The sequence below is a fragment of the Phaseolus vulgaris genome, chromosome 3, assembly GCF_000499845.2.
Source record: "Phaseolus vulgaris cultivar G19833 chromosome 3, P. vulgaris v2.0, whole genome shotgun sequence".
NCBI classification, from domain to species: domain Eukaryota; kingdom Viridiplantae; phylum Streptophyta; class Magnoliopsida; order Fabales; family Fabaceae; genus Phaseolus; species Phaseolus vulgaris.
Genome location: NC_023757.2, coordinates 49748407 through 49870302, shown reverse-complemented (window position 1 = coordinate 49870302; position 121896 = coordinate 49748407). Strand labels below are relative to the sequence as shown.

Genomic DNA, 121896 nt, shown 5'->3' with positions numbered 1-121896 from the left:
TGGATTGCATGTAGTGTAAAGAAATTGGTGGGAAAATAGAGGTGGGGACAAATTGCACTTGAAGGCAAATCAAAGTTGCATGTCTTGTCTTCATTCATCATCACCATGGCCTAACTTTTGCAGCTTTATGGAAGGGTTAGGGGATTTTGTGAATGCGAATACACGAGTGCTCCCAGTGCAATGCGAAGGGTATAAAAGGGTGGTATGAGGTAAGTGCTGTGCATCATAATCTAGGAAAACCAAAACATGGGGTGTGTGAGGAGTGTGTTTGGGGTGTTTCTGGTGACTGTTGCGATTGTAAGCCCTTGTTTAGGTAATGTGAAAAATGATTTTCATGAATTAAAGGGTGGCAATGGCATGGTCAACTCTACCGCTGAAGTTTCTCGTGGTTTGAGGGGAGATGTTGGTGTGAATGGGACAAACTCGTCGGAAATGTTATTAGGTGAAATGAAGTTCAGTGGGGGGAACGGTGGAAAAGGAGGAGGTGGTGGCGGGGGTGGAGGTGGGAGTGGAGGAGGAGGTCAACATAAAGGGCGAAAAAGAAGGGGTGGAGGAAGTGGCGGTGGAGGTGGAGGTGGAGGAGGCTCAGGTGGTGGTGGTGGAGGTGGAGGAGGCTCAGGTGGTGGTGGTGGAGGAGGAGGAGGAAATGGACAGGGTCATGGATGGGGTGGAGGGAGTGGTGGAGGAGGGGGTGGAGGGGGTGGAGGTGGTGGAGGTGGATGGGGAGGAGGAAGTGGAAGTGGTGGAGGTGGTGGTGGTGGTGGTGGTGTAAGTGGGGGAGGAGGAGGAGGAGGTGGTGGTGGCAGTGGTGGAGGTGGAGGAGGTGGTGGTGGTGAGGGTTGGGGTGGAGGTGGAGGTGGAGGTGGTGGGGGAGGAAATGGCAAGGTGAAATGTTGGGTGTGGGGATGTGATAAGAACAAGTTACAAGAAAGGAGTGGAATTGGGTCAACAAATTCTAAGGGATAATTGTGGCTTTGTTGTGCATGTTTTCATAACTTCACTTTATGTTTTCTCTACTTACCACAATAATTTCTCTATACTTTTTATCCATTAGGGAGGGGATTCAGTTAAATTTGTTTTCCCCTAATATCACTTATTTAACATTTTGGTGAAAAAAAAATGAAAATAGGGAAGAGTGAGATATGTCTTGATATACAAAATTTTTGTATGCTATTTCCATCATAATAAAAGGCTAATTTTGATTGGTTTTTGGGTACAATGCTCTTCATTTAATGCTTTCATCGTTAATGAATTAAAAAAAACATTTTTTACTTTGGTTTTTTGGAGGGAAAATAGTATATGCTTTATAAAAGAGATTGGACACAAAAGTAATAAACTTATTATAAATACGAGATAAATGATGTTATATATTAATAATAGATTAGGTATTTAAAATCTTTAATTAATGTATAGTGTTTATTAACAACTTAAAATTGTGTTGATTAATAACACTTATCTGATTAAAAGTCAACTTTTAAAATCTTAAAAAATATTTATGAACAATAGTGTTCCAACAAAATTAAATGAATTAGTTGTATTAATTGAAAAATATTATTAATCTAATCTTTTTCAAGAAGTCAAAAAATAAACTTAAAATAAAATTTATGTTTTGTTAATTAAGTAGTCTCCCTAGTGTGAAAATTTTGCCCTAGGTCATTAACATTCAAGCTTCGACCAGCTAGGGTGGTAAACACTTTCGGAAAGATGTAAAGAAATTTTTTCAATTTCATTAAAAGCCATTCAATGGTAGCTATACTTACATTTTAACATTGAAATTAAATTAAATTTATATTATTGTTTAATAAATTATTTTTTCTTTTTTATTCATTTATGTATGTCTTTGGTATTGTAGGATGACAATATTATTATTATTGTGTTGACAAAAAATAATGTCATAAAATACATGAATACAACAATTTAATTAAACTTATAACAAAACTATTAAAGAAATAACGAAAAAATATAATAGTAGGATTTTGTTCATTGAATAAAAAATTTAAAAAAAAGGGAAAAGGGAAGACACGTTAGTCTATGAGCAAAATGAGTGATAAAATGGGTTGGGAGAGGAAATAACAAACAAGCGAAATGCTTACGTTTTGAAATTTGATTATGAGGGTTAAGAATAAGAGAGATGACAATGATAGAGGATATGGAGGGGAAGTGGTTGACGGTGATGGTAAAGAATATGAACGATTTGACTAAGTCTTCCTACGGGTTCAAGACAAAGAAAAGATAAGCATATTTGTGTTTATAACTTAATGGTGTCACATGTGTTGTAATGATAAAAATAAAAATAAAAATACGAATATACAAGCGTGAAAGCGTTTGTGTTCTCGTTAATATTTAATAATATTTTTATAATAATTTATAATATTATTAATTTAAATAAAAATAAAAATGACATTAAATATATAAATAATATTAATAATATTTATATTAATAATTATATTAATATTGATAATCATACTAATAAATATAATAATAATCATAAGGTAATACTAATAAATATAATAATAATTATAATATAATAATAAAACATGTATGGTGTATTTGTTAAAAAAAAGTTATTAGTTAAGAAACTTGGGTTCCAATCCAACTACTCTAATAAAAATAGATTTAAATAATTATCTATGAATATATGATAAAAAATACATCTTATTTAATTAATGATGGTAAGGTTGATACATATATATCCTACCGTTTATTCTGTTAATCTAAAATTATTCATTTAATCTAAAAAAAGTTTATCCACAAATATTTTTTTATTCGAAAGAATTAATCTGGAAATATTATTTTATTATGTAGCGGAGTAAAATGTTTCTTTACTATTCAATATTTTACTACAATGTACTAATATTTTTTGTGATGATTTTTATTCACCATCTCTTACTAGAATATTATACAAGGTGATAAAATAAAAAAAGGTAATGACATGTGAACAACTACATAAATTTATGTTACCAATGCTATACAGTAGAAGTCAACGGTGTATTTATAGTACTTTAAAAAAAATCAAGAATCTTTAAAAATGAACTTATGTACTAAAGTCTTATTTTCAAACACAATTTACTTATATTAGTAATTTTTTTACAATTTTATCTACTTTTATAAATTCAAAATAAATCCATTTTTTTGTAAAATTTACCACATCGGGCACGTAATTTAAAGAAATTAAAAAGTTAAATGAATAATTTGAGAATAAAAAAATAGTTTTTAAATCTAAATTGAAAAAATAAAATTATTTTAATTTTTAGATGTAATGGTTTAATATATAAATTCTAACATTTTTGGATATAAATATATTTTAATAAAATAATATTATTTTAATATTTATCTTATAATTATTATTTTTAAAAATAGTTCGGCTTATTGACTTATTTAGGTCACGAGCAAAATAAATGAGCCCAAATTTGTCAGTTATTTTTTTTTTATCTGACCCAACACATCTTAGAGAATATTTGTGTCAAGCCATTAGAGTAGGTCTTTTTTTGTCAACTCTATATTATACTTTATAATTTATTTTTAAAAATATCATTTTATTTTCTTAAATTTTTTGTTCACTTGGCATCTTCCTTTTCATTTTAATACAGGGTTTTTTTAAATAGTTTTAAATAAATAAATGTATGCAGACACCTATACATTTAATACAGAGCTATAACACCGACACCTCTCTTGAACTTAAGTGGAAACCTTACATACATAAACTTTAAATTGTGACAACATTTGCAAGCTTTTCATTTTAATGAACTGTTTTCGTTGTTTAATTAATCTCGTCACGTTTTAACTTGGTGCATTCTCTTTACTATATTTTCACCATTCTTTTTTTTTTTTCATTTATTCTTATCATTGTGCTATGTTGTCATTGTTAACTGAGACAATTCCTCTTATAAACAAAGACAAGACACAACTGATAGTGTTTCCAAAAAGAATGAAAAAAGAAATTATGTTTTTTTTTTGTGGTTCACTATTGTTTTAACAAAAAAACTAAATGAATCATTAAGGTTTAGTTCATCTCTCTTTTGTGTGTTGCTTGTTTACCCTAGAAAATCCTTCTTTATAAAGATAACAATTAATTTGTATTTGTTTTTATTGATATTCAATACATTCTTTTCTTTTATTCTTCTTTGGTTTTATAGTATCTATAGGTAAGAGGTTTGCACACGTATAACATTCGTATAACATTCGTACGATACGTATCGGTAAAATATTTAATTTAAAAGTAATTTTAGAATTTTTGATAATTCTAACATGATTCGAATATCATTTTAAAAATAATAAATACATTAATTTTTTAAAAATTCAAATTTATTGTATAAATTTTTATTATGATTATAAAAATAATAAACAAATTATTTAAAATCAATCATAAAAAATATATTTAAAAAAAAATAATACTTCAAACATACTTGTGCACATATTTATTGTCAATTTATATAATTTATAATTATATATGTCTTATATTTTTAAATAATACGTATCAAAGTGTGTGTCCATGTATATGGTACGTATATCATTAGTATCGGTTGAAAAAAATGAAAATTTTTGGTTTAATTTAAGGCTTTGTTTACATCTAGCAATTTATGGAAGTGTTTGGCTTCCTTAAATTTGTAATAGAAGGATTAATGATGTGGTTAAAATAATTGTTGAAGATATAAATGAATAGGTAGTGCAGGGTAGCTATAATCTTGAATAATCATTTTTTTTTTAAAGTTTAGGGAGAGTTTGGGAGAGAAGGGGAGAAGAAGTAGGTAGAGGAAGCATACGTAAGCAAAAATATTCCATAGCATATGCAATATGCAGTGTGCAGATGAATCCTTCAGTAGCAGCCATCACGATGTTGAAATTTCATTTGCTATTTATTCTCTCTTAATTTCGCAGCTGCTATTAGAAACCACGTTACGGAAGTTGTTGGGAACGGGTGGGATATTGTCATCACGTGATTGCCACCAAATAATAAAGCCTTTTTATATTTTTGGTTAGTTTGATTTTGGTGGAATAAAAGCCCACAAGTTTTATATGCACTTGTGGAATTATTCTCATATCACCACATTTCTTTTAAAATAATGTTTTCTTACGTATATAAAAAATATTTTACGTATTATTATTTAGCTATACTTTTTTTTTATGTAAAAATGAATACTTCTCCATATATTTCCATAAATATTATAGTTTAACTGAGAATTATCATTTTCGCATAGAGCATATGGACCACTTGTTTTTGTGTTTCAATTTCATGTTAGTAAAAAAATGTAGGTGTGTGTTAAAAAAAAGGTAATTGCAAAGAAGCTCAATTAGAAAAAAAAGTAGCATTTTTTTTGTTTTTTAAATGAATTTAATTAAACATGTAATGTAAACATTACTAATAAATAATTATTTTATTAAAATATTTTAAAAGAAAAATTAACCAAACATACCTAAAATGTGTATAGCTGTTTTTTTAGCACAAATTTGATTTTAGATATTGCTATTTTGTAAAATTAACCTTAACTAAAAGTAAGTTGAAATTATTTAAAAACAAGTTCCCAATGAATTTTTCAACCTAACCATGACTCTTTTTTTTAACTTTTTTAAGAGGAAAATAAATTCTTAAGAAGAAAAGGTTAAGTGATATTTTAGTTTAGAAATAAAAGTGAAAAATTAATATGAAAAAGAAAAGAATTTAAATTTAATGTCACCATTTGCTTTTCAGGATCATTAATGTTTTATTTATTAATATTGATTTAAAGCAATGAAACTTGACACTCTCCCCAAAACTTTCATTTTCTTTCCTCAACGTCTTCCTTCCACCTCTTTTTTTAATAGAAAAAAGCCAACTTATGAGGCTAGTTGTTGCATTTAATTAATTCCTAATACCCTCCTTTTTACCTTCTTAAACTATAGTTGCATAGTGTTAACAAATTTCTATTAATAATAACATTAATTGCATTTATTTTTTTCATATTTTAAGGTGTATTGACAAAAAAAATCAAGGTGGAAGAATTTGTTGGAATTCTTATTAGTAATCAAGGTTCGAACAAAATATACAGATTCAAATGAATAGATATATAGATAACACATCTTTTGTTTGAATTAAAAAATAAATTTAAAGAAAAAGTGTGAACAACGTGAAATTATCTTAATTAAGAAAAATATAATAAAAATGAAAGAAAAGTTTTTAAAATTTGTGAATGATATGATAGATTAATAAATTTTTAAAATTATAAAATAATATATAATAATTAATTTATTTATATTATTATAAATTAATTTTAACTAAATAAAAAATAATAATGTTATAATTAATTAATAATTTTAATTTTATTATTATTACTATTATTTAGTTTTATTTATTCTTTATAATTCTTTTAATTATTTATTATAGTTGTTATTTCATAAATTTATTATTTATTTTAATTATTATTTTATATATGTTTATTAATATTTTTTATTATTTTAATAATAATAATAATTATTATATAATTAATTATATTTATTTTATTATAATATAAATATTAATAAATTAATAACATAAAAATATAAATATATATATATAATAAAGTATATATTCATAATCGATTATAAATATATATTTTATTATATATAATTTTACTTTTTTCGCAAATCTTTGTATACGAAAAAAAGTCAAAAATGTTTTTATCTCATTTTCTATTTTTAATTAATTTTTTTATTGAATTTTGTGTTTTATTCTACATTCTTCGCTTATAAGACATTTTCATGAAAAGAATTAGTGAAATTACATTAATACTTGATTAAGTGTCATAATTTGATTCCTTAAAGTTGACTAACAATATATGTAGGTCAAAATCCATTATATTTTTACCAACAAACTATTGACAGTTAATGACAATTTTTGTTTATCACTAAAAGTTAATAGATGAGAAACTAACATTTGACATTTCAAAGTTGCTTAAACTATTCTTCTTTAGATGATTTTCGAAGTAATTTTAAACACTCGACTTTAAAAATAAAAGATATTATTTTATTCATTGAAACAATAAATATTTTATGTACAATAATAAAGTATAAATTATATATGTATATGTAAAATTGTGAGTTGTTTGAAGTGTTTTAGAATTTCTTCAATTAAATCCGAATGAAACATATCATGTAAGCAGTTTATATTGAAGATACCCTAATGATTTATCATTTTAAATAATTTCTCTTTACCTCAAATGGCCTCTCAAGAAAAATACATAAATAACATATTATGAATCATAATTCATCTTTCATGAAAAAATTGTAAAATTAGTCCCTAAATGTAGGAGTGATACAGAAGAAAAACTAACAAGTATTCAATATTTTAAAAATTACTTGCACAAATTTATTATTTTGAGGACTACAAAAATTAATAAAAAATGATAGTTGAGAAACGAAGAATATGATACTTCAAAGCTGCTTATATGATTTTCGAAATAATTTCAAAGAACTCAACTTTAGAAAATGAAAATATTATTTTATTCATTGGAACAGTAAATATTATTATGGATAATACTAGAATCTAAATTATATATATAATTTAGAGTTTTTTTGAAGTGTTTTAGAATTTTTTTTTATTGAATCCAATGTATGAAACATGTCATGAGTTGCTTATGTCGGAGATATTCTAAACTAATAATTTATCATTTGGAAAGTAATATAATCTCGTATTAAAAAACACATTTTTAGTTGACTTGAGTTGTGAAAGATGATTGAAAGAAGCATAGACACAGTTATCACAGTGATGGGGCCCTAGAGATACTTGGCCCGAGTAAGAATACTAAAACTTTCGATTCTAGTATACTCCATTTTCTTCTCATTTTGCCAAAACAAAAACTTCACTCCATTGTTACCTTGCTTAATTAGGTGCAAGATAAGATTGTTATGTGGGATCCATCACACCTATAACCTTCTTTCCTTTTCATAACACCAATAATTAAAATTACAGAATAACTTTACAATGTCGCAGATAAAACCTAAGTTCTATTTCTCCTTTGTCCAAACATGGTGGTAAAGGAAACTTCAAAATCAAAATAAGGTTGTTTCTTTTAGATTTTCTTGTCCAACCAAGGCCACACAAAAAAAGGTAAAAAGATAATAGATTTTGGAGGTGAAGAAAGGATAAAGATAGGTGGTGAGAAGAATGCAATATAAAAAAGAAAATAGGAAAATTCACCTGTCAGAGGGTGTGCCCCGTTGATTAGGCAGCACCAAAATCTAGTTAATCGGAAAAGTCCAAATGAAAAGGTTTGGAAGTAGTAGCTCGAAGCACAATTGTTTTGTTGGGAGTGATGGCGAAAGGTTCACTTCATGAGCCCTTCCACCATCTTGCGTGCAACTTCCACATGATTCTATTTCAGTACACCCTTTAACCACTTCTTCGCTCTTTCCATTCATTAAGTACATGTTTTCCAACCAACACTTCTCACTTTCAAACTCACCCACAACCACGCATTACATAACACACATTACAACATGAAAAAAAACAGACTATAAATTAAACTCAATATCCAAATCAATATCAATAATAACATAATTTAATGTCTAACAGCTAACATTAACACCTACCTACCGCACCCAACCAAGGTTAAAATTAAAAGGAGAAAAAAAATATAGACACTAACTCAGGGCCCCACTCAACCGGGTCCATTGGTTCAACCTCTTCCTATCTAGTCTCATAAAAAAATACAAAAAATAAATAATAATCAAAAACCGGGAACCGACGGTGGCGAACCGGTGTCCGGTCCAGGCTCCGCCTCCTTCTTCTGCCGCATCTCCAGAACCTTCCGGTGGTGGTTCGAGTGCAACTCGCTCGAGAAAGTAGGACTACACGCGGGTCTATATTCGGGTAATAACCGACCCGACTTGTACCGAACTCCACACGCATTGCACAAGGTCTTTGCCCCGAGCGGCCCAGTTCGCCACTGAGGAGTTTTCTGAACGCCGCAATGGCTGCACCGTCTCGCCGCGCCACCGTCCGGCGCGGCCCGTTTCTTTGCCCTCTTATCCTCCGGGTGGTGGTCTTTAGACGCAGCGGCGCAAATTAACAAAGGGCTGGAGGGAGACGACGTGTCGGTGAAAGACGAGGGTGACCTGAGTGGCCAAACCCGAACACCGGTTCTGGTTCGCTTGCTTCTAGGCTTTGCCGGAACGAGGGTTTTAAAAGTGAAACCGGCGTTTCCCGGTTCCGGCGGTTTCTCAGCGAGGCTCTGTGAGACGGTTGCGGGGAAAGAAAGAGAATATTTGGAGAAAGAATCTTCGATGAAATGAGATACCCATTCCAAGTCCGCAACTTCCTCCGCCTGTAAAAATGACGACTTTGGTGAAAAAAGGAACGAAAAAGTTAGCAACGCGAAATGGGTAGGGAAGAAGTACCGGAAGAGTGAGTTCGGTATTGAAATTGTCGTTAAAGGAGGGGTTGCAATTGTAACTGTCGTGGTTGCTGTTGTGGGGGGAGACAGAGGTTGAGTGGTGGTTGTGTTTGTGTTGGTCGGGTTCTTCGTTTTCGAGGAGCGAAAAGTCGAGGAGGTCGTCGACGAAGAAGTCGTCGCAAGCGGTGACGTTTTGCATGTTAAGGTCCTCCGGGAACGCTTGGGGGCTGAGTTTGAGGGACATGTCTTTCCTGAAACTGCTCTTCAACACTGCTTCCAAACACTCCATTGCAACCTTAAACTATGGAACAACAATTGCTTTATTAATTTTGACAAAAAGATTCCTGAAAAAAACAAAAACATTGAAGGGGAGGGTTGCAGTGGTTACCTGAGAGAGAAGAGAGGGAAGAGAAGAAGGATGAAATTGAAAGAGAAAGAGAAAGAGAGAGAGGGTGGAGGATGGTGAGTTGGTTAAAGCATCATTGAATGAGGGCTGAAATGTGCCTCTTTCTTTGCCCCAACAATAAATAATAAATAATAAATAAACCTTAGAACTCCCTAATCTTACTTTTCCTTCTGCTTTATCACTCTCAACTCTCTCTACCCTCTCCACCACCACCACCACCACCACCATCACCATTATCCAACCTCCTTTTATACATTAAGAATAATAAATAATAAAATATCAACACTAAATGCTCATTAATAAAATATATATGTAACACTGAAGTATTTATCACTGTATTTAAACGGACACCGTTTAATTGATTTTTAGTAATTATATACAGGATTAAACATATGTAATAACAATTATGAAATTGATATTTTTTAAATAAAATGAAATATTTTATAACTTGGTAAATTTTAAAAAACTATTACTTAATGTGTATTAGAAAAAATATAAATGATAATGAAATATTATATCTAATAGTATGATTGCTAAAAAAAATGAGACGTTATATTTTTCGTATCTTTCTAATATAACTTTTGTAAGAAAATTGATTTTCTTTTAAGATGTTACAAATTAAGAAAAAAAATCCAAATTTATTGTTGTTCTTATGATTTTAAATTTTAAATGTTATTTTTATTATCCATGTTTATCATGTGTTTATTATATTTGTTTTTTTAATAAAAAAACTACCCTTATATATTTTATTAGTATTATTATTTATTTGTTGTTTTATTTTTAAATTGAAATTTTGAAATCTATAATTTTGATTTAAAATTTAAAACTTCACACGTCAAAACACAACATTATATAAAAATTAATACTTAAAGTTTTAACATAATTTACAATCCATTATCTAAAATATACAAAAAATTAAAGTTATATTGAAATTTTAAAATTCAAAGTTAAAAGCAAAAAAAAAAATCTTAATTATTTTAATATTTTATTTTAGAAATAAAAATAATAATTATAGAAATAATACTATTTAAATTTCAGAAGATAAATATAAATTAATAAATCAACTATGGAATTGAAATTTAACTTTCAAAAATTAAAATCATAATAATTATATTATTATTAACTGTAAGAAAATATTAATCATAATTATTACTATCTGAATTTAAACATGTAAATTTTCGCTATTTGTATATTTTTTACTATTTCAACAATTAAATTTTTTTATTTAAGTGAATCAAGTTAATTGTACTATTATTTATTATTATTATTATTATTTCTGAAACTTAACTTTTTAAATTTTTAAATTTTATGAGAAATTTAAATTTAAATTTAAAATAACTATTTTTAAGTACAAATAAGATTTATTTTTTGTGATTCTTTTATATTATTTTTTTACGAATGTATTTTGTTTTGGGTTAAACATTATTAGTATTATTATTAAAATTAAAATTATTACAATTCGTATAAAGTTTTTATTTATTATTATTATTATTATTATTTATACATTATTATTATTATATGATTATAATAAAAAAAATTTAAGAAATATAATATCATAATAAGTCATTCTAATTTTTAATTAAAAATTATGGCATAGTTAATTGTTGAAAACAATCATTTGTCATATTAAATTAAAATAAAATAAATAAATAAAATTAAAAATATTTATTCAAATTTTAAAATAATTAATTGTATCAATAAATAATTATTATACGTGGTAATTTATAATGAATTGTAAAATATGGGTTCATTCAAGTTAAACTCGTATCCTTTGTTATTCCTCTTTACCTTATTATTCTTTAAAGCTTATTCTTCTTAACCTAAATGCGCAGCCTCATAAAGTATTTATGTGAAAATGTGTTAAAATTTCCAATATTACCATTTAATACTATATATTAGAATAATAATATGCATAGCGATCATTTTTATTTCTGAACAATCATAAAATAGGTATTAACAATGACATTATATTATATATATAATTAAATTAATTTTTTTCGTTGTCTTCAATTTTCAATTTACATATCTTTATATTCATTTCACTAAAAAAAAAACTAATTAAATAACAATAAAACATTAATTTTAGATAAAAATAATTAATTAATATATTAATAAAATTATATATTATTTTATAAACTAAAAAATTATTGACATCTAAAATAAATTTATTATCAATAAAAATTTATAAACTATTTTTTAAGTTAATATTTAAAATTAGTTATAAGATTTTAAATACTAATTATTTCATATTTTATATATTCAAATAATTTTTAAAATATTAAAACAAATAAATTTTTTAATTTTAATAGTTAATATTAAATATTAATTTAAAAACTAGTTTATAAATCTTTATTAACAATAAATACTACTTTAGATATTAATAATTTTTTACTTTATAAAATATATGTAATTTAATTCATATAATAACTAATTATTTATTATTTTTAAATTAATTTTATTTAATATTTTTTTAATATTTCAATGTGATTCTTCTTTATTTGATTACAATCTAAATTTTAATGTAATTCTTCTTGATTTGATTACAATATTAAAAAAATAAAACGAGTAATTCCACTTGTATGTGAAATGAATTGAATCATATATATATACTGGTAGGTAACGACAGATTTTGCCAGTAAAAAATGTATGTATTTAAAAAAATTAATTTAAAAATAATTTTAAGAGAATAAACATATATTTTTCCAAAAAAAAAATAGATTTATTTGTTTGAGTTGAACTCGATTTAACTAAATAATTCGAACCAAAATAACTTTCATCGTTTCAGATCAAAATTTGGAGCCAGAGAGTTCTTGAGCCAATGAAAACCCCATATTGACTCTCTTTTTGTTCATACATTTCAGGCAAGATTTTAAAAAATAATTTGATGATAATCTAATACCCATCATATTAAAAAAAAAATTACTTGACATCTCTAAATAATAATGTTTTTTATTTTTAATTTGAATTCTAATATATATTATTATGTTATTAAAGTGGAATGTGAATGAATGTATTTTTTTTTAAAGTGTCAAAGAAACATTATTAAAAAAAATTGGTTGTGAATTTGTTTACAATAATGATTTCAGTGATAGAACATTTATCAACTATGCAGATTCTAAGAGAAAAAGAAAAATAATGGCCCTGTATTTTGCCAACCTTACCGATTCTTGGTATCTTAGTGGAAAAATAATGTATTTTGCCATTTTAAGACTCAAGTAAACATATATTTATCATTCCTTTGAAAAGATCCTAAGTCCATTCTAAATACAAAGTACAATTGAAGGATACAAATATACAACAATTATTATTTTATTATTAAGTTAATAATCATAAATAAGATAATTTCACCCTCTATTTAAAGCATATTTAATTGTCCAAAATTTATTAACATTAGAACAAAGTTCCAATAACGAGAAAGGCTTTCAATAAAGTCTCCGACCACAATAATAAGTTTAGATTTATATTACAATTTACAATCAATTAAATCTGACCAGGGATAATTATAATAATTGAGCTTCAAACTTATTGAATTCGCCAATAGAAATAAATTTAATATATTGCATATGTGAATTAACAATTGTTCAAAAAGATCACATTTTTCTAAGTTTTGTTAATAAAAAATGAACTAGTATATTAAAATCAGTTAAATTTACTTAGTAGAAAAGTAATTAAATTTGATAAATAAAATGAAAATTTAAAAGCTTAAACTATTTAAAATAAGAAAAAATATGGATTCATATTAAAACTAGAAAATGATTTTAAAAAAATATTTTTATGTAGCGTCAAAGTCTATTTTCTCCAATGGTATTTTAATTTAATTGCAGAAATCTACAAAATTTCATAGAATCCAAATAGGCTATGTTTGTTTCTATGGATGTACTGTTCACAAGGAAATAAGTGAGATGATATCAGTAATTTGGATTCAGGGTTTTTGCAGGAAAGAAGAGGAGAGGATATACCTGTGAACAGTAAATATCCTCTTTTCTCAAAATAAAAAGATGTAGAGGGAAAATCACATCAGTATGTGTTATTTTCGAATTTACCCCATTAATCTGCAAAGGTTTTTAATATTAAAAAACAGTATTTTTTTATTTATATAAGATGTGATTTATTTTCTAATTTTATAGTATATATTTAATATTTAAAAAAAAATTGAAATTCTCTTTCTATTTAATTTGTTGTTGCGTTTATATTATTATTTTTTTTATAATTATTTGTTTATGAGTTAGTAATTTATTTTATAATAGTTTTTTATGAAATTATTTTCTATTGTTACGTTATATTTTTTTTAAGTATTTTTATTTTATTTTTCATTACTATAGGATTTTTAATAATAAAAAATATCGCATTTTATTTATATAACTTATTTTCTAATTTTATAATGTATGTTTAATATTTTAAGAAATTATTTGAAGTTTTTTTTATTTAATTTGTTGAATAATTTTTTTTCTAATTATAATTTTTAAATTATATCTATTTATATTTAATATATATTTATTTTCTAATTTTAATTTTTAAATTTACGAAACAGGTAAAAGTTGTTTATTTTTTTTAAAAAATAACTCATTTCATTATTACAATTTTTTAATACGCAAGGATAAATTTGAAAGTAACATTTAACAATTTTTAAAAAAATAAATTACAAAATTAAACTCATTTAATTTCTATTGATGTATTTCATACCATATTGTTAAACTCATTTATTATCATGTCAAAGAAATAAATTACGAAAGAGTGAATTGATTATGTTAAGTAATGCCTATAGATTTTATTACCAGAATACCAAAATAGTGGGAGTTTTCCAGTAACAGACTTCCATAATCCATAACTATAACTTGAAGAGGAGAAGAACATACTAATTGACAGCACCTTGCATACTGCTCTATATTAATGGACTAAGTGTCAAGGAAAAACTGTAGCGGGTAAAACTTATTAAGCTATTAGTAATTCTGAACATAAGAGTGAAAATCTCTAATTCTATGCTTAAAATTTTGTCTGAGACAAAATACTATGTTGATAGTGCGTTTATCTATAACTAAGTTTACAAGGAGGAAGTGGTGGTCCACACAATCCACGATTACCCACAAAAGCTGAAATAGGAAACATGGCCTTATGTGGAGGGATCCTCCCTCTGAGTCTGTTCCTTGACACATCGAACTCTTCAAGCTTCTTCAAATTTAGGACCTTCTCTGGTATATTGCCACTTAATTTGTTCTTTGAAAGATTAATCTTTGTTAACGTTTCAGCATCGCCAAGCTCTTCAGGTATATTCCCCGAGAGTTCACAGTCTTCAAGGTCCAGAATTTCCAATTCTCTCAGTTTCCCAATTGACTTTGGTATAGATCCTCCCAAAGGGTTGTGTGACAATGCAAGATATATGATTGAACTCATTGAGGCCTTTTGCCCAATGTTGTCGTCAATGGGACCACAAAACTTGTTGTTAGATAGGTCGAGGGAGTTGAAATGGCCTAGTGAAAATTGAACCTCTTTCTCAAACACCACTCTTAGAGACCCTGTGAGCTTATTGGAATGGAGGTCAAGGTCCATCAGAGAAGAAAGTCCCTTGAATGCCTCTGGGATTGACGAATGAAAGTCGTTGTTTGAGAGGTTCAGGAAGGACAGGCGAGTCATGTTTCCAATCCACCATGGCAGTTTCCCCGTTAATGCATTGCTTGACAAATCAAGGGTTGACACTGATGAATATGCAAGCCACTTTGGAAGTTGGCCTTTGATCCCCGTCTTGGCCAATTTCAACTGAAAAACTCTCAACTTGGAAACCCAATTGGGTACTTTGGCTAGTTCTAATGGGTTGAATGACAAGTCTAAAGTTTGCAAACTCTGTAGTTTAGCAAGTTGAGGGGGAAGTGGACCACAAAGTTGGTTTCTTGACAAATCCAGTGTTTGCAGGTTGATTAAATGGCCAAAGGAAGGTGGAATTTTGCCACTGAATTCATTGTTTGCGAGAAATAAATCAGTTAAACTAGCTAGATGCCCAATGGTGGAAGGTAACTTCCCAGTGAGTTTATTGTTCTCGAGGATTACCCTTTGCACATTGCGGAGTTTTCCAATGGAATAAGGCAAAACGCCTGTTAGCTTGTTCTCTGCTAAACTGCAAAACTTAAGAGAACTTAAATCCCCAATAGAAAAAGGGAGGTTTCCTGAGAAATTATTATGCATCAGATCAAGAAAAACCAACTGTGAAAGTCTCCCAATTGACTCTGGGATTCTTCCACTAATCTGATTATAAGAGAAATCCAAGTCCTTGAGGTTTACAAGATTTCCAATGCTAGAAGGAATGCTTCCATGAAAATTGTTTTGATGAAGGTGAAGCCTAGTGAGAAATGCCATTCTTCCAATGGAAGAAGGAATCCCCCCAGAAAGCTTGTTCCCAGATAGACCAAGTTCTGAAAGAGACTTCAAGGAGGCAAAGACAGAAAAAGGAACATTACCAAACAACTGGTTGTTATCGAGGTACAAACTCTGAAGCCGTGAAAGCTTTTCAAAAGATGCTGGTACACCACCTGAGAACTCATTTGAATAGAGAAAAAGTTTTCTCAAGTGGGATAACTCGGCAAGTTCTGGCGGTATTGGACCATGCAAGTGCTTCAGATTGCTGAGGTCCAAAACTTGCAAACTAGACAAGTTTCCAAGATAAGGAGATAGTGTTCCTGACATGTAAGTTTCTAGAGGGATGTCATCAACGTCGAACACAACGCCTGTTCTAGTAAGGTTGATGACCCTGCCAGTGGAACCACATGCGATGCCTTCCCAATTGTGGCAGCAGTCAGAGGAAGGTGTCCACGAATCTAGCAGATTTGAAGGGTCAGAGATGATCCTGCTCTTGAATTCTAGTAATGCTTCTTTGTCCACCACGTGACATGGCTCCAAAATTGAGGTAAGAGATGAGAAAATGAGAAGGAACATTATGGCTACCATACTTCAGAATTATGAATAGGTAGTACTTGGCTGAGACAGCTTACGACTTCGTATTTATGAAGTGTTGGTTGGTTTATGGAATGAGCAGCGTGATATTTTCTACTTTTCTACACAGAAGTAAAGTAGTTCACATCACACCCTATTCAATTTATTTATTTTCTTGTTAATGGCATTGGAGATATTTGAAAAGCAAGAATTATTGATGCTTTGCATGCAGCATTTTGAAGACAGCCATGTGCCTCTAACGGCCACTTGGATTTCCCCTGACTTAGTTCCTTAGAAGCATGTGCCTTTGGTTCATCAAAAGAACTGAAAAAGAAGAGAGAATGAGCCATTTGGATTCTCCCTGCTCAGAAACTTCTTTTATTATAATGATTTTACAATTATATATCCCATCATTGTAACCATTTTGATGTTTCAAAGGCTGTGCCTTCTCAGTGGAAAATGACTGGGATTATAACATTTAGCAGCTACTGATATTCACCACTTTTGGTTTAATGATACTATACAGAGACACTTGTATGTTTAATTGCATGTCACACATGCATGTCACTTCCAAATCCAATATTATTTGTATAAATAAATTAAGTTATGATTTGCAATTTTAAGAATTATTTTACAATAAGGACCAAATTAGGTTTTTTACGAAAATAATTGTAATTTTTTTTCTTAAATTATGAATTTGGGTAAAAGAATCAGCGGTAGATGTTTAAATAATGATAACTGATGTGCAACAATATCATATCATTTTATTATTGTTTCTAAATGAAAACAAGACTCCATCGAAGTTTTGGGATTCAATAATTTTTTTTTTGTCTTTTTTTTTTTTGAGTTAGGCATTATAGAAGGTTTTTTTTTTGCATTCTTGTCTTTATTTTTTTATTCTTTTAATTTAAGTCTCAATGTAATTTCTTAGATTATTTTTGGGATTTTTTTTTTTTTATGAGTTTGATCTAATTCCATGTTTTTTTGTGTTTTTTTTTTAGTTTTATGTTATTTACAAATGTTATCTAACATGAGTTTTATTTGAAAAAAAAAAGTAAATACAACTAGATGATTAAAGAAAAAGTAATATACAACTAGATGACTAATGTGGTAACTATTCTTATTTTTAAAAGAGTTTGAATTAGTAAAATAAGTAGGACAAAACGACCGAAAAAAAAATCAAGTATTCAACTAGTGAATGATACTCTTACAACAGCTCACACAATAACACATTTTATAGCATGATATAACAGTTTGGAATGTTATTGCACCACCTCCAGAATTAGCAGTACTATTGGAAGATACTGTGGCAACCTCACATCATATACATATAGCTAATTGCTTTCTTTATCGTCTAGTATCATTTTCACCTCTAACCACTTTATGATACGCTGAGTAAGCACGTTAACTTTGTGTTCATGTCACTTCATGAAAATGACAATACTTTGCACCTACATTTCACACAATCAAACATTTTATATCTATGTTTCTATAAATAAGCATATGATTAATAATCTATTATCTATATTTTATTTGATTAGAATTTTTTTTCTTTTATCATGGGCCCTTAAGTTAGAACATAGGACATATGCACCAAACTTTTACCTATGAAGTTAGTATAAGAATCATTTTAATTAATGGTTATATATATATATATATATATATATATTCTACTTTGTCATAGGAATTGACAAAGCTAGTTGATATTTTATTGGGCATGACTTTCTCTCTAACATTCAACTTTAAAATCATATCACTTCCTTTGAAGTTGAAACATATATAATATAAATGAAGCTTGTTACAAATGTCAACAACACAAGATTTGTGGAGTGACTTAAGCTAATTAGTTGTTGGAGCAGAGAAAGTATATAATGATAAAGCATGAGACATTGATTTGGTGCATGTGTGTGAAGATGATGTGTCGAGGAGTGGATGAAACATGGTGGCAGTTGGTGGTGAGTTGAGAATATAGTGGTTGCCAGCAAAAGATAGAACTAATTATAAGGTTGCATCAGTGGTTAAAGAAGGTCACCGTTGTTTAAGAGAAAAAAGTGCTCAAATGACACGATAATTTATTTTTCTCTTCTATTTTTGAAGAGTTTCTTGACAATAAAAGAGTATGTATACTCCAATTCCTTTCACAACAATAAGAAGAACACGGCTCAAGTAATTTAAAAGTTAAAGTATGGGTGTATGAGCTCATAACTTGCATCCATTTTACCTCTCTTAAAGAGTTAATATCGGATAAATCTTTTATTTTATCTAAAAGGTTTACAAACTCTATATTTACCTTACATTGGTATAATTAAATTACCTCTTAAAACATTTCTAACTTTCATGAGTAAGTTCCACTTTTTATGTGAGTATATCTTCTACAATATCTACAAATAAAAAATATATAAGTATAAATTAATATAATATTATAAATAATATGGACATAACAAAATATGTAGTGTATTACTTTGTATACAAACAATGAACAAGACAAGACAACAAATAGAAATAAATGTGCTACTCTTAGTCCAATGATAAATTAATATTGAGTTTACTATCTTCAAAAAAATGATGAATATTTAATTTTTTTTTTCTTTCATGTTTGTTTGTGTATGACCTTTTTCATATTTTCAATCATTAAATCTCATATTTCGTATTATTTAGTATACTAAATGAAAAATAGTTTTTTTTTTGTATAAATAGGATAAAATATAAAATGTTTACCCATAAATAATGAACCCACACAGAAAGTACATATTAGGATTCCCATCTCTTTAGGAGAACAAAATAAGAAAAGAAACTGACATTGGTTTCATCATAAACTAAAATTGAATGATATGAGTTAATTTATAAAAAAAATTCTTATGTAGTTTCTTCATTTTATTTATTTATATCTTATACATAAGTTTAATTTTAGCTTATGGAAAAAATATTCTTTTTTTCTGTAAAAGAATTCATGAAAAAATTCACTCAACACATACCTATTATAATAGATACTATAAAATTGATAATACGAAAATAAAAATCATATGAGGAACAATGATTTATAATAAATGATTATGTATAACTACATTAAAGAATCTTTCAAGTACCATGAAACTCCAATTTTTGCATGTTAACTCAAACTAACATTGGGTTAGAAGAAGGAATATATATTTCTCTCAACAATTCCTAAGTGGTAATGATTCTATATCATATTTGGTAAGTTAAAAGTATATGGCAATTTTAAGCAGAGAAATTATTTACTCTTTCTCTGTCTCTCTTTAAACCAGGGAGGCCAATGAATCATCTATTGTTGGTATTAGATAAAACTCTGGGAAAATGAAGCCCGAACTACTATTTGGGCTTTGGTCCAAATTAAAATCTGGAAACACCATCAGACAGTTAGCCCAAAATAGAGCCCACCACAATCTGACAGTGGGCCAGACCACTCCATGCATTATTTCGGGCATGTCCCGAACGTGCATCTCTCTGTCTGACACAGTCACATGCTTACAACGTTCGAGTGTCATAAAAGACACAAAATCTTGCACCATACGACTTCCATTCTTTCTATATCTAACCCAAGATTCTTTACCATTAAATCACCTTTTTAATTTTATTAATCAACACTCAAAAGTGGAAAACTTATATCTTTCTTATCATCATATTTAATTACTAAAATTTTATATTTATTCTGAAATCTATTAACAAAATATCTACTTATTGTTCATCAAAATATATGTATTTATGAAGCTATTAATAATATAAAAACATATTCCCTACGCTATAAATAATTGTATCAAATATAAACACTTAATTTTATACATTATTTGTGATAAAATAAATTGTATAGCATTATTAATTATAATTAACTAATTCGATAATTTGTACAAGTTTGGATGGAATAGATATTTAGTAGAACATGGTGTTAAGTAGATAAAACATAATTAAAACGAATAGAGAAAACTTTACAAATAAAAAAAAAAGGAGGAAGAAGGTGGAAAAAGTTGAGTGTGTAAGAAATGAATGAAGATAGAAGAGAAAGTTGAGATATGAAAATGGAGATGAAAGGCATAATCTAGGGAATGAAGCGGCTAAATCTCTTACACTGTTGAAAAGACTTTTGTTGGGTTCCCTGACAAAAGAAGAAAGAAAGAGGACACCTATACAAGCAATTATCGACAAGACTCACCATGGCAGAACCCGGTTGAAGCGCCATTAGAGCACTCGGAATAGCTCCGAACAAGTAATTCCCTCCCAACAGAAGCCTCTGGAACGGAGCCATCCCAGCCTCGGGGAAAACCGTCTTCAACGCGTACTGGGTCGGAATCATTCCCACGAACTTGTTGTTCTCCAACGACAAAGACGAAAGCCTCGGCATCAACGCCGGGAACAACGGCAGAAACCCCCCAAGCTCGTTGTCACTCAGATCAACGGCGATAACCCCGCTTCGCATTTCCAAACTGTAAGAAGGCACTTCCACCTGCGAGAACTTGTTGAACGAGAGCGTCACCTGCTGCAACGAAGGAAGCTCGAAGAGAGCAAACGGAACGGCACCGCTGAACCCGTTGCCACTCAAATCCACCACTTGCAGGGAGTTCAAGCTCCTCAGAGATTCGGGTTCCAACGCGCCGCTTAAGCTGTTGTTCCGCATTGAAATCTGAATCAGAGATTCGGGCAACGCGGAGGGGAACCCTCCGCCGAAAAAATTGAAGCTGAGGTCCAAGTAGTAAAGACTCTTCAGAGAGCTCAAACTGGGAACGACGCCGTTTAGCTTGTTGGACTGCATTTCGAGGCGTTGAAGGTTGGTGAGGGCGTTAAAAGTAACGGGGATTGGTCCTTGGAGGTTGTTGTTGTCGAGGTAAAGCTCTTGGAGGTTTGAGAGGGAGGATAAGGAAGAGGGTATGGTTCCGGTGAGGGAGTTTTTGGATAAACCGAGTCGAGTTAACCGCGTGAGGTTGGAGAATGACTCGGGGATTTGGCCCGAAAAGAAGTTGTTTGAGACGTCGAGAGTTTGGAGGTAGGGGAGGTTCCAGGCGGCGGGGAGAGTGCCGGTGTAACCGGCGGGGTCGAGTGTGAGTTCGGTGAGTCGAGAGGTTCCCGAAACGACGGCGTCGCACCTGAAGCCGCAGGTGAACTTGTCACTGAAGAGGTTGTCGCAGGGATCAAAGGAGAAGTCCCATGAGTAGATGCAGGAGCCTGGGGTGACGGAAGCAGCGTTAAGGTTGTTCTTCAGTTCCTTCAAAAGCTGCGTGTCGTCCCAATGCGTGGCTGAATCAGTAACCAATGAGGTTAGGAAAAGTGAGAGTGTTAGAAAAGTGAGTGTGAGAGACAGCATTTTGAGTTTGAGTTGAAAGAATGGTGATGGAGGAAAGAGGTGAGATTAAAGACTTCTTTTTCAACATTAACTCACTTTTTTTTCCAACACTAAATGGTGTCAGAGATCTTTTGGGTGAATGGCTTCTCCAATGCATATGAAAAAGAAAAAAAAGGTGGAAAGAAAATAGTACTTCTTCTTTAATCGTAGTTTGGAGTTTTCTAGGTTTTGTTTGCTTCTTGGATTTTTTATTGCCAAATTTACAGTTTGGATATTTTTGAAGTAGATATCAATTTTTTTACATAAAAAGTAGTTATTTAAGTAGCAAATTGTTTTTTTCTTGTTTATATTTGTAAATTAAAATTATTGATATAATTAATTAAAATCTTATTATTTATAAATTTTGCTTATAATAATGTTATTTTATTTTAAAATAACATTATCTCTCTCTGTATTCTTGAATATTTATATAGGGTCGGTGGATCATCAAAGAAGTAAAAAATATATATGATAGAGGTGAAAAAAGATTTGATTGGGATGAAGAATATTATATATGTAAGAGACTTGTTGGAATTGAGATTTAGGTTGTGACGATTATTCATAAAATTGAACAAATGATATGGTTGAAAATTGGAGTGTTAATATATTACTCTTGATGATGACATGTATTTGAAGAAAACCAACATGTTGGTAATTATATTGTGGTGTGATTCTATGGTGTATCATATTGCTGCATACGTGTATTTTATATAATTACAATATAAAAATATTAAAAATATTGAAACAAAATATGAGATTGTTAACTTTCTTCATTATTAATTTGTGATATATTGATAGCTGTCGTTTTGCTGTCAAATTAATATGATTCTAGCGTAAACTTGTCTAACACTAGAGAGATGATAGTATAATTACGGACAAATGTCCCCAAGTCGTCTCCCAACGAATCCAATAGTAAAATCAATTGATCAGGGTTTAAAACTATCTGCAGGCAATAAAAGTTAGCAATAACAATAAAGATAAAAAAGGGTTTGAGATAGTTGTGCAAAAAATATAAAAGAGATTAAAATAGCAAATAAAAAGTGGTTGATCCCAAGTTCTTCTACCATTGAATTCTTCACAGGTTCTCTAAGATTAATCTTTTCTCAATCCTCCAACAGAGCTAAACCAGATTGAACATGCGCCGATCTGATTCAACTGAAACTCACCAGTAAAGCATGCGTCTACTAGTTTAATCAATACCCACTTTGTTCCATGCGTATACTCCATGGGAATGCTTACCTCCTCTCCCTTGAATCATGCGCCCAAGAAATTAATTAGAACAATGCGAACTAACTAAGAAACCAAAGTTTAAGATAAGGAAGACTCTCAATCATGCGTTCAAGTACAACCTCTCACAAAAACCAGTTTTCCAGGAGATTAGACAATAAAAACAACTGCTACAGAGAATTAAAAATCGAAACTTTTATTGAACAAAACCTCAGAACTCAATGGGGAATTACAAAAGAATCAACCAAAAAGGTTTAGCCTTCCATGCGGAGGCAAAACAAAAGAATTACTAAGAAGAAAATAAACTAAGAAAACCCTATGAAGCTCTCCCCTTTATCTCCTTGATGCTTGTGTCCTTTTATAGGCTTTTCTGCTCCAAGGATCTTGAGAGAATATTGTAGTTTATATTTTGTTAACCGTTTCCAAGTTTCTATCTTTCCATAATTCTTTTTATTTTGCAAAAGATTTGCTTCCAATTCTGTTTCTAGAATCTTGTAGCTTTTATTTTCTCTTTCTTCTCCTCATAATATTTTTTCTGTTTTGGTTCAAGAAGCAACTTGAACTTTTGCATATTTGGCCCATTCACAAAGGTAGATGCTTCCTCCGGATAATTTACTCTAAAAACACAAAATTAACAATAATAATAGTTAAGGCCCAAATAAACCCAATTATAAGAGTATTAATTAAAACAATGGATTTATTTATTATTATAGTCCAATAATCTATGATTAAGGCTATTGTGTGTGAATAAATATATGCTCATCATATATATATATTTGAATATTGTTCTAGACAAGTTCAGTGGGCGACCTGAACCATAAAACATTTAAAATAGTCAATAACAAGTGTATTCGTAATTTAATATGTAATTTGTCATTCTCTGTAGGATATTGACTAGTATATATGGAGTCAATCGTAACCCCACCGCTTTTTGTTATGATTCTACTTTAATTGGGTAGTTAGTGTTGATTGATTAAGATCTTCCATCATGTGTCGTTTTCCTCATTTCCAGTATGTGGATCGTTGCATGATCATAAATGATCCAAAGTCGGGCCAGATCCATGACCTTACAAATATGTAATGTTCTCGAATTGGATTGGGACCAAGAGAACGATTCGAACACTCCTTAGTCGGTCGGTCAATTCTCCCATCCTTCCTCTCGAAGCAGGCTCCTTACTTTTCTTTCGCTACTCCACCTCTCGTCCTCATGAACTCCAGACTCGGATGATACTTGCAAAAGGAACTCTGACGTTCAAGTGAGAATTCGATATTCGACACTTGACGCTATTAATATCGTATGATGACGTACCTGATTTTTGGAATTTGTGCCTATTCTATTATTATTATGGGTCCTCTGTTATTGGGTCAAATTAGGAAGTTGGATCATGCTTAGGAATGCATTACCTAGTGTTTGATTGTTGATTAGACTCATTAATTATGCTTAGGCGTAATGGTTTTTGTAGTGTCTGCTGACTTGGACTGAGTCTCAAGTCATGATCTCAGTCATACGGACTCTACCAGTACATATACCATTGCATGTATTATGTATTAATTCATTATAAACATTTCACATTGCAATGTACTTTTAATAATAGCATCCATAGCATGTATTATATATTAATTCATTATAAACATTTCACATTGCAATGTACTTTTAATAATAGCATCGTCAAAGTAATATTGGGGTATTTTTTTTGGGTTAAAATCGTTATGTGTAGCACGTTTTCAAGTAAAAATAATTTTACTTTATTTTGTAAATTGTATTTTATTTCATGTATGTTTTGTTTTTTAGTTAATTATTATTTTTTTAAAATTTAAAATAAATATTTCTTTAATTGTCTTTTTAGAGCTTTCTGGTTTTATGATAAAATAATTGCACATTATATAAATATCATTCAAACTCCTCACTTTTTTAGAGTTGAATTTGGAGATAAGGATCTTGAACTTGAAGGACTTTATCAAAATGAGGACTTTATGTATCTGTGAGTACTCTGTCATTCTCACATTCATCATTCTCAACTATTGAACTCTACAACAAAATAGTGTTTTAAATTGTTTGCTCTTTTTTAGCTTATGATACATTCTGCAATACACTCGAGCTATTTTATAAATAGAGAATAACTCTGCAATTTCCATAATAGTGCTCTAACACGTTATACATATAAACAGTGACATTAATACAACTATATACTCTTACTTTTAATAGATACGCATTCAATCTCTAGTCTTGAAGATGCAATGACTTGAGCAATGATATACAACGCAACGACCTGCTACAAACACTGAAGTACTTGCTGGTTGATTATTTAAAACAAGGGCTAGCCTTCAGGGTGCCACCATATGGTTTTTTATGGAGTCATTCCCCAAAAGCTCTTCTTCAACCTTTTCTCCTATCTTGAAAGATGTGATATTCCAACATATCAACCGGGATATTTTTTTAAGCAGTGAAAGGATATAATGCCATAAATCAATGACTAATAAAATGGGAGGTTCAGTCCTCCAATTTCAACACAAAAGTTTATAAAATAATAAAGGAAATACTCTAGAATTGATCATGGAAAACAGCCCCAATAAGGTGGCATCGAAAACCCTATATTAAATAGAGAGAGAGCTTTAAAAATGTTGGAAACAATAACATTGTTTAATAATTATTTATTGATGATTATTCCTACTTGGGGCTGGGATGTCCGTCTCATTAAAAAAATCCTATTACATCAAAATGGGAAATAAGAAACATACAAGATAACAATCAGTTCCCATTGCACAGCAGCCAAACTACATATTATACTATATCTACTGTGAGAGGCCTTTTCATCTTCTATCTGTATGTACACTTTCTAACTTTCGATCTACAACACATTAATATAAAATATTGGCTGGTATAACTTATATTTTTGGCTGGCATACGAATGCTACCCTAAAATCCTTAACATTCGAACTTCGACGCCGTTTCTGTTCTTACAAACAAACCCCCTCTTCCTTGTATCTTCATATCTTTTCATTCACATTTTCTAAAAAACTCTTGACGCACCTATTATTGGTCTCAAAGATGAGTGAAATGCCTCTAATCTGCATGGAATTCATCCACCACAGATTATTATGTTCCAAAGGTAAAGAACAAAATTGCAGCATTTTAATGTAAAAGTTGTTTAAAATAGAAAGGAAAGACAGTTACCTCGATCACACTACTAGCACCAAGACCCCGCGCTTGTCCTGTAGCAATTTCTTTGCCATTCAAAAAGATAGATCTCTTGCCAAGATTTTTAAGTATGAAAGAACCATCTGCGTCGAGCTTTATTAAAGCCTGTAATTTATTATTCATACTAATATAAATTCAGTGGAGGAAATTTAAAATTAATAAGATCTTGAAAATTTCTGGATTTACTCCATGAAGAAAATATTATTCTAGTCCATGCTCTGAATGGGGCACATGTCTAACGAAAATGATACGGATTCAGACATCATCGTAACACATTTAATTCAATTAGCAAAAGATTCATAAGAACACCATCAAATTCTCAATAAATTAATAGCAACTTCATCAGCAAAATCAAGCATGCGCGGAAATTTTGCACCAAGAACTTCTGAGAAATTTACCTGTCTTCTAGATATTTTTGTAGCCGCCTCCTCCCCTTCTTTTCCCAAGTCAATATCAACATGTACATCATTTGTTGCTCTGCCAAGTATAACCTGTGAAATAGAGAGAGGTTCTACAGACTGAGCAAAATAACATATTTTATATTGGGAATAAACATCACAAACTACTGGAAATGAACAGTACCAAATTAGGCAAACCCAAAAATCACAATTTATATTCACTGTTAAGGCATACTGTGGACATGACAATTCAATGTATTAAAGTTCACTCTACTAGGGGTCAATAATTTTTCAGAGATGCAGATGTCACTACAGAATTCAATGATTTTGCACAAAATTAAGTTAAAACATTGGAAGCCACAAAAGGCTCAACTAATAGAAATAAAATATTCAACAACCATGGACAGCTAGAACAAATATGAACATCCACTACTCACAAGACCATTGAGAGCTAGACTGTTTCTATTTTGTTTCCCGTATAACCAGAGCTAAGCATTAATGGCTATGCAATGATAACTACACCATAACTATGCAAGACATTAAATCATAGTTTGGAAATAACAAAAGCATGCACACACTCCTTAAAAAGGTATCAAACATATTTAAAAGGAAAATTCACAAGATTCATTGAGGTGACTTGGGAGGAAGAAAATATTGGAAAAAATTCATTATTCCACATTTTAATGGAAAACAAGAGATGCAAATTCAAAATTGCACCTTGCTTTTTCTAATATATTCCTTCAGAATGCGCCCATACACTATTGCAAGAGCACCCTGAGATCTAATGGCTCTTCCCATAGAGGACTGAGCACATTGCTCCAATCTCATGATGGTCTTCCTACTTTCTTCATGTTGATATCTCAATACTGTAACAAAAGACTACAATATTAGAAGACAGCCATCATTAAGATGCCTAGACATTGATAAAACAAATGAGGAAAACGTTAGCAATAAAACATCAGAGCACAATATTTGAATCTATATTTTAAACACCACTGTTGGTATTTGATTTGAAACTTTAGCGGAGACCAACTGGCACATTATTAATACACAGAAAGCTTATTTCATAATAAACAAAATCATGGGGAAAAAAAATAAAAAACAAACAATCAATTTTCCTTTTCGTTAAAAATTCAACCATTTAACTTCAACTTTTAACAAATTTTGAGCTAATATATAATGCCTTAAGCAGAGGGTGAACTAGGCAACAACAGTGAGGCTTGTTGCCTCATCACCAGGTTAACCATATATTCTAGACTTCTAGTTACTGAAACAACCCATCCACTCACAGTGGTAAAGTTTTGTAGAATTAACCCTCCCTAGATCTCACATGGGGGTAGGGATCCTTTTGCAAAAGGTTTCTCTTTTAAAATTAAAAGCATTAGAGAGAAGTGTGATACTTTTGGTTTATCTTGATTTAGATGATTTACCTTCTCTCCTTGCATTTGGATCTTGATCCATTGGAGACAAATCCATTTCAAGAATCTGAGCAGGCAACATTAAGAATATGAGATATAACTTAACTAAATATGGGGAACAATTACCATTCAATGCAACATATTCTGCATACCATTGTCTCGACATCAGAAAAGTTAGGAAGTTCGTCATCATCATAATCATCATCATTATAGTCTACATCATCATCTTCAATATTACCTCCTGATAATGATTTTGCTTCTGATTTTGATAAAGCTTTATCTTCCTCAGCCTTAACATGTGCAGTAGCTGGTGCGTCAATATCCTGTTTATGTGATAAAACTTCAGTGGAATTTTCTTAAGTAAAATCATAATTAGTTCCCCAATGAATTTTCCAATATAAGGCATCCTTGGACCAACACATTACCTCTTGTTTCAGATGTCGATCGATCACATTCGTACGAACTGATCTGCCATGACTTGGGTTGACATCAACATTGTTATTCTGTCTAGAAACTGCAGAGATAGAGTTTCTTCCAGGATTTTCACTTTTCAGTCCAAAAACAACAGGTTTGTAGCTTGAATTCACATTAGGCACCGTTTCTTGTCGAACAGTTTGTGAACCAGCAAAAGACTGAGAAAGAACGGCTTCTTTCTTCAGGCTTCCATCTGGTTCATTTCTTCTTTGATTACTCATAGCAGATTCTGAAAAACCCACCTCTTTAGCAACTGGTTGGGATTTCAGAGCTGCTAATTCAGGAATTACAACGGATACATCCATATTAGCATTGCATGGGATATCAGGGTGCTCAGTATTCAACACACAGATCATAAATCCCTCACTGTGTTCAGGATGAGGACTTTTTGCTACAGCTGACAATGCAGCATTGTTTCTAGGATCAGAAACTAAATGCTGATCATCACAACTGCCACCTAATGGATTAGCTGCAATTCCCAGCCCATCAGAAGCATACCCACAAGGCACAGAAAGTTTTGCTTCCTCATCCAACTTCTGCAATTCACGAACATCACCAGAAGAACTCGACAGAAGTGAATCAACATTATCATAACATGGCTTATCCTTATTCTTATCCATAGCCATTACCTCCTTCCCCTCTACATTCACAGAGAGAACTGCATCCTCATTTGCCAAGTTCACGAGACTTTCAGCATCAGGAGCATTTAATTTCAACCCACCATTCCCACACTCATCTTTCAAATCCACTCCCCCTTCAGAACCACAACTTTTACCCTCAACACTAACATGAACAGGCACATCAGGCAAACAAACATCCTCAATCGTTTTCCACAGAGGTACATCCCTCACCAAATCACTCAATTGCCCTACCTCTACCTCCTCTGACCCCAAGCAATTCTCATAACCAACTACTCTACTATTCACAACATCACTATTTAAATTACTATCCACCACCACATTCTCTTTTCCCTCACACCCCACCACCCCGTTCTTTACCTTGGAAGACATGACGCTGCTGCGGTGCCGGCGATATTTTTTCTGCATGGCGCAGTACTGCTTGCGAACGCTTTGAAATTTAATCTTCTTCCCAACACCACCACTGCTTTGAAATTTCCTCTTCTCCCCCGCACCACTCCCACTTCCTTCGCCACCGGTAGCAGCTGACTTGGCCAGCTCCAAATTCCTCATGGCAAGGGCCGCCTTGGTGGAAACATCCCCGTCGTAGAGCAGAGACAGCCACCGATCTTGCAATTCCCTAAAGGAGTACCGCCGCGAGAACCGAACGGCTCCTCTCGCCAGCGATTCCAGCGAAGCACCGGCCTATACAAAATTAAACACAATCAAACCAACCACAATAATGCAAGCAAGAAACAAATAGCAATCACTTAATTCTATGTCAACTTGCAATTCAATTTACTCAATTGCGCGAAAATTGACATGACAAAGAATAGCATAATTGAGTAGAAATTGAATGGATGAAGAGATAGTAGGGTTTGGCAGAATTGAGTACCTCAACGGCGTTTTTGAGGAGAAGGTCATCTTCTGGAACCCAGGGAGGGAGAACCTCCACGAGGTCCATGGCAGTAGCAAGGATAGGGTGAAATGAGTTTAGAAATCTGTGAGAGAGAGAGAGAGAAGAAGAAGAATTGAAGTGGTGAGAGAATGTAAGAGTTAAAGTAGAAGATTGTAAGAGTTGGGAAAGAGCGCGGGTAACGTGTGAGAGGTTTCATTCACAAATCACACAACCTCGTGACCCTCTTCTCCTTTTCTTGCAACATATTCGCACAAATGATTCCCTCCTTCACCTTTTCCACCATTTCCAACACACTTCTCAGATAAACGGATACTTAACTATTAATTAATCTCTTCTTATCTGTTTAATTACTCTCTCTACATCTGCTGAACTAAAAATTAACTCATATTTAGTATTTTTTTTATTAAATTGAATTTTAACTTTTTAAACACTTGAAAATAATGTTAAATATTTCTTATTATAATAACAATAATTATGTATATCTCTTGTTATAATATTCTTACCAAAAATCGAAGCACTCTTTTTATGAATATGATTTAATCTTAAATTCCAAGAACGTTGTTAGAAGAAGAACGGATCACATTTATTCAGTGCTATTCAAATATACATTAATTACTATAAAATAACAGAACAACATTATTTAAATGTATTAATACTTTATTTAATTGCTTTCTCAGACAACTGTTTTATTTTTCATTTCAATATTTATGTAAATTCATTTTCTAACTAATTATAAAGCCAGAACATGTTTAATAAGCGTTATTAAAATATACATTATTTGCTGTAAAATAATAGGACAAATTTTAAATGTATTAATACTTTATTTAATTGCTTTCAAAATTCATATAAATTTGTTGATGTGTGTGCGTGTATTCAATTTATTATGATCAATATTCATTCAACTAATTCTGTTAAATCATTATTATCATTTTAGATATATTAATTACTAGTGTGTCAAACAAATATTAAATATTATAAATTAATAGAATAGAGTTCAAGTGGGCTGTTTTCAAATACCTACTTTATTTTTCTATTTAAAAATACTTAAGCGTTTAATTTTTCTTTTTAAAAATTAATTTTAATTGTCATTAATTCTTTTCTCTTTCACGAATTCAGTTTCATTACAGAAAAATTATGAAATATTATTACTTGAATAACTTTTTCTTTCCGGTATTTATAATTTAGCTTTGTTAAATAATAATTTCATTTTTTATTTTAAAAATTAATTTACACTTGTAAATAAAAATAGGTTAGGGTAGTAAATCGTTAGAAAATCTTCTTGTAACTCTTACTCTTGATTAAAGAGTTTATAATATAAAAAAATGAAAAAAATTAAATATAGAAAACAAAGTCAAAATATTTTAATTACCTACAATTATTTTACTATTTTATAAAAAATTATTACATCATAATTTACATATAAAACATAGAATTGCATGAGAAGTACAAATATTCTTTAAAAGCTATTAAGAATACTAAAGACTATGCTACAAGAAGGTCATTTACTTTATCTGTCCTTGTTTTCTTAGGTATATAATCATATTTTTATTGATAAGAATCAATATAATTTTTTTATAAAATTCTTCTTCTTAATGAAATTTCATAGGATCCATAAAAATTATATCTTCATCCATAAGATTCTAAGTACTTTAATCAATTGAGAATTTAATTCTATCCGAATTGTCTGTTTTCAAATATTACCGTATTCACAAATTTTATTTTCATTTTAATTTTTTTAGCAAATTGTATCAATTTATGTCTTTCGGAATATTCTTAGAATCTTCTTCTGTGATGGAATCACCGTTATTCGTTCTAGTTAACTAGAATTCTCACTCTCACTTTCACTACCTAAGTGTAAAAATAAATTTACTGTATTTGTTAATATCACTTAAAATGCAACAACTATAAATAAAGATTTGAGAATGAAAATGTAACTATTAACATTATTGTTCCAGTGGATAATATTATACATGTAATAATCATAATCACTTTTAATAACAATGTTCAGATAGCTAAATAAAACTTACTACATGTATGGGGTAAATATTCCTCTTATTATCCCTAGCTAAAAAAGAACTTTTTAAGGCATAATTTTGTATGTTATGTATACCTACTAAATAAAAAAATAATTATAAATAGAATTATCAGTATCATTCTATCTATGAATTTTTCTCATGTACATCAATTAAAATGTTGTGGTCTTCCCTTAAACTGGTATTCTCAATATGATCAATAGTTTCCATTCATTTACTTGTTCACACATGTATACTAATTTTCTATTAAATATAACAGAATTGAATCACCATTTTTTGTAAAACTTTTTTAGTATTTACATAAAAATATAATAAATGAACGGTGAAAGGATGAAAAATAAAATAATTGAATATTTTATCTCATGTATATAAGTAAGTAAAATAAATAAATAAAGAGCAAACAAGTATTAAAATTAAATTATGATAAAATAATAGGAATAAGAAATATCAAATAGATTTTTTTTTCATAAGTAATCTATTAATAACTCGAATTAATAAAAGTGGTCTGCCATAACTCGCTACTAAAATGCGTGAAATTGGTTCATTAATCTAGTTTGCTGGTTTGTTTAGGTTCTTACTGCATAACCTCTTAAGTCCGTACTGCATAACTTCTTAAGCTCGTATTGCATAACCTGTAACCCATGCGGGCCAACAACAGGACGAGATGAGTTGGTCTGCTGGCCTACGTAAATAAATAAAAACTATTTTATATTTTTTTTTTAAAAAGCATATCCCCTCACTTATTATTGACCTTTATTTTATTTTATTTTAAAAATATTGAACTTAATGTAAAAAAAAAGAGATATTTTATTTTAATAATGTAAAGAAGTTAATATTAAAAGTGACAATGAATTTAGTTTTAAATAAAGTCTTATATTTAAAATTTGTTAATAAAAAAATATAATTTTTTTAATAAGATACTCGTTAAAAATTAGTTATTTTCGTTAAAATATTGTGTAGTATAATCTAATACATTTACATATATAGAGAAAATATAAAATAGATACAAAACAAAATTTAATTATTTTTAATCAAACATTTTAACGACCCTCATACTTAAATTCATATTTTTATCTTAATGGAATGAATTAAAATAATAAAATTTTAATTTTTTAACAATAGAAATTGATTTTATAATCTAGGAAAAATAAATTTTATATGTTAGATGAAGTGTTTACATTAGAATTAAAATTGTTTGGTTGAAGGTTTATATTCTAACCAAGTGTTATAACTAGAAGAAAAAAATATTTATGACATCACTTTTTATGGAGAAGCACACACTCCTAAATGATTGAATGCTGGAATTATCTCTCATAAATTGGATCAAATCTATGTTAAAATATAAAAAAATGTTTTTATTTATTTATGTGGTTCTAGATTTTTCAAAGTTTTCAACTTGCTTACGACATCCACACAATCCAGCTTGTGAATTTTTCTGACTTACCTATTCTTCTAACTTTAATATTTCATGTTCCTTCCAAACCACAAATTCTCCTCTTAAAACATTTATCTACAATAAACTACAGAGAACCACCTGAGAGTGTAATATAAAATAAAAATAATATATATTGATATTTATGAATACTCACATATATTTTTGTTAAAAAATAAGATTACTTACAAATAATTATTTGAAATATAAATTTAAATAAAAAAATTTATCTTAAAGTTTGATCCAAATAAAATGACATAAAAGATTTAGTCTTTCTGTAAAAAAAATTAAATAAATTTCAATTTTTAAAATTAATTATTTAAAAAATATTTTTATAAGTATAAATAAAACATATAAATTTATAAAACCAAATTCTAAACATTTTTTTTTAATTTTCAATGTTTTTCAATAAGTTACTTTTGTTATTTGATTTTTAAAATAATATTTAAATGAAAATAACTAATAACAAATAATAAATATCATATTTGTTAACATAATATATGAGTGGTGCAAATGAGGTTGAATTATGTTTAAAGTTTACTTTCTAATATGATATCAGAGTCATTTAGAGTTTTTACTAACAAGAGTTTGTTTGTCTTATCCAGTCATCCGTTGTCGGATCACCTATAAATATATGATTTCACTACAAAAAAATCGTGTATATAGTGGCGGTCAGTTCTATGACGATCTGGGAAATCGACACAATACAAAAATAACTACCACCGCGTACATCATTTTTTGTAATGTCTCATGCACGAATTGACGGATCTCGTCGTGAGGGAAAAGTGTTGGAGATCCCACATCAGCTAAATATAAAAACATATCATAATATATAAGTGAGCGCAAATCTCACTTTATGAATTGATGCGCAAATCTCACTTTATGAATTGATTTTGTAAGATTGAAGTAAACTTAAATTTAACTTCCTAAGAATATTGTTTGTATTTGTGTAACTATATATATACATTTATATATATATATATGCGGGGACAATTGTTCTTTTAGTTAGTACAAATTGTTTTTGCATGATAAGCTAACTTTTTGCTATATCTTGTACTATTGGTACATAGAATAACAATCCTTTTTGGTTCCATAACTTTTCTCAACATCCATACACTTTGAAGTTGAAAATGAATTTAATACATAGTACTTACAATAATCCATCATTTCCCAAACCAAAACTTTTGTCTAACGTATCCATCAACTTTCAGTTTGAAAGTGAATTTATTATATACAATAAAAACAAGAACATGGTTAGTTATCTCAACAACATAGCATTTAATGAAGTCACCTACATTGTCAACTTGGTTAGATTTTTTTGTTGGGGTTAAGGGTAAGGAGGAAATTATGTGTAAACTAAATATGTCATTTAAACTAAAATAATCTCCTAAATAATTATATAAAAGATATCAGTTCATTATTGTCTCTCAGATGATACAACTAAAATTCTAATGATTCATATGTATTATAAGAAGGTGAAGAATGATTAGCTCATCTACCTATTAGAAGAGACTAAAGCTCCTTCTTCGGAGTTAGTCTGTTCTAATCGCCCTCTGCAATAAAGCCATAACCAGGAACAAGTTTCAGTATACCTTGGGTGCCTTACACAACAAGGAAAATGCAATTACGAAAGGAAATTATGTCTTGGGTTTTGTTTTGTTTGGGTCTTGATCCAGTAAAATGTACTGTTCACAAATTCAGTTTTTTTCTCTCTTTTTCTTTTGACTTAATCTCTTCCTTTTATTGAAGGCATTGCAAAGGTTAGTACAATATTTGGTTATCTTTTTTTCTAAACACATTCTCTCTGCAATTGAACCACTAGATGAATTCAATATTGTTCAAACCCTTTTGCACTTTGTGATAAAAAGAGAAATTTGCAGGCTAATCCTTAGTTTGTAAAAGAGGAAATTTCCTTTATATAAGGAAAATAATATGATGTAAAAAAAATGATAAAATCCTACACGAGAAAATGGAAAGTGTTACAACTAAAGTACTTTCTTTTATGGTCTAATGTACTCATTGTGTTCCAATTTAATAGATAGTACTAACTCTTTCTTTTATTTTTATTTTTGCTTAATAAAGAATGTGAGTGCTCGACTTCCTTTGGATGAGTTACTATAACGACATTGTGTGTTTTGAATGTCACATCAACACAAGCTCATCTGGGTAGTTAGGTATCTACAGACTTTTTGGATTTTAAGTATGACGAACCTAAAGGTAAATCCCACCCAAGTCTTCTTCCTTTCTATAGTTGAGGTTAAAGGTAGATTTTGTTAAGGTGTTGGTTGTGGGTTGTTAACTTTTTAACGATGGTGAAAAGAGGAAGTTCCTTTTTATTGGACAAAATATTTTGTGTGCTATCACGTCTGGCTGAGATCTATGATGAGGAGTGAGGATATCGAACCATTGGTAGTTGGAATGGTCATGCGGATTCTTTAAAATTCAAAATAAATTCAAATTCAAACAAATATATTAGATTTAAAATTCATATTCATTTTAACTAGATGAAATTTATTTATATTTTTTTTAAATTCATTTAAAGTAGATTAAATTTAGATTAAATTCACTTTATCAATTAGAATAAATTTATTTTGATTCGAAAACGGGCTAACCTGAATCGTCTTGGGTCTAAGCCGACTCGACTTGGACCTGGACTGACTCGACTAGATCAATATTCAGACCCACTTGGCTAGACCTGGACTTGAGCCCACTTGGCTAGACTTGGACCTGGATTGAATCGGGTCAACTTGACTCGACATGGGCCTGGATCGACTCGACTCGACATAGGTCCAGACCGACTGGGCTCGACATCGGCCCATGCTGACTTGACTCAACAATCGCTTGACATCAACCCGAAACGGATCAACTCGACATGGGTCCGAGCCAAATCTTCTTGATATGGGCCCGAGCCAACTCGTCTTGACATGGGCCCGAGCTAACTCAACTCGACATAGGCCCATGCCGACTCGACTCGATTTCGATCAGACCCACTCGGCACGACATTTGCCCAGACTAACTCAACTTAACAATCGCTCAACATCAGCTCAGAACGACACGGCTCGACTCGTCTTGACATGGGCCCGAGCCGACTCAACTCGACATGGGCCAAAACAAGTCTCAAGGGGAACAAAACAAGTCTTCACAACGAAATGCATTTGAAAAACAAAGCATTTTAGTTTTCTTATTTTCTTTATTATAACTCTTATTTTTTGTCTTCTTACGGAAGGCTAAACTTTTTTGTGTTGATTTTCTTGTAATTTCATAATGAATTTTGGGGTTCCTATTCAAGAAAGTTTTGTTCTTCAATTTCTTGTAGCAGCTTATGTTTTACTGTTAGTCTTTTTGAAATCTATTTTTTGTTAAAATAATTGTTTTTTTATTGCTTGTTGATAATTCAAATCTTTTCTTTAATTAGAGTTCTTGGTTAGTTTGCTTATTCCAATCACTCTCTTGTTCATTTAGTTCAAGAGGTAGAAGAAAATGTCTCATGAGTAGATGCTTAGAGACGAGGGAGATACAGAATATCGCTTGTTTGATTAAGTTTGATTTTATGTGAGAATTGAAAGGATGTTAATTTAAAGAAAACGATGATAAATTCATTGTTGAAAGAACCTCAGAGTCAACATACTTCCTTTATTATTTTTAAGCATCTATTTTACTTTACTACAAACAAATCTCAAAACTCATTTTTGTCTTGCTATATTTCTTATTTGCTTACAGATACTTTTTGAACACTGATTAGTTGGATTTATTATTGAATTTGGATTTATTATTGAATTTGTTTGACTGACAACTTTGAAAAATCTGCCCATATGTGTACTAATACTAAAGGGAATGGGAATTGAAGGTGGTAGAAAAAAAGAATGAAGTACTCCCACAATTTCGATCTAAGTATACTTTCATCCATTGATTGAATAAATAACTATGAGGAACAAAATAATCCTTTAATTTTTTGAAGTTCCTTTTCTTTTGCTTGCGATCTCTTTAGTATTAAACAGTTTAATATTAGACAATCTATATTGAAATATTTTTAATTTAACTGGTAAAAGACAATGGTCAAAACCTAGTAAAAAAGGTAGTTTAAGAAAATAGTTAAAAGGAAAAAGATGGCAATCGACGTAAACACAACTATATAGGAAAATCCTGTTAATATAATATATATATATATATATATATATATATATATATATATAAAGAGGTAGTCCAAAATGTTACTGGTAGAGGTCTCCACCATTTATCGAAAAGGCTACATCAACAGTAACTTGAATGGTGGAGTTTTGTAGTTATTGAAAATGAATTATATTGGTCCACAACCCCTTCCGAATATCTAACTTCCTTTATGAAACTACCAACTTAAACTATACTTGGTCAACCAAGAAGGAACTATATTTAAAATATATTTAACTTATTTAAATTTGTATTATTGGAATGATTTTCCTTATATACAATTTTAGTAAATAAAAAATAACAATATATTATTAGCCGTGACAAAAAAATAATATATTATTAGAAAAACTTTTGAGGTTTTTGTTATACCTCTTGTTAATTAAAATTGATGTAAAATGAAAAGAACATTAATTAATATATGGTACATGTTAGAATTTTTTTTATTTATAACAAATTTTAATCAATTAATAATAATACATTAGAAATTTATAAGAAAGTATTATATGCAGGAATTAAACTGGTTTGGGTTAGCACGAGCAGTACGACGTAATTAAGTTTCAAAATAACTGCAATCATATTCTTTTCCATATATAGTATGCCTAACTTTTCTAATAATGATAAAAATTAATTTATTCTATTTCTAATTATTAAGAATTGTCAATTTTTTAAGCGTGAAATTGTTGATAAATAAATAAATCAGGGATAAAACATTAAGATAGTTGAAATAATTTAACATGAACAAAAAAAAATTTCATAACGTATACAGATCCTGGCAGTGATGAAACAAGTAGTTGTGTAAAAATAGTTATCACTATCTAACCTTCATTTCTGACTTTATTTCTCTTCCTTTTAAATTACCTCTCATAATAAATTGGGTCAAGTTTACGTTAAAATAGTTATAGAATTTTAGAAGTTTCAAACTTGCCTACAACATCCACACAATCAGCTTGTGAATTTTTTCTGACTTACCTATTCTTCTAACTTTAATATTTCATGTTCCTTCCAAACCACAAATTCTCCTCTTAAAACATTTATCTACAATAAACTACATAAAACCACTTGAGAGTGTGATATAAAATAAAAATAATATATATTCTCTCCATTACTTGCTCGTACTAAAAAAAACATTCAAAGATTTTTTTTATATCTATTGATATTTATGAATACTCACGCATATTTTTATAAAAAGTAGATTACTTACAAATAATTATTTGAAATGTAAATTTGATCTTAAAGTTTGATCCAAATAAATTGACATAAAAGATTTAGTCTTTCTGTAAAAAAATTCAAATAAATTTCAAATTTTTTAAAAATAAATTGATCTGTATAAGTCTAAATAAAACATATAAATTTATAAACCAAATTCTAAACAAATTTTTTTAAAATTTTCAATGTTTATTCAATAAGTTTACTTTTGTGATTTGATATTTAAGAGAATAGTTAAATGAAAATATCCAGTAACAATTTAACAAATAATAAATACTATATTTGTTGAAGTACACTTATGCAAATCTCATTTCACTTTATAAATTGGTTTCGTAAGATTGAATTATGATTAAAGTCGACTTCCTAATATGATATCAGAACTATTTATGATATATAGTAATGAGAGTTTGTTAGGCTTATTAGGTCACTCATTATCGAACCACCCATGAGTATATAATCTCACACACGAGTTGACATGTCTCAACGTGAAGAATATGTGTTGAAGATCTCACATCGACTATTTCATAATATATAAGTGAAAACAAACCTTACTATATGAGTCAGTTTTGTAAAGTTGAGTTAGATTTAAAAGTTTATTTCATAAAAATATATATTATTTACATTTTTCCAAATATATTTAGGGATATATATATATATATATAATATTGATTATGGATTGTTGTTTTAGTTAGCACAAAGTATTTTTCATGATAAGTTAACTTTTTGGTATGTCTTGTACTACGGGTACATAAATCTGGTTCCAGAACTTTTCTCAACATCCATCCACTTTGAATTTGAAAGTGAATTTATTACATAGTACATACAATAATCCGTCATTTCCCAAACCAAAACTTTTGTCTAACATATCCATCAACCTCCGTTTGAATATGAATTTATTTCTACTGCACAATAAAAACAAGAACTTGGTTAGGTGTCTCAACAACATATCATTTAATGAAGTCGCCGATCTATAAAAGTTGGTTTCCACCTTGAGAAAAAAGAAATTAACAAAAAAGAATCAATACAATTTTGGTGGTGTATCAAGGAAAACTCAATTGTTATGGGAATGGATAGGGAAATGGAAGAGATCCTAAGAGAGATGAGGGGATACTTCAATACTGGAAAAACCAAAAGTGTAACATGGAGGAAAAACCAGCTCACAGGTATCTTAGACCTTATTCACGAGAATGAAGATGCCATATTCAAAGCCCTCCATCTAGATCTTGGGAAGCACCCTGTTGAGGCTTACCGCGATGAGGTTTAATTAAACACCACTGTTTTTAATTATCTGAATCATAGTTACAACTTGATTTATTTGTGCACACTTTTTTGTATTTTGATTCTTTAAACTGTGTTCTTGGGTTCTTGACTGGTTCATTGATTTTCTGCAGGTTGGAGGGGTAGAAAAATCAGTCAACAAATCTTTGAGCTGCGTTGAGAAATGGATGGCTCCTAAAAAGGTAGATTATCCCATTCTCCTTTTTTTCTTAATATTTATCACTTCCACTTTCAGCACTTGTCATTTTCTTTTGATTAGCTTGATAATTGTATATAATCTGAACAACACTTTTATCACCAAAAACTCAAAATCAGAATTGTACGACATCAGGGTATTCAAATTTTTATGCAAACTTGATCTAGAAGTAAATATAATCACTGTTTTGTAGCTGCTTCTTCTTCCACAATTTTCTTGTTAAGACCTAAGTCAGCTATTAACATTTTTTCTTGGTGGGGATACTGTTGCAGAGTGATATCCCTTTGCTTTTCTTTCCAGCTAAAGCAGAAGTGTTATCAGAACCCCTTGGTGTGGTTCTCATATTTTCTTCATGGAACTTCCCAATCAGTGAGTCTTCAAAATTCCTGACAAACTCCTTTTCTCTCTCTCTCTCTCTCTATATATATATATATAGATATATATTTTAATCCTTACTTTTAGTTTCAAAACTATTCAAAACCATGCTACATGAACATTTTTGTCTTTAGATATTTTAACAGGGGACAACTTAGTTTCTGAAAATATGAAAATCATTTTTAGCTTTTTGAAAGTGTAAAGAGTGAGACAACTGTATCTGTTGCTAAGTTTTTATGAAATCATCTTATTCTTAAAGTAGTATGTTCAAGAACAAATTTGATAATAAATTTTATTTGTAAATTAATTTTACATTAAATTAAAAGTTTCATAAACCAAATTGTCAATAAATTGTCTAGCTGGACTCAATTGTTCCACATTCTATATTTAGAGATTAAATTTTATTTTTTTGTGAAAGTAAATTCTGATCGAGTTACAGGTCTATAAACCAAATAGTATTCAACTATACATCTCTTTATTTTTACCATAGTAAATAACAAATTTTGATTGAATCATTGTTACTTTAATATTTGAAAGCAATAAAGTTAAAAGAAAAAAACTCCTTGCAATAATGCAATCTGTTCTTGAACTCAGAAACTCCTGTGACATAAGTGATATAATAATAATATTAATATTTTTTAAGAACTCAAGTTATAAGAAGATAAATTCAAAGATTAAAATAACAATATAAACACTTACTTTTTACTTTTAGAACTAATGTGTGAATATTTAAACTTTCAAGGTCTAAAAATGATGGTTTTCTTTGGATTACAAAGCCACAAATAATATTTTAGTCTATTAGGAAAGTTTGTAAGTCAAGAATTTTGTGTAACACTATAAGTTCAACAGTGCTTCAATTATGGTCATACTTTTTGGTATATTAAACTTAATGCAAGACTGTTAAAATATGTATTAACCATATGCAGTGCTGTCATTGGATCCATTGATTGGGGCAATATCTGCTGGAAATGTTGTAGTCATAAAACCTTCAGAGCAAGCACCAGCTTGCTCTTCTTTCCTTGCCAATACCATTCCTCACTACTTGGACTCTAATGCCATCAAGGTGATTGAGGGTGGACCAAATGTTTGTGAACAACTACTGCAGCAAAAATGGGACAAAATCTTCTTCACTGGTATTATTTTCCATACCAACTCTGTACTTAGAAATTTTCTCTCCAAAGTTTGCTGTAGAACTAGTCCTGAAATTCTCCACAATTCAACACCAAAGTAACAGTGTTTTGTAATATGTAGTGTTAGGAGTGTTTGTGTCATTCAAACCAAATAAAAAAAATAGTATTCATTGGCTGAACACCATTTCCTTTTGCTTGGTGCTTTGCTTACAATTTCATTTTAAGATATTATCCTACAAAGACAACCACAAACTGATTTCTGGTTCTAGAATTGTTTCTTCATGGTGTGTGAAATTTTCAGGAAGTTCACGTGTGGGGAGCTTAGTCATGTCTGCTGCTGCAAAGAACTTAACTCCTGTTACTCTGGAGTTGGGTGGAAAATGTCCTGCCATACTTGATTCCTTTCCCAATCCTTCGGAATTTAAGGTAGTTCACATGAGTTATCTTGCTTGCAACATTCATTCAATTTCAAGGTCTAATTCAGTTTGCTTTTTCTCTGCACATTTATGGGCATCAAGTTGGCAGTCAAAAGAATTGTAGGAGGAAAATGGGGACCTTGCAGTGGACAAGTTTGCATAGGAATAGACTATTTGCTTGTTGAGGAGAAGTTCTCATCATCTGTGGTATTTATCACAATCACCAGCATCTATTTTTTCTTAACTTTTGTTTTCTAATAGAAAGTTGTTGGTTTTCTTGCAGATAGAGCAATTAAAGAAGATAATCAGAAGATTTTATGGTGAAAACCCTGCGGAATCAAAAGTAGTTTCGAGAATAGTAAACAAGCATCACTTTGAGAGAATACGCAATCTTCTCAAAGAACCTCTTGTTGCCGCTTCCATCGTTCATGGTGGTTTGATCGATGAAGAAAACCTGTAAGTTCTACCTGCTTTTGGCAAACAGAAGTGGAAGTGGTTAACTAGTTTTCTTTTAATTGATCGATTTGTTCGTTCCAACCTTTTTAGGTTCATTGAGCCTACAATCCTGTTAGACCCTCCACTAGATTCTGAGATAATGACGGAAGAAATATTTGGTCCAGTGCTTCCTATAATCACAGTGAGCATGGAAATCCCATTTCATGTTTTCAGTTCTGGAATATATTTTGTGACTGTCTCATTCAACTCTTGAACTGGGTATCTGTGCAGCTGAATAAAATTCAAGAAAGTATTGAATTTATCATTGCAAAACCGAAACCTCTTGCCATTTATGCCTTCACCAAAGATGAAACTTTCAAGAGAAGAATTCTATCCGAAACATCCTCAGGAAGTGTCGTATTTAATGACACTATGGTTCAAGTATTGCTTTTAACTAGCTTGTCTTCTCTGACTTAATTTTCCTTTTTATGAAGAAAATTACAATGCAGAGAAATGGGGTAATAGTTTGTTTGTATGTGCAGTTTTTATGTGATACACTACCATTTGGAGGTGTTGGTGCGAGTGGTCTTGGAAGGTACCATGGAAAGTACTCTTTTGACACTTTCAGCCATGAAAAAGCAGTAATGCATAGAAACCTGATCCTTGAAATTGAACCAAGGTATCCTCCTTGGAGTAAGTTCAAGCTAGAGTTTCTCAAATTGGCTTACAGGCTGAACTACTTTGGACTGTTACTGCACATGTTGGGCTTCAAACTTGGCTTAAAAAAATACAACTAGATCGATAGGAGCAGGGGATCTTATCTGCAGAAGTTGCTCATGTACTCAACACTGACTTGGCTTGTAATAAGGGAAACTTTGTGCTTATTTTCTTGCTTGTAATACAATGTTTCTAAGTCCGAGGTTGTTGGAGATCCTACATCGACTAGAGATTAGAGTCTTTCATTGTATATAAGTGGGTGCAAACCTCAAACTCATGAGTCGGTTTTATGGGGTTGAGTTAAGCTTAAAGTTCACTTTCTTAATATGGTATCAGAGTCATTTCGAGTCTATCCTAACGAGTGTTTGTGTTGAGCCTATCGTGCCACCCGCTATCGGGCTCTTATTGGACCACCCATAATATATAGTCTCACGCACGAGTTGGCAACGGCATGAGGGGATGTGTTGGAGATCCCACGTCGACTAAAGATTATAACCTTTCATTGTATATAAGTGGGTGCAAACCTCAATCTCATGAGTCGGTTTTATGGGGTTGAGTTAGGCTTAAAATCCATTTTTCATAATAGAAGTCTTATGGTCCAAACAAAATAATGGATAACTAAACTAGTTTAGAAACCAATTTTTTTTTAATTTCTAAAATGGTCTCTAATTTTGGTGTCTAAAAATTGGTTTCTATTTCATGATTGTATTGTAGTGTCAAACAAACACTTTGAAACAAAATCTCATTTCAATCACAAATACCAACATCAAGATCTTGAATTTTATATTTTCAAAACCATTTGTGAAACCCTCTCACTAACAAGACCTTGACCACCCTAACAAAAAAACTTTAAAAAAAAAAACAAGATCACCTAAAAAAGTTTATTCTCCAAATAGAACATAGAAAAGTATTATGGTGATGAATTTTGATACTATTTATGTATTAGTACAAATTTAATAAGTGTATTGCCATAAGTAAGTTAAATTTTTCTAAATGAATCCACCTTTCTAAAAAGTGATTTTTTAAAATATAGATTAAAACCATGTTTTAATTGATTAAAATAATATATTAAAATTATAAAATGCTTAAATAATTTTAATGGACTGAATAAAAATTTAATCAACAAAAAATATTAACCAAAATTTTAATATATGCATTTTTTAATAGATTAAAACGTGCTACCATTTAACCGAAGACTAAAAACGTTTCTAAATAACTTGACTACTTTATATTAGTAAGATCAAGATAAAAGAATTACTTATAGCACAATAACACTAATTACAACCGAAAATCAAAATCTTTTGCACTATGAAACTAAGAAATTGGGAGAATCGAATCTTGAATTATCAAATTTCTGTCTCAACATTATCATGTCCTTCAAAGTTTTTCTTGAGTCTTTTATAGTCTTTCTCTTGGAAAGGTAATCATCATGGGAGTGAGAGGTCCAAAAAATCATTTTGGGACAAGACACATGATTGCTTTTACGTTTTTATTTCTGGTAAGGAGAGGGATTGTGCCCTTTATCACCAAGGTTTACTCATCTCCACTACTACTTGTACTACTTCGATTTGACTCAACATATTCCACAGTGTTTGTGGTTATTCTCCTTTACAGCAAACTCTTCAAATTCAAATGTTTATTCATTTAAATAAGAGATAACATAAAACATTGAAACTTGTAAACAACAATCATCATAGAATAATGACTTTTACATGTGGACTTGGAAAACAAAAACAAAACGTATGAAATTAGAAACTTAAGTGTCGGTTTTAACGTCTTGGACATTATCTAGCACAGCACAGATACCACGGACAGTAATGCAACACGGGCACGGACGTGAAGATATGTAAAATCTCTAAAATATAAAACACGAAGATATATAAAATCTCTAAAATGTGGAATACATTAATACAGATTTATATATTATATAATTGTGAATTATATAAATTGACAATAAAGATTTATGTGCACAAGTATGTTTCAGATTATTTTTAAGAGCATAAAGATGTTTTTCATGACTATTTTCACAAGGACTTGTTTTTTATTTTTATAATCATAATAAAAATTTATACAATAAAATTTAAATTTTTAAAAAATTAATATATATTTTTTTTTAAATTATATTAGAATCATACTACAATTGTCAGAAATCTAATAATTCTTTTTTGAATTTGACAATTCCCAGTTGCATGCTCCGTAGGTGTTATACAAGTGTTAGCTCTTTTAAGAGGAGTTTCACATTGAAGGGTTTTGTAAAAAGTTGCATACAATTAACTAATAATGATTGGGCTTTGAATACAATATGAAAAGTGGATATAACTACTGCTGCATTATTGGACGCATGTGTTTTCTTCACAACCTCCTCATATTATCAAAGTTTAATATCCTTTCTTGAAATCCTTCCATACTTGCATCTATCATTGTTTTAATATATTAAAATCACATTTTATATATTAAAATCATTTAAATAGTCACTTTAGTAATTTTAATCAATTAAAGTGTGTTTTAACATATTAAAAGGTTGTGAGTTAACACATGATTTTTTTTTTAGATTGGAGAGGGAATTTGTGGGAATTTAAGGGAGTGGATGTGTGAGGATTTGAGAGTAAAGTGTGAAAAAAAAAGAGTATATCTAGATTGGATATGTTATAGTGAATGTGTGAAAAAAGTTTATTGTGTGAAAAAAAAATGAGTATGTGGATATGTTAGAGTGAATGTGTGAGAAAAATTTATTGTGAGAAAAATGTATTTTAGTTTGTTAGTGATGTGATAGATGGTAAGAGGTTTATAATTCTTTTTAAAATGTGTAAAATGTAAGTTTATAACTTTATCATTGTAACAAAATAATATATAAATAATGTAATATAACGATGAAGTGGGTTGGAGAGTGAGAGGAAGAAGATGAAGTGGGTTGGAGAGTGAGAGTGACACTACAAGAAAAACATGAAATAAAAACCAATTTTAGAAACAAAAAATAATTAGTCGCTATAGTAACTAAATTGGAGATCATTTTAAAAACTAAAAAAAATGGTTTATTGTTAAATGGTTTCTAAATCAGTATATAATTAGCTACCAAAGTTTTAACTACCAATTATTTAGTTTCTAAATTTGGTAGCAAAAACTTTGGTAGCTAATTAGATACCAATTTAAAAACCATTTAACAATAATAGAAACTAATTTAGAAACCAAAATTTTTTTAGTCTCTAAAATAGTCTCTAATTTAGTCACTATAGCAACTAATTATTTTTTGTCTCTAAAAAATAGTTTATATTTCATGATTGTCTTGTAGTGTGAACACTAGGGAGCCTATGCGAAGGAATAGTACTGTTAGGTACTATATATAACGATGGTTCAAGAAGAAACTATTCGCTGATCACTCACAAATTCATATATAATGACGGTTCAGGTGGGAATCGTTGTTAAAAATGACGAAAATGACAAAAAAATTACAAAAATAACATCGTCTCTTTTATTACGATAACTCGCTCTTTATGAATTGTCCTTATTCTGGTTGTAGATTTTGTCTTTTGTACTACTGAGTATAGGCACCAATTCTAAAATATAGGTGTTAACATCGAATCTAAATAATTAGTAACTAAAATTTTAATAGTTAATTAGATATCAATTTAAAAATTATTTATTAATAATAAAACTAATTTAAATATTAATAATTTTTTTAATTTCTAAAATATATATAATTTAATCAATATAACAACTAATTATTATTTTTATATAAAATTAATTTTTATTTATTAACTATAATACTTAAACTTAAAAATACTATATTTTATATGAACACCACAACATAAAATAACACTAAAAATTGACTTACTCAGGTGATAAATTGATATTTTATTATAACACTTATTGTTATTATCATTGATTATATTTTATGTATTTTGTGATGAAATTTCTAGAAATAAAATGTTTTTCTAATTAAATTTGTAAAAATATTTCCCTATAAAATATAAAGTACATATTAATTTGATATTTTATAAAATAATCAAAATATTTTCACAAAATGTAGTTAAATATTATATATTTACAAAATTAAATAAATGAACATATACTCTGTTAAGTTGACTTTCTCCATAAATTTAATCATTTGTGAAAGAACTTGAAGTATGTGAATCCCATTATCTTTCTTTACAATTTTGTATTTGTTTTGATGTTAACATGCAGTATTCCAGGTTGTGACTGAAATCCTTATCATCAAAATGCCACATCATTCTGTACAAACATCAATCACTGACAAACAGTTGACATATTTTGTGGTATTTTATTTTCTTGTATTATTGATAAGAGCTTTCATATACATTAGTATTAGTTTTATTATAAAAAATAATTCAGTGTGGGATCTGACGAAGAAGAAGATCTCTGAAGCAACAGGTACTTATCTTAATTCACAATAATTGCTAATGATAAATAATTATAAATATGGCCATGATCCATGCTTTAAAAAATTAAAATTGTATTCACGTGCTATTATACTTTAAACTGGTGGAGTTTGGTGTACCTAATCCTGAGATGGAGTGGGAGAACCTTCACACTTAACCTTAATATTTTGTTTTGGCCAAACAACAAACAGCTTTACTACAAAAGAGTACCAGGTAACAAATCAGCATAATACATGACAGGATCCACGAACACCTTAAATATTTCATTCACTGATTCAAAACATCAGTCACTTTTTACAATTTTATTTTATCTCTATCTTGTGGTATCTTATCATTAATTTTAACATGAATGTAAAGAATAGAATAAGATGGAAGATGAGAAATAAAAAAAAGTAAATTGAAAAGAAGGTGAGAAAAATAATTGCAGAGGAGGTAGGAAGGGAAAGGCATGGGTGGGGTAATTAGGAGATGGGAAAGATGTGGGATTAAGAACTATCTAAATTGAGTGAAGACAAAATAAACGATCACGGTTGATTAGGTGAACCCAATAAAGCCATCACATTAAATGATTGCTTCAAGCCCTAGATCTTCAGAATCTCCCTCTCAATATGTGTAACCCCACTCTCATTTATAAGGAAGGACAAAAAGAAGTTTCTTCCAAACATTCAATACCTCCTTCTCTCTCTCTTTCTCTCTTTCCCTTTCTTTTTTTCACCCCTCCCACCACCACCACCACCACCCCAGACACTTATCTATCACCTAACACCTGCATGAACTCAAATTCAGAAGTTACAGCAGCAGCCTGAACTAGCTATTGCTGGAGGGGTTTCAGGGTCATCAAAGGCGAATTGGGAAGAATCTGTTTGATTGTGTGTGGCATGGAATGGATTATTGGACTGTGGACTCTGATGGGTGTGTTTATATGTTGTTGGTACTGGTTTGTGTGCGTGAAAAAGGAGAACAGTAATAGGGTGAAGCAGAAGAAGAAGAAGAAGGGGAAAGTTCCTAGAGGGAACAAAGGTTGGCCTTTACTTGGAGAGACCCTTGAGTTCATTGCTTGTGGCTACACATCCAACCCGGTGAGCTTCATGGAAAAGCGCAAGTCTCTGTATGACCCTTCTACTCCTATCAGTTAATTTTGCTGCTTTTTGTTGCTTTTGTTTTTCTGTCATTCACTTATACCATGTTTCATTCTCCACGAGGGTGATGACGTGCATGCTCTCACCCAACACAATTTTTCTTTTTCTCCTTCACTTATCTTCTCCACTCTAGGACGGTTGGAGCATTACATCATTGATGCACATAAGTGATTTCCCGAGTCACAACAACTATCAATGGTCAATTTATAATATATGTTTGTGATTCCCTATTAGGTATATATCCATACACACGTATATATTGATCAAATATATATATAGCAGGAAAATGAAAACCACTAAATGTCTCTGTCCCCATGGACACATCTCCTTACTCCTATTCTATTCTTTCTGAAGGCCCAACTTTTAACAACTCTGTGTGGTCCTTTACAATGTTCGCATATTTTTATGTGTTAGTGGCAATTCTGTCCTTCTACGTGGACCACATCTACACTGTTCAACCAAATGCAGAAAAAAAAAGTAGCATTTCCTACAGTTTTTATTTTAAGCAACTATTTAACTAGTATTAGCATACCATAACCACTTAAGCAAATAAAATTTTAAACTTTAGATTTGAAATGGTCAAAAAGGAACTATTCAACTAGCCTCTGTCTATATTTTTTATTATTTACATGTCTGCACTCAGTTTAGCAACCTACTTGGAAACTTCAAGTAACATGGTTGGGAGAAAATAAATGATATTGTTTTCTGGATAAATATATGCATGGATAATACGGATGACGTGGTAAAAGAGAGAGAGAGAGAGAAAGAAATCATGTTAACATTTTGTACAAGTTAACATTTTTTCTGAGATGTTGGTGGCATGAAGACAGAGAAGGAGACCCTTTATGCAGCAGATATAGGATAATGTGTTTGAGTGTGTGCATGGTTGAAGTAACGAACTAGAAATGAATGAGTGCAAAATTAAGAATGGGGGGTAAATTAGCAGTAACAGGTCCTTTGAATGAAGTGATAAAAAATGGTATATGAGAGTTTGTAGATGGAGAAGTGACACAAGCCTGAAAGCGAATTGAATGAACGTAGGTGAAGATATATATGGTAGTAGAGATGAGGGAGCACCATGTTTGGGAACATTAAAGCCCTGGTGATATAATTAATAGATATGAACCATTTATGGTTGTACCGTTGTAGGCTTGCAGCTTCTATAGAGAGAATAGCATATCCAAACAAGGAAGAGCAGAAAAGCCTGCTTCTGCCATAACTGGAGCTATTCTAGATTCACCTTTGGACTTTAGTGGATTCTAGAACTGTAGTTGCAGTTGCTTCTGCACCCAGTAACCACAAACATTGTTCAGGTTCAATTTCCCTTTTAGGCTCTTCACTTTATATTATTTCTCATCTTCATCTTTCTAAGTTTTATTTGAGTCAATTAAATTCTTTTACTCAGAGGAACAGAAAAAAAAAATACATCTCCTTCTATCAAATTTCTTTCACTTAAAAACTCTAATTTCTCATACATATTATTTCACTTAAAGTTTTTACTATTCCAAATCCAATCCTTTGTTTCATTTTCTAAAATTCCTTCAGTTTTTTATAAAAAAAAAAAAATTCTACATGTTTTTTTGCTTTTTGAAATTTTTTATATTCTAAATCTATTATTATAAAATCATAAATATTTTTATAAAAAAATGTTTATATGTTAGTTTTAGGAAAGAAAACTGATAGAAGAGCTGGTTTTGCTTGATTTAAAAAATAAAAAGTTTAGTTGACTCAAAAAACTTGAGAGTAAAATCACATGTAATATTTTGAAGGACAAAATTTAGGTTGTGTTAGATAAGTACTATAGTTTTTTAATAAAATAACACATGTTTAACTAGTTATTAAAGGGTTTTACATTCCTATGGATCAATATTTTGTGTATTTATATACGAATTCAAGTCTGATCTATGTTTTATGATAGAACTCTATGAGCAGCATTTAAGGATCAAGTCATTCAGTATATTAAATTTCTTTTATTTTTCTCTTATTTCTTACGTTATAAAATAAGAGGACTAGTAAATAATGTTTAACTACTCATTTAAATTTTGCAGATAAACAGATTTTATTAAAACAAAGCTTTTTGTTCATACTAAGGGAAGAGAAACACAGAATTAAACCAAAAGAAATGTTGTGAGATATCTTGTAATGTTGTATTTGGGGTGTGAATATTTGTGTGCAGGTATGGTAATGTATTTAAGACAAGCATTTTGGGAACTGGTGTGATTGTGTCCACAGACCCAGAAGTGAACAAGGTGATTCTGCAGAACCAGGGGAACATATTCGTCCCTGCTTATCCAAAATCGGTAAGAGAACTAATGGGAGAGTACTCTATCCTCCAAATGAACGGAAACATGCATAGGAAAATTCATTCACTCCTTGGAGGCTTCCTACGATCCCCTCAATTCAAAGCTCGAATCACTACAGATATTCAGCACTCTGTTCAACAATGCTTTGCAACTTGGACCCACCAACCAATTTACGTTCAAGATCAAGTCAAAAAGGTCCACTTCATTTTATTATACATGCACCTTAATTTCGTCAAATTGTATTCAAGAAAAATGTTTGTGTTTGCTGACATGATCTTTGCTTACCAATCAATTCAATGGCTAAGAGATTTTTTTTTTCTTCAACTGTTTCCCCGGAAATATATATCAGATCACATTCACTATTTTGGTTAAAGTTCTTCTTAGCATTGGTCCCGGTGAAGATTTAGACTTCTTGAAGAGAGAATTTGAAGAGTTCATAAAAGGGTTGATTTGCTTACCCATCAAGTTTCCTGGAACAAGACTGCATAAATCCTTGAAGGTTATTTCTCCCCCACTCTAAACCCACTACGAAAATGACAAAAAGGATTGAAATTTCACTTTTTTGTCATTAATAATTGAGTCACGAATTCAAAGCTTTCTGTTTTAAATTGCATATAAATTGTTTTGTCGCTAATTTTGAAGGCTAAGGAAAGAATGATGAAGATAGTGCAGAGGGTAGTAGAGGAAAGGAACAATAGTATTCATAACAACAAGAATTCAGAAGAGAAGGGAGTTGCAGCAAATGATGTGGTGGACGTGCTCTTGAGGGATATTGGTGATAGAAACACTATCTCTAACATGTTGGAAAATATCTGTGAGAATATAATTGAGATGATGATCCCTGGGGAGGAGACTCTTCCCACGGCTATGACCATGGCAGTCAAATTTCTCAGTGACTATCCCCTTGCTCTATCCAAATTACTGGTACATTTTCTCACTCATTCATTATATCCGCATACGAAGTAATCATAGAACACATATAAAAAGATTATGATCTAATGCAAAACTTTAAGGAATGGATTTGTAGTTCTTGTTCATAATATTTTGTTCAACTTTCTCTTTATTTCTACCATCTTATTGATCTGCAAGTTAATTGGAGATGATCTGTAGCAGTTGACATCTGCCATTCACCACTACATGAATTGGTTTTTCACATGGACCGAAACTAAAATCCTGGATAACAATTAAAGAAATTAAAACAGAAAGTCCTACCTAAGTTTTGGAGATAAAATTAAAGCATTGAATGTGTATGGTGAAGATGAATGGAATCTTGATGGACCCTACAGATTGGTGCTCGTGTGCGGTACGGGCCACGATAAAGAAGTGTTTGAAGTACTCTAACAAGTCATTTTCCTTTGGAGCACTATGAAGCATATACGAGTTTGAAGTGGGGCTAACATGGATGTGAATGTGGAAGTTTGTTGTGTTTTTCGCGATGCTGCATATTGAACGGCTCTGAAATTAGGACCACCAATTATATGCTTCCACTACACACCCTTTTGTTTTCCCAGTCTCCAAACTCACTTTATTCTTCCTTAATTTTTGTTCAGTGAAAACTTGGCCAAAAAAAGTTCATATTTGCAAGACAGATCAGTAACTTAGATCAATCTGGTTTAGTCGAGTAGAAAAAAGTTACAGTTTGTTTTTCTACTCTTAGGTAGCATAAATCTATGTTGAAGTAAGTAAATTTATATTTGGTTCCTTTGATTGTTTCACACCAGGAAGAGAACATGGAATTGAAGAGGCAGAAAAATAGTTCAGATGATTATGTATGGAGTGACTACCTTCAACTGCCATTTACTCAAAATGTGAGCCTCTAACGGTAGCTATCGAAGGCAAAATCAATTTCCAACCGACTATCATAAAATTATCTGCTATGAAATACCATGTGACAGATTTTTCTTTTTCCTTTCTGTCTTTGGTTTACCACTCACAAGGTTATCAGCGAAACTCTTAGAATGGCAAATATTGTGAATGCCATTTGGAGAAAAGCAGTAAAAGACGTAGAAATTAAAGGTAAGTTTTCAAAGAAAAGGATTTGTACAAAGTTTGATTGGCCCTGAAGCATTTGTACAAAATTTGATGCAGTTTTACTATTTTGAGCGTGTGTAGGGTATTTAATTCCTAAGGATTGGTGTGTTGTGGCATCTCTTACTTCTGTTCATATGGATGGCATGAATTATGAAAACCCTTTTAAGTTTGATCCTTGGAGATGGGAGGTAAGTTAGCAAGCAAGCATAAAAAAGTGTATGATATGATAGGTATATAAGGAAAGTGTAAACTCATAATGACGGAGTTATTTATGAGTACAGAAAAGTGGAGCTGGAGCTAATAACAATTGCTTTACACCATTTGGTGGTGGACAGAGACTGTGCCCTGGCATAGAACTCTCAAGGCTAGAGCTCTCTATTTTCCTTCACCATCTTGTTACTACTTACAGGTAACAACTTGTCTAGAAAAATTAAAAGCCACTTTATGATTTCATTCTATAAGTGGTTTGTACTATGCAGATGGGTTGCTGAGGAGGATGAAATCATCTACTTTCCAACAGTTAAGATGAAGAGGAAGCTCCCAATTAGTGTAACAACCATTAACACCTAATTGGACTCAAGAATGGAGGAATTGGTGTACAGTAATGTGATAGATAGGTGTAGATATTTGTTTGAGTGTAGAGAGTAAAATTTAGGAAAAAAGGGACTGTGTATTCTTGTGTTAGCTCTAATGTCACATCTATTTACAGAGGAGAAAGGTGGCTTTGGGCCCTCCTATAATATTGAGAAATGAATGCAAGGGGGAATTATTGAAGCTAACTCTCATCTTCAGTCTCTGTCCATTAAATTTTTCTGTTTGATTCCTTTGCAATGTTTGTGGTGGGATTGGATCTCCATGTGGGTTTTGTTGTTCTCTTGGTCCCATGCCATGATATGGGCTCCTGCTCCACCATCCACTGTTCTTTTCTCATTTAGTGGAATTGTACAACTCTTGTACCTGCTACACCATCCCACACTTAACAATCATATACTCTGCTTTCTATCTTCTCTATCTATTTTAGTTTACTCTTTTTTTTATTTCTCACATTCTTCCCAAAATAAACTCTTTGTAGGAAAATTGTTATTTACATCACCTTCAACTCCCTTCTTATGCTTAAGGTGGTGTTTTAAAGTTAGACTACAAAAATAACTACTTATAAATTGGATTAAGATCTAACTCTAATATTAATATACCATTGAAGTCAACTAAAAAAGTTAAATTATTTAAAAATTGAGTTTAATTCCAATTTATATTCATATAACTTATTTGTAAACTGATGATTGTCTTTACTTATATATTCGATAAATTGATCATATTTGTAATCAATGTAATATTTTTAATATACATTCTTATCTTGAAGTAAAACTAAATACTTGTGGATAATCTGACAGTGGTTTGATGACAGATGATTCGATAAGTTTAACCAAATTCGTTAAGATAATATTTGATATCATATTAAGAACTGAGTTTAAATCTATTGCTTATAATACAAGGATTATCTTGTTTTATCTTTATAGTTAATTATTGGTTTTATTGGTTAAGTGTTTATGGTTAATTCCCAACATTAACATGATAATTTAATGTTAGTTGTAAATTGGAAATTAAAGAGTTCTTAAGGCAAGTGAGTCTGAGTTGTGGTCATAGTCCATTACCACCATTCACTCCTTATCATGTTTCCTGTGGAAAGTTTGCTACAATTACCACAACATCATGCAATGTGATTGTCACGTGACTTTCCTCCAAATCAACGCCGAAGCTTCTGCCAACCCAAGCTCGTGTTTTGCATTCCAAATCTTTGAATATCGTCAATTATTCAAAGCTCAAAATATCCTGACCCTTGATAAAAGTCATACAATTTACACAGTCATAGAAACTGCATTTTAAAATAAAATGCTAAGGACAATTTTAAGATTTTTAAAAATGATGAAGTTAATGGAAGAAACACCTCAAATGATTAATAGTGTAGTTGGTTTTCAACCAAAACACTTATTATATAATAGCTATTATTCAATTATATTATCATCACAAATCCAATTTTAATGCCATGTAATTGATGGTTACATTTTTTATTTAATTTTTAATAAATATTATTGTGTTAAATGTTATGAAATATTTTATTTCATTTCCTTTTAACTTTTTAAGGACATATGTTATGAGCTATAAGTTATCATATAAATATGATTTTATTTTTTATTCGATATTTAATAATTAGTATAGTTTAATCATGATTAGGCTATTAAATATTCATAAAGTGATAGGGTCCATTTGTTTCCATACGGATCTGCCAAAACAGATTAAAAAAAACAAGAAAAGAACAGAAATAATAAAAAAAAAACGAAAAAAAGCAAAAATTTTGCAACTATTTTTTCTTTACATATCAACAAAGATTTACAAAGAAAGAAACTTACAATCAATTAAAATTTAATATATAATAAAGTACAAACGTAAATATAATAAATTATTTATTATGTAATCGATTATACATTTATATATAAACACATAATTATGTAAATATATAATCGATTATGCAGTTTGTATTTACAAATATAATCATTACGTTGAATATATATTATGCTTTTTATATAATTAATTCTTACTATTAATTTATTGATATCTATATTTTCATTACAATAAAATAAATGTAATTAGCTATATAATATAATAAAATATAAATAGTGATAATAATAATAAATTTACAAAATAATAATAATAAGATAGTGTTAAACATAAAATAATATACATAATAAACAATAAATAAGATAGTGTTAATCATAAATAGAGCATAATCTCACCATTTTAAATAATCTTTGTTGCATTTCTGTATTCTAATATCTTCCTTCCAACTGCAACACTTTCATTCTTCTCCAGTAGCAGCGTTTGATAGAGAAATCCCATCATTTGAGTGTGTGAAAAGTTTGGCGAGTAGATTTGTTATATTTGACGTTCCTCAATGCGAAGATATTGTACTCTATTTTCACATCTTGCTGAGTTTTTTTCCTAGGTTTTGTATCTTTCAAAAAAAAAAATTTAAGCAAACGAAAACACAACCACCTAAAAACATCACAAAACTTACCTCAGCTACTAACGTTCACCACCGACCACCACATGCAACCACCACCACTTGAAAATAAAAAAAAAATAAAACATCACACTCTCCACCATATTGAGAAGGGTATTGTAAGGAGAAGGTATGGAGTGCAGGGGAAATTTGCTCTTAGGGATTAGAAATTGGTTTTGGATCAGCATGTGGATATTCTAGGTGGTTTGGATTTACATGTTTAAAAATGTATTTTTTATCGAGTTATTTCTTCTTACACCTCTATATTTTTCTTCCTACATCCTTACATTCATAAAATATGTTCTAGAAAGTATGTTCCGAAAATATTTTAGAAAGATTAATTCGAAAGTCATTTTTAAAATAGATAAAATGGTCTTTTCAAAAAAGGATGGGTGCAGAAAGTCATTTGTTGTGGTGTTTTTCTAACATAGTCAGTCACATTTTGTGGGCAATTTCTTCCTGCACTTTCATAATTAATTTCCAAAACTACGATTTGACAAAAGGTGCATGGTTTATTATTTTTTTCATTTCTGAATTGTAAAATTCACAAACTTTCCAAATTCTATAATTCAAAATAAAAAATTTATTCTTAATTCTATCTAAAATTCAAAGTGTATTTTCAAACTCAAAAAATATATTTACATTCTAAACTTTAAAATTCAAAATCCATTCAGATATGTACTTTCAAACCCATGGTGCGGTGCAGACATTTCACGGATGTGCAAAGTGTTTGATCCCCAATTTTATTTGAAGAGATGGATTTTGGAACTTCATCCAACAATGTTTAGGTATTAGAGACATTAGAATATTTAAATTAGAATGAATGCTAAGCATTTGAATCTTTGAAATGTAATATTTACTAGTGTCCAAAAAAAATTTGGAAGCCATTTCACTGAAACGAAGAAGATGATGAAGGTGCAGGTACTTAAGTTTAATTTTTAATTTTATTAAGGATAAATCTTTTTTTTACCAAAAATATGGAGTTGCAGAAAGAATCTATGAATGTGAAAAAGAAAATGTCCATTTTGGGTTGATTTCTGACTATTAAAATTGAATATTAGTGGAAGGCCCAAAATCTACTTTTATAATTTGATAACGAGTGAAGTCATTTTACACTCTCTCTATATAAATTGATATCCCATAAAAATTTACATTATAAACATTAATTTATGTATTGTATTATTACAAAAATCTGTGAAATAGTTTTAAAAAGTGTAAGTGTAGGCACCTTGAGGTGACCTCATATTTTACTTTAAAAAAATTATTTTGTGACATGGTACATTTTTTTTCATTAAAACGGAATATCACAAATAAAAAAATTATAAAACAAAGAAAATAAAGGAAATATGTCGCGTTAAAAAGTAAAATTAAAAATTAAAAAACATATAAAGTCATATATTAAGATATACCTTCATCATGACTCTTATAATAAAGTAATAGACAGGGATATTTTTATTAAATTTGAGGCTGCTTCTTCCTGCACCTCCATACCTTCTTGTGCCACCCCCATAAATTTTTCTTATTCCAAAAATACCCTTTTCAATATTCCGGATTACATAATCTGGAAGTCTTTTTCTAGATTCAGAATTAGCTTCCGGAAGTCTTTTCTATACATAAGATTAGCTTCCGGATTATGTAATCCGGAAGTCTTTTTTTCAGATGTGTTATTAGCTTCCGGATTAGTCTTTTCTAAATATGAAATTGACTTCCGGATTATGTAATCCGGAATTATTTTTTAAATTCAAGGGGGTGAAAAAAAAAGGATAAAATGGTATTTTCATATTTAGTATGGGGGTGGCACAAGAAGGTATGGAGGTGTAGGAAGAAAGAGTCTAAATTTGATAGTTATGGTGGGAAAAGAAAGTACATAGATGCAAAACTAACGGCCCTTTAGTTTACGATTTTTGCTTCCTGCACCTCTATATTTTTCTTCGTGTACCCTACGTTCATAGGTAATTACAAGAGTATTCCTGTGACCTTTCAAAAGTCCCAACAGATTGGGTGTTTCGTTTTTTGGTGGATTTGGGATTCTTCACTACAATTTTTAGGGTTTTATAAAGGACATTTCGTAATAAGTCAAAAAATTTATTATGAATCTACCAATTCTTAAGTTAAAAAAATTATTATGAATCTATCAATTTATAAGATAAAAAATCTTTAAAAGCACTCCCTCATTCGAAATACAAAAACTTTACTTATAGATTAGCAATTTCATACATATTTTTGTACTTATAAATTTCTTGATAATACGGTTGTAAAATCCAATTTCCAAAAACCTCTAAATCTCATAACCACTCAATCTTTTTTAATAAAACACAATTCTTATCTCCAAAAGTTAATCAACACTTCACATTGGAAGTCACACCCCACCTTGTTGCACTCAACTTAAATCACTCTCTACCCCAACGATGCCTTTTCAAATAAAAATTACAAGACTAATTTTAGAATTTTTAAAAATATAGTTCAAAAATGAAATTTCAAAATAGAATTAAAAAATCAAAATTACACATTATTGATACTAGCTCTTATCATTCTACGATAATAATTTTATTTTATGGTTAAATCAAATTGCATACTAATTCTACAGCTAATACCTGAAATGAACTCTGATTTTGAAAATAACGTATTTATTAGATAAAGGATCGATACAGGTTTGGTCTGTTGTTTTGATGATTCATGATAATTCGTTAAATCACATAACCCTAAAAAATAGATATAATTATAAGAGAATACGGTTTAGTGAAACAATTGTGTCCCCAAAATATCACTGTATAAGCATACCTATAATATATATATATATATATATATATATATATATATATATATATATATATATATTATTCATAAGTATGCTATTGACGGAAAAATTTACATTTTTGACTTGGAAATGTGATAGAATATATAAATGACCAATGATAGAAATACAATTAGGCAATAAATTTCGTTGTTAACATTTTTTTTTTCTTGAAAGTTTTAACTTTCGCTCTTCAAGAATAAATTGTAAAGTTTTTCTATAAAAATATTTCTATCACTAAAAGAAATGAATTTTATCAACAGTCAAAATTCGTCAATAAATGTTAAACATCCGTTGATAAATAAAAATTACCAAAAAAAACAACAGGTAAAATTTATTCGGCAAACAAAATTATAAGATATTCCAATAAACAGTATAAAATAATTAATAAATAATTATTAGTTATATATTTTGGAATGCAGCCATAAAATTTCCATTGTAAAATATATTTTTTCCAAAATGTTTAAGAATAAATCGGAATTATATTTTGAGAAGAGAACCAAATTTAAAAATGATTTTATGATTCCACTGGAAAGTTAGAGAAGTTAATTATGAGGTTTGAAAGTGAATTAGCAGGAATAAAATATATTTGGATTGAATAGCAAAAAGAAGAAAGATGAAGAAAGCATGGAGAGAAGTAATGATTGTTTCGATCTGCTGAGTACTCCAATTATGAGCTACGTAGAAACCCTAATTAACTACCTTACCGTTTTATGTTACACTTTTTTGTGACAGACTATAACAACATAATTTCCCTGTTAAAGAGAAACAACTACGATTTGGAGTAATTGGAAGCGAAAAACAATTTCAAATTTTATTAAAATAAGAAACCATGTTTTGTAATAGCTTCTTATAAAATTGGTTATTTCCTTTTTCAAAAGGTAATTACTCTTTGTAATTGTAAATAATAGAAATTAGTTTGTACTTGTTCAAAACTGTATGTGTTCGTTTAAATTAAGAAACTGTACGTGGTAATTTACAATAATACTATTAGTTTATTATTTCCGTTAGAAAAATACTAATGAAAATTTTGAAGAAGTTTATAAACCTCGTTTAAAAAAAAATCTATCTGTTTTTAAATAAATAATAAATTTACCTCAAGTCTCAATAATAAGTTTACAATAATATTTATATTAGAAAACCATTTACAAAAATAGAGTGCTGGATATGACGTCGTGATGATATCATTCACCACAAAAAAAAAATTAAAAAAAGTTGCAATTTACCTAACTCGCGCAAAGTTAGAAAGTGAGAAAGTAGCAATTAGAAATAGTGAAAATCTTGTGTTTGTGGTGGCATGTGCTAATTCATCTAACACCTAATTCAAACCCATTTTCATCATGCTCCCAAACCCATGCACTTTTACAACGTTCTAATTATTCTAAGAGAACACACCAATTCTATGGACCAATTACTCCTTAATTTATGCACAACACATATTTTTCTTCAATTTTTTTAGGAAAATATATTGGTATAAGATTCAATACTATCAATAAAATAATTTATACAAGAATTATAACAATATCTATAAATTAAAATTTTAAGATTATGTTTTATGAATTTTTATATATATTATTCATCTTTCTTATTTTTACTCAGCAGTTTGAGACCTAAGCATAACTTAATCTTATAAAGTGAGGTTTGCACCTATTTATATTGTGAGATGTTTTTATATCTAGTCGGTATGAGATCTCTAACACACATTCTCATGTCAAAATTGTTATAAGTTCAACAAACTCTCGTTGGATTGACTCTAAAAGACTCTTATATCATATGAAGAAGTGAATTTAAGTTTACTCTTTCTTTATAAATTTGGCTCATTAAATGAGATTTACACTTATTTCCATATTATGAAATGTTTTTATTTTTAGTTAGCGTGATCTCAAACATAAAGTTGAGCATAATGATTAAGTTTTTAAATATATTTATAATTTGGAATTTAATTTTTTTTTTTTGAGATATATTTCATGTGAACAGATAAATATACATAGAAAAGAAAAGAAAGTGTGTAAAGAATTGGCAATTGGATAGACACTACCTAAAACAATAAGTGCATTAGTTGTTTTCTTTTATAGAAGACTTGTGGATGAAGAAATGTTTGAAGAAGTTAAGGCAATGCAAACAAAGGAATCCAATTCTCTCTTCTTTTTTCTTTGAAGCTTGTTCATGGAGTTTTCTTTCACACTCCACACTTTCTTCTCGAAAGCAATAAGTGGTCACTATCATTTCCTTAACGGTTTTTTATGCATGTGCTAATCAATCATTGTCTTAAGAAATTTTATCTGGTTAAAAGTTTTGGGTGCTTTTTCTTTTTAATTTTCGTTTTATATTTTCCTAAACCAATACTATGACTTTGATTCTTATATATATATAATTATTTCTTATGATTTATTGTTCAATTATATTAATAATTATTTTTGCTAATTTTAATCGAGGTAAATAAATTTGAACCTTCGTTATCTGATCATCTTTATTTTCCATTTTTTTTTATTATGTTTAGATTTGTCATATAAATAAATATTAAACTTCACAGTATTATTTTTTTTTTCTATACACTTTAATACTTATATTTTCTTCAATTAATGAAATACTTATAAACTTTTTACAACAAAGAAATTTCAATGGAAAAGTATGTATTCTTTTATCTATTTTTCTTTTTTAAAAGTTGTTGGAGATCCCACATCGACTAGAAATTAGAGTCTTTCATTGTATATAAGTGGGTGCAAACCTCAACCCTATGAGCCGGTTTTATGGGGTTGAGTTAGGTTTAAAGTTCACTTCGTAATAAAAGTCTTCAAGCCGACTGAGGCATCAACAATTGCTTTTAATCTCTTTATTCATTCCCTTAAAATCATTTAAAAATATTATGTACATTTTTTCTTTTAATTGAATATCATAAACTTTTTTTCAGCATGAAGAGGTTTAATTAACAATGAAGGTGATGAAAGGTATATAGCAACACAGACACTGATGCGAACACGAATACGGAAATATGTAAAATTTCTAAAATGTAAGACATGGAACACGGATCTATATATTATATAATTATGAATTATATACATTGACAATAAAGATTTATGTGTACAAATATGTTTCAGATTATTTTTTGAAGTGAAAAGATGTTTTTTATGACTGGTTCACAATGATTTGTTTCTTAGTTTTGTAATCATAATAACAATTTATATAATAAAGTTTGAATTTTGAGAAAATTAATGTATTTTTCCTTTTTAAAATTGTGTTATAACCGTACTAGAATTGTCAAAAATCTAACAAATACTTTTTGAATTAGACACTTCACGAATACGTGTCCTACATGTGTCATACGAGTGTCGGTGTCCGACACGAGTATCGGACACCGACACGCCATTTATGAGAAGTGTCTAGGCTTCATATAGATAATAAATAGATATTTCTAGGTATACAATTTAATTATGCAATTTTTTCTTTTTTTTTGTATTTGCCACGTATAATATTATTTTTTATTTATAAAATTATTTTAATTTTATGCACACTTTTTTATTTTTTTGTTGCATTTTTTCTTTTCATAGAAGAGTAGTATCAGCTTCTTGTTATGATGAAATTTCAATCTACATAATCATTTAGGATATGCTAGAAAGAGACACTCCAATAACTATATCAATATCAATTGGTTAATATAACAAATGACAAGAGTATAAAAATATAATAATTCTTTTTTTTTTATCAAATTAAGAGTTAGTACAAGAATGTAAACCAACGTTACAATATTTCATATCATGAGCAATGGAATAGAAGAAGTTAAGCTTTTAAGTTGTTATTCACCCCATAGAAACCTAACAACTAAGCTAATTTTTCAAGTGGTTGTGAATTACCACTCCAAAACTTAAGTATCAAATTCTTCACTAACACTACAAGAAAATCATGAAATAGAAATCAATTTTAGAGATAAAAAATAATTAGTTGTTATAGTGACTAAATTAGAGACCATTTTAGACACACAAAAATTTGGTTTCTAAATTAGTTTATATTATTGTTAAATGGTAATACAAGTTAATTTAGAAACCAATTTTTTTTTTTTAGTTTCTAAAATGGTCTCTAATTAGTCACTATAACAACTAATTATTTTTTGTTTTTAAAATTAGTCACATGGATCTACACATCCAAGATATTCAACAAACAGAATAACAACTGACGTCTTCTGGAATACCCGTATTAAGTAAGTCCTACCAAAGACTAACACATGATCCAAAGATTACCAGCGAATCCAACAGAAAGGAACAAGGTAAGTTCAATACAACCCAAGCCTTGCATCTCATATGTCACGGTGTGAATGAACTCCTTCATCAGTTTCTCACTACCTAATATCTTAGTTTATGTGACGACTTAGATCATCAGTGAAGTTCGGAGATCTCTGTTACCACATAAACATCAATATTTAATACACAAACAAACATCAGTCCATATATTATCCCAAATGTATGAATTTAATTCTGTATCATCTTCATCATACATTATAATTCAAAAATGTGATCCACAACATTCAAAAGTCTATTTAACATAAAAAAAACATGACTTAAATACTAAACCAACAAAATCTAATATTTTTACAAGTTTAAATAAAATATAAATAAACAGCACAATATATAAACCCATCCTTGTAAGAGAAATTTAATACTGGGACCGCGTCCCCTCCAATTCTGATCTTCTAGCCTAGGGTGCTATTAAAAATTAAAATTAGTTTTCCTTGCTTGAAATTTTTTATTTTGATGAAACTCTATCTTAAACAGGGAAACCACTCCAAAATATAGGAACTTATAGCAAGTTATTCAAATATTACCAATTTAATTAAGTTGAGATAAACACTTTTCTCAATAGACCCTACTAAGATTGATAATTAAATCATAGAGAAAAATAGAGAATAAAGGAATAAATGATCTTTAATGTAAAAATTAACTTACTCTATTTGAAAATTTGATTAAATAGAAATGTATCTTGACTCCTCAGTTACAACATGATGTGATCAAATTTTGAAATAAATGAGTTACGGAAGAGAAATTAAAGAAAGAAAAAAGAGGGGAACTTTAGAGAGAGAAAACAACGTGAGAAGAAGAAAAAAAGGAAGTGGGTGGGCTCTGTTTCTGGTTCTGTGATTTTGTTTTACGGGGGTTACAAATATCATTTTACGTTTTTTAATAGTATGGACTAGTATAATTGTGAATTTATATTTAATTTTTTAATCAATCCAGTGCCTAATGTGATAGAACTTTACAAACTCGAAAAAGTAAAGTGACAATTTAAAAAAAAAAAACAATTTTAAAGATATATATATATATATATATATATTAAATTCATGTAAAAAAATAAATATAACAGTATAATGGAAAATATATTTTTATGTGATTTGTTTGTGTAGGGTGTAAGTTAGCAGTAGCAGTTTCCGGCACGGGAGCAATGATGAAGGGCACGTGCACCGACGGCATTAGTGGTGGAACCCACAAGGAAGGAGCACGCACCACCGCTCTCTTCCACATGGACCACCCAATCAGGCATGCCTCTTCGCAACTTCCTCTTAATTCTTCCATTAATACATGTATATGCTTCACTAAACATCTTTTTATCATTCATGTTTACTCATCTTTTTTATGTTTAAAGTATTTAATCTCTCCATCACTGAAATAATATTATGCGTAAATTATGCCTAACATCAAGATTATCAGTCATTAATTTTCTTCAGGAAAATGTCTTTCTTGTTCCTATTCAAGATTCCTATGCTCGTCTTCAACTGATTTTTCAGTCATTCAAATTTACGGTTTAACCACTCACTTATTAATTCATATTTAGATTACATTTGATACTCATAATGATTAGATCTTCTTAAACTTGAACGTATAGATCAAAGTAAAATATAAGTTATAATTCCAATATCTAAATTTGTCTATCAATTTAGCTTTACATGCTATCAAAGAACAATATTTCTAACAATTTTTTCCTTTCTTTCTTCTTCTTTTTTCTCTCTTTTGTTTATTCTCTAGCATGTTCCTTTCCTTCATTATTCTCTTTCAATTTCTTATTTTAGTTTATCATTTCTTTCAAAATTAGTTTCCACTATGCACAAGCTGATTTTGCCCTAAATCATTTTTGTTCTAATAATTTTGAATTTGAAGTAAGTGTTTTTTATTTAAAAATTTATATATTGTTATTGTCACTTTTATGATATTCTTTTGTACAAGATCTTGTGTTTGATAACTTTTTTTTTATATATTGTGATGGTAATTGGTATATGAACATATAAAGTTGTGTATATTGAAATACTCTTATTTATATAAAAAAAATGTTAGTTAATACTGTAGCGTATTATATGCATGGAGATTCTAATTATACCTTATATTACAATATTAGAGAGATATAAAAATTTATGGGAATAAAGACAGTATTATTATAATGTTTGAAAGAGTGATGAAATGAATATAGAAAATGAAAATATAAAATATTAATACAAGTTTTAAATAATTACTCGTAATTTATTTCAAAATAAATAATCACTAGTGAGACATAATTTTTTATACAGTAGAAGTTTTTGAAAACATTTCTACATAAGAATTAGTAGAAAAGAAAAGATTCTCAACGTTAATATTTTATCTATAATATTAATTAGTTATATATTATGAAGTCGACACACTCCTCTTAAATGGCGTGTCAGATACTCGTATCGGACACGACACTCGTATGATACTTGTAGAACACGTATCTATAAAGTATCCAATTCAATAAGTATTTATTAGATTTTTGACAATTATAGTGCGGTTCTAACACAATCTTAAAAAGAAAAAATACATTAATTTTTTAAAACCTCAAATTTATTATATAAATTTTTATTATAATTATAAAAATAAGAAACAAATCATTTTCAACTAGTCATGAAAAACATCTTTCTATTCTAAAAGATAATCTGAAACATACTTTTGCATATAAATATTTATTGTCAATTTATATAATTAATAATTATATAATATATAGATTTGTGTCCCGTATTCCATGTCCCATATTTTAGAGATTATACGTATATATCCATATCAGTATCCAGAGTCTATTTTATATATTTACATATAAGTAAAAATTTAAGAATTAAAAATTTAAGAATGCATTTGTCTTTTATCTATATTATAATGTAAATCATTCCATTTTTATTTTTTAAGTTCAAGATTATATCTGTTTCTTAAAAACGATATAATGCATGTTAATATAAAGATCTTGGAAACTCGCGTACGACAACCATAGTCGTAGTTCTTCGAATCACGACCCATACGTTCTTTCGGATATTGTCGTATCGTGAAATCACTTATTACATAAAACATTTGGATTCTTATAACCATTTTATTTTTTAATAATAAAAGAGTTAGTTTTCTAATAATTTGTTTTTTTAAGACGAAAGGAAATTTATTTCACATTTTTCAAAGAAATATGTACAATAACTGGTGTAGGACAACATTTACTCCGTAGAACCATGGCCCATACACGTTCTTATGATCTACATTTTTAATATAATAACAAAAATATATTTTATAATCTCTGTATATGTCTAGAAGGATTCAAATCAAATTATTTGCATCAATTATTAGATTATTTATATATAATAAATATTTATTACTTTTACATATTTTTAAATCATGTACTAGGTCAATCTGTATCCATACAAGAGAATTGTTGAAATTTTCGTCTTCCTCTTTCGGTCGGACAAGTTGTTGGGTGCTTGACTAAGGTCTTTTTCGTCTTCGTGCTTCTCCTTTGGCTCTCGGTCTTGAATGAACATCGAATGTGGTACCCGCAGAAGGCATTCCGACGCTCAAGTCAATAAAACGGATGATCGATATTAAGGTAGGTGTACAGTAATAAATGACGTTTCTCCTTAAAATGTATGCTATTTATATTATTTTAATGAGCTTACTTTATTGGGTCTGATTAGTGAAATGGATCTCACTTAGGGTTACATTACCTAATCCTTAATAATGGATTAGCTTCACTGACCTTGACTTGAGTGTTAAAGGGTGTATGTGGATCGGTTGGCCAGGCCGGCCTTGACGATTTCTACAACCTCGGCCAAGTTCCCGAGATCTCAGCTGGTTCCACATGTCTCGGTCAAATCGCCCGGGTACATAAATAATTTTATATGATAAAACTTTCTCAATATGATTTATGATATAACTTTTCAATCTAAAATTTAAAAAATTAAAATATTATAAGAGTTATTGCCATTTATAGTTGTGTAGTTTTATCTCCTCGTCGATGAAGATTAAATTAAACTAGTATAATTCATCCACTTAAATTTTAATGAAGTCTTCCTCTTAAGAACATTTTTTTCTATCTACAGTATTCAACCTCAAGAACTTATCTAAGAAACTGTTTGGTACAACTGATTCCAACATTATAAGACATTAACAAAAAACTATATAATTTATAAGAACCAAAATTAACCAGATGAAGGCTAAAAAAAAAATTATGATATTTACGGAAAACTAAAATACATATCAAACCTAATAATTATTATATAGATATAAATGTTGGAGATCCCACATCGACTAAAGATTAGAGCCTTTCATAGTATATAAGTGGGTGCAAACCTCAACCCTATGAGCTGGTTTTATGAGGTTGAGTTAGGCTTAAAGTCCACTTTGTAATATGGTATCAGAGTCCTTTCAACCTATCGCTTCTTTTTCTTTCTTTACTATTTGGTTTTATTAATAAAATAATTATTTATAGGGTTATGTAATGGTAATAATTAAGAGAAATTTTATGATTTCAAAGTATCATCTCTTTAAGTGAGTAAAAACGAATAGCTGTTATTGCAGAAGAATCTTAGAAATATATAGAGTTTTAGTGTTAAAACCAAAAATGAAGACACAATAATTTTAACTTCCAAAACCTTCATTAACAAAAATAGGAGAAGTACATTTTAACATTACTTTGAATTTCGATAATTTGACACTAACTAAATCATTCTCCAAGTGATCTTCTTTTTTCTGTTATTATCAGTGCTTGCAATATTTGGGGTAAAATAAGCAATGTTTTATGTTGGAAAGGATTTGGATAAAAACCGACAGCAGTTACTTGTTAAAATTGCCTACGACAAAGAGTGTTGATGCATGACAAAAGAAAAATGGACATCATCATCACCAATGTTCAGATATGTGAAGGCATAGGAATGAGAATGAAGCCTGCACACTGCAAAATGGGAATCATAAAGCCATAAACAGAGATTTCTTTTTGTTCATATAAATACTTTGGTACAAAAATGTTAACTTATGAATTGAATGTCCATTTAAATTTTTTTGTTTCACATTTTATAAAGAAAAATGTTTTATTAACACTTTGTCACTAACACAGACTTGACATCGCTTGCGTGACATTAATTGACGAGTAACATTTGGTCAAGATGTGACACTGACTCTATATTATAATATATGATTCGTAGCACACACAAAAATGGTTACCCGTGTGTCTGTAAGTGATTACTTACGTGACGCACACAAAACTGGTTACCCGTGTGAGTAAATGGTTACTTATGTGACGTTTATGGTCACCCATTCTTCATGAAAAAAAATTCAATTTTTTTTAATAAGAACCATATATTACACTACTAGAACTACCCAGCCACAGGTTCCTCCACATATACTGGCTCACGCAAAACTGGTTACCCGTGTATCTGTAAGTGGTTACCTATGTGACATTTATGGTCACCCACTCTTCATGAAAAAAAAACATTTTTTTTTAATAAAAACCATATATTACATCGGTTAGATAGTTTAACCGATGTAATAACCCTACCATAATTGGTTACCCAGCCACAGGTTCTGGCACACACAAAATTGGTTACCTGTGTGTCTGTAAGTGGTTACCTATGTGACGTTTATGACTCACCAACTCTTTATAAAAAAAAATCATTTTTTTTAATATGGGCCATATATTATATCGGCTATATCACTTAACCGATGTAATATGAGTCATTTTGAGTAAAAAAAAAATATATTACATCGGTCGTTTCTAAGAACCAATGTAATATATATTTTTTACCCTATTTTGAAGCTTGTGCTGCTCATTTACGCGCAATCTCACTCTGTCACGTCTATCGCGTCAAATGTGTGTCGAGGAGGTTAATTATAGAGAATCTTTTATAAAAGAAGTGAAGGATGAAAATAGGTAGTGAGGTAGTTGTGTTTAGTTGACCGTGATAGAGTGTATCGTACATGTGGGGGAGATGTAAGAACTTTTGCTTACTTCTCAATTTTGAAAACATATGCACTTCTTCGAGCATTAATGGAAAAAAATGTATCCTACTACTTCTAATACCTTACTACTAAATTCACTTCCTTTGATAGTTACATCTAAGTAGATCGTGAGTAGATATCTATTCAACTTTCTTGTATAGCAAAATGCTAATATTATTTAATATTTAACTAAGTATATCATTTAGTATATAATGTGGTAAACCGAAATATTGGGAGATTTTGAAATTTGAATTATCTTACATTCATTCATTAAACAAGTTGAGAGGTTTCATTAAGAGGTTGTAAGGTTCACATTGATTTATCATTTGAACGAATAATTTATGTAATATTAACAAGTATAAATAGATCAAAAAGATATTTGAAAATATTTAAATTAACAAAATAGAGTAAAACTTTAAAAATAAAATGTAATCTAATTTAATATTTGAATTATTACATTCGTTAACATATTGAAAGGCGAGAAGGTTAACATCAATTTTTTTTGTCTTAACGGTTCCTTAACGTAATATTAACAAGTATAAATAAATCAAAAAGATATTTAGAAATATTTATTATAAGTGAATCAAATAGAGTCAAAGTTCAAAAATAAAATCTAATCTAAATATGTTTAATTAGTTATTTTATTTTATCTGTAAATTAAGACATGAAGAAGAAAAGTCGACTTGCACCAAAACAAAAGTAAGGTGTTGGATTCAATAGGTCCATTATTTATTAGTGTAATAAATTAGTTAAAATTAATCAATGACATTTAAAATAAATATGAACTTAAGTTTCAGATAACTTTTGCAGATATATTGATTAATTGTTCATTTTGAGATATAATTATCAACTAGCGACTTGATAGTGGGTGATCTGATAAGTTTACCAAACATTCGTTAGAATAGATTTTAAATGGTTCTGATATCATATTAAAAGGTGAATTTTAATTATAACTCAATATTATAAAACCGGTTTATAAAATGAGGTTTACATTCATTTTATATCAATCTAATATCTAATCGACGGGAAATCTACAATCTGTCTTAAATGTTTGGTGAAATTATAGATGAAAAACATTTGACCAATTAAATTTAAAAGCGACGAGAATCATGGGAAAAAGTTTGGTTGAAGGGCAGAGATGAGGTGGGTGATGAAGAAGAAGATGGAGTGTGAAAGACTAAACCTGATTAAAGCGCCCACTTCATTTGGGATCCAAATTGTAATCTTCTTCCGTTGTTCCCGGCGTTGAAGACTGCAGAAAGTTGAAATTAAAAGACAAAAAAAAAATGTACTAAGTAGAATTGAGAAGACCATTAATGGAGCGGAACTAACTTGGTGGTTTCCTCGAGACAAACAAACACGGTCCCAAGTGGGGCTTCTTCAAGGATACTGTGACCAACCAAGCAACCACAGTAAGCTTCCAAATTCGGTTACTTTCTGCTTTGCTTTAACATTCTACGTACCTTTTCGTGGCAGTAGAAATTTCGTCAAACAAATATTTCAACGTATTTACCAAAATTATTAATCAATAATTATTCAGTGACTTTCAACGCTTTTTTTTTAGTTTTGCCTTTTCACTGTTTTTGTAAAAGTGAAGATTCCTGTATCACTACTCAAGAACATACCTAGAAGAATAAAATCACAATAACATACACCATCACTGCACTGAATTCATTGTGAACATGTATCACACAAACTTTTAATTTATTCTCACTAACTCATATTAATTATAAATTATTTATTAATAATAAAATTTACTTTAAATACTAATAATATTTTTAATTTTTAAAATAGTATTTAATTTAATTAATAATAACTAATTATTATTTTCTTTATCATAAACTTTTATTTAATAATTTTTTTAGTAATAATTTATTTTATATTTAAAATTATCTTATACATAGACAAGTAGTAGTGGCCAACTGAAAACAATAAAAGTACACAAGATGAGAGAAGAAATCTCCCATATTAATAATTTTTGCTTTGTTACTATTATGGGTGTAAGTAAACTATAAAGAGAAAAAAAGGGGGACAAGAGTTTGGTACTTAAAGCACAATAAAGTTAGGTTTGACTGTGTTGGGGGTTCTTTACACTAGTTCATCCCTCTTTATTTAATATTTTGTTTTAATGCAAATTTCCCATAAATATGAATTTTATAATGTAATGAGCAAGGTATGTTCCAATTGAATTTTGTACCAACTCAAAGACACACATTCTTATTGGCCTAATGCATTTAAGATTTCTCTTTACTATGTTATGCACTTCATCAAGTCGTCTCTGTATCCCCAAATATAAATGTTAATATTTGACGTATCATTCATAAAGGGCTTTTTTATTTTTTATATCAATTCTTCCCATTTTATTAAATTACAATAACTACCTATAATAAAAAAGTTACTATCTACAAAATAAATAAAAATTACATACAATAAAATTATCAATATTTATTTTTATGATTTTTTTTATAAGTTAATAATATATTTTATTTTAATAACTATCTATGCCCATTATATAAAAAATTACACCATTTGATAACTTCATTTGTTGTCATTTTTTAATTAGATAATTTTACTCTCTAATAAAAAAATAATTTATCTTTTATTTAGTAAAATAATGTTTCTTTATATCAAAATAACTAAATAACTTCTTTTTTTAAATAACGACTACATAATTTTTTAAAACTAATTTAAAAAAATTATATATATATATATATATTTATTGTATTATTTTTAATTAATTACTCATAAAAATAATAAAAGCATATATCTTATCTTTATTTATAATAATTTTATTGCGTGGTTTAAAAGATAAATATTAGATTAAATAAAATGAAAATGTGATTGTGGTGGGTAAAACAAATAATCTGTTATATATATATATTGTAAATATAATAAATTAAAATAAAATTAAATACTAAATTTAATTCATTAAAATAAAACAATGATAATAAAAATGCAAATATATACACAAAACTTGTATTCCAGTAGTTATAATAAATAATGAGCTCGCCATTTGTGATCCTCTCGTGCAATACTTTAATCAAATAAAAATATATATAGCAAAGTGTAAAAACTTGTTAGTTGCATTGGTGATATAAATATTATAAGATGTACTTTAAGTCTAATATTTAGTTTAATGTGAAATCTTTCACCCGAAAGAGATAGTCTGATATCATATTATAAATTAAACTTTAAATTTAATTCAATTTCATAAAATCTACTTATAAGATTAAAGTTTGCACTCACTTATATATAATAAAATATTTTAATATATTTCATCTCTAATTGATGTTGGATTTCCTAGTAAATATTTAGTAGAAGTTAAACATGTCTAATTTAATCATCACATATAAAATTTAATAATGAAATTTGGTCTTTCAGCAGAAATAGTAAAACACTGATTTCAAATAAATAAAGATCTAAAAGAGACTAGAAAACATTTGATACTTTTTACAGTACATACAATTAAACACTTATTTTGAATAGTTAATCCAACTTCATGTGTTCTTTACCTAATATTACTAATTTTTATATAAAACAACTTTGAATACATTAATTATGATATATCTTTTCAAATAAGAAAAACCATAATCTGACATGTTTAAAGAAAGTTCATTAATGAATTGGTGAAACTAACTAGGTTGCAAAATGTAAAATTGTAGTGGTGCAAGAGAACTCCAGAAACGGTTTCCACCGTTTACTGGTTTACTGATACTCTCTTTGTTTGTCTCTTACAGTTACTTTGTGTGATGTATGAGTGTACTTTGTGGTGTGGCAGTATGACACTTGACAACAGTTATAAATAATTTGCTATCCTCTCCCAGCTGCAACCGAACAACACCACACTGCTTGCTATTAAGGAATGGACCCTCTTCCTACTCTTACTCTCACCATTCCACCGTCACCCCACTCTTAGAACAATTATTTCATCACCATTTTCACCATTTTCACTTTCTCTCTTCCTGCACACCACACTGCCTAACATGGAAACCACCTCGTTTTCCATCCTACTGTTGTTTTTCCTCTTGGCTTCTTTGTCTTTGAGTTCTCATGCTGCTGTCACCTACGACAGAAAGGCCATTCTCATCAATGGCCAAAGGAGAATCCTCTTCTCCGGCTCCATACATTACCCCAGAAGCACCCCTGATGTAAGCCGCAAAAAAGAACATCATTGGACTTTACCAGCTTTCTTTAGTTTCCTGTCGGATTTTTCTAATTTTGTTGTGAAATGGTGTCGGCGCAGATGTGGGAAGATCTGATTTTTAAGGCCAAAGAGGGAGGGCTTGATGTGGTTGAAACCTACGTCTTCTGGAATGTTCATGAGCCTTCTCCGGGCAATGTGATTCTTCACTCTCTGTTTTCTTTTTTTTGGTTTTGGTGTGTTTTCATTTTTCGGCCTCTAATTTGAGCTTTTGGTCGATTGTTCTTGCTTCTTCATGGAACTCAATTCAGTACAATTTCGAAGGGAGGTATGATCTGGTGAGATTCGTGAAGACTATACAAAAAGCAGGGCTTTACGCTCATCTCCGCATTGGACCTTATGTCTGTGCAGAATGGAATTTCGGGTAACTTCTCTTTTTCTAACATGGCAATGGAATTCCCTTGTCGTCGGGTTTTAAATTGTGGTTGCAGACACAGTTTCATTGCACTTGTGGTCAATGCGGCCACAGTTCTGGTCCTAGAGACTCTATAAACCTTGTGTTGCTGTGGAAATAGCACTCGCAGACTGTGCTTTTAAAGCTTGTTTGTCATTTTTCTTTTAGACACACTCTTCTCATTGCTTAGCATCTTAAGTTTTTTATCTTATATTGTTTTGTTTTGTGTGCAGAGGATTTCCTGTTTGGCTTAAGTATGTTCCGGGGATAAGCTTTAGAACAGACAATGAACCTTTCAAGGTATGACTTTTTTTTCCAAAAATATTTTATGATAAGACTTCTGGGTGCTTTGACTTTTTACTGATGATTCATGAACTGTGTTGAAGAGGGCGATGCAAGGATTCACTGAGAAGATTGTGGGGATGATGAAGAGTGAACAACTATTTGAGTCTCAGGGTGGCCCCATTATACTCTCTCAGGTGAACATCTGGGCCTTTCATTTCAAAGCACCAGTGGCTATGAACTTTTCACTCTAGATCTAGTTTGAACAGTGAAACATTTACTGTGTGCTGTTTTAGATTGAGAATGAGTACGGGGCACAGAGTAAGTTGCAAGGGGCTGCTGGTCAAAACTATGTGAATTGGGCTGCCAAAATGGCTGTGGAGATGGGAACTGGAGTGCCTTGGGTGATGTGCAAGGAAGATGATGCGCCAGATCCAGTGGTAAGCAGTCTTACTCTTCCTCTTGAAAACTGTATATAAAATGCAATCCATTAACATGCCAAGGTGTTCTTTTTGGTTATTCTATGATTATTTTAACTTTCAGAGACTTGTAACCTTAAAAATTTGGAAAATTAAATGCAGCACTCAGACAATTGCGTTTACTTCATTTATTTTAATAAATTAATCTGTTTCGTCTGTGGGGTAACAGATAAACACGTGTAATGGCTTCTATTGTGATAAGTTTACTCCAAACAGACCTTATAAGCCTCTGATTTGGACAGAGGCATGGAGTGGCTGGTAAGCTTTTTTATACTGTGACATTAAAAGTTAGAAATGGAGAAATAAAATATGTGGCATAACTTTCTGTTAAATGTGAAGGTTTACAGAATTTGGAGGTCCAATCCACCAAAGGCCTGTCCAGGATTTGGCATTTGCAGCTGCTCGATTCATAATAAGAGGAGGGTCCTTTGTAAACTACTACATGGTTAGTTTAGTTGGCTTAAGCTGATTCATAAATTGATTATGATGACACCTACCCTGGTAACTAGCCTAGGTTGTCTTGCATTTACCTGTAGTATCATGGAGGAACCAATTTTGGAAGAACAGCTGGAGGTCCTTTCATCGCTACCAGCTATGACTATGATGCTCCACTGGATGAATATGGTGAGAGCTGAATATTCTATGCCTTCTATGTCATTTATAGTGCTTATTGACCCCTTAACAACTAAACCAAAATTCTTCAAGAATTCTGGCAGATAGTAATATGCAAATTAGGTAACTATAAGTCACTACCGTTCTTTTTCTTAGTAACCTCATATGCATGAATTTTTGTCAAATTTTATGTCTAAAAACTTATTAGTCTTCACTACTTTGAAAGCCACAAATATTTTCCTCCAGTAACAGTACCCCAGAACCTTTTTTTTCCCTCTTAACTGACTATTTCTGCAATAAAACATTGAAGGTTTGATTAGGCAACCGAAATATGGTCATCTAAAGGAGCTTCACAGGGCTATCAAGATGTGTGAGCGAGCTTTGGTTTCGACTGATGCCATTGTTACTTCATTAGGGGAATCCCAGCAGGTTTGACTGAAGTCAATGTTATTTTGTTTTTCACGTGTAAAGCTTTGTTTACTGATCCTAGCTAACATGCTCCTTTTTCAGGCACATGTATACACTACGGAATCTGGAGAGTGTGCTGCTTTTCTCTCAAACTATGATTCAAAATCCTCTGTTAGAGTGATGTTCAATAATATGCACTATAACTTACCTCCTTGGTCCGTCAGCATCCTCCCAGATTGTAGAAATGTTGTCTTCAATACTGCAAAAGTATGTAACAAAAGTTTGGCATATTTGGTATCCTGTATTGTATTTAGCTATTCTATCCATACTTCTGACAACAACTTTTTCACCTTCAACGTGCCCATTCGACATGATTTAATGACTGAAATTATTAAAACCGATGAACTCCTGCTCCTTTTGTTTAGGTTGGAGTGCAAACATCTCAGATGCAAATGTTGCCGACAAATACTCAAATGTTCTCATGGGAAAGTTTTGATGAAGATATTTATTCTGTAGAAGACAGCTCGGCAATCACTGCTCCAGGTCTCCTGGAACAGATAAATGTAACAAAGGATGAAAGTGATTATCTTTGGTATATAACTAGGTAAAGCCTGACTTTTAGCCATTCCAAATATGCTCCTTGCATAACTTTTTCACAATACTTCACTTTTCAGATTCTTTAAGTTTATCCCTTGTTCCTAAGTGAAGAGGTCTAGAAACCATATTGAATGTACTTAATATGTAATTCATTTTATGTCTATGTTTCCGCAGCGTTGATATAGGTTCATCCGAATCCTTTCTACATGGTGGTGAACTACCCACTCTCCTTGTGCAGTCTACAGGCCATGCTGTACATGTTTTCATCAATGGTCAACTTTCTGGTATGTAAATTTTCTTGCTTTTCCATTAGACACTATTTTAGCTTATTGGTATAAGTAAACATGACACGTGTTTCAACCCAGGTTCTGCCTTTGGAACGAGGGAATATAGAAGATTCAAATACACTGATAAGGTAAACCTTCGTGCTGGAACAAACAGAATAGCTCTGCTCAGTGTTGCCATTGGACTTCCCGTAAGTCTTTTTCCTCTTTTACTTTCCAAATCCTACTGTCAGTAAAATGTTTAGTTTCCATAAATAGCTGTTTTTGGTTTGTGCTCAAATTCATTCACCACTTTCATCTTTCTATGATTACGAAAGCCTAACTGTCAGCTAATTTTGGCAAGAAATAACAATATCAATAATGGCTCAATTTTTTCCTCCTAATAACTAATATTATTGACCAAATGTTTTTCTGTATTTTGTTGTCAAAGAATGTAGGAGAACATTTTGAGTCATGGAACACAGGAATCCTAGGTCCAGTTGCACTCCATGGACTTGACCAGGGAAAATGGGACCTTTCAGGGCAGAAATGGACTTATCAGGTTGCATACCCTTACTTTAGAAACTTAAGTTGGTTTATTTTCCTTGTAGAAAATTTCACTAACATGCTTTTAACCAGGTTGGGTTGAAAGGAGAGGCCATGGATCTTGCTTCTCCAAATGGTATCTCTAATGTTGCGTGGATGCAGTCAGCAATAGTTGTACAAAAGAACCAGCCATTGACATGGCACAGGGTATAAAATAAAAAACAAAATGTGCTAAGTTTGACTGAAAATGTATCATTAGCTTCAAAACGATAAACTTAATCTGTGAACTGTGCAGACTTCTTTTGATGCTCCCGAAGGAGACGAACCATTGGCATTGGACATGGAGGGAATGGGTAAAGGTCAGATATGGATTAATGGCCAGAGCATTGGAAGATACTGGACTGCTTTTGCTACTGGTAATTGCAATGACTGTAATTACGCCGGTTCATTTAGACCTCCAAAGTGCCAACTTGGTTGTGGCCAACCAACCCAGCGATGGTGAGTATTACTAACAATCACATTGTGGCTTCTGCGACGTTATTATATTGGTGAACACAGTCTGAGGCAGTGCAAATCTTATATTACATTTCATTTCATGCAAAATGTTTCAGGTACCACGTCCCTCGATCTTGGTTGAAGCCAACACAAAATCTTTTGGTTATTTTCGAGGAACTCGGGGGAGACCCTTCAAAAATCTCGCTAGTGAAGAGATCAGTGAGCAGTGTCTGTGCTGATGTGTCTGAGTTCCACCCAAATATTAAGAATTGGCACATCGAGAGCTATGGTAAGTCAGAAGAGTTCCGTCCACCCAAGGTTCACTTGCACTGCAGCCCTGGCCAGACCATCTCTTCCATTAAATTTGCCAGCTTTGGAACTCCTTTGGGTACATGTGGGAACTACGTACAAGGAGCTTGCCATTCTCCAGCATCCTATGCCACATTGGAGAAGGTGATCTATCATATCTCCATAATACATTAACTTCTCATAAATTCTTCCTGGGAAATATACTTAATTCCTCCTCTCTTTCTGTTTCATCGTTTCAGAGATGTGTAGGAAAATCAAGATGCACAATCACTGTGTCAAACAGCAACTTCGGCCAAGACCCATGTCCAAACGTGTTGAAGCGGTTATCAGTTGAAGCTGTTTGCGCTCCAAGTGCTACAAATTGGAGGGGTTGATATGATAAGGAAGCAGCACCCTTTTACGTCTAGTGTGCAGTGACTTAAAGGGATGAACAATAAAAGGAGCATAGGTGAAGTTGAAGGTAGTTGTGTAGCTGAAGAGTAGGCTTAGTGGCATAGTGTGGAAGTAGCTCTGTAACGAAGTATGGGTTGTGCCAAGGCACGTCGTTTATAATTTGATTTGGTGGGGTTAAGGGGGCTTGTGTAAATTTTTCATAGTTAGATAGGTGAATGTGAAACCAATGGTCTGAAATTTGGACCCTTGTGTGTGAATTTAGAGTGTACCAGTTCCCGACCTTTTTAACCGGATACGGGCATTGGGAATCGAGGCATTTATGTTGGTGTGATTTGTGTTTCTTTTTTGTAACTGTATTAAATTAATGAGGTGAGACATACCACAAACCAGGTTTAAGGTGGGAGTGGGTCCTACTGTAACCATTGTCTGATCAGATTTATAGAAGTTCAGTATTTTGTTTACTTTGCCTCTCAAGTAGCTACTGTAAGGTACTCTTTATTTTCTACTCTGTTTTCATTTTAGTTGCTACAGTATATGATAGTGCAAACTATAATGTGACATGAAGCACGTTTAGTTTCTATATGTTGTTATCAAAATTATTTGGTATAGGTTTTGTTGGGACACTAGTATGAACATTTCGGATTACTCAACGCACTTTAGTAACAACATATTTAAAGGCCTGATATTAGAGTTGTGAATTTGATACATGATAATGAGTAATGAAACAATCCTAAAGTATACTAAATGAATATTAAATGACATGAGTAATGAAACAGTCCTAAAGTATACAAAATGTATATTAAATGAGTGGATTGAATAAGTTTTAACCCCAAAGTCCCAAACATAAAGTGGTGAGGATCATGACTAAAGTGGATTTTACTTATTATAACTTTTAAATATTTTTTATAATTTTATGAGTTATAAAAATATTTTAAATTATAAATTGATTTTTAATATTTTATATTGATTATAAATTATTTTTTAATTAATTTTATTATTATAACTTAATTGGAAGGTTAGGGTCCAATCCAACTTGTTTAACTAGGCTAATCTAACATAACTTTGACTCAACCCAATTTGATATTGTTTGATATAATCTGACATTTGTTGACCTTATCTGAGTTTGACCTAACATGGTTTGATGTGAACTTGCTCGACTTAATCCGAAGTGAGTCTAGCTTAACTCAACTTGACATAGTCTAACTCGACTTTGTTCAACATAGTCCGACTTTATTCTGCTTGACATGAACCTGTCATAACTCAACTTAATATGAGTCTAACTCAACTTGACCAAATGTTGGTCTGACTCGACTAGGTTCGATGAACACTTTAATTAACACAACGCAATTTAAGGTGTGCTCAACTTGATTAGGTCCGAGGTGAACCCAACTCGACTCGTCCACGATGGACCTAAAATAATTTAGTCTGAGGTGGGACTAACCTCTTGCAATTAAGAAAACAAGTACTTGCATTTCTTAACCACTTTTAAGTAGAACAATATTAACCACTTTTAAGGAGAACAATATTGTTTTCAAATAAAAAGAATTAAAGTATTAAAATTACTTTCATTTTAAAATCAATTGGTTACATTCATTTCAACCATTAATGTTAGATCATTCCTATCCGTTTTTGTTTTGAAACTACCAATGTTATGGTCAATTTAATAAATTTTTTTAACTAAAAGAACACATTGATACATTATAAAAAAAAAGAACCTATTGATACAAAGTTGAGAACAATATAACAATATGGGACAAATGATCAAATCTATAAGATATAAAAGTCAAAATATAACCTAAATGTTTGAGTAAAAAAGTTAAAAATATAAGAATGAAAATATTTTTATACTGACTTCTTTATAAACACTTACAAGACAGTGACATAAACTAATTATAAAAGTTCTTTTATATAGTTTCACAAAATTTGTATTTAAACTTTCGTATAAAATAATATGCGACGAAATGTACTATTTATCTTTATTTCTTAAACGTACTTCTCCTGAAACATAACACGCACGCTCATTCTCCGTATTTTCGCCATCGAAAACCCGCGCACAGCAGTTAATTTCCTAGTGTACTCGATTCCGCTTCCATGTCCCTGTTTCCCAAAACTGAGAAAAACGACGTCCTCGTCGTCGACATTGATAGCGAGAGCGAAGACGGCGACACCGTAGTTTCCACCATAAAAGACGAGTTGTCACAGAAGATTCCATCGTCTCAAGTCGAGCTTGTGCAGCAAGAAACACCTGTGTCGAGTTCCGCTCTTTCGGTTCCCGACGGCCGGTTCAGAAGTTTCTGGAAAGCCGGGGATTTCGTTGTTGGTCCCTCTTCGAAGCCCGCGCCCTTTCAAGGTTTTGCACATTTAGCCCTATGCCGTTTTAGTATTTTTTCATTCCTCCGAAATTTAATTTCATTATTCACACAGTTCTCTTAGGTTATATTTTGACGAAGGTGTGTGGAGGGAAATGGTTGATAGAGTTATATATATGTATGTATGTGTGTGTCTATATATATATATAATATTCTAAAATTGAATGATCGATGGTCGGAAAGTTACATGCTAACCTGTCATACAAGGTTTTAAACTGTGATCGTGATCGTGATTTTGTCGCAATTATTGATATTGTGGAAAATTGCAGACAAATGCAGCGGATGTGCCACAGTTGCAGTCGCGGATACTCCATGAACCTTGAAGTTGCGGGCCAAATTGCGGTCCTTGATCATTTTTTTAAAACCATGGTTTTATTTTATTTCTTTCATTTTTGAAAAGCGTTTACCTGTATAAGTTGTGAAGAGTCAAATAGACGGAGCAGTGGAAGAGACTGATCTCCGGATATCTTTTGAGTGTCCATAACTGAATTAAAACAATGAAAAACAACTTAAAAAGAAAAAAAGTGGCTATAGATTAAGGGTCATCTGGTTCCTTCTTAATATTGTGATGTATGACGGCTTTATTATTAAGTTATTGGTTCAGGTTCAAAAGTTAACCCTTATTTCTCTTTCTCCTCTAAACCCTTCCATTCAGGCATACCCTTAACTGTTATGTCTCCAATTGCAGGTCACTTAGAACATGCTCGGGTGCACCCCAAGTTTCTGCATTCTAATGCAACTTCCCATAAATGGGCTTTTGGAGGTGTGGTTTCTTTGCCTCTGTTGTATTTGAAAATATTTTGGGAGTTGGTTTGATTTATAGAATAAATTCATTGTTTGAAAAGTTAAGATAAGAATTGATTTACTTTTGAAATCCTTTTGATTCAAATTGTTTGCCTAGATTTGGTTTGATTTTAGTTTTAATAATTTTAATATTTATTTTCTCTCTTATTAGTTTTACTCTCGTACGTATTCCAAGTAAATGCATTAAAGGAAATTACTTTATTCAAGTTGTTCCATGCATGAATTTTGATATGCAAAATATGTCCAATTTATAGTGCTAGTTTTCGTAATTACACTCCAAAAATGTTACCTTTTTGGCCTGGTTTGTGTGTAAAATTTACTTCTATTGAGAGACTTGGTAATTTTCTTCCTGACATACAATTTTTTTTATGGTTTGGAATGTAATTGTCTGTTTCCCAAGATACATATTGTTGCTTTTGTAGTTTTGTTTAGTTGGAAGGAATCAATGATGCACAAATATGATACATATCTGATGCAACAGTATGATTATTCTGAAGATATAGGATACAGTATGTCTAAGAAACTTATCTAGATAGCTATAAAATTAATAAAACATAACACATAATTGCAATTTTGCAAATCTAAGTTAACATACTAGAAATAAAAATTTATCAATCAATCTCATTAATAATATCCTATTGTGATTGTGATTGTCTACACTACACATAGGAATCATATCAATCTAGATAGCTATAAAATTAATAAAACATAACACATAATTGCAATTTTGCAAATCTAAGTTAACATACTAGAAATAAAAATTTATCAATTAATCTCATTAATAATATCCTATTGTGATTGTGATTGTCTACACTACACATAGGAATCATATCAATCTAATTTTTTCTTGAAATCATCTATGAAGATGGCAATTTCCCTTTTTGGTTCATCAAGGGCCAATGCCTCTATGTTTCTATTGGACAGATTTTTTGTGTGGATACAAATTTGTATCTGTGAAGTATCTGAGGGTGTTGGTTTTGGATACGTGAAGCAAATTATAGGTTCAATAAGGTTGGAATATAGTGGTACTGGTTAGATTAGATTTTTCATGCAACTACTGCAAGCTGCTACCACTCATGAATTTGGTTGTTTGGCAAAGCTAGAGCCTGATGTAACTTATGCTCTCAGGCTTTATGAAGTGTTAACTCGTCAAATAGAAAACATTTGCAGACTCTCTTTGTATGTATCCAATATGTTGAAAGACTTTTATCTTATTGAATTGAAGTCTCAAGTCGCTGTCTGTTTTTGTTTCTACAATTTAGGATGGTTTTATTTAGTAATAAAACTGATATGTTTCTAAGATAATTTTTGGACAGTAAGAAGGGTGTTTGGAATATCTAAATGTTTCTTTTAAATGTTGAATGAAGAATTATTGTTTTAAATATTTTTCATATATGATGCATCATTTGTCTATTCATAATATATATGCCTTTCTTAATTGGCAGCAATTGCTGAGCTAGTGGATAATGCTGTTGATGAGGTATGATTCCAGTAAAAAGTATTTTACTCTTTTCTAGGCTGTAAGATAATCCTAGTTAGTCAGTGTGAACAAAATATTGTTGAGGACTTTTAGGTTTGTGGTGAGCTACTATGGTTTAAGTGATCTTTTGATTGACTTTATATTATGGCATTTCAAAGTTGGTCTACCGACAAGGGTTGGCTCACCTGGTTGATGGGGATAAAAATTTGTGTTCTCCATTTGCATGGGTTTTAAACCCCTTTGATTAGTAGTCATGCTTGGTGATAATTCCTCCTTGGGAAATTCATTGATGCCCAAGGTTAGTTGAATAGCCTCCTTGGAAGAAGAAATACTTGGAGTTGGATATTTGAGGTAATCCTATGAGTGGGTTTCTACCTTCTCCTTTGTGGTCCTACTATCCTATTCTCTTAGACATGCCTCTAGTGCCCCGAGTCACTGTCTTGGATCACTATTTCTGAAACAAAGATATTTATTTTGAATGGAACAAACGAATTAGGTTTAAAAGGATCATGAATATTTTGAATTTGAATCAACAATACCTTAATATTAGTCATATTTGTTTGGCTGTAGAACTGGAAAATCACTTGCATGCTTGCAAAACTTTCCTCGAACAAAGTCCTGTCTATGAGGAACTATTGATAAGCTATTTTGGAATTGTTGTAATAGAATATGAGTATTACTGAATACTGAATTTTGCTCTGTACTTTAAGATTCAAAATGGGGCAACTTTTGTAAAGATTGATAAGTTTGATGTCAAGAAGGATAATTCACCAGCATTATGTTTCCTAGGTATGCTATCTAATTCCAAACATGCTTATTCTTTACTGTCAGTAGTAATTTTTTGTTTTGATGTTTGTTATTGGCCACAAAGGCTTAATGGAGCACATGTTTCCTATGCAGATGATGGTGGTGGAATGGATCCTAACTCAATTCGAAAATGCATGAGCTTGGGTTATTCATCAAAGAAGTCAAAGACAACAATTGGACAGTGTATCTGAATTTATTTATTCATTTCTTTAATCTTTTCTGCTTCTGACATAAAGAACTCTACGAATGTTAATATTTGCATATACATTTATATCCCTTTCAAAAGGTGTTCAATTTGTTTTTTTGTAGATACATGTACTATTTTGTATATTTTAGGGTAAGAACAATGATGGAAGTATTTAAAGAGGGACTCTAAAACGCATTTATGTCTCTTTCTCTCTTAAATAGAAAGCTGATTTTATCATGACTATCAGTTAAAGAAGATATACATGTGCTATTAAGTTGTGTGTCTGTTATGTTCTTTAATCTATGAAGCGTTTCTTCTATTTTTCATGGCTTAATTGCAATTTTAGTTCCTTTAGTTTGGACTGTGTGGTTTTTTCCACAATTTTTAAGCCAATTAAGTCCCTATATTTTTATAATTAAGCAAATTTGATCCCTTTGGAAATTTTCTTTCATCTAAATCCCCGAGATTCTTATTTTCTACTCGAAATCTTTATAAATTGAACCAATTAGATGGCTTAAACTGAAACATAAAATTGCACCCAAAATAAATAAATAAAAAACTAAAATTTCCCTCTCCGAACCTTAGTCATACATCCTACAAAGTTCATTCATTTTTAACAAATTTCTTTAAATTTCATACTTCTAAACCCTTATAAATAACTTCACATCTTAAATCTATCATAAACCGATAGAAAAAGGAATATTAGAGGCTATAATATTAGTAATTCAAAAACTCAGTGAGCTCAGTGGCTCTACAAGCAAGGAAAAGAAACATAGTCTAAGACTCCTCCCACAGAGAAGAATACTTTCCTAACATATTTCTAAAAATATTCATTAATTGTGACACAGTTCAGGAGTACCCAACACATGGCAAAAGCTCATTTGGCAAGTGTTGTGTTCGAAAAGTGTGGGAGATGCTGTTCTACGAGGTGTTGGTGCTCCCTAGCAACTGACTGATTAGCCTAACTACTAACACTACCATGTACAAAGTGACAGCTGTCACACTGACAAACTTACTGGAGCAACTTGAACGCAGAAATTATTCATTCTCACAGATTTTAAAATTGAGAGACTTAATTGACTAAGAAAATTTTGGAATTATAGGAGTCAAAAAAGTATAATTAAGCCATTTTTTTTGGGGTGAATGTTGTTAATTTTGATGCACTTTACTTGTTTCTTTCTAAGTAACATCTTGTTTTATGCTAGATGGCAACGGATTCAAGACTAGTACCATGAGACTGGGCGCTGATGCTATTGTTTTCAGTAGGGCAAGGCATTCAGGGTACATTTTTTAATTGGTTTGTGTTATTCTATTTTAACTTTCTTAAATTTTCTGTTTTTCCTTGTTGAATGTTTCTTTGCCCCTTGGCTGTTAACTATTCAGTTGAACTGTATGGGGAAGTATGTGCAGGTGCAACGGTAGCATGCTGAACTAGTAGTGTTAACATAAGTGGTTGAAGGCTTGCATTATTAATTAGTAATTACCTATTAATTTTATTCCTTTGTGCTGCAGGCCATGTTTGATATGATCTGCATCTATTTTAGATTACTAGTTATAGTAAAATAGGGGTTTAATGGGCATATTTTGATATTGTGGTGTAGGTGTGGTTTAGTTGTGGTGTCTATCATGATTTCTTGTTTTTTTTGTTGAATAAGTTCCTGATTCACTTGGCAGACTTGTTTAAGCTGCTAATGTACACTGTTTTGGCGTCCTAATGTAATACAGAGGATGCCTTTTAAACTGAAAGAAAAGTTTCTTGGTGATTGGTGAAAGATTTACCTAGTATGATCATTGGGTCTAATCAGCTTTGTCCTATCCATATTCCCTCCATACCAATGCCACTCATGCTCGCCTCCCTTGTGTCATGTGACCACCTGTCAACTCTGTCAGATTCTTCTCTAATAGATTTCTCATGAACCTATGAAAGAGAAATGGGAAATTTAAATTGATGAGGTACAAGGAAGCAAACAATTGAGAATAGGAGAAAGGATTCTACACCGAGGGTTTCTCCATTCTACACATTTCTAACTCTTTGAATACGCCTTCCATCTTTACTTTCTTCTATTTGTACATGTTAAAGTATAAGAAAGAGAGAAACATTGAGCTGAAACCATATCTTTTTATAGTGAGAAAAAGAACCCAATACAATAAATAGAGGATATTTGATATGCTCTAATAATAAAGACATGTTACATGATGATTAAAAATATTCCTAATAATTAATATGGTAGCAAACATGTTACAAACATTGCTACATATGAAAAAATAGAGCACTCCTCTGATTTGAGTTACAAATAACAGGAAGATGGTAGCAAGCATAGATGGCTACCCTGCCTCTGATGTAAGCAGCCAAAAATGCCCTGCATAGATTCAATACCCTTTTCTATTTCAGCTTTGTCCTATCCATATTCCCTCCATACCAATGCCACTCATGCTCGCCTCCCTTGTGTCATGTGACCACCTGTCAACTCTGTCAGATTCTTCTCTAATAGATTTCTCATGAACCTATGAAAGAGAAATGGGAAATTTAAATTGATGAGATACAAGGAAGCAAACAATTGAGAATAGGAGAAAGGATTCTACACCGAGGGTTTCTCCATTCTACACATTTCTAACTCTTTGAATACGCCTTCCATCTTTACTTTCTTCTATTTGTACATGTTAAAGTATAAGAAAGAGAGAAACATTGAGCTGAAACCATATCTTTTTATAGTGAGAAAAAGAACCCAATACAATAAATAGAGGATATTTGATATGCTCTAATAATAAAGACATGTTACATGATAATTAAAAATATTCCTAATAATTAATATATATATATATATATATATATATGTATAGTCCTGATATTCCTGATTATATAGGATAAACTCCTTATCCTAATCTTCCTGATTATATAGATCAACTTCTATAATTATAACACTCCCCCTCAAGCAGGAGCATATATAGGTAATATGCGCGTAGCTTGTTGCTAATATAATCAATCTTGGGTCCTCTTAGAGATATGGTGAATATGTCTTCCAATTGTTCATCAGAGTTGACAAATCTAGTGGTGATGTCTCCAAGCTCCAATTTTTCTCTTTTGAAATTGCAATCCACCTCAATATGTTTGGTCCTTTCATGAAAGACAAGATTAGAGGCAATGTGTAATGCCTGCTAGGTTGTCACATACAAGGTGCATTTGGGAACTTTCTTCAAATTTAAGCTCATTGAGGATTTGTTTTAACTATATGAGCTCACAAGTGACTAATGTCATTATCATGTGTTCTACTTCTGTTCTTGACCTTGCCACAACATTTTGTTTCTTACTTTTCTATGATTAAATTACCTTCGACAAAAACATAATACTTTGAAATGGAGTGTCTGCTGCTTGGTGAACCTGCCCATTCAGCATCAAAATACCCAACAATTTGTTTATTTCCGTTATCTTTGCAAGTGAAGCCTTTTTCAAGAGCCTTATAATATTCTTGATTATATACGATCAATTCCTTATTCTAACATTTCTGATTTTATAAGGTCAATTTTTTATTTCTATGATTATAACAGTGCAGTTGAAGAATCCTTTAGTGAACTAACTATAACACAATGCTTGGAAGAGAGGAAAAGTAGTGTAAAAGTGAGCTAAACATGGACAATAATGTATTTTCTTTTGTTTGGTTAAAGAAAGAAAAGTGGTGCTTTAGAAACAAAATTTCAAAATTCTCCTTTTCCATTTTCTCTAATTTTGTTCTTCTAATTTCTAAAACTTCTAATTTTTCAGCCGGGCAACACAAAGTGTGGGTCTACTATCCTATACTTTTTTGCGGAGAACTGGGCAAGATGACGTAGTTGTTCCAATGGTGATATTTCCTTCTTCTAATGTTTAAATACGTAATAGAAAATGTTTTCTGCTTTCTCATTTTTATTTAGTTTTCTTTTCCTTGCAGATAGATTTTGACATATCTGGCCATTGGGCTGAGCCAATTATTTATAGCTCACAGGATGAATGGTCAGCGAACTTGAAAACAATTCTTGATTGGTCTCCATTCACATCAAAGGAGGAGCTCATGCTTCAGGTTCATTTCAATTGATTGTATGTTGACAAAAAAATTATTGTTTTGAAATGATCAGAAATAAATGTTTTTGCATATAGTTATGTTGATTTTTGGTAATGTTTCAAATGGTTATTTGCCTGTAGAAAACATCTTATCCTAGAGAATGTCTTTTGGTAATTTTTCCAGATTCATTGTCTAAATTATGCACTAATTAATTGTGTATCTCTGAGCACCCTTGATTGCTGTGCAATTTTTTCTTTTTGATGAGAAAGCTTCATTAGATGAAGAAATTACAATGGAGTGTTTGAAATCTTCTGCAATGAACAGTCAAAGACAAAACAGCTAAGAAAAAGAAAACATGAATGACAGAGCTTTTGATAGGTTTGTTAGTTGAAAGACTTGTTTAATGAGTTAGTTGGGTAAGTTGGTTGAGAAATAGGGCATGATGCCTAGTATTTCCTTTAAAAGATTGTATTCTTTTTACCAAATAGAAGCTGAAATATCTAATCTTATCTCAAATACATTTTTATGCCATAAAAATCTTGTTAATTATGTTCCAAGTTTATGCAACAAATTCAATTTTAAATTGCACATTGCTGCTATACGTTAGTTTCTAACAAAACCATATTCAACTTTGTTATACATTCTAAAATTTTGGCACTAAATGGCTCTGTTTGTTGGGGGAATTTAGTCTTGAGCATGCCCATGAGGTTTGTTCAAGTTGAAGTTAAGGGCTAAAAGTAGATTTTTTCTCAATTTACCATTACCAGGTGTGCATATTTTCTCAACTTTTTCTATTTGCTGACATATATTGTAGCAACTGTCCAAAACACTAGCATGTAAACCACTTCCAATTGATGTTTGTAATAATAAATTGAATGTATTATAGAGAGCCATTGATAACTCTTCTTTCATTTTAAAAAGTCGATGCATTGTGGACTCCTTTCATTGACCAGTTTGTTTATACTTTTCAGTTTGATGATATAGGATCACATGGAACCAAAGTTTTAATTTACAATTTGTGGTTGAATGATGAAGGGATATATGAATTGAGTTTTGATGACGATGTTGAGGTATGTTGTATTTCTTCACTACTATACAAACGTTATTCATTTTTAGGTTTGTTTTGGAAATGCATTTTGAATTATTCTTTATTGGTGGAGGATATATTCAGATATATCTTGGTTAGTATTTGTTGAAATTGCAAGGTTTGAGTTGGAAAAGTATGTTCAAAACAAAAGTAGGTAATGAAGGCATATATTAATAGGGTTCCATTGTGACAAAATAAATTAGAAAATTATTGACGATTCCACATTGACTAAAGATATGGTCAAATTGTAGTATGTAAGCTGAGGCAAACCTCATCTTGCAAGTCGATTTTATAAGGTTGATGTTGGAGATCCTACATCGACTAGAGATTAGAGCCTTTCATTGCATATAAGTGAGTGCAAACCTCAACCCTATGAGCCGGTTTTATAGGGTTGAGTTAGGCTTAAAGTCCACTTTGTAATATGGTATCAGAGCCATTTCGAGCCTATCCTAACGAGTATTTGTGTTGGGCCTATCGTGCCACCCGCTATCGGGCCGCTATCGGACCACCCAAAATATATAGTCCCACGCACGAGTTGGTAGTCTCGGTGTGAGGGGTGTGTGTTGGAGATCCCACATCGACTAGAGATTAGAGCCTTTCATTGTATATAAGTGGGTGCAAACCTCACCTCATTGAGCCGGTTTTATGGGGTTGAGTTAGGCTTAAAGTCCACTCTTTCGTAACAGTTGAGTTGGACTTAAATCTCATTTTCAGTTAAGAGTAAATGTTTTGATAAGCTACATAGCCCTTCCCAGTCACGATTGGAGAACAAGTTTGACATGGCTTACTAAAACAGTGAAGATAACTTTTTTTATGTTCGTAGAAAAACGCCGTAGAGAGTCATAAAGCACACAACAATATTCTGTGGTGGCTGCAACACAATCTGACATCTGGATTGAAGTGTGTTGTGTAAATGCACCTGAAACAAGTAGTTAGGGATGGGTGCATGTCAGATCACATGGACCTGAAACTTCGGGTCTTGGTAGAATGACATCGTCTGCCTATGGAAGAGGCAATCTTACAGGAGAAAATTTTGGTGATGGTTATCGACAATTGTGGCTCTTGGGCAGAGGTGAAATAAGTTGTTGGGCACAAAGAAGGTGCCAAGGCAGCAATTAAGGCTGTTGAAATGTGGAACAGCTGAAGTTTATTTCTTGTTTGGGTACTTATGATGATTGTCACTCTTTTAGATGGGCTATATTACAGCTGAAGTCTAAGATTTATACAGGTTACTTATAATGGAAATAAACTCTATTAGTCAAAATTTCAGCAAGCCACACTAACTTGATTTATTTTATGGAATAATGATCTTTTTTGTTCATTTGGTTATTGTTAATTTTTTCTGCTACATCTTAACTACCTATGTCAATGCTTACAAATTGGTGGTACCAATTACCAACTATCATATTTGGCCAATTTTTCGTGTCTGATCACAAGTCTTGCTGTTGATATAATTTGTGTTACTGGCATATCTATTATGGTGTATATGTGTGATGCGTAAGCACATCAGTGTGCATCTTTCTAGATGCTGTTTCTATAACTTTTCAATTACTTGACATCATTAATCATTTTGATAGCAGTTATGAACATCTGGTCTTTTTGCACAGGATATTATGCTGAGAGATGAGGCTAACCATGGGGCTGAGAAAAAACTGAACAAAAAAACTGTTCAGCTTCAGTCACATATTTCTTACCGCATTCGTTATTCTTTACGGGTAACACTTGAGATATCAATTGTGTTTATTGGTGTTGTTTTCCTATTTTTGTTGTGTATTCTAATTGACACTTTAAATGTTTCAGGCATATGTTTCGATGTTGTACCTTAGAAAATTTTCTAACTTCAAAATCATGCTAAGGGGTAAACTTGTGGATCAATTCAACATAGTAGATGACTTGATACATTCAAAAGTAATTCCATATAGGCCTCAACTAGCCATTGCATCAAATGAGGTAGGATACATGATATGGAATGTCAATTCAAAGTTGTTTAAAGCAATTTTGTGGCACCTCCACGAAACTTGCCACATATTCCTCATAGTAAAGATATACATGAACTAGAAGTCTTATTGGCATGAAACTTCTTTGTGTGGTTGTTATGCTCCAAAAGTTAAATAAAAAACTTTTATTGAATTGCCAGAGGAATTGTTATTGTTTGTTTGTAAAACTTGCAATATTTTTTTTAATAGTAATTTTTATAATTTTTGCATTATAAACCTCTTAATACTATAGTGTGTGAGGGAAGGACCAACAAAAGAAACACTTAAGACTGAAAATATGAAAAAAGAGCTCAAGAGATTGATTATCTCTTAGTTGATCCTTGTTTTATAGAGGAAAAAATTACATCAGGAATACTAAAAGGTACAAGAAGAAAAATACATCAATACCTGAAGGTACAAGAAAAAAAACCCTATATCTAGGTAATTAATGCTAATAAGCAAAGCATCTTTTTTAGGATAAACTACTTAACCTATCTAAACAAGTTTAAGTTATATTAACCAAAATAAATCATTCTAACTGCTCCCCCTCAAATTGTATGTGCCAAGCTTAAAACATATAAATTGAATCTGAGGTCCTCTTATGGATTTTGTTAACACATCTGATAGTTGATAATTGGATCCAACAAACTCAAGACAAACTTCTTTGGACAACATCTTTTCTCAAATAAAATGATAGTCAAGCTCTATGTGTTTGGTCCTCTCATGCAATATAGGGTTATTGGCAATGTCGAGAGTTGCTCGATTATCACAATACATCTTCATTTGTTGGATCTCACCAAATTTTAATTCTTGAAATATTGTTTCACCCACAAGTTTGCAAGTAGAGACACCATTGCCCTATATTCAACTTTAACACTAGATTCGAGACAACCACAATTTTGTTTCTTGCTTTTCAAAGAATTAATGTTGCCTCCAATGAAAACTCAATAACCTGTAGTGGAGCGATTATCCATAGGAGAGGCTGCCCAATCGGCATTACTGTGCAAATGATAGATTGTGAGGTATCTTGAGATGCAAATGATAATATTCCAATGACCAATACAAGGATTTTTCATAAACTGACTAACAACACCCGCTGCAAAAGATAGATTCGATCTAGTAATGGTGAGATAAATAAGCTTCCCATCAAGTCTTATATATCACTTTGGGTAGGAGAGAGGTTCACTTTGATTTGCCATTAATTTTTTATATTGATCCATAGGGCTATCGGCTGGTCTACAGTTAGTCATGCCTATTTCTTCCAAAATATCTAAAACATATTTCCTTTGAGAAACTATAATACTTTCCTTAGATTGAGCCACTTTAATACCTAAAAAGTATTTGAGACATCTAAGGTCTTTGGTCTGAAAGTGGCTGCATAAATGTTCTTTTATTGGTGAGATTCTAGTCACATCATTCCCTGTAGTGACTATGCCATTGACATACATAAGTAAACACATTTTCCATGAGAAGTATGACAATAGAAAACTAAATGATCTGTCTCATTGCGTTTTCCAAAAGTTTGAATAATATGTGACTGAATTTTCCAAACAAAGTATGAGAATATTGCTTGAGACCATATAGACACCATTTTAAATTTACAAACCAAGTCTGACTCCCCTTGAACAACAAATCCAGTAGGTAAAAGTATCACTATGAAGGAAAACATTTTTATGTCTAATTGATGAAGAGGTCAGTTACATATAGTTGTCATGAGAAAGAAGAGACACACAATAGTCATTTTGGCTATGGAGAAAATATATTACCATAATCAAGGCTATAGATCTGAGTAATATCCTTTGGTCAACAATCTAGCTTGGAGGCGATCAAATTCACCATTTGGCCCTACTTTAATGGCATAAACACAATGACAACCAACAACCTTTGGTCTAGGTGGAAGAGGAACTAAGTCCCATTTTCCATTATTTTCAAGAGCCTACATTTCAACAATCATGGTTTGTCACCATCTTAGATGATCAATTGCCTTTTTCACATTTTTAGGAATGGTAATGGAAGATAAGAAGAGATAAAAGAAGAGTAGGAAGGGGACACACAATGATAGCTTATAATAGTGTAAATAGGATGAGGATTGCGTGTAGAGCGAGTACCTTTTCGAGTCACAATAGGCCAATTGGAATTTTTATTATCAGGAGATTTGGTATGAGATGATGGTGAAGGACTTGATGAAAAGGACTCACCATGTGTTATTGGACTAGTCACTTTGGTAAGTGAGAAGAGGAGTAGGTAATGATGCAGGTGAACTAGGTTGATGAGAGGAGTTTGGACTATTGGGTGAAGTTGAAATAAGGTTAAGAAGAGGATGCTCAAAGGGCTCAACTAAAGACATGGGCAAGATATCTTGGACATAACATCTTGTGTGGTGGAAAAGTTTCTTTGAAAAAGGTGACACTTGTAGACATGTAATACTTGTTTTAGAGGAATAACATCAATACCCTTTTTGAAGATGAGAATATCCTAAAAGGACACATTTGATAGTTTGAGCTGAGAGTTTGTCCAAACCTGGAGACAGATTATGTACAAAACACACAACCAAAGACTTGTGGAGAAATGTGAAACAAAGGTTCATCTAGAAACACAATGGAATATGAAACTTTATTGTCCAAAGAAGAGGGCATTCTATTAATAAGATAACATGCAATAAGAATGACATCACTCTAGTGATGGACATGTTTATTGGCACCAAGCAACAAGGTACAAATGGTTTCAACTAAGTGTTCTTTCTCTCTATTATACCATTTTGCTGAGGTGTACGAGGACAAATGAATTGGTGTGAAATGCCATGTGAATTTTAAGGAGTAGAAAAACCAGAAGAAAAGTACTCTCTAGCATTATCACTCCTTAAGATCTTGATCACTTTGCAAAATTGGTTTTTAATTTCATTCAGTAAAGAGACAACGATATGCAAAAGTTCAGACCGATCTTTCCTTAAGTAAACCTAAGTACGACAAGAATGTTCATCAATAAGAGTGACAAAATAATGAAACCCAAAGGATAAGCCTCAACTTGGACCCTAAATGTCAGAATGAATTATAGAAAAGACAGAGTTGCATCTTATTTTAGTTCTTTTAGGAAAAGACCGAATATGTTTTCCTAGTTGACATGGCTCACATTATAAGACTTGGAGTTTGTTATCTTCGGGAATCATCCTTTTTAATTTTGATAAATGTAGATGACCTAAGTGATCATGAAAAGCGTAAGAGATGGAGATGTTAAACAAGATTTGATGGTTTAGTGCCCAAATAGTAGTGTCCTCTAGATTCATGTCCTTCACCAATTAGTCAACATGCAATGCGCTCTTGTATGACAAAAGAATTTGGATAAAAGATTATAGAACAATTTAAAGATTTAGTCAATTGACTTAAAGAAATTAGGTTAAAAGGACAATTAGGGACAAAAAGAACATGCTTTAGGTTCAAAGACGGAGAAAGGGAGATTTGACCAACTTCTTGAGATGTAACCTTGGATCCATTGGCTAAAGTAAAAGCATGAAGATTTTTAGGATGAGAAATGAAAGAAAATAAGGAAGTATTACTAGAAATGTGACCGGAAATACCTATTTCAATTATCCATGGACTTTGACATTCAAAGGTTTGAAAAATGCTAGTTGTTGGCATACTAGAATGGGTGAAGGTTGAGCTTGGTTGTCGGACTTCAACCTAAGATATTCTTCATTAGAAAATTGTGATTCAACCTTTTTAGATTGAAAGATGTTTGCTATCTTGTTAGGAAAACCATGTAAGGAGAAACATTTATTTTGTGTGTGACTAATTCTCCTACAAAAGGAGCATTGAGGGTTGAGTAAGTGAAGGCATATTGAAAGAAGAATCCAACAATAATAAGAAATACAACAACATATAGAGTCCAACTTAACACTCAAATCAACAAGCCAACACATTGATAACAAACCAATATACACCTCCAACACTCAGAATCAAATAAATAACTTCGCTCTACTGGTGACTTGAATCTCTCTCAAAATACAATGAGTACCAATAGTGAGAAACAACAACAATCTGCATTCCACAATGAGTGTTGGCTCTAAAAGGTGGCAAATAGTGGTGGATGAAGAGTATGAAAAAGAGAAGGATAAAGGAGCCTCTCAATCAAAGTTGAAACTAGAGAAACAATGATCAAAACTAGGACAAGGAGGTATGACGAGCTTGGTGGATAAGACATAGATTTGATCCGGTGACGAGAAGGTGGCATGTGACTTTCACGCCTCGAGCCAAAGTGAATGGAGATGATGCACATGACGAAACGTGTTTGAGAATAAGGGGACGTGACCAGGTAGTTTTGATGTTGCATGGCGAAAGGCTCTAAGATCTGGTGGTCATCGGAGAAAAAGATGGCGGAAGGCTGATGATGATAATGCGCAGTGTATTCACTGTATCTCGATGAGACAAACTAGACTAGGTGTTCGTTGTAATAGAAAAGAAGACTATGGAGAGACGATTGCATTGGAGGATGTTGGTGGACGATGGTGGACAACCGCAAAACAAACACTCTGATACCAACATAAGACTGAAAATATGAAAAAGAGCTTAAGAGATTGATTACCTGGAGTTAAAAGAAGAAGATTACATCAGGAATACCAAGAGGTAATTAATGGTAATAAGCAAATCAACTTTTTTAGGACCGATTATTTAACCTATCTGAACAATATATAACCAAGATAAATTATTCTAATAGAAACAACACAATCTCTCACATTGGTAAGGTGGGTAAGACAACAATTTTGAAGAATATTCGTAGTTTCATAAAACATGAGTGGAACATAATGAATTTGATAAGTTGATAGAGAGAAGGCTGTAATAATTTGATGATATGGTAGATAGACCTTGAAGATCTGCATTGTCCTTTTTTTTCTTCTTCTGTTTTATTCATTTCTTGAGTGTATCTTTTTCTTTCTTCTACTGATTTTCTTCCATTTCAGTATCAAAAGAGATATTTATAAATCAGTGTATTTCCAACGAGTACCATTTCAGTTATCTTTATCACTCATGAACATTTCTGTAGAATATTTTTTTTTCTTTTAGATTTTCAAACTAATGAGTTTAGAATGTCTTAGGCCATAGCAGAGACAAAGACAACCATTGGATTTATAAAGGAGGCTGCTTCTATTAAGGTTACTGGATTTAATGTGTACCACAAAAATCGCCTAATCAAGGTTTGTTATGAATGATTGAAATGCCTTATCTGACTTAATGTTTATTTCAGCTGTCTTTTCAAGTATCTTCATTTTATTTATATTCTCTCATTCAATATTGACTTTTCCATGTGCAATGGAATCTGATTTTCTGGTTTAGCTTTTTTTTCCTGAATAAACTTTGATTATTTAGTGGTTGAATATATGAAAAGTGTTGAATAGATCTAAATGGTAACCCACACTGAAAGAATCAGACTTCCTCTCTTCTTTGGGGACACTCCTGATATGGCATAAGCTTTAACCCTATTCCTGCTACTGTGTTGTTCCACATTTGTCGCCCAGTTTCTGTTGCTGTCACAGATCTATTAGTGCTGGTTTACACCCCATTATTTATTTTATTACTAAGTTTCCCCCATCATTGACTATTTAGAGGGATTTAAGTTTTGAAGACTGACCCTCCACCAGAGTGAACTCTATTTGGTGCTCCTGATTCTGAATCCTTGTGCTCTTCCCACTATATTGCTTCTGTAGCTCCTCTTCCACACTCCTTGCTAATCTAATCCCCCAAGTTACATCTTCGGGGTAATTTGTTGTGGCCCTGCTTTTAGTATTTGATTTCAAGCCCCATAGAAAGAAACTACATAAGACTGAAAAGATGCTAAAAAGGGCTTAAGAGATTGTTTATCTCATAGCTGATCCATGTTATTTACAGAAGAAAATTACATCAGAAATAGAAATTGTGTACAAGGAAAAGGCTATTTCTAGGTAATTAATGCTAATAACCAAAACAACTTTTTATGACAGATTACTAAACAAGTTAAGTTATATAATCAAGATAAACTATTCTAACAAAACCCAAAAATTGCTCTTCAATGACATTGACTGTCCTAGCAATTAATACCTCAAACTCCTGAACAAACTCCTCCACTGTGCCCTATTTGTAGCAAAGAAAGCCCTTCATACACATTCTCTATTCTTTTTCCTGTCATAATGTTGCAACAGAGCCCCAGTGAACATTTCCCCAGATAAATGAACTGATAAACACCAACTGTAACTTCTCCCCAGTGAGTCCTCTCCTTCAAAACTTGGCTGCTCCACCATTTTCTGCCCAACATCTACTTGTTTCAGTACCTTCCCTTGAGTTGTGCTAATTACACTTCCACCTTTTTTTGTTCTGAAATTTCTTACCAACCTCTTATTTTATACATTGACATTTGTTGTTTTGAAATAACTACGTATATATTTCCTATGTTTATGTGCTGATCACACACGTTCACTTAGCAAAGCAATGAATGTGCAAGGGAGGTAGGTTTAACTTTTCATTAAGAAGGTTATAAAGGTATTTAGCACCAACCTCAATGGAGATAAATGTAGTTATATCCCCTATATTTTAAAATAATTTAGAGTATTTTATGTTGTGCTAGGATTAGTTTCCATATTTTCTTTTATTTCCTATGATTGGGTTCTATATTTCTTTATTTTGTTAGGATTATGCAATATGATTGAGTATTAATAAAAAAAGGAAATAAGGTTGGTCTTTTATATATTGTGTCATCACGTAACACATGAAATCATGTCACAAACTTGGTGTGTTCATCTCTTTGATCCCCTCTACAACTCCACTCTAAAAGACTTTCATCTGAACATTTAGAATGTCAATTGAAACATGTGGATTTATAGGGAACTCTACATTGCTGTACAACTACAATAGAAATTTCTTTGAATATATTATTTGGTGTTGATTCTAATCCTGACATGGTTAACTTTTTTGTGAGGATGTAGCCCTTCTGGAAAGTAGTTTCCGATGGTTCATCAAAAGGGAGTTGTGTTGTTGGTATGTTTTTTGTTCTTCTCATCTGTTATCTCTGCATATGCTTACTCCACAATTTCCAGGTTTTTTAATTTACTGGCACATACTTAGGAGTTCTTGAAGCCAATTTTATAGAACCAGCACATGACAAGCAGGATTTTGAGAGATCAGTGTTGTTCATTCGGTTGGAAAACAAGCTGAAACAAATGACCATGGATTACTGGTTTGTCTCTGTATTACACAGTTTATCATGAACAGTTTTCTTTTATATATGGGTTCTGCTTTTTTAATTTGTAGTATATTTCTTAATTCACTTGCACACCCCTCAGTAATTTTTTTTTATTAAAAATAAAGGAAAAGAAAAAATAGGATAAATTCCCTTGTGTATATTGAACACATAGGGTTATGTTTATATAGAAAAAAACATACAGAAAATATGGGCTAAGCCCATTACATAAATAGAAATATCTAACAATATCTAAAATATCTAATAATATCTAGCACTCCTCCTCAAGCTGGTGCATATAAATTGTATGTACCCAGTTTGTTACAAATATAATCAATCTTAGGCTCTCGTAAAGATTTAGTAAAAATATCTGGTAATTGATCATTTGAATTAACAAACTAAGTCTTGATATCTCCTGATACAATTTTTTTTCTCCAATAAAATGATAATCAATCTCCATATGTTTGGTCCTTTCATGAAAAATGGATTTGAGCTAATATGAATAGCATCCTGATTATCACATATAAGTTTCATTTTAGTGACCTCTTCAAATTGCAATTCTTTAATTGTTTAAGCCAAATAAGCTCACAAGTAGCTGAGACCAGAGCTCTATATTCTATTTCTGCACTGGATCTCGCCACAACACTTTGTTTCTTGCTCTTCCAAGAGATCAAAATGTTTGCAGTTGATGCTTTAGTTTTTATTTTCTGTTAATGTTCCTTGAGGTTTTAATATTTATTCAAGTTGCAATTTCTTTGGAAGTAAATAACTGTTGCCAGAAGCTGTACACATTAATGTTCCTTGAGGTTTTACTATTTGTTCAAGTTGCAATTTCTTTGGAAGTAAATAACTGTTGCCAGAAGCTGTACACATTGTAATTGTGGTTAGCTACTTTTGCTTTACAATAGGGCCCCATTCATTGAAAATGTGATGGTTTTAGTTGGCCATGAAAGTATATTATATTTGCCGTTATAGGTCCTTCTTTGTACCTATTGGCCACAAGTTTCAGGCACAAACGCACACAATTTACTAGAATGAGAATCATAGTAACTAGATAGCAGAACCATTATCCTCTGCTGTGTTATTTTTATGCAATTACTAGTAATTTTTATTTCAAATGAAAAGCTAATTAGAGCTTTGTGATACATCTTTTCCAAAATATTAACATTATGGGGTTGACAATATCTGATTTATTGATTTTTTTTTCTGGAATAAACAGGAAAGGCCACTGTCACTTGATTGGATATCAGCCCCAAATATTCAAATCACAAAATCTTGTAAAAGAAGCCCAGATTCGAAAATCAGCTGAACTTTCAACTAATCCACAGAATGAATTGCCCTCTGATCAACAGGTTACTGGTGTGGTTCCTCAGCATCCAAACACCCTGAGTTTAAATCAAACAATTGTTGGTCTTGATGTGACTGGCATGCAAGATTTAAGTCGCAAGCAAATTGTAAGTTGTTGGCATTATCTGTAGAAGATTGTATTTATCTGATGCATACAACTGAAATCATACTTGCCACTGTATTTGGGTCGATATATACTTGTCATTTTTTTATTAGAACAGAGACATAGAATGAGTGAGATTAGTCGCATGAACAGAAAAGAAAAGAGAGAAAGAACAAGATAAGAGATATGGTAATAAATAGAAATTTTTATATCTCACCTCACTTCTTTTGTCACATATATAGAGCATTAGTATCTTTAGTGCACATTTAGAAATAGTTTGTTAACAACTCAATAACTAGCAAACATAAAATCACTAACTAATGAAATATCTACAACACTTCCGCTCAATTCAGATTAGCATTAAATCACACCTATGATGTCTCTAATAACCTTGAATCAGTCAAGCTTAAGAAACTTTGTTAAAATATCAGCCACTCAAGCATTAGTATTGCAATATTTCAACCCAAACTTCCATTACTGACATGATCTCTGAGGAAGTGAAATCTTGTTTGAATATGGTTGCTCCTTTCATGAGATAAGCTTATAACAGTTATTGTCTTTTAGCTTTTTCACAGGCCCTTCTCTTCAATCTTCATTTCTGACATAAAGTTTCTAAAGCGACAAGGACAAGCTCCCATTGAGGCTGAAATGTATTCAACCTCACACAAGGACAGTGCCACCAATGACTCCTTAGAACACCAGGAAATAGAACACCTTGTGTTACTTTTATAACCCCAAAATCTGAGTCGGCCAAATATGTCATAATTCATCAGAAATATTTCTGCAATGGTTTGAGTGCAGCAACCAATAGTCCAGAAGTTCCTTTCACATATCTTAGAATCCTATTAGCTGTAAGCATATGGGAAAGCCTTGAATTATCCATAAATATACTAATCAACCCTACTACATAAGCTATGTCAGGCTTGCTGCTAAACAAAAAACATAATGATCCAACAATCTGCTTGTGCAAGGTTTCATCTACTGACTTGACACTTCCTTCTCCATCTTTGGGCAGAGTTACAATATAACATGTGGAAGCTTTACATTATTTGTTGTGTCCCATTCCTTGTTAAAAAAATAGGATAAGAATCCAAGATATTAATTTCAAACTCCAACATTATTCTCCTTTTAAACTTCCTCTTCTAAGTTTGTATTGAGAAATGCATTCATAACTTCTAGTTGGTGTCTTTCAAGATTGGTAACCAAAGACATTAGTACATTAATAGTTTTGAGCTTTGCTATAGGGGCAAACATCTTTGAATAATTTATGTATAAGATTGGGTATAACCTTGGACAACCAAGTTTTCTTTTTGAGTTGTACTTTGTTGAATGTAACAGGCTTAGCCCATATTTTCTGTTTATCTGTTATGTTATTCTGTTATTGTTTCTATCTATAAATAAACAACCTTGTGTGTATTTTACACAAGGGATATTAATCCTATATTTATTTTCTTTCTATATTCTAAATATGGTTTCTAGAACATAGGATTAGGGTTCAATTTTTCCTACTAAACCAACTGTTCACCAGTGTTTACCAACCGTTTCCTCCCTGCCACTGCCAAAGCTGCCGCCACCGTTGTTGTCGATTGATTGACGCCTGGACCTGCCCTTCTCATCTATGGCTTCTTCCGCTGCCACTATTATTGATCTGTTTATCTATACTAGTTATGTCAATGTTCATCTTTCCATTGACAAATTATATGGAACTAATTATGACATTTGATCCTTGGATATTAAATTATGGCTTAAGAGTCAAGGTTATGTTGATCATCTTACTTAGTGTGTTCCCAATGTTGCTGAAAATGAGGTTTCCTATTGATTGAAAATTGATGCTCAATTATGTGTTATTAAATCTACCATTCACTCATCTTTAAAACAATTTTTTCATGCTTATGAGATGTGTTCAAAAGTTTAGGAACAATCGAAATTATTATACACCAATGACACTCAACGTCTTTATGGCGTGTATCAAAATCTCCTCACCGTTGTTGCTCCCAAACGTCTTGATGGTAAAATGGCTGAATATCTGGGTAAAATCATGTTCTTCTTCATGATTCTAATGAGTTATTGTCTCCTGCCTCCACTCCTTCTCAAGAACTAGAGCAACGGTCAAAGTTTTTATGTTATTGGACTTACATTGCCTTTTTAATGATTATTCTCATGTCCATTAAAAGATTTTGGGATCTCCTGGTGTGCCAAATTTTACTTCTACTTGTTCTACCCTTCTGTGTGCTAGGAAAACACACCACTGATATACCTCCTCCTGTTGATGACTCTTCTGCTTTAGTCTCTCAGCGTATTGATCACAAAATCACCATCTTTATGAGATTCATGAATAAATTTATGATTTGAATGAGAAGGTTGTTTTGTTCTAGAAATTGTGACCTTCTGGTTCCTCGAACTCTATGTAATGCAAGTTTTGATCATTGGATTCAAAAGGTTGTGTTTCAGGTACTGTTGTGTCTTCACAGTGAGGACTTGGATAACACTTGTGTTTATTTTCGTTAGTTTAAATACAATCAATTTCTGATTTGAAAGTGATTTATTGGTTAAAGAAGTCGTGGAGACCATGCGAAATTCAACTTTTTATGATGTGTCTTGGAAGGTTTTGAAATAAAAAAGGTGGCATGCAACTTTGAAATCAAATAAAAGCACTTGTATCCCTTTTGTATGGGTTTGTAACAAATAAACTCACCTCTTAGCTTGAGGCTTGGGTTTATTTTATAGTTTTCTTCATGCTTAACAAATATAGTGCACCCAAATACTTTTAGGGGTAAAGTTGATGAAAATCTATTTTGCGGAAAATAATTTAGAAATACCCTTGAAAGAGTTTTGGAGTTCAATGATTTACTTGGCAATCTATTATTGAAGTAAGTTACTACCAATATGGCTTCTCCCCTAAGGTATTTAGGAACCATATTTTAAAATAAGAGAGCTCTACTCTAGCTACTTCCAAAAGGTGTTTATTTTTCTTCCAGCCACTTCATTTTGGGGGTGTATCAGCATGTGCTTTTTGATGTACATTTCCATTTTCCATGAAAATTTATTGAAGTTTTTGTTGAATTTTGTCCCCACTGTTGCTTATATATATATATATATATATATATATATATACACACACACACACATATACATACATATGTGCGTGTATATATATTGTGCAATTGAGTGCTTATCATTCTTAAGTGTTTTAAAAATTTATTCCATTTCAATTTTGTCCTTGTTAGCACACTCAGGTGAACCTAGTATGGTCCTCGATAAATGTGATTGTTTACCGGAAGAGGTTGAAATGAGAATATCTACCGGGGGTTAGATTCTGTGTAATGTTGGGATAAATAATGGGAAGATGTCTTGCCCCGACAAGTTAAAGATGACATTTTATATTGAAAAATCCAAGAAACAAATGTTCAGTATAGTTGAAATTTGTATGGTCTAGGCAGTTAATATTATTTCATTATCCCTAGGAAGTCGAAACATGACTAGTATTGAGGCTAGTACTTTGATTTAGTCCACTCAATTCTCTTTCATCTGTAAATATGTCGAGTCCAATATTTTTTTAGCGTTGTCAATAATCCTCCCTAGTTCAATTCTGAATCTTAGAAGAAGAATCAAATATTGCTCTGGACAATTTAAATCAAGGGTGATTTTACAAATTGAAAGCTGATTGCATGACAAATTTGGTGCATGAAGGACATCATGGAGGGGTTAATGTTAAAGAGAGAGGTACTGATCCTATTCCTTCTATGTAGAAAAGGAGTTTTATGCTACATTGAATCTTTTGTTTACTGCACACGGGCTATTAGAAGAAAATACCTTTGAATGAATAGCCCATCAGATGGTCAGTGGCTCTGAAATCTATAATCTGAAGTTATTGATTTTTAAAATTACGGGCTGCAATTGAATGAATACCCTTTTGGGGTGGAAAGAGCAAGAGAGATTATTGTCATTTTGAGAAGATTTTATACTATTGTTCCAATTGTTCTGCAGTGAAAGGAGTTGTCTCATTTGTAGATGTTGACAATTTGGTATCTTCAGAGTTGGTTTGGAATGTATTTTTTCTCTATTAGCAGTCTTTTGGGTCTTGATCAGTGTGGTAGAACCTTTGGTGGTTTAGGGTTACCAGCTATCATTGCATTTGTTGAAGAATATGAATTGATACTGATAATTTCCATTTTCACAACTAGAGAAAGAAAGGTTTAGAGTCAAGGCTTTTGATAACTATATCGGAATAGAGAAGAAAATCATTTATGTCTGTAATTATGTTTTAGTAATACAGCCAATAATTTATGGACAGTGTTAGTTCCATTGAGGAAACCATTCTACCACAATTCGGGAGAAAATCAGGAATCAATAAATAACATATTACCTATGATTCGATCATGATTAAGATTTTACTCAAATCTTATTCCGAAAAGACTTATTACAGTATCAAATCAAGACATAAATTTATAAAATAATTGATTGAAAATTAAGGAAAGACTTGAAAAAAACTACCATTTGTTTATATGTACCCATTGAATAAAATTTTCTATTTTATTTACGTATGCAAGATTTTGTGGGTCATGAACATGTATTTTTTCTTACAGGGTACAATGGTTGGAACTCCGCAGTCTGTATCTGTTGATGAAATCTGTGCAGAAAACATACAACTATTTGAGAGGTAAATATATTTTTTAAAAATTGTCTTCAAGAGTGAAGACAAAAAAAAATTCTTTTTCATCCTTGGTTATACTTTTTTAATGGCTATACTCGTTCCTTCTATGTACTGCTTGATCAATCATCTTCCCTGATCCCTTTGTCGTACATCAACCAGACCATTTTTACTTGTTACTTCACCTACTGTGACAAGGATGTGTAATTTTTAGTTGCTTGGCTCTGTTATATCTCTATATTTTCCGTTTTGTGATATAATCTTATGTACCCTACATGTATTATTCTATAATTTTGCATGTTTGTGGGTTAGGATCCCATTGGCAATGGTTTACATTTCCTAATTTCTTATTCTGGCAATACCATGATTCTGATAAAATACTTTGTTGGATTAGATAATGTTAGGATCCATTTGCAATGTATGGGAACATTGAAAGTATGGGATTCTAGTGGGGGGTACATAAAATCTTGGACTCTCCAATACAATAGCCAGCTTGTGGTGTGTGTGGATCTCTCAAGGTTGTTATCAATTGTTATTAGAGCATTCCACCATGTCTCAGTTGCAAACATGCTGCGCTGGGGTGACGTCAATGTTCCAGTTTTTAACGGCTAGTGCACAGCTAGCCCGCTGGACGTGGTATGATATTAGGATCTAAATGCACGTATGGAACTTGGAGTCGTACATTGGAAGACTGAGATTCTAGTATTGGGTGTATAATGCCGTGTACTATCTCACAATAATAGTTAGCTTTTGTAGTTTGGTTCTTCCATGGTTCTTATATATTTTTATCCTGCAATCTTATACCTGAAATTTCCCACTAATTCATTATTTTCTACTTTATCACGATATTTTAATTATACCTGAAATTTGGTTCTTATATATGTACTCTCCAAATAATTAATTATTAATACCTATCACATGACATGGCATGTGGAGTGTTGTATAGTATTTCAAAAAATTTGGCAATGCAAGATTAACATGGCAATCACTTTGGGGTGTATCTGTATGTATTACCTTGATGTGCCTGGGCTTCTTGTTTACTTGTTTTATTGTTGAATAGAATTCCACTGAAACCCTTTTCCGCAGGTGTGAGGAGTATAGGTTAAAGGAGACAGAACTGAAAAAGACGGTAATAGTAGTCAAATTACAAAATTTGATTATTGTGATCTAATTAATCGTTGTGTTTTAATTGTTAGTGTTGCTGATGTTAGGTTGTAGTCTTGGAAGAGGAATATAAACAAATCCAGAAGAAATGCGCCGTTCTTGCTTCACTCTTGGAGATCAAGAGGAAGGAGAAGCATGTTAAGGGATGAAGCATCATGTCGATGAGAGGCAAGTTGATTGCGTTTCGTAATTACCTTTCAAGTAATGTCTGAGTGTAAAAGTAGCTGTTTTGAAATTACTATGAAAAGCTCTTAATTTGTTTTTGAACCTCTGTTTTTTCGGTTATATGTTTCTCCTGTTTTTGTCAAAGAAATCAAATCAGATAATCTGTGCTTTTGGAAAAGGGGGTTGCGAAGAGCAAAGAGGACCTTGTTTAAACATCGAAATCCTGATTATTATACAATTCATGACTAGCGTTATTAGGCTACATTAATACCATTTTAAAAGTAATTGTAAAAGATAAACACAATTTATAAATTTGGTATGTTTTTTTACTGTCAGTGCCATATTTTCGCCACTGAAGTTAATATGCAACGGACATTTGTTCAAGTATTTTTATCTATCATTTATCTGGAATTTAATTGAATGTGTTAAAATTATAAACCTTCTTTTCGTTCACTACATGTGAATTGTACTGTATTTGATTTTGTAATTACTTTTAAAAGTAATTTAAATGATATTTAATTAATTGATAATCTGGTAATTTTTTTGCTGACAATTGTTTAAGTTTAAATTCCAGATCCTCCCTCAGCTTTTGCATGGATAGGATAGTGTAACAAATAAGTGCACCTAAAAATAATATCTACTAAAAGATTAAGCCTAGCTTTAAAACCTTTTCTATGAAATGTTCCAGAGTGTTATATTATCTTCTTTTTGCAGAGATTAAGTCAAGGACCTTGAATTTCTCACGAACTTATTTAATATTCATGTCATTAAAAGGATAGTTTGAACTTTATCAAATCCAGAAATAGTGTGTGTAAATGCAAGCAGGTAGCAATAGCAGGAGGAAAGAAACAGAAAAAAAAAACTACATCCCACCACATTCTAAAACTTGAAACCCTTTCTGACTAATTTTCTGTTCCATTATTTCCCTCTCCTCTTCCATAATCACAACACAACAACCATGACGTTGAGAAGTCAGTGATCGAAATTAATTTGATTATTATTATTATATTATTTAATTATGATATAACTTGTGCACATGATGTAGCTAATGGTTCGTATACTAACCCTATGAATTTATTCATAATTTATCATCTCTTAGTATGTTAGTTTTTTATATTTATTTTATTGTATTATTTACGAAGGAGTCTTGTTCTATTGTGTATTCAATGTGTATATCATTTTCATTCATTTACTATATTGTTGGATATATTATTTATATGCTGGTAATATTTAACACGCTAGATCTTTTCAGATATGTTGCCGCATTCTATTTGAATCATTGAGTCTATATTAATGATTTTAATCAACCAACCCTGTTAATAGACATTAGTTTTTTGTATTCATTACATACGAAAATGTCATGTAATACGTTGATATATATATATATATATATATATATATATATATATTTAACATGACATTTACATTGTAGTGTGATGTTGAAGACATGTCAGATTTTTAATGACAGTTCATCTATCTCTAAATTTGTGGGTGACTTTGACCCTAATGTTAACTCATTGGAGTTGGTTGCCTCGGTTGTTGGTGCTTCTCCAATAATCAGACACACAGTAATGGTCATATGCAGTAAGAAGTTAGTACATGCATAACTAATTTCAGAAGATTAACACTTGCGTTAGTTATTATTTAAGGTCACGATTGTAATGTACAAAACATTGTAGTATTGCATTTTTAATTCATCTTAGTATATGTTACTTGGATCTCCCTAATGTATTTTTAAGCCAGTTGAAATAACATTCTGGTTCTTATTAGTATTATTTCTTTTGTTTCTTTGCTTTCTTTTAATCTCGGGTGCCACTGTTCCAGCACTTTTACTAACTGTAAACTTTTAATACAGGTCTTTATTATTTAGAAAGTATTGGGTTTGTTTTCTAATATTTATTAGTCAGATAATAATTTAATTAAAACAGACCAAGATTAAATTATTATTTTTGTATAAATGAAGTAAGGCAAACATTAAGATCAAAATGAAAACACCTTACATTGTTTGCAAGATTATCACAATTTGGATACAAGTATTAAAAAGATAAACGGTATAAAAGGAGGGGATGGGTCTAGGAAGGTGGCAAGATAATTTGATAATCATGCTTCATGAATCGATTGATAAGTATGGGATGACCATGCTGACCTTGTGAGTTAGGAATTCTGGAATGTACTGAGATTGAGAATCCTAACTACAATGCTCCATTGGTAGAAGATTTACTGTAGCCACATTGGATCAATCTGTGCAAAATTTGTGAGGAAAACTCTAAATTCTTTAGGGATGTTACTCTTCAATACGTGGTGACTCCTTCATTCCTTCCTCCCCTAAACACCTACTCCAATTCCTTAACACTCCTTACCACATCTCTTGAATAAATTTTTTGTTTATTCTTCCTCCACCCTTTTCTAAATTAGAACCCAAGAAACACATCAAAATCCTCCCTCACGATATAATTCATAGTTTAAATTTATAGTTTAAAATATGTCTCTTCCTAATAGTTTTCAAACAAACCAAATCATCATTGCACGAATCAGAAGAAGAGTAACACACTGACGTCTCTTTAGATGTTACCCATGTCTATATCTTCAATTATACAATTGTAAAAATTTCAATACGATCAACTACGCCTCAAATGAAAATTCTTTTATTTATTTGTTTTCACAATTGTCCTACCACTAATATTTATACATATCCCTATACAAGATTAACCCCTTCAGAGATATCAAATAGAATAAAATGCAAACAATGTGTTTTTGTATTGAAATGATCAACCGACACCATCTCCATCCACGCATAACACATTCTCCAAACTAATCACGCGATTCTACACTTGAAAAATAAATGACTAGTTGTCTCCTCTTCCTCTCCACACGTACTACAGATATAACTCAACCCTATTATTCCCCTTCTTTCTAAATTAGTCTTTGACGCAATCTTATTTTTCATCACCTTCCAAGGAATGGTATGAGTTGATGGTTAAACCTTTATCTTCCAAAATCTCTCGTACATACGAATTCCTTCCCCCTATACGTCTCCTTTTAGAATTTTACATACTGATTTGACTGTGTATTTTGATAGCTCCCCTCCTTCTATACCCTATACCCATTTATCCTCCTTCCCCTGTTCAAATTTCTGTCTTCCACTATCGACGCCAATTCTTATGCTTATAACATTTTCCACTCAAAGAGATTTCTATTCCACTCTATCTTCCACTTCCAAATATTATTTTTCCACTCCCCAGCTTGATAAAACTCAAGATCTCTACTTGTGCATAAAGAAAATAATCTCAAAAACTTATGCTTTAGTTCCACATTCTCTCCCCATTTGTCCTCCTAGAATTTGATCTCTTTCCCATTTTCTACCTCCTATGTTAAGTTATCTTCAAATTTACTAGTCCATTGTTTACATTTTGATATCTTCTTCAAGTTCTTCCACCAAAGTGAGTTCTTGTGATCACTCCCAAGAACCTTTAAATTCCTCCAACCACCATACTTAGATTCTAAAATCTCATTCTACAATCCGTCCTTATCCTCATCCAAATGCCAAATTCATTTTTCTAAGAAAGCAACATTGAACTGTCTTGAATCCATAATACCAAGTTCAATGGGAGCTTTTACTAATTTCATATTAAGAATTGGTGGAGATAATGCCCTAAGAGTGGAACACAATCACTATTGAATCATGAGCGTAGAAGATGCAATGCTATAAATAAAACGTAAAAAGAAGTCAATATTGATACTTAGGTGATTTGTAGCTTTTTGGAGATATTGAGTGGTTATGTATTTCTGTGTTTCAATATAAAACCATAGTAGTTAGTTTATCAACGGGATAAAGCACTCTAAGTATTTCTTACAAAATTTTATTTTCCTTTCGCTTATTTAAAAAAAAAAAGCATACAATCCTTTAAATAAAAATATTCATACTATTTAAATAGTGAATCAAATTATCACAAGAGTTCTTTGATGTAGTTGCTTGTTTCATTTCGATCTTGCATATGATAGTTGCTTCCAATCTCACACCTATATGCTAAAACATCTCTAAATGGTTGGATGACAATATGGCAACTATATTGTGAATCAGTGTGGAGGTTGATTTACAGGCTAAGACACCGTGTGAAATTTAGTGGTTAAACTATTTTTGCCAAAACTTTAAGGTTCCTTAAGTGCTAATTCCTTCTATATTATGACAATGTTTTAACAACACTTATATTGTAGTTAATTTTATATTTTGTGAGCTCATAATCTCGCTGTTAAAAAACAATTAAAAGAAACTTCCATTTTCTCTATTAAGCGACTGGTAGACATATAAAAAAAACAATGTACAAATTCTGTTGGCCTCAATCTAAATAGCACGTCTCATATATAACTTCATTTTTTTTTTTTTTTTCATGCGAACAATAGTAATAAAATATAATGAACCCTTCATCATTATTCTATTAATTAGCCATTGATTCTATACAAAATTAATGAACGTCTTTAGTAAAGACAAAAAATCACGAGGATGCATATCTTTTACGTAATGTAAAACTGTATTAGTCATAAATGATTTAAGTATAAATGGAAAAAGTAAACTAATATCAATACATGATGAGAATGAGAGGAAATAGACGAATGCTTACGGAAAATGTGTTGATTAGTAAAAAAAAAAGCATTGGTTAATAACTTTTTGCTAGTTTTAACTCTTTAACAATAAATGTTAAGGGCATGGGTCTACATAATGTAACATGATGATCGAATAATAATTATTAATGTCATGACACTAGTAGGAATTAGCACTTAAACTTCACGATATTTTTTATTTTAAGATTTTAAGATGAAGTTGGCTTAAAATATAGGGAAAAGTAAGAAATTTTGGCAGGTTAAAATATAACTAATGTGCTTTCTAAATAAAAGAACTTTTTTATCTTTATTGTGAAAACATCAATTTCAGAAATCAGAAATACATATATATGGGTAAGATGTAGGGGTATTCGTCTTTCTATGTGGAATTGGAAATGTTTGGGTAAAGTGGTAGTTCCAATCAGAACTCTAATATCCATTGATAAAGTAAGTAAATTGTGGAAAAGATAGAATAAGTTAGGTTACAAATAGGAATTTCAATTGCTGCAGAGTAAATATGGTAGAGGACATGAGCTTTTGTAGCTTCAACGTAAAACAAATGAACAAGCAAGATCCAACACCTCATGGGCTCGCAAAGAGGCCCAATGTAAAACTTTCTTATCACACGAAGGCAATTGCTTTCTGCACCAAACACTTTTGAACCTAAATAAATACTATAATAAAAAGAACAAACTGTAAATGAAATAGAAATTTCTAAAATATATGATCCTAGAGTAGTTTCCTAGACAAAATAGAAGTAAATTCACACAAAAAATTCAATAATAAGCACTCAACACAATTTCAAAAATTCCGAAAATACCCTTTATTCCAGAAATGAAAATCTGGAATTGAAAATAATACATTCTGGAAAAGTAGATCCATAAGAGATTATTGTGTTCTGGATATAAAAATCCAGAAACAAAAAATCAAAATCTCATTCTGGATAAAAAAAATCCGGAATTGAAAATAATACATTCTGGAAAAAATTATCCAGAAAAGATTATTGTGTTCTGGAAGAAGGAATCTGAAATGTAATTTTATATGTATCCCGTTTTTTTAAGGGTATTTTTGTCTTTTCCTCTGTAATTGGTGCGGTGATATGATGTATGAAGCAATTGCCTCACACGAATACCCTTTGCAGGCCCAATATAAAGTTCTGGCCAAAGTACGTGAAATGGAGCGCGTTAATGAACTTGGGACTCAACTACACACGTGAAACACGAAGAAGACTGTTTCTTCCTGTGCACCTCCATATCTTCTTCTTGCACCTTTATACACAACATGAAAATACATTTTTATCCTTCTTGTGCCACCCCCATAGAATAACTTCCGAATTATGTAATCTGGAAATACATTTGGAAAAGGACTTCTGGATTACATAATCCGAAAGTTAAAAAAGACTTCCGGATTATGTAATCCGTAAAGTAATCATGCATCTGAAAAAAGACTTCTGGATTATATAATCCGGAAACTAATTACAAATTTGAAAAATGACTTCCGGATTATGTAATCCGAAATATTACAGAGGGGTAGTTTTGGAAATACGAAAATCTATGGAGGTGAGAGAAGAAGGTATGGAGGTGCAAGAAGAAGCAACCCACGAAGAAAGAATTAACGAAGGATGTAGGGTGCGAGCAAGGTCAATGTACCGAGTCACAATGTGGTCAGTGTTCAACCCATTTATCAATGTTCTATCTAATGTTAACAAAATGTTTTACAAAAGTAGTAATCAAAGAAACAGTGTGGAATTGTGATAGCAATAAGAATCCCTCTTCATACAGATATAATTTTGGATTTTTAATTATTCTGGGAACTTATAAAAGGTTATGTAATGAAAGTGGTAGACGAATTTGATACCAAGAGAAAGTAATGGATCCTTCCTAATCTTGTACCCAAAACTAAGAACCCCAAGACCTAGATAAATTCAGACTCATATCTTTAGTATCATGTTTACATAAGATTATATCTAAAACTTTGTCTAATAGACTTAAGAAAACCCTACATAAGAACAATTATTTTAAACAATTTGTATTCATTAGAGGAAGATTATTTTTAGACAGTGTGTTAATAAGGAAGTGGTGGACGAAGTTGAGAGGAAGAAGAAAAATTGTATAATTGTTAAAGTAAATTATGAGAAGGTATGATTTGGTCAATTGAGAATTTCTATATTATATGTTATGAATACTGGGGTTCTATTTTAAATGAATAGATTGGATAAGGAGATATATGGAATCATAAACCTTATCGATCTTAGTTAATGGTAGTCTAACTAAAAAATTAATACCATAAAAAGTTTGAGATAAACTAAAAAATTAATACCATAAAAAGTTTGAGATAAAGGATCCATTAATACCATTTTTTTTTGGTTGAAGGTTTTAATAGGTCCTGTGAGACTTGTAATAAGAAAGGAATTATTAGAGGGTATAATGGTGAGGAAGAAAGAGGTTCACTTCAATATACTACAATTTACGAATGATATTTATAATATTTTGTAAAGTCAATACAAAGAATATTTTGGCTTGAAGGGTATACTAAGGTTTTTAAAGCTCACTTCAAGACTTAAAGTGAATGTTTAAAAAGTAGAATTAAGGGTATAAGGGTAGAGAATAGTACCAAAGGTTTGTGACGATTCTAAACTGCAGTATAATGAACATTCCTTTTACATATTTAGGGATACAAATATGGGGTAACTATAGAAAAAAGCTTTTTTTTTGGCAAGGTATGATAGGAAATATTAAGAAAAGGTTGGCCAAATAGAAAGGGATATCTATTTCTTTTACTAGTTGAGTTATGATAATTGACAAATTTCAGTAATATTTTATATTAAAATATAGGTATTTATGAATATTCATTGCTAAAATAAGTATGAAATAATCCTTAGTTTATGAATTTATATCTTTTTACATATTTTGTGATTTTTAATTGAATAAGATCAATTTATTCCCAAATTTTGTTTTAATTGCAGAATTTTAGGGAAGAATGGAGATGATTCAGCAAAAAGAGAATAATATAAGCTAAAAAGGGAAAGTTAGAAGGTCCTAACACACACCAAGCTCACAAAAGCCCAACAGAGCATCTCGCTCAAGCGAGCCCATTCTTGCTTGAGCGAGAATGCTCCAGCAGCACTGGTCAATTTCGACGTTTTACTCGCTTAAGCGAACACAATCTTGCTTGAGCGAGAATCCACTTGAGCCCAAACTATTTATTAATAATGAAAATTATTTTAAATATTAATAATTTTTTACTTTTTAAAATAGTATTTAATTTAGTTAATATATGATTAATTAATATTTTTTAAAATTAGTTTTTATTTAATAATATTTTAGTAATGCTTTTATGGTCTTGTATTTTTTTTTTATATTAGATTGTTCATGTGATAACATATGATTATCAACAATGGAAAAATGAATTATCGGGACACTTTAGGGGTGTCACAACCGTTATACAAGTACCATCAACCAGCCTACTATGTTTGCTTAAGATAACAATTAAATAAAACATCATAAAGCAAACAAGCTTAGGCTTCCTATTAATGAATTATATCGTGTTCACTTATATGAGATGTCAAGATTTACAATGATGTCTAGCATGTATCAGTATTTTTATTTATTTTTTATGTTTTTTTGTTCAGTGAGTATTTATGATTTGTATTAATGAATAATAAGAAAAAATAATAATTAATAATTAAGACTAATAGAGTACACTAGTTATTTTTTAAAAAAACAACTAAATTGTTTGCTTTTATGAATATGTGTGATAATGTTAGTATATATATCCCAATAAATATTGATTTTAACCAATCAAAAGATATTTTGGGGAATTGAACAGAGCATCAACTTAACATTACTCAAAGATCATTTAATATGAAGCTCATCATTTCAGTTTTGATCCTGCTACTTGTTCTTGCCATTGAGATTGATATGTTTTGTTTTCCTCATTCAATCTATTCATTAATTTGTGCTTACTAATCCTTTAAATTCACTTTTGTTATGAATAAATTTATGAAGTTGAGATTGGAGGTTTAGTATTGAATACTGTGTTTGTGATGTAGAAAATGAAGGAACAATAAAAGTAGTATAAACAAGAAGGTGTGATGAGAAGTTGAATGAGGATTGTCAAGAAAGTAAGTGTAAGAGTGATTGTCTAAAAAAAACATATATTTGACATTTTCGATAATTTAAACTTTATATGAATACCAACTAAATTAAATACCAACTTAGAAATTATTTACTAATAATAAAAACTACTTTATATACCAATAATCTCTTTTTGTCTCTAAAAATAATATCTAATTTAGTTAATATATTGACTAATTATTTTTGGTCTCTAAAATTAGTCTCTATCTAATGATTTTCTTGTAGTGACATCTAATCCAATCTAGTACTTAGATTTACAAAATAATTCAAGAATCATGGTATTAAGGTAAAATTCAATACAACCCAAGTTATGCATCTATATATGTCACGATGTGCATGAACTTTCTAAACAATTTCTTACCACTTGATTTTTTAGTCTATGTGACTTAGACATTAGTAAAGCTAATGAGTCTCTATTACAACATAGACAACAATATTTGATACACAAACAAACAACATTCAATACATTATCTCAAATGTATAACTTCAATTCCATGCAAATTTCATCACTCTCATACAATACATATTATTTGAAAATTTCACAAAACAATTAAATATATAAAATTAAAATTCAATTTACATTTATATATAAAACATTCATACAAAATCCAAATCAAGGAATACAAAAAAAGGGGAAAGAAAAGAAGAAAAAAGAAAGGGAGATTTTTTTTTGGCTTGAGTGAACATGAGGTAGAAACCAGGTCTAGTTCACTACTATTTACACTTGAGCGAAAAATCTCATCGCTTCAACGAAAATAGACCCATGAACTAACCAAATTTTTACTTCATTTTCGCTTGAGTGAAGATCCTTTCTCGCAAAAATGGGCTTGAGAGCAACATAATTCTTCTTGTAAGTTAATTGAATTTCAAGTTTTCACCCAAACTCAATACTTAAATTTATATTTTATAAAACTAAATATGATATCACCTTGCTCGGAATTTGACTTCCACTCTCATTGAATTCAAATGTCAGTATAAATATCAAGCATATTACAAAATCTATTTTTCCTTTTGTTTGTATTTTATCTATTTAAACAAGATTTGAATTCAAATGTCAGTATAAATATCAAGCATATTACAAAATCTATTTTTCCTTTTGTTTGTATTTTATCTATTTAAACAAGATTTTTCAAGAGCATTATACACCACTTTATCAAGGTAATTTGTTTCTTAACTTGTTTAAACAAGGTTTTTGCTACCAAATTTAGAATCTAAATAATTGGTAGTTAAAATCTTGGTAGCTAATTAGATACTAATTTAGAAACTATTTAACAATAATAGAAATTAATTTAGAAACAATTTTTTTTAGTTTCTAAAATGGTCTCTAATTTAGTTACTATTGCAACTAATAATTTCGGTATCTAAAAATTGGTTTCTATTTGATGATTTTCTTGTAGTGCTAATTTTAGGATCATGCGTAACTAGATCTCTTTTCATTGTTTACTTATAACTTTTCTAAAAAGCTTTCTCCAAAATTTCCACCTAAAAATTAATAAGTCCCATCTCATCAAATATTTAGTCAAAAAAATTCAAATGTTAACAAGAACACGTATATTTTTGTAAGTTTTAAATATTTAAAAAAAATATGCACCAAAATAATAGATGTAACAAGTATATCATATAATAAATGAGTATTGTAAGGATTTCAAAATAAGAACTTTTCGTGTATTCATATAATTTGTGATGAATAGATAAGTTTTGGATTGGAGCTCGGTAGCAAGCATACAACTACAAGAACTATGGTATCCAATACATTCTTAGCACTAAAACCAAATTTCTTACTATTTATACACTTATATATTTATCATTTAAATTCAAAATTAGCAATTTAACTAAAACAATTTCATACCAATCCTCAGCAAAAAAAAAGCAATAAATGAATTTTGAAGATGTGATCTAATGATGGGTAAAAACTTTTGTTCACTTTATTTAAGGAATGCTCGTTATCTTGACTGTTGAAAAATAAAAAAATTGAAACTCTGTTTTAATAATGTTTTGCAACAGTTAAAGTACTGAAAGCAAAGACTCCTATACAAAATTTAACAAGGCTGGCCGTTGCAAATTTACAATCTATACAATCAGTTAATTAACTAATTATTCAGGGATAAAAATATATACGTATTTAATTAATTAAAAATGTATAGATAATTTTGGGTTTAAGTTTATTATTATTATTATTATTATTATTACTATTATATAATGAGATACAATTTTTATAATTTTTATTTTTAATTAGACAATTTTATTTTTTTATTAAATTAAAAAAAATCACATTTTAATTGTATAACCACTCAATTAAAAAAAATATACATGTATAATTCCTCAATTTATTCTTATAAATTATTTATATTTCATTTTTTAAAATTATAAATTTTCACCTATAAAAATAAACACACATGGACATGAAAACGCATCTATTTTTGTTAGTATATATAATATCTCTACCATTAAAAAGCGATACAAGTTTTAAAAATGTTTTCATAGTCCTTTTTTTAATTACCTATTAAAATAATTTAGTTATTTCATGAAACGTATAACCATATATACTTTCTACCTATAAATAACCGCATTTTCCCTCTTTCTCTTATAAAATTGTTTATTTTGAATTTCTTTAATTGTATTATTTTAATACAAATGTGAATATATGAAAAAAAACGTGTGTTTGTTAGAAAATTATTATACTAGTATATTATTATTATTATTACTATTACTGTAGTATATTTGATAAAATATATAACTCTATAATTTTAAGTTAATAATCTTTCAAATTTCAAATCTCTTTGATTATAAATTTAATTCTCTTAAATTTAAACAAATTAACATAAAAATAAATAAATTATAAAAATAAAAATGAATTAAAAATATATTAAAATTAAAATTAATATGCATATTAATATGTAAATTAATAAGATTATATATTTTTTAATATATAACTAGTAAGATTATAGATTTTATTCTTTGATATAGAGAACTTATGTTCCTATTTCACCCTTATTTTATAATAATTGTATTGTCTAATATGAAAGAGAGAGGGGTTAGTTTTTACAAGGTTCGGATTATGGTGGGTGAGATATATTGTTATGTTTTTATATTATATATTCTCTTGAATTTTAAATTTTAAAATGAAAATATTTTTATTTAAAAAAATATATAAAATAATAATAAATATTAAATTTTAACCGATTAAAATAAAATAGTGTGATAGAAAATGAAGATACATAAATGCAATGAGACCTGTATTTCTGTTAATATATAATCTTTTTATGTCATTTTTACTCAAAATTTACATTAAGTGATTAATGGACACATTCTGTCACAATATCAGATATTTTTTCATTCCCGATACAATCATTTGAAAATAATTTGTAGAAAATTAAGAATTTTTCAATGGTTTTTATATGTAAAATAAATACAAATTTGGTCCTGCATTTCTTGTAATTATTATTAGTGTTATGTAGTTGTAAATAAAGGCGTTTGATATGATGTACAGATATAATAGTAGGAAAATAGAGTTTGAAGGTGAGACAATATTGAAAGTGTTTGAAGTGTTGCATACTAAATGGAAAGTGGTGGATTTATCTTAAAATGGTGTGTTTTTTATGGGAAGTCAGGTATCAAATTAGGTGAGTTTTGAGAGATATTGAGTTTGTTATGTGTTGTTTTCTGTGGAAGAATATCCTTTTAAGTTAAGTTCAGTGGTACGTGCAGGGGTGGTAAGTGAGAAGAGGAACCTTGTTTTGTTGATCACGCACTTGAGGTTGCACCCTCAGAGATAGAGAGACACCGACACAGAGACAAAGACAGACACTGCTCCTCCTGGTCTCTCTGAGGTAAAGGTAGAAGCCCTATTTGTGTCATCTCTAACCAGTACACGCCATTGTTGGGACCACCCTCACAACAACCATTATGCACCACACCACAGACTAACGTACAATTATACTGCACTCCGCTACCGCCCTTAGCCCATTCACTACCACTACTTCAACTTCACCTTTCTCTCTATTCAAATCACTTCCACCCTTTATTCTCCCTTGTGCTACGTACCCTTTTAATTGCCTATGCCACCAGTCAGACACTGCATTTACTACACTTAATTTCAAAACCATGCCTAATACTTCACTTACACTCAATACCATCTTATACATAACTTACTTGCTTCAGGATACTCTAAATTATTCTTCATTTTCTACTACTCGGCTTTCATTGCTCCTCTCAAACACAAACAAAACATAAACTAAGGTTTTTTTCACTCGTAAACAGTTCTCTTTCTTAAACTATAATGCCATAATTTTTGGTACATGTGAACTCTGAAGTTTCAGACAGTGCACATTGCCTATCAGTCCCGCAGTCAGCAGAGCCTAAATCTTAAGCTTTGTATCCACACACACACACAGACACTATTCTCGTGAATATTTGTTAACTACTAATAAAGAAGTTAAATTAATATATGTTTCATAAAACAAATTATCTGTAAAACATAATATTTGGCAACTGTTGGTACTTAATAGGTGTAATACAGCTAGTAGATCAAATCCTCTACATTGGCCAAGATATATATGTGTGTGTGTTTTAAGTTTCTGTTATTGAAGCCTTTTTAAAAAACTGAAGTACATACTTTAGTTTACGTAAAAAAATAATTTATTTTGCTCTTTGTATTCTTTCTATTTGTGGGAAAAATGTATCAATATGAGGAAAACCTTGTTTGACCACTAACAAGAATACAAATGGTGACTACAACTAAGCTGTTTGACCTGATAGTAAATACCCGTGAGCTACTATTATTAGTTACGAAGAGTTTCAGAACCAGGGGTCCAGCAATGAAATCAAATCTGTGCATGCACTCTTAAGTCTCAGAGGCAATAGTTTTACTAGTAAACCCTTGTTAAAGTATTACATGTCAATCACTTTCACTTTATAAAAAATCACTTTATGTTATAAAATATCGTTGACTTTTTAAATTTTGAAATTAGAATGGAAAATAGTGGAATGAACAAAGCTTCTGGGTGTCATTTCAGATTAAATACGAATTAAATTTAGTAATATTTTTAATATCTAAACAAAAATAAAAGTGTGGAGTGGTTGGGATACTAGTGTTGAACTAAAAGACCATTTATTAAATTTAACGACAAGACAATTACGCACACATATCACCAACTATTTATGTAATAATTATAATAGTTTATTTATGTTAAATCAAAGTTGTTAAAGGGATATCTAAACAATAGAGGGTGAGAAAATATATTTTTGTAAATTTAAACAGTTAGAGAAAGTGTAGGAGGAGTAATTAAATTGTCGTTAATTTCATCTTCTTTTTCAGTGTAGAACAAGCACCAAGTCAAGGATAATGCTATTAACACTCAACTTTTTGCCAGTAGCAGGAATAGGAATCGAATTAAAGCTGGGAGAACATGGAGATCGTCAGCAGCATCATCCACGTCTCTGGCAAATTAGTAAAGTGCTTTCAATAATTTCACCATTGGGAAGGAAAAAACCCAGAAATTCTTGTTTCCTTGGGCTCCAATTTTGTTCCCAATATATACGAGGGTTTCACCTTGGGAAAGATGGAACCACCCCTCATGAAAGCATCTTCTTGCACCCACGATAAGGTTTGTGTGTAACCATTAATTCTAACCATAAAAAAAAAGAGTCCACAAAGATTTTGAAAGGAAAAGCTGAATGTAAACACCGAGTTGTAGCATCTCTGAATAGCAACCCAAGAAAGCATGCCTTTCCTAGTCAACACACAAAAAGTGGTGCATGACTGAATCTTCTGGTATAATACTGAGATAGAATTACACTTGCGCTAAAAGAACCTAATGTTCAGTTACGTGATGTTGACAAACACAACTCTAACTAGTTTTAATGATTTAGGTTAGGTTGTCAGCATGTTTAGCTGGAGCACCAAAGGCGTACTTTGTACACAATTTTGCGTTAACAGATGAAACAAGAGACAGACAAACAAATTATTGTTGACCTGTTTTTACTATTTCACATATAAAAAAAATATACTTTTCATAAAATAATGTCTAACACTTTAACTGTAACACTTTTTTGAAGAAAAAATTAGTATTTTTCTTGAATGTCAAAATTAGTAAATAGAAAAATAAAGAAGAAAAAAAACCTGTTATAAAAATACTTTTTCAAACTTTGGAATGTACTTATATATGGTGAGAATAATGCAATTGAGTAATTTACAGCAATTGCAAACGAGCAGAACATTGGAAGCAAGATGTAGGCTTTACTAGCTTTATATAATATAGTTACTAACTCTGAAGTGATATATGAAATTCTTCTGACTGATCTACACTCAGAATCTCACAATTTGGACAAGACCCTGTGATCGAGATGAGCATAGATGGGCTTCAAAGCCACCGGCAAATCATGTAAGAAAAACGGCAGTAGGAAATTCAATGGACAAGGAGAAATTAGTATTCTGTTTTTCAAAGCATGCTAAAATTAATTATTTAACTAAATGGAAAACTTCACTAACAACACTAATAGATTGCTTCTACGTTGGGAAACAATGTTTTCTGACAGAAAAGAAATTATATATACGTTATCATCTGAATTAAGTGTTGAGCTGTATACCTAACCAGTGACCATGAAATCATAGTGCATGCACGATAATATCCGAACGGATAGATTCTTTTATTAGATCACATACTTCTGCATACAGACATAGAAGCAATCATTCTACAATATAATATCCAATATAATATGTTCTGACATCATCATGGTGAACCTCGACCAATCAATTAGGATTTATTCAAATCAAGACAACCTGCTCTTTTGGGAGACCTTTATTTATTTACCAGTTTATATCAATGGAATTGTAGATCTAATGCTAAGAACTCGTATATATATATAGAAATACTTTTCAATTTTAAACATTGGAAGACCTACAAACACCAAAATGCAGCATGAAGTGTCAAATCTACGAAATGAAAGTCATATATGATATAGATAACTAGTCAAATCATAACAGAAACTTCTAATAGATAAACTGGGGCAAATTTAGAAGTATACACAATTATTAACGCCAGCTGGGCTTCTAACCGGTATCCATGCCATCACCCTTCATTAGAAATGGGAAGAGACAAGTGCTAAGACTGAATCCACACACACACTGTCCTTATATAAAATAAAAATAATAATAAATAAATGATTGCTCCCTTTAGTGTATATATAAAATCATT

At 30.9% G+C, this 121896-nt stretch overlaps 9 protein-coding genes across 11 annotated transcripts; 5 read left to right on the top strand and 4 right to left on the bottom strand.

Annotated features, from left to right (window-relative positions):
* The first annotated feature begins 246 nt into the window (after window positions 1–246).
* LOC137805697 (putative glycine-rich cell wall structural protein 1) lies at window positions 247–966 on the top strand. Its single transcript, XM_068605634.1, has one exon. It carries the CDS (start codon window positions 247–249, stop codon window positions 964–966), a length of 720 nt encoding a protein of 239 aa, XP_068461735.1.
* A 7486-nt stretch (window positions 967–8452) lies between these two features.
* On the bottom strand, window positions 8453–9998 carry LOC137808436 (GATA transcription factor 7-like). Its single transcript, XM_068609543.1, has 3 exons — window positions 9736–9998; window positions 9352–9648; window positions 8453–9278 (listed from the first exon to the last, which is right to left on the bottom strand). The coding sequence occupies exons 1-3, from the start codon at window positions 9985–9987 to the stop codon at window positions 8682–8684; spliced, it is 1146 nt and encodes a 381-aa protein (XP_068465644.1). The 5' UTR covers window positions 9988–9998; the 3' UTR covers window positions 8453–8681.
* Window positions 9999–14558: 4560 nt separating this feature from the next.
* On the bottom strand, window positions 14559–17098 carry LOC137808435 (MDIS1-interacting receptor like kinase 2-like). The gene has a single exon (XM_068609542.1). The coding sequence runs from the start codon at window positions 16687–16689 to the stop codon at window positions 14779–14781; it is 1911 nt and encodes a 636-aa protein (XP_068465643.1). The 5' UTR covers window positions 16690–17098; the 3' UTR covers window positions 14559–14778.
* Window positions 17099–17876: 778 nt separating this feature from the next.
* On the bottom strand, window positions 17877–22362 carry LOC137808434 (probable LRR receptor-like serine/threonine-protein kinase At4g36180). Of its 2 annotated transcripts, XM_068609541.1 has the most exons (2): window positions 20843–22151; window positions 17877–18125 (listed from the first exon to the last, which is right to left on the bottom strand). In XM_068609541.1, exons 1-2 carry the CDS (start codon window positions 21986–21988, stop codon window positions 18096–18098), a joined length of 1176 nt encoding a protein of 391 aa, XP_068465642.1. In that variant the 5' UTR covers window positions 21989–22151; the 3' UTR covers window positions 17877–18095. The 2 variants fall into 2 exon arrangements, with proteins under 2 accessions (XP_068465642.1, XP_068465640.1); XM_068609539.1 differs by lacking the exon at window positions 17877–18125 and having other exon boundaries at window positions 20678–22362.
* Window positions 22363–25845: 3483 nt separating this feature from the next.
* Window positions 25846–30616, bottom strand: LOC137808433 (uncharacterized). Its single transcript, XM_068609538.1, has 8 exons — window positions 30235–30616; window positions 28674–30044; window positions 28401–28571; window positions 28261–28315; window positions 27548–27696; window positions 26831–26923; window positions 26409–26537; window positions 25846–26302 (listed from the first exon to the last, which is right to left on the bottom strand). The coding sequence occupies exons 1-8, from the start codon at window positions 30301–30303 to the stop codon at window positions 26222–26224; spliced, it is 2118 nt and encodes a 705-aa protein (XP_068465639.1). The 5' UTR covers window positions 30304–30616; the 3' UTR covers window positions 25846–26221.
* A 9256-nt stretch (window positions 30617–39872) lies between these two features.
* LOC137808432 (aldehyde dehydrogenase family 3 member F1) lies at window positions 39873–43995 on the top strand. The gene is made up of 10 exons (XM_068609537.1): window positions 39873–40354; window positions 40488–40556; window positions 40843–40939; window positions 41872–42078; window positions 42377–42501; window positions 42594–42698; window positions 42775–42947; window positions 43038–43128; window positions 43218–43367; window positions 43469–43995. The coding sequence occupies exons 1-10, from the start codon at window positions 40157–40159 to the stop codon at window positions 43721–43723; spliced, it is 1470 nt and encodes a 489-aa protein (XP_068465638.1). The 5' UTR covers window positions 39873–40156; the 3' UTR covers window positions 43724–43995.
* A 4204-nt stretch (window positions 43996–48199) lies between these two features.
* On the top strand, window positions 48200–54518 carry LOC137808430 (3-epi-6-deoxocathasterone 23-monooxygenase CYP90C1). The gene is made up of 9 exons (XM_068609536.1): window positions 48200–49148; window positions 51356–51677; window positions 51832–51981; window positions 52125–52406; window positions 53204–53290; window positions 53420–53498; window positions 53595–53701; window positions 53795–53922; window positions 53993–54518. Exons 1-9 carry the CDS (start codon window positions 48919–48921, stop codon window positions 54081–54083), a joined length of 1476 nt encoding a protein of 491 aa, XP_068465637.1. The 5' UTR covers window positions 48200–48918; the 3' UTR covers window positions 54084–54518.
* An 18711-nt stretch (window positions 54519–73229) lies between these two features.
* Window positions 73230–79046, top strand: LOC137808429 (beta-galactosidase 3). Its single transcript, XM_068609535.1, has 19 exons — window positions 73230–73754; window positions 73850–73945; window positions 74059–74171; window positions 74435–74501; window positions 74588–74680; window positions 74780–74923; window positions 75132–75220; window positions 75302–75407; window positions 75499–75586; window positions 75885–76003; window positions 76085–76249; window positions 76408–76586; window positions 76754–76863; window positions 76945–77054; window positions 77294–77404; window positions 77482–77595; window positions 77684–77886; window positions 78000–78336; window positions 78432–79046. Exons 1-19 carry the CDS (start codon window positions 73590–73592, stop codon window positions 78564–78566), a joined length of 2544 nt encoding a protein of 847 aa, XP_068465636.1. The 5' UTR covers window positions 73230–73589; the 3' UTR covers window positions 78567–79046.
* A 1494-nt stretch (window positions 79047–80540) lies between these two features.
* Window positions 80541–106349, top strand: LOC137808428 (protein MICRORCHIDIA 1). 2 transcript variants are annotated; one of them, XR_011080706.1, is made up of 18 exons: window positions 80541–80935; window positions 81643–81717; window positions 83204–83238; window positions 83949–84027; window positions 84139–84228; window positions 85438–85513; window positions 87993–88071; window positions 88159–88287; window positions 89241–89339; window positions 90964–91071; window positions 91157–91306; window positions 96422–96520; window positions 98282–98333; window positions 98421–98532; window positions 99755–99989; window positions 103586–103708; window positions 104572–104645; window positions 105723–105765. XR_011080706.1 is itself a non-coding variant. In XM_068609534.1 (18 exons), exons 1-18 carry the CDS (start codon window positions 80677–80679, stop codon window positions 105947–105949), a joined length of 1896 nt encoding a protein of 631 aa, XP_068465635.1. In that variant the 5' UTR covers window positions 80541–80676; the 3' UTR covers window positions 105950–106349. The 2 variants fall into 2 exon arrangements, 1 of the variants encoding a protein (XP_068465635.1); XM_068609534.1 differs by lacking the exon at window positions 103586–103708 and adding an exon at window positions 105848–106349.
* The last annotated feature ends 15547 nt before the right edge of the window (window positions 106350–121896 follow it).

Excerpts from the sequence above, each read along its gene's own strand:
- LOC137805697 (XM_068605634.1), top strand. The coding sequence starts at position 247 with ATGGGGTGTGTGAGGAGTGTGTTTGGGGTGTTTCTGGTGACTGTTGCG.
- LOC137808436 (XM_068609543.1), bottom strand. The coding sequence starts at position 9,987 with ATGGTGATGGTGGTGGTGGTGGTGGTGGTGGAGAGGGTAGAGAGAGTT. Across the intron at positions 9,649-9,735 it reads TTCCCTCTCTTCTCTCTCAG|TTTAAGGTTGCAATGGAGTG; the intron begins GTAACCACTGCA and ends GTTGTTCCATAG. Across the intron at positions 9,279-9,351 it reads ATACCGAACTCACTCTTCCG|GCGGAGGAAGTTGCGGACTT; the intron begins GTACTTCTTCCC and ends TCATTTTTACAG.
- LOC137808435 (XM_068609542.1), bottom strand. The coding sequence starts at position 16,689 with ATGGTAGCCATAATGTTCCTTCTCATTTTCTCATCTCTTACCTCAATT.
- LOC137808434 (XM_068609539.1), bottom strand. The coding sequence starts at position 21,988 with ATGCTGTCTCTCACACTCACTTTTCTAACACTCTCACTTTTCCTAACC.
- LOC137808433 (XM_068609538.1), bottom strand. The coding sequence starts at position 30,303 with ATGGACCTCGTGGAGGTTCTCCCTCCCTGGGTTCCAGAAGATGACCTT. Across the intron at positions 28,316-28,400 it reads TTTCTGATGTCGAGACAATG|ATTCTTGAAATGGATTTGTC; the intron begins GTATGCAGAATA and ends TTGCCTGCTCAG. Across the intron at positions 26,924-27,547 it reads AATATATTAGAAAAAGCAAG|GTTATACTTGGCAGAGCAAC; the intron begins GTGCAATTTTGA and ends TCTATTTCACAG.
- LOC137808432 (XM_068609537.1), top strand. The coding sequence starts at position 40,157 with ATGGGAATGGATAGGGAAATGGAAGAGATCCTAAGAGAGATGAGGGGA. Across the intron at positions 40,940-41,871 it reads TTCATGGAACTTCCCAATCA|TGCTGTCATTGGATCCATTG; the intron begins GTGAGTCTTCAA and ends AACCATATGCAG. Across the intron at positions 42,948-43,037 it reads TTGATCGATGAAGAAAACCT|GTTCATTGAGCCTACAATCC; the intron begins GTAAGTTCTACC and ends CAACCTTTTTAG.
- LOC137808430 (XM_068609536.1), top strand. The coding sequence starts at position 48,919 with ATGGAATGGATTATTGGACTGTGGACTCTGATGGGTGTGTTTATATGT. Across the intron at positions 49,149-51,355 it reads ATGGAAAAGCGCAAGTCTCT|GTATGGTAATGTATTTAAGA; the intron begins GTATGACCCTTC and ends ATTTGTGTGCAG. Across the intron at positions 51,678-51,831 it reads TTCAAGATCAAGTCAAAAAG|ATCACATTCACTATTTTGGT; the intron begins GTCCACTTCATT and ends AATATATATCAG.
- LOC137808429 (XM_068609535.1), top strand. The coding sequence starts at position 73,590 with ATGGAAACCACCTCGTTTTCCATCCTACTGTTGTTTTTCCTCTTGGCT. Across the intron at positions 73,755-73,849 it reads ACCCCAGAAGCACCCCTGAT|ATGTGGGAAGATCTGATTTT; the intron begins GTAAGCCGCAAA and ends GTGTCGGCGCAG. Across the intron at positions 76,004-76,084 it reads CATTAGGGGAATCCCAGCAG|GCACATGTATACACTACGGA; the intron begins GTTTGACTGAAG and ends CTCCTTTTTCAG.
- LOC137808428 (XM_068609534.1), top strand. The coding sequence starts at position 80,677 with ATGTCCCTGTTTCCCAAAACTGAGAAAAACGACGTCCTCGTCGTCGAC. Across the intron at positions 80,936-81,642 it reads GAAGCCCGCGCCCTTTCAAG|GTCACTTAGAACATGCTCGG; the intron begins GTTTTGCACATT and ends CTCCAATTGCAG. Across the intron at positions 89,340-90,963 it reads GTTTTGATGACGATGTTGAG|GATATTATGCTGAGAGATGA; the intron begins GTATGTTGTATT and ends CTTTTTGCACAG.